This window comes from Scyliorhinus torazame, chromosome 1 (assembly GCF_047496885.1).
Source record: "Scyliorhinus torazame isolate Kashiwa2021f chromosome 1, sScyTor2.1, whole genome shotgun sequence".
Classification (NCBI taxonomy): Eukaryota; Metazoa; Chordata; class Chondrichthyes; order Carcharhiniformes; family Scyliorhinidae; genus Scyliorhinus; species Scyliorhinus torazame.
In genome coordinates, this window is record NC_092707.1 from 413,971,237 (window position 1) to 414,083,569 (window position 112,333).

Consider the following 112,333-nt stretch of genomic DNA (forward strand, 5'->3'; position numbering starts at 1 on the left):
GTACATGAAAAGAGAATACGTAACAGGTCAACACAAGGTACACAATGTAGTGGGAGAATGATGTTTTAAGAGATAAGTGGTTATATAAGATGTAAGAAGAGGATCTGTGTGAGAGAGCTCCACCCTTCAACAACTAGAATGGACAAGTCTTGGCAGCCTTGTAGGCCTCAGCGACCCTGACATCCGATCCGGTTTCATCACCGGAACCACCGGCCCCGCATAGTTGCTAAAACAAAGTGGCTGAATTATACGTAGGCTCTCCAATCGCTGCAGTTCACCCTCGACCTTCCCAACAATAGCATGAGGGACTGGCCAAACCCTGAAAAAACAGGGCTGGGCCTGCGGATCCACTTGGATTTTCACCACGTCCCCCTTCGTTCGCCCAAGGCCCAGCCCGAAAACACGCGGCACCGCTGAGACAGCAGCACCTGTATCCAACTCCATTTGGATTCAATGTCCATTGATCGGCACAGGGATGTGAATCGGTGCCACCCTTGGTGCAGCCACACACTTCAGCTACACTTCCAACTTGTCTCCAGCCTCTTCAATACGGGGCTGCACCTAACTCATCCCGGGCGGTCAGGGCGTTGTCCATCACGCTGCCGGCAGCCTCGGCGGCCTTGGTGGCCTCAGAGACCCTGACATCCACACTCCTCGCCGGGGGAGGAGTTGGTACCTCTCGGATCTGGACAGGGTGTGCAGAGTGGCTCAGGGTCTCTATAACTCAGTTCCGCAGCATCGCGGCGGTCCATTCTAGCTCTTGTTGTTCCCAAAGGGAGGAGAATTTGGTTTCAATGATTTTCAATAAATGTTTCCACCATTTACATTTTTGCAGCAAATGTGTCCCTCGCTGTGTGAACTCTTCATGTTAAACCAACTTAATGTGGGCAACTTGCACTCAGTGAATCATAAACGTCACTTATCAAAATCCACCCAGAAGGGGAGCAGCTATTGGCTCATTGTCGCTGCTTCCTCTTTAACTTCGTTACCTCCTGTGAAAAAGGAGATTAAAGCAGCTTCTGTCGGCTGGGACACTTTGTGTTTCAATGTATTTACTGGACCTGCAATAAACGGTGTGGATAAAGAGGATTGTTATTCTGTTGAGATGATCAGTAAAACTCTTTTTGCTGTGACTCTGTCACTCTGTGTTTCTGGGGGTAAGTACAAGTTTTAGTTTGGTTTGGAGAAGTTTAACTTGTTCTAAAAGAACTCTCCCTGGTTTGTGCTGCGGTGTCTCTGCACCTGTAACTTGTGTGAATTCTAGAGTTAGAACATTCAAACTGGACATGAGAGTTTCAGCAGAATTTATCACCACATTGAGAATGTTCAGTGCACCTGACACAGAGTTACACAGACTGGGAACACGGGTCAGAAAACTCGGTTTCCCATTCTTCTCTGTTACTCATTTAATGTGACAATGGGTTTGAGTGACAGTCTGCACATTAAGTGGGTGTATTTAGGAAGGATTGAATTAATGTGCACATTAAGCGGATGTATTTGGGGTGGTTGAATTAACCTTCACATTAAGTGGGTGTATTTAGGAAGGATTGAATTAATCTGCACATTAAGTGGGTGTATTTAGGAAGGATTGAATTAATCTGCACATTAAGTGGGTGTATTTAGGAAGGATTGAATTAATCTGCACATTAAGTGGGTGTATTTAGGAAGGATTGAATTAATCTGCACATTAAGTGGGTGTATTTAGGAAGGATTGAATTAACCTTCACATTAAGTGGGTGTATTTGGGGTGGTTGAATTAACCTTCACATTAAGTGGATGACACAAAGATTGGTCGGGTGTTTAACAGTGAGTTTGAGCTACTTGGGTTACAGGAAGATATATACGGGATGGTCAAATGGGCAAAAAAGCAGCAGATGGAATTCACCCTGAAAAGTGTGAGGTGATCCACTTTGGAAGGAGTAATGTGACAAAGAAGTATTAAATGAATGGCCTGACACTGGGACGTTCCGAGGAACAAAGGGACCTGGCCGTGTTTGTCCATAGATCTCTGAAGGCAGACGCGCAGGCTAATCGGGTGGTAAAAAATGCATATGGGACACTTGCCTTTATCAATCGAGGCATAGATACAAAAGCAGGGAGGTCATGTTGGAGTTGTATCGAACTTTGGTGAGGCCACAGCTGGAGTACTGTGTGTAATTCTGATCGCCACATCGCAGGAATGATGATTGAACTGGAGGGGCTGCAGAGGAGATTCAACAGGCTCTCGCCTGGGGTGGAACGTTTAAGTTATGGAGAGAGGTTGGATAGGATTGGGTTGTTTTCGCTAAAGCAGATAAGACTGAGGGTGACCTGATCGAGGTGCACAGGACTATGAGGGGCATGGACAGTGTGGACAGGGAGCAGCTGTTCCCCTTTGTTGAAGGGTCAGTTATGAGGAGAGATAAGTTCAAGGTGAGGGGCAGGAGGTTTAGGGGGGGTTTGAGGAAAAACCTGTTTACCCAGAGGGTGGTGAGGGTCTGGAACTCAACGCCTGGGAGGGTGGTGAGGGACTGGAACGCACTGCCTGGGAGGGTGGTGAGGGTCTGGAACGCGCTGCCTGGGAGGGTGGTGAGGGTCTGGAACGCGCTGCCTGGGAGGGTGGTGAGGGTCTGGAACGCACGGCCTGGGAGGGTGGTGAGGGTCTGGAACGCGCTGCCTGGGAGGGTGGTGAGGGTCTGGAATGCACTGCTTGGGAGGGTTGTGAGGGTCTGGAACGCACTGCCTGGGAGGGTTGTGAGGGTCTGGAACGCACTGCCTGGGAGGGTGGTGAGGGACTGGAACGCGCTGCCTGGGAGGGTGGTGAGGGTCTGGAACGCACTGCCTGGGAGGGTGGTGAGGGTCTGGAACGCGCTGCCTGGGAGGGTGGTGAGGGTCTGGAACGCACTGCCTGGGAGGGTGGTGAGGGTCTGGAACGCACTGCTTGGGAGGGTTGTGAGGGTCTGGAACGCACTGCCTGCGAGGGTGGTGAGGGTCTGGAACGCACTGCCTGGGAGGGTGGTGAGGGACTGGAACGCGCTGCCTGGGAGGGTGGTGAGGGTCTGGAACGCACTGCCTGGGAGGGTGGTGAGGGTCTGGAACGCGCTGCCTGGGAGGGTGGTGAGGGTCTGGAACGCACTGCCTGGGAGGGTGGTGAGGGTCTGGAACGCACTGCTTGGGAGGGTTGTGAGGGTCTGGAACGCACTGCCTGCGAGGGTGGTGAGGGTCTGGAACGCACTGCCTGGGAGGGTTGTGAGGGTCTGGAACGCACGGCCTGGGAGGGTGGGAGAGGCGGGTTGCCTCACATCCTTTAAAAAGTACCTGGATGGGGACTTAGCCGTCTTAACATTCAAGGTAATGGGCCAAGTGCTGGCCAATGGGATTAGGTCGGCAGGTCAGGTGTTTTCCATGTGTGGGTGCAGACTCGATGGGTCGAAGGGCCTCTTCTGCACTGTGTGAATCTGTGATTCTGGGCTTAGCTCCACTGCTGCTGTAGAATGTCAGCCTGCGCTCTCACCAGATCTGTTTCACAGACAGAATACAGTCAGGAACATCCTCATCATCTCCCAAGCTGCCGATCAAAGGGACAGGCTCTCTGCCGGGAATGGGATTGGTTAATCTTCCAGAGTTCAGTCCTGCCTTCTCAGAACAAGAAGTGCAAACCGGGCCAGAAAGGGGAAGCACCATTTTCTGCATCAAAGTGGAGCCTCACTGTCCTTGTGATATTGTGATGATCCAAGGGTGATTGCAGAGTGTGGACCCTCCACAGTGTCCTGTAGAGATGGGGGTGGGAAAAATATATCTTCATCTTATTGGGAGTTCTTTTCTGCCTGATTTAACAAGGTCAGTTTTGTGTGAGAAAAGCACACGAGGGATTTAGTACAAATATTTTGCATATTCTCAGGAGAAATATCAGATGGAAATTATACCCCGTTCATCTTGAAATCCTGGATTGCCGAATTCAGTTTGAAACAATCAGACGGGGAGATCAGGGATACCGAAGGTTAGATTAGTTTCAGTGAAGAAAATATGGAAACCAGTTGAACTTTTGTCTGTTGTATTTCCCCCCCTGAAATACAGTCTCAGTAATGAGCAGTGTGTTCTGCAGTAACATCAGTCTGTCCTGTTGTATTTCCCCCTGAAATACAGTCTCAGTAATGAGCAGTGTGTTCAGCAGTAACATCAGTCTGTCCTGTTGTATTTCCCCCTGAAATACAGTCTCAGTAATGAGCAGTGTGTTCAGCAGTAACATCAGTCTGTCCTGTTGGCTCCGCTCTAAGTTCCAACAGCTCTTTAAATCCATTCATAAAAAACACTCCAATTCCAAAAGCAATATTGCAGCTTTCTCCTTTCCCCAGTACTTGTTGTGGAATTGTGGAGTATCTCGGTGTGTGATATTCTGCCTCGAATATACATTATCCAAATTCACAGAGTCCCAGAGTTTTTCCAGCACGGAAAGAGGCTCTTCAGCCCATCATCCCCGTGCTGACCATCCAGCACCGATCTATTCTAACCCCATTCTCCAGCACTTGGTCCGTAGCCTTGTACATTGTGGTGTTCCAAGTGTTTATCTAAATGGTTGCTCTTTCCCACATTAAAACAGTGACTACACTTCAAAAGAACATCATTGGCTGGAAAGCACGTTGAGAGGTCGAGTAGATGTGTAAAGTGCTGCATAAATACAAATTGTTCTTTCTTTTACACCCAGATTATTGATGAATTCTGGCTCATTGCTCATTACTAATTCAAATGTGTCCCTAATGCGTCTGAAACATATTCTGAACACTGTTCAACCCACAGGAACCCCTGGCCATGAGCTCACACATCTACACAGAACGTTGTTACTGATGCTGATAAGAAGCTGTCATCAGCCTCAGTAGAGGCCACACACAGAGGCCTCAGGTCAGACAGGAAACAAGGGTGTAAAGAAAAGGCAGCAGCAAACCACATCCTAGAAACCACAAAGTCACCATTTACACCAGAACCTCCTCACAACAGCAAGTGAATTCCAGGTTGTAATGTCCAAGACGTTTTACTTCATTTTTCCCACTCTGTGGAGCGCACGGGAGCACAGTGGTTAGCACTGTTGCTTCACAGCTCCAGGGTCCCAGGTTCGATTCCAGGCTTGGGTCACTGTCTGTGCGGAGTCTGCAAATTAGACCATAAGACCATAAGGCAGAGGAGTGGAAGTAAGGCCATTCGGCCCATCGAGTCCACTCCACCATTCAATCATGGCTGATTTAAACTCCATTTACCCGCTCTCTCTCCATAGCCCTTAATTCCTCGAGAAATCAAGAATTTATCAACTTCTGTCTTAAAGACACTCAACGTCCCGGCCTCCACCGCCCTCTGTGGCAATGAATTCCACAGACCACCACTCTCTGGCTGAAGTTCTCCCCGTTTCTGCGTAGGTTTCCTCCGGGTGCTCCAGTTTCCTCCTGGGGCCTAACCAGCGTTTTATACAGCTCCAGCATAACCTCCCTGCTCTTCTATTCAATGCCTCGGTTAATAAAGACAAGAATCCCATTGGCCTTCTTAACCACCTTATCAACCGTTCCTGCTGTCTTCTGAGATCTGTGAACCTGCATACCAAGGTCCCTTTGATCCTCTCTACTTCCCAGGATCCGACCATTCATTGGATATTCCTGGGCCTTGTTAGTCCTCCCAAAATGCATCACCTCACACTTTTCATGGTTCAATTCCATTTGTCACTCTTCTGCCCATCTAACCAGCCTGTCCCGCTCATGATACTAAGCTTGGCCAAAACCATCAGCATTTCCTCGTGCCGTATTCCTCTATACCCATCCTATTCATGTGTTTGTCAAGATGCCTTTTGAACGCCATTAATGTATCTGCTTCCACAACCTCCTCTGGCAACGCGTTCCAGGCACTCACCACCCTCTGCGTACAAAACCCTGCCTCTCACATCTCCTCTAACCTTTGCACACGGACCTGAAACCTATGCCTCCTGGCGACTGAACCCTCCACCCTGGGAAAGAGTGTCTGCCCATCCACTCTATCCATGCCTCTCATGATCTTGTCGATCTCTATCAGGCCACCCCTCAACCTCATGCTTCTCATGAAAACAGTCCGAGTCAATTCAGCCTCTCCGAATAGCTAACACCCTCCAGATCAGGCAACATCCTGGTAAACCTCCATTGCACCCTCTCCAAATCCTCCACATCCTTCTGGTAGTGAGGCGACCAGAATTGTGCACAATATTCCAAGCGTAGCCTTGCCAAAGTTCTATACAAATGGAGCATGACTTGCCAGTTTTTATACTCTGTGCCCCATCCAATGAAGGCAAGAATTCCATATGCTTTCTTGACTACCTTGTCCACTTGTGTTGCCACTTTTAAAGATCTGTGGACCAGCACACCCAGATCTCTTTAACTTTCTATATCCATTTACGGTATATTTCCGCTCTATGTTAGATCTACCAAAATGCATTACCTCACATTTGTCTGGATTAAACTCCATTTGCCATTTCTCTGCACAAGTCTCCAACCTATCTATGTCCTCCTGTATCTTCTGACAATCCTCAACACTATCTGCCACTCCTTGGTGTCATCCGCAAACTTACGAATCAGACAAGCGACATTTTCCTCCAAATCGTTTACGTGTACTACAAACAACAGAGGCCCCAGCACAGATCCCTGTGGAACACCACTAGTCCCAACCTTCCATTCAGAAAAGCACCCTTCTACTGCTACCTTTGCCTTCTATGACCGAGCCTGTTCTGTATCCATCTTACCACCTCATCTCTGATCCCGTGTGACTTCACCTTTTGTACCAGTCTGCCATGAAGCACCTTGTCAAAGGCCATCCACCCCCATCCCCTCATCAATCATCTTTGTCACCTCCTCAAAAATCTCAATCAAGTTAGTGAGGCACGACTTCCCCTTCACAAAACCATGCTGTCTATCGCTAATGAGTCATTTGTTTACAAATGGGTATAAATCTATCCCTGCTAATCCCCTCCAACGTTAGCTACTACTGACGTGAGGCTCACCGGCCGATAGTTTCCAGGATTATCCCTGCTACCTTTCTTAAAAAGCGCTACCACATTAGCTATTCGCCAGTCCTCTGGGATCTCACCTGTAGCCAATGAGGATACAAAGATGTGAGTCAAGGCCCCAGCAATTTTCACCCTTGCTCCCCTCAGTATTCTGGGGTAAATCCCATCTGACCCAGGAGACATAGCGACCTTAATATCTTTTGAAAGACTCAATATCTCCTCCTTTTCGATGTCACATGACCCAGACTGTCCACACACCCTACCCAAGAATCATCTTCCACAAACTCCTATTTTTTGGTGAACACTGATGCAAAATATTCATTTAGTACTTGCCCATTTCCTCTGGCTCAACACATAGATTCCCCCCACTGTCCTTAAGTGGTCCAATCCTTTTCCTGGCCACCCCCTTGCTTTTTTACTTGTGAATAAAAAGCTTTGGGATTCACCTTAATCCTACCTGCCAAGGAGGTTTCATGACCCCCTCCTCGCCCTCCTAATTTCCCGCTTAAGTATCTTCCTACTTTCTTTTTCCTCCTCAATGGTTTTGACTGTTCCCACCATTCTAGACCGTACAAAAGCCTCCTTTTTCTTTTTGACGAGGTTCACAATATCCCTCGTTATCATCTGTGAATTTACTTTCATACCTCCCACATTCTGGGTCAAAGTTAATTGGATTAGGCCAGTTTTCAGAGGCTAGATTCACAGTATAAAAGTGATCCCCTACAGTGCAGACTTTGTTTGCACTGAGTGCTGAATTTGGTGCATTTTGAGTGCTATAGTAAGAGTTTGGTGACCGAGGGAGTTAGGTGAGGAGGGAGTAAGGTGCTCCTTTCATTTTGTTTCCGACATTTCCGCAAAGAGTGAGAAGAGAGCCAGGAGTTTACAGACAGTGTAGCTGACTGGAAGCAGAATCGGAGGGCGGAGATCTAGTTAGTCCACAGGGCAGCTATATTCTGTCAGGTAAGAGGGGATGGAGGCTAGGCCAGTTGCATGCTCCTCCTGTAGGATGTGGGTGGTGAGGGACACCACCGGTGTCCCCGCTGACTATACCTGCGGGAAGTGCACCCAACTTCAGCTCCTCAAAGACCGTGTGAGGGAACTGGAGCTGAAGATGGATGAACTTCGGATCATCCGGGAGGCAGAGGGGGTGATTGAGAAGAGTTACAGGGAGGTAACCACACCCAAGGTACAGGACAAGAATAGCTGGGTTACAGTCAGGGGGAAAGGAACAAACAGGCAGTCAGTGCAGGGATCCCTCGTGGCCGTTCCCCTTCAAAACAAGTATACCGTTTTGGATGCTGTTGGGGGGGATGACCTCCCGGGGGAAGGCCCGAGCAGCCAGGTCTCTGGCACTGAGTCTGGCTCTGGGGCTCAGAAGGGAAGGGGGGAGAATAGAAAAGCAATAGTTGTAGGAGATTCAATGGTTAGGGGAATAGATAGGAGATTCTGTGGTCGCGAGCGAGACTCCCGGAAGGTATGTTGCCTCCCGGGTGCCAGGGTCAGGGATGTCTCGGATCGTGTCTTCAGGATCCTTAAGGGGGAGGGGGAGCAGCCAGAAGTCGTGGTGCACATTGGTACCAACGACGTAGGTAGGAAAAGGGGTGTGGAGGTAATAAACAAGTTTAGGGAGTAAGGCTGGAAGTTAAAAGCCAGGACAGACAGAGTTGTTATCTCTGGTTTGTTGCCGGTGCCACGTGATACCGAGGCTAGGAATAGGGAGAGAGTGCAGTTGAACACGTGGCTGCAGGAATGGTGTAGGAGGGAGGGCTTCAGGTATTTGGATAATTGGAGTGCATTCTGGGGAAGGTGGGACCTGTACAAGCAGGACGGGTTGTATCTGAACCAGAGGGGCACCAATATCCTGGGAGGGAGGTTTTCTGGTACTCTTCGGGAGGGTTTAAACTAATTTGGCAGGGGAATGGGAACCGGATTTGTAGTCCAGCAACTAAGGTAGCCGATATTCAGGACGCCAAAGCGTGTAATGAGGCAGTGGGGAAGGGAACACTGACAAAGGAGAGTACTTGCAGGCACGGAGATGGGTTGAAGTGTATAGACTTCAACGCAAGAAGCACCAGGAATAAGGTGGGTGAACTTAAGGCATGGATATGTACTTGGGACTACGATGTGGTGGCCATCACGGAAACTTGGATAGAAGAGGGGCAGAAATGGTTGTTGGAGGTCCCTGGTTATAGATGTTTCAATAAGATTAGGGAGGGTGGTAAAAGAGGTGGGGGGGTGGCATTGTTAATTAGAGATAGTATAACAGCTGCAGAAAGGCAGTTCGAGGAGTATCACCCGACTGAGGTGGTATGGGTTGAAGTCAGAAATAGGAAAGGAGCAGTCACCTTGTTAGGAGTTTTCCATAGGCCCCCCAATAGTAGCAGAGATGTGGAGGAACAGATTGGGAAACAGATTTTGGAAAGGTGCAGAAGTCATAGGGTAGTACTCATGGGTGACTTTAACTTCCCAAATATTGAGTGGAAACTCTTTAGATCAAATAGTTTGGATGGGGTGGTGTTTGTGCAGTGTGTCCAGGAAGCTTTTCTAACACAGTATGTAGATTGTCCGACCAGAGGAGGGGCAATATTGGATTTAGTTGGTAATGAAACCAATTTACTTGGTAATGAAACAGGGCAAGTGATAGATTTGTTAGTGGGGGAGCATTTTGGAGATAGTGACCACGATTCTGTGACTTTCACTTTAGTAATGGAGAGGGATAGGTGCGTGCAACAGGGCAAGGTTTACAATTGGGGGAAGGGTAAATACGATATTGTCAGACAAGAATTGAAGTGCATAAGTTGGGAACATAGGCTGTCAGGGAAGGACACAAGTGAAATGTGGAACTTGTTCAAGGAACAGGTACTACGTGTCCTTGATATGTATGTCCCTGTCAGGCAGGGAAGAGATGGTCGAGTGAGGGAACCATGGTTGACAAGAGAGGTTGAATGTCTTGTTAAGAGGAAAAAGGAGACTTATGTAAGGCTGAGGAAACAAGGTTCAGACAGGGCATTGGAGGGATACAAGATGGCCAGGAGGGAACTGAAGAAAGGGATTAGGAGAGCTAAGAGAGGGCATGAACAATCTTTGGCGGGTAGGATCAAGAAAAACGGCAAGGCCTTTTACACATATGTGAGAAATATGAGAATGACTAGAGCGAGGGTAGGTCCGATCAAGGACAGTAGCGGGAGATTGTGTATTGAGTCTGAAGAGATAGGAGAGGTCTTGAACGAGTACTTTTCTTCTGTATTTACAAATGAGAGGGGCGATATTGTTGGAGAGGACAGTGTGAAACAGACTGGTAAGCTCGAGTAAATACTTGTTAGGAAGGAAGATGTGTTGGGCATTTTGAAAAACTTGAGGATAGACAAGTCCCCCGGGCCTGACGGGATATATCCAAGGATTCTATGGGAAGCAAGAGATGAAATTGCAGAGCCGTTGGCAATGATCATTTTGTCCTCACTGTCAACGGGGGTGGTACCAGGGGATTGGAGAGTGGCGAATGTCGTGCCCCTGTTCAAAAAAGGGACTAGGGATAACCCAGGGAATTACAGGCCAGTTAGTCTTACGTCGGTGGTAGGCAAAGTAATGGAAAGGGTACTGAAGGATAGGATTTCTGAGCATCTGGAAAGACACTGCTTGATTAGGGATAGTCAGCATGGATTTGTGAGGGATAGGTCTTGCCTTACAAATCTTATTGAATTCTTTGAGGAGGTGACCAAGCATGTGGATGAAGGTAAAGCAGTGGATGTAGTGTACATGGATTTTAGTAAGGCATTTGATAAGGTTCCCCATGGTAGGCTTCTGCAGAAGGTAAGGAGGCATGGGATAGTGGGAAATTTGGCCAGTTGGATAACAAACTGGCTAACCGATAGAAGTCAGAGAGTGGTGGTGGATGGCAAATATACAGCCTTGATCCCAGTTAACAGTGGCGTACCGCAGGGATCAGTTCTGGGTCCTCTGCTGTTTGCGATTTTCATTAATGACTTGGATGAGGGAGTTGAAGGGTGGGTCAGTAAATTTGCAGACGATACGAAGATTGGTGGAGTTGTGGATAGTGAGGAGGGCTGTTGTCGGCTGCAAAGAGACATAGATAGGATGCAGAGCAGGGCTGCGAATTTGCAGATGGAGTTTCACCCTGAAAAGTGTGAGGTTGTCCATTTTGGAAGGACAAATATGAATGTGGAATACAGGGTTAACGGTAGAGTTCTTGGCAATGTGGAGGAGCAGAGAGATCTTGGGGTCTATGTTCATTCATCTTTGAAAGTTGCCACTCAAGTGGATAGAGCTGTGAAGAAGGCCTATGGTGTGCTCGCGTTCATTAACAGAGGGATTGAATTTAAGAGCCGTGAGGTGATGATGCAGCTGTACAAAACTTTGGTAAGGCCACATTTGAAGTACTGTGTACAGTTCTGGTCACCTCATTTTAGGAAGGATGTGGAAGCTTTGGAAAAGGTGCAAAGAAGATTTACCAGGATGTTGCCTGGAATGGAGAGTAGGTCTTATGAGGAAAGGTTGAGGGTGCTAGGCCTTTTCTCATTAGAACGGAGAAGGATGAGGGGCGACTTGATAGAGGTTTATAAGATGATCAGGGGAATAGATAGAGTAGACAGTCAGAGACTTTTTCCCCGGGTGGAACAAACCATTACAAGGGGACATAAATTTAAGGTGAAAGGTGGAAGATATAGGAGGGGTATCAGAGGTAGGTTCTTTACCCAGAGAGTAGTGGGGGCATGGAATGCACTGCCTGTGGAAGGAGTTGAGTCGGAAACATTAGGGACCTTCAAGCAGCTATTGGATAGGTACATGGATTACGGGAAATGATATAGTGTAGATTTATTTGTTCTTAAGGGCAGCACGGTAGCATTGTGGATAGCACAATTGCTTCACAGCTCCAGGGTCCCATGGTCGATTCCGGCTTGTGTCACTGTCTGTGCGGAGTTTGCACGTCCTCCCCGTGTCTGCGTGGTTTTCCTCCGGGTGCTCCGGTTTCCTCCCACAGTCCAAAGATGTGCAGGGTAGGTGGATTGGCCATGATAAATTGCCCTTAGTGTCCAAAATTGCCATTGGTGTTGGGTGGAGGTGTTAAGTTTGGGTAGGGTGCTCTTTCCAAGAGTCGACGCAGACTCAGGGGGCCGAATGGACTCCTTCTGCACTGTAAATTCAATGATAATCTATGATTAATCTAGGTCAAAGGTTCGGCACAACATCGTGGGCCGAAGGGCCTGTTCTGTGCTGTATTTTCTATGTATTCACATCCAGATCATTGATGTACACGACAGACAACAAGGGACCCAGCACCGATCCCTGTGGAACATCACTGGACACAGATTTCCAGTCACAAAAACAACCTTCAATCATCACCCTCTGCCTCCTACCACTGAGCCAGGATTGGATCCAGTTCGACAAATTGCCCTGGATCCCATGGGCTCTTACCTTCTTCATCAGCCTCCCGTGTGGCACTTTGTCAAAAGCCTTACTAAAGTCCATGTAGACTAGATCAACTGCATCATCGACACACCTAGTCACTTCCTCAAATAATTCAATCACATTTGGGAGACCTGGGCAGGATTCTCCGTTTCTGAGCCTAAGTGTTGACGCCGACACAGAATTAGTGAAATTTCACGACAGCAAAACTGCCGCCGAACCCGGATCGATTCAGTGACTGTGGAGGGGCAGCACCGGCACCACGTGGAACACAATCAATTCCAATGGGAAATGGTGCGGGATTGGCCGGGTCCGTGATTGACACTCAGGAGGCTGACAAGCTGCAGCTGCACAGACACAGTACACTCCCCACACACACTCATCCCAACCGCACACACACATTACACTCCCAACACACACTCATCCCAGCCGCACACACACATTACACTCCCCACACACACTCATCCCAGCCGCACACACACATTACACTCCCCACACACACTCATCCCAGCCGCACACACACATTACACTCCCCACACACACTCATCCCAGCCACACACACACATTACACTCCCAACACACACTCATCCCAGCCGCACACACACATTACACTCCCCACACACACTCACCCCAGCCACACACACACATTACACTCCCCACACGCACTCATCCCAGCCGCACACACACATTACATTCCCCACACACACTCATCCCAGCCGCACACACACATTACACTCCCCAAACACACTCATCCCAGCCGCACACACACATTACACTCCCCACACACACTCATCCCAGCCGCACACACACATTACACTCCCCCCACACACTCATCCCAGCGCACACACACATTACACTCTCCACACACACTCATCCCAGCCGCACACACACATTACACTCCCCACACACACTCATCCCAGCTGCACACACACATTACACTCTCCACACACATTCATCCCAGCCGCACACACACATTACACTCCCCACACACACTCATCCCAGCCGCACACTCACATTACACTCCCCACACACACTCATCCCAGCTGCACACACACATTACACTCTCCACACACATTCATCCCAGCCGCACACACACATTACACTCCCCACACACACTCATCCCAGCCACACACACACATTACGCTCCCCACACACACTCATCCCAGCTGCACACACACATTACACTCTCCACACACATTCATCCCAGCCGCACACACACATTACACTCCCCACACACACTCATCCCAGCCGCACACACACATTACACTCCGCACACACACTCATCCCAGCCGCACACACACATTCCACTCCCCACACACACTCATCCCAGCAGCACACACACATTACACTCCCCACACACACTCATCCCAGCCGCACACACACATTACACTCCCCACACACACTCATCCCAGCTGCACACACACATTACACTCTCCACACACACTCATCCCAACAGCACACACACATTACACTCCCCACACACATTACACTCCCCACACACACTCATCCCAGCCGCACACACACATTACACTCCCCACACACACTCATCCCAGCTGCACACACACATTACACTCTCCACACACACTCATCCCAGCCACACACACACATTACACTCCCCACACACACTCATCCCAGCCACACACACACATTACACTCCCCACACACACTCACCCCAGCCGCACACACATATTACACTCCCCACACACACTCATCCCAGCCGCACACACACATTACACTCCCCACACACACTCATCCCAGCCGCACACACACATTACACTCCCCACACACACTCATCCCAGCTGCACAGACACATTACACTCCCCACACACACTCATCCCAGCCGCACACACACATTACACTCCCCACACACACTCACCCCAGCCGCACACACACATTACACTCCCCACACACACTCATCCCAGCCGCACACACACATTACACTCCCCACACACACTCACCCCAGCCGCACACACACATTACACTCCCCACACACACTCATCCCAGCCGCACACACACATTACACTCCCCACACACACTCATCCCAGCCGCACACACACATTACACTCCCCACACACACTCATCCCAGCCGTACATACACATTACACTCCCCACACACACTCATCCCAGCCGCACACACACATTACACTCCCCACACACACTCATCCCAGCCGCACACACACATTACACTCCCCACACACACTCACCCCAGCCGCACACACACATTACACTCCCCACACACACTCATCCCAGACACCAAGATGGCACTGATTGTGCTGGAGTGCGCCCACACAGCTGATGGGTTGGCTGGGGCCAGAGGGCACCTAGGCGGTTCTCTGGGGGAGGGACCTCTACATCCCCTGGCCCTAAGTTCACTGTGGGCTGTTAGCTGCATGGCTGCCTTGCCGGCTGCGGCAATGGTGTTCCGTGCCCGTCCACCCCGACCCCACAGCCCACCTCCTGACCCCCCCCCGCTCCTCCCCCCGGCCCTGGCAGAAGCTCCCGGTGTAGAAGTATAAAAAGATGGCCATGATAAACCGCGAGGCTTGCTGGGACATTATATTTGGTCAGTTTAGGATTCGCGCTTCCTTCAGCAGCTAACACTGATCAAGCTGTCAACCTTTCTAACCACATGTTGCAAACGTTTCTGTAGAAACGTAGACCACCCGTTTCCTTGTTGAAATATAAATACAACAAGGGTGAGATGTCCAACACCAGGCATGAAAATAGCAAAGGGGACAAGGGGAGGTCATCCCTTATAAGGGAATACGACCTGAAAGATGAATGCTGATTGGATGACACTGTTAAAGTGATTAATCAGATAAGAATAACAATGCTGAAAAAGGTGTCGACAAATCGAGAGCTCCGTGTGACGACTCTTCACAGCTCTGTGTGAGAAAGGGACACGTTCAAGCGTACAGACTGAGTGAGGAGATTTGGGCAGCACGATAGCATAGTGGTTAGCATTATGGCTTCACAGCGCCAGGGTCCCAAGTTCGATTCCCGCTTGGGTCACTGTCTGTGTGGAGTCTGCACGTTCTCCCCGTGTCGGCGTGGGTTTCCTCCGGGTGCTCCGGTTTCCTCGCACAGTCCAAAGATGTGCAGGTTAGGTGGATTGGCCATGATAAATTGCCCTTAGGTTGGATGGGGTTGCTGGATTGCGGGGATGGGGTGGAGGTATGGCCTTGAGTGGGGTGCTCTTTCCAGGAGCTGGTGCGGACTCGATGGGCCGAGTGGCCTCCTCTGCATTGTAAATTCTAGGAATCTGGATCAAAGCGGGAATTTGGTGCAGAGACAAATTTTTCACCCTTCAGAAAGTTGCCTTGTTCTGCTACAGGAGAGCAGGCGAGATATTTGATGAGTATTTCACCTTCTGTGAGGCAGCATTTGGGAAAAAAGACAAATTCAAGGACACAGGAAATTGATGAATTGATTGGTTGGTCAGAGATCAGTGTGAGGAGCAGTGTGTGAAATCCAGTGTCTGAAATAAGGGAAAGTTAGGATCTATATACTGAGGCAATACCAGTCCCAACGTAGAATAGAGTTAATGCTCCAGCAGTAGAGGTACGACATGGCAGGACAGCTCAGTGGAGTGGAATGTGTGTCCTGTAATGTGGACGCTACCAATTTCCTAAAGGAGCGTGTGTGCAGCAAGTGTTGCCAGCTGCAGAAACCTGAGCTGTGGATTTCAGAGCTGGAGCGCCGGCTGGAGTCACTGTGGCACATCGGCGAGGCTGAGAGCTACGTGGATCGCACGTTCAGAGAGGTGGTCACACCGCAGCTTCAGGGTTTGGAAACAGAGAGGGAATGGGTAACCACCAGGCAGTCCAGGAGCACGAAGCAGGTTGTGCGGGACTCCCCTGGGGTCCCATTCACCAATGGGGTTCTGTTTCAGACACTGGTGAGGGTGTTGATACCTCAGAGGATTACAGTCAGAGTCAGGTTTGTGGCACCGTGAGGGGCTCGGCTGGACAGCAGGAGAGGAAGAAGAAAGGAAAAGCAATAGTGATAGGGACTCGATAGTGAGGGGAATAGACGGCCGTTTCTGTCGCCGTAGACGTGACTCGGGGGTGGTATGTTACCCCTCTGGTGCCAGGGTCAAGGGTGTGACAGAACGGCTGCAGGACATTCATCTGGGGATGGACAAGCAGCCAGAGGTTGTGGTCCACACTGGGACCAATGACTTTAGACAGGAAGGGGGATGGGGTCCTGCAGTCACAATTTAGGGAGCTCGTAGGAAATGATCAAGCAGGACCCTGTATGTCATAATCTCTGGATTACCCCCAGTGCCAGATGAAAGTGAGGACAGAAATAGGAGGATGACCGTAAGACATAGAAGTAGAATTAGGCCACTCGGCCCATCAAGATGGCTCCGCCATTCAATCATGGCTGATATTTTTCTCATCCCCATTCTCCTGCCTTCTCCCCATAACCCCTGATCCCGACATTGATCAAGAACCTATCTATCTCTGTGTTAAAGACACTCAGTGATTTGACCTCCACAGCCTTCTGCGGCAAAGAGTTCCACAGATTCACCACCCTCTGGCTGAAGAAATTCCTCCTCATCTCTGTTTTAAAGGATCGTCCCTTTAGTCTGAGATTGTGTCCTCTGGCTCTAGTTTTTCCCACAAGTGGAAACATCCTCTCCACGTCCACTCTATCCAGGCCTCGCAGTATCCTGTACGTTTCAATAGGATTCCCCCTCAGAAGTCCATCCCTGGTCCTGTATTCCCGCCCTCTTGACATGAATGCTAACATTGCATTTGGCGACTCCCGGTGGCGCGTGCGAGCGGAGCGGTCATGCTGGAGAGGGTCTCCCGCTGGTCGGCGGCATTTCGGTGTTTTCCGGGGGTTTCGCCGGTCGGGATTTCTTCGGCCGTTGGGGCCTGAGGGACGGGTCCCGGGTCGGGCAGATTTGGAGCCGGTGGGGACCCCCGTGACCGGCGGAGCAGGGGCATCGAGCCCGAAGCAAGCGGCGGGGGAGGAGCGTGGCCTGAGGCGAGGCCTGAATCCAGCCCGAATGTAGAGGGGGAGCAGCGCACACCGGGTGGCTTCCCGCTGAAAATGCATGTTTGGGAAGTTTGAAGTCCGGTCCCAGGAGAAGAGATGTTTTGAACTTTGATTTTTGGAATTTAAAATTTTTTTTATTAAAAAGTTTTTTCTTAATTTAAAAAAAAAATCTAAATGTAGTTTTTCAATTTTTAAAATTTATTTTATTATTTATCTCGAGATTGAAGAAAGAAGAATAAAAATATTAAGTGGTTAAGGGACGCCACAAACAGCTGTGAAGAAGGGAGGAAACGGGGGTTCACCGCCAAAGGAGAGGACCAGTAACAGCGCTGACAAGATGGCAGATGCCGGACCGCGTGGTGGGGCCGCACTGCTTACAGTGGAAAGGATGACCGAGGTGATGGCTGTGGAGCTGGAGAAGCAGTGTGCGAGGTACGTGGAGGCGTTGAGGAAGGAGATGGCGGTCGCACTGAGATCATTGGTGGAGGAGGCAATCGCCCCGGTGAGGGTGGATGTGGCAAAGACATCGGCCGAGGTGAGAGAACAGGGCGAGAAGATGAAGGAAGTGGAGGAGGCCGTGTCGCAGCACAGCGACCAGCTCACCTCGATGGGACACGAACTACAGAGGGTGGTGGAGGCCAACAGAGGACTCCGAGCAAAACTCGAGGACTTGGAGAAACGCTCGAGGCGGCAAAATCTGAGAATTGTGGGCTTACCTGAAGGGGCAGAGGGCTCAAGGCCAACAGAGTACTTTGCTGAGAGGCTGGCGGAGTTGATGGGAGATGGTGAAGACCCCTCCCGGTATGAACTGGACCGAGCTCATCAATCGTTAAGGCCGAAACCCAAAGTAAACGAGCCGCCGAGAGCAGTAATTATCTGTTTCCATAAATACCACATGAAGGAGAAGGTGTTAAACTGGGCGAAGCAGAAGCGGGAGGTGCAGCGGGATGGTGCGAGAGTTCGGATTTACCAGGACTTGGCGGTGGAGTTAGTAAAGAGACGAGCGGCGTCCAGCCGAGTGAAAGCGGCACTGTACAACAAGGGACTGCGATTTGGTATGGTGTACCCGGCAAAGCTGAGGGTGACGGACAACGCCAAAGATCTTTCATTTGAAACGGTGGAGGCGGCTGAGGCGTTCATGAAGGCAGAAGGCTTGGGACAGAAGTGAGCAGTGGAGCTGGAAGAGAGATCGTCGACTGTGATTGGGGTGCTGGAAAATGTATAAATGTTATAACTTGCTTTTCACTGACATGTATTGTCACTGACTTGACTTCACATTGTTATAGAGTTTAAGTTTTTGTTTGGTTTGATTGGCATTTTTGCTCCTAGGAGCAGGAGTCGGCCATCTGGCCCCTTCGAGCCTACTCCGACATTCAATGAGATCATGGCTGATCTTTTGTGGACTCAGCTCCACTTTCCGGCCCGAACACCATAACCTTTAATCCCTTTATTCTTCAAAAAACGACCTATCTATCTTTATCTTAAAAACATTTCATGAAGGAGCCTCTACTGCTTCACTGGGCAAGGAATTCCATAGATTCACAATGCTTTCGGTGAAGAAGTTCCTCCTAAACTCAGTCCTTAATCTACTTTCCCTTATTTTGAGGCTATGCCCCCTCGTTCTGCTTTCACTCGCCAGTGGAAACAACCTGCCCGCATCTATCCTATCTATTCCCTTCATAATATTATATGTTTCTATAAGATTCCCCCTCATCCTTCTAAATTCCAACGAGTACAGTCCCAGTCTACTCAACCTCTCCTCATAATCCAACCCCTTCAACTCTGGGATTAACCTAGTGAATCTCCTCTGCACACCCTCCAGCGCCAGTACGTCCTTTCTCAAGTAAGGAGACCAAAACTGAACACAATACTCCAGGTGTGGCCTCACTAACTGATGCACTAAGCGTAAAGAACCACAAAGACATGTGAGACTTTAACCAAGGCTTTAATACACTACAAAGGAAGCTTACCTGACACAGACGACCCCAGACAAAATGGGTCAGGTCTCAGAAGCGGGGTCTTATACCTAACTCCCGGGGGAGTGGCCAAGGTGGAGCTCTCCGTGGCCAGGTCAGGTTACATACAGGTGACCGAACCTCTACAGAGCTACAGTACAATACACAGTACTACAGGGCCACATTACACACAACTATTATATAACTATGTACAATGCGAGGGAAGTACAGTGGTGTATCACCACACTAACACCTGATACAATTGCAGCATAACCTCCCTAGTCTTAAACTCCATCCCTCTAGCAATGAAGGACAAAATTCCATTCGGATTGGATTGGCTTGGATTTGTTTATTGTCACGTGTACCGAGGTACAGTGAAAAGTATTTTTCTGCGAGCAGCTCAACAGATCATTAAGTACATGAGAAGAAAAGGGAATAAAAGAAAATACATAATAGGGCAACACAAGGTTTACAATGTAACTACAGAAGCACTGGCATCGGATGAAGCATACAGGGTGTAGTGTTAATGAGGTCAGTCAGAAAGAGGGTCATTTAAGAGTCTGGTGACAGTGGGGAAGAAGCTGTTTTTGAGTCTGTTCGTGCGTGTTCTCAGACTTCTGTATCTCCTGCCCGATGGAAGAAGTTGGAAGAGTGAGTAAGCCGGGTGGGAGGGATCTTTGATCATGCTGCTCGCTTTCCCCAGGCAGCGGGAGGTGTAGATGGAGTCAATGGATGGGAGGCAGGTTCGTGTGATAGACTGGGCGGTGTTCACGACTCTCTGAAGTTTCTTGCGGTCCTGGGCCGAGCAGTTGCCATACCAGGCTGTGATGCAGCCCGATAGGATGCTTTTTATGGTGCATCCGTAAAAGTTGGTAAGGGTTAATGTGGACATGCTAAATTTCCTTAGTTTCCTAAGGAAGTATAGACGCTGTTGTGCTTTCTTCTTGGTAGCGTCGACGTGGGTGAACCAGGACAGATTTTTGGAGATGTGCACCCCTCGGAATTTGAAACTGTTAACCATCTCCGCCTCGGCCCTGTTGATGCTGACAGGGGTATGTACAGTACTTTGCTTCCTGAAGTCAATTACCAGCTCTTTAGTTTTGCTGGCATTGAGGGAGGGATTGTTGTCGCTACACCACTCCACTAGGTTCTCTATCTCCCTCCTGTATTCAGACTCGTCGTTATTCGAGATCCGGCCCACTATGGTCGTATCGTCAGCAAATTTGTAGATGGAGTTGGAACCAAGTTTTGCCACGCAGTCATGTGTGTACAGGGAGTAGAGTAGGGGGCTAAGTACACAGCCTTGCGGGGCGCCGGTGTTGAGGACTATTGTGGAGGAGGTGTTGTTGTTCATTCTTACTGATTATGGTCTGTTGGTCAGAAAATCGAGGATCCAGTTGCAGAGTGCGGCGCCATGTCCTAGGTTTTGGAGCTTTGATATGAGCTTGGCTGGGATTATGGTGTTGAAGGCGGAGCTGTAGTCAATAAATAGGAGTCTAATGTAGGAGTCCTTGTTTTCGAGATGCTCTAGGGATGAGTGTAGGGCCAGGGAAATGGTGTCTGATGTGGACTGGTTGCAGCGGTATGCGAATTGCAGTGCATCAAGGTGTTCTGGGAGTATGGAGGTGATGCGCTTCATGATCAACCTCTCGAAGCACTTAATTACGACTGAAGTCAGGGCCACTGGTCGGTAGTCATTGAGGCACGTTGCCTGGTTCTTCTTTGGTACCGGTATGATGGTGGTCTTCTTGAAGCAGGTGGGGACCTCGGAGTGGAGTAAGGACAGGTTAAAGATGTCCGCAAATACCTCTGCCAGCTGGTCCGCGCAGGCTCTGAGTGCACGACCAGAGATCCTGTCCGGGTCCGTCGCCTTCCGAGGGTTCACTTTCAGGAAGGCCAATCTGACTTCGGAAGCTGTGATGGTGGGTATGGGTGAATTATGGGCTGCTGGGGCATTCGAAAGCGGATTGTTGGTTACCTGCTCGAACCGAGCATAGAATGCATTGAGTTCATCGGGGAAGGGTGCGCTGCTGCCAGAGATACTGTTCGGCTTCACTTTTTAGCCCGTTATGTTGTTTAGTCCTTGCCACAACCGCCGAGAGTCTGTCTGTGACTCTAGCTTGGTTTGATATTCTCTCTTGGCATCTCTGATGGCCTTGCGGAGGTCGTACCTGGATTACTTGTTTCGGTCAGGGTCGTCTGCCTTGAAGGCCTCAGATCCGTCCTTCAGTAGGGAGGCAATCTCGCGATTGAGCCATGGTTTCCGGTTGGGGAATGCACGTACTGCTTTCTTTGGCACGCAGCCGTCCACACATTTGCTGATGAAGTCTGTGACGGTGGTGGCATACTCATTTAAGTTGGTCGCTGAGTTCTTAAATATGGACCAGTCCACTGTCTCTAAGCAGTCACGTAAGAGCTCTTCTGTCTCCTCGGAACAGCACTGCACAACCTTCTTAGCTGGATTCTCCCGCTTGAGTATCTGCTTGTATGCCGGGAGAAGGAGCACCGTCTTATGGTCTGATTTCCCAACGTGTGATCGAGGGATGGAACGGTAGGCGCCTTTGATTCTTGAGTAGCAGTGGTCAAGAGTGTTGTTGCCCCTGGTGGGACAGGAGATGTGCTGGTGGAATTTTGGCAGTACACTCTTGAGGTTGGCTTTGTTGAAGTCTCCGGCCATGAGGAACAAGGCCTCCAGGTGTTCTGTTTCGTAGTTGTTTATTACTGTTTATAGTTCGTCAAGCACCTTCCTCACTTCTGCCTGGGGTGGGATGTAGACTGCTGTGATAATGGCTGAAGTGAACTCACGTCTTCTTAATCACCTGTAAACCAACTTTCTGCGACTCATGCACTAGCACACCCAGGTCTCTCTGCACAGCAGCATGTTTTAATATTTGATCATTTAAATAATAATCCCTTTTGCTGTTATTCATACCAAAATGGATAATCTCACATTTGTCAACATTGTATTCCGTCTGCCAGACCCTAGCCCTTGGGTGTAACTCTCGAGCGCCCTAACTGAACCTTCATGTCTCATCTTTACATAAGCCTCCTCCTTCCTCGAGACAAGTGTTTCAACTGCTTTAGTAAACCACGGTTCCCTCGCTCGACCACTTTCTCCCTGACTAACAGGTACATACTTATCAAGGACGCGCAGTAGCTGTTCCTTGAACAAGCTCCACATTTCCATTGTGCCCATCCCCTGCAGTTTTCCTCTCCATCCGATGCATCCTAAGTCTTGCCTCATCGCATCATAATTATCATAGAATTTACAGTGCAGAAGGAGGCCATTCGGCCCATCGAGTCTGCCCCGGCTCTTGGAAAGAGCACCCTACCCAAGGTCAACACCTCCACCCTATCCCCATAACCCAGTAACCCCACCCAACACTAAGGGCAATTTTGGACACTAAGGGCAATTTATCGTGGCCAATCCACCTAAACTGCGCATCTTTGGACTGTGCGAGGAAACCGGAGCACCCGGAGGAAACCCACGCACACACGGGGAGGATGTGCAGACTCCGCACAGACAGTGACCCAAGCCGGATTCGAACCTGGGACCCTGGAGCTGTGAAGCAATTGTGCTATCCACAATGCTACCTTGCTGCCTTTCCCCCAGATATAACTCTTGCCCTGCGGTATATACCTATCCCTTTCCATCACTAAAGTAAACGTAATCGAATTGTGGTCACTATCACCAAAGTGCTCACCTACCTCCAAATCTAACACCTGTCCAATATGGCCTCGCCTCTCGTTGGCCTATCTACATACTGTGTCAGGAAACCCTCCTGCACACATTGGACAAAAACAGACCCATCTCAAGTACTCGGACTATAGCGTTTCCAGTCAATATTTGGAAAGTTAAAGTCCCCCATAACAACGACCCTGTTGCTTTCGCTCCGATCCAGAATCATCTTTGCAATCCTTTCCTCTACATCTCTGGAACTTTTCGGAGGCCTATAGAAAACCCCTAACTGGGTGACCTCTCCTTTCCGGTTTCTAACCTCAGCCCATACGACCTCAGTAGACGAGTTGCTCACGGATGGGTGAGTAAATTTGCAGATGACATTAAAGTCGGTGGAGTTGTGGACAGTGCGGAAGGATGTTACAAGATCGAGAGGGACATAGATAAGCTACAGCGTTGGGCTGAGAGGTGGCAAATGGAGTTTAATGAAGAAAAGTGTGAGGTGATTCATTTTGGAAGGAATAACAGGAAGACAGAGTACTGGGCTAATGGTAAGATTCTTGGCAATGTGGATGAGCAGAGAGATCTTGGTGTCCATGTACATAGATCCCTGAAAGTTGCCACCCAGGTTGAGAGGGTTGTTAAGAAGGCGTACGGTGTGTTAGCTTTTATTGGTAGAGGGATTGAGTTTCGGAGCCACGGGGTCATGTTGCAGCTGTACAAAACTCTGGTGCGGCCGCATTTGGAGTATTGCGTGCAATTCTGGCCGCCGCATTATAGGAAGGATGTGGAAGCATTGGAAAGGGTGCAGAGGAGATTTACCAGGATGTTCCCTGGTATGGAGGGAAGATCTTATGAGGAAAGGCTGAGGGACTTGACGCTGTTTTCGTTAGAGAGAAGAAAGTTAAGAGGTGACTTTATTGAGGCATACATGAGGATCAGAGGATTAGATAGGGTGGACAGTGAGAGCCTTTTTCCTCGGATGGTGACGTCTAGCACGAGGGGACATAGCTTTAAATTGAGGGGAGATAGAAGTAGGACAGATGTCAGAGGTAGGTCCTTTACTCAGAGAGTAGTAAGGGCGTGGAATGCCCTGCCTGCAACAGTAGTGGACTCACCAACACTAAGGGCATTCAAATGGTCATTGGATAGACATATGGATGATAAGGGAAAAGTGTAGATGGGCTTCAGAGTGGTTTCAGAGGTCGGTGCAACATCGAGGGCCAAAGGGCCTGTACTGCGCTGTAATGTTCTATGTTCCATGTTCACTCGAGATGTTGAGGTGAGTAACACACAGATCCTGCCCACCATCGCGCTGCGTCACTCCTGTTACACTCAGCACCTCTCTGCTGGGGCCACTAGTTTGTGCCCTTCAGCTCCAAGCAGAGCTGGTCTTTTTGGACAGAATGTGCTGCGGGACCCATGGACCATCCACTCCAATGGTCCTACGTTCCCCCAGAGGTGTGGTGCGTGGTGAACGGGTTGCTGAGGAAGACAAGTGGGACAATGAGGAAGGAGGTTTGTGCAAGTGCGGGTGGGGAGGAGGGGATGGGGCAGGGTGGGAATGTCCATCACCATAGCAACTGGATCCACAACATCTGCTGCGATGGTTGCTGGGGGTTCAGGGCTGCCCACTTTAACATTGGCTGATGACTCTGGTGCATCACCCTCAGACTCGAGCTGAGGAGAGGTACAACGCTGCTCACACCTCCACACCCTCCCTCATAGAGCAGACCATCGTACCTCTGAAGATGCGACAGGAAGGAAAATAAGAAAAGTGATAGGCAGAGAAATCAAGGCCCTTTGTCTGATAATGAAGTTGTAAAAAAGTGTAGGGATGGAACAAGGAACGTTAAAAGGACTAACCTTAAGGTTTTATACCTGAACGTGCAGATCATTTGAAATAATGGATGAATTAGTTGTGCAGATAGATGTCAAGGGATTGGACCACTGAAAAATGAGGCTGAAGAAGTAATAATAGGAAACAAAGAAATGGCCGAGGAACTGAATAGTTACTTTGCATCAGAATTCATGGTGGAAGACACCAGTGGGATGCCAGAGCTCCAGGAGAATCAGGGGGCAGAGGTGAGTGTCATGGCCATCGCTAAGGAGAAGGTTCTGGGGAAACTGGAAGGTCTGAAGGTGGATAAATCCCCTGGACCGGATGGACTACACCCCAGGATTCTGAAAGAGAAGCTGAGGAGATTGCAGAGGCATTGCTGATGATCTTTCAGGAATCATTGGAGGCAGGGAGGGCCCCAGTGAACTGGAAAGTGGCTAATGTAATACGGCTGTTTCAGAAGGGAGGGAAGCAGAAGACGGGAATTTATAGGCCGATAGCTTGACTTCGGTCATTGGTAAGCTTTTCGAGTGCATTATTAAAGATGAGATCGCGGAGTACTTGGAAGTGCATCGTGAAATTGGACTGAGTCACACGGCGTCGTCAAGGGGAGGTCATGTCTGACAAATCTGTTAGAGTTCTTTGAGGAGGTAACAAGGAAGTTAGACAAAGGAGAACCAGTGGATATGATTTATTTAGATTTCCAGAAGGCGTTTGACAAGGTGCCACATAGGGGACTGTTAAATAAGTTAAGGTGTTAAGGGTAAGATCCTGGTGTGGATAGAGGATTGGCTGACTGGCAGAAGGCAGAGAGTGGGGGTAAAGGGATCTTTTTCAGGATGGCAGCTGGTGACAAGTGGTGTGCCTCAGGGGTCTGTGCTGGGACCACAGCTTTTCACAATATACATTAATGATCTGGAAGAAGGAACTGAAGGCACTGTTACTAAGTTTGCAGATGAAACAAAGATGTGTCGAGGGATGGGTACTATTGAGGAAGCGGGGGGCTGCAGAAGGACTTGGACAGGCTGGGAGAGTGGGCAAAGAAGTGGGATACAATGTGGAAAAGTGTGAGGTTATGTACTTTGGAAGGAGGAATGGAGGCATGGACTATTTTCTAAATGGGAAAATGCTTAGGAAATCAGAAGCAGAAAGGGACTTGGAAGTCCTTGTTCACGATTCTCTTAAGGTTAACTTGCAGGTTCAGTCGGCAGTTAGGAAGGCAGGAATGTTTTTTGAAAATATTTTTTATTCTCCTCCGTTTTCACATTTTCTCCCAAATTTACAGCCACAATAAACAATAATCAGTAACGAATGTAATGTCAATCCCCATATCAATAACAACGATCCCACCCTCCCACCAAACCCCAGACATTGGCCCACATGTTAACATAAAAAAATGACAAAAAGGAATCAGGAATCACCCATAGTCAGCATTAACACGCACAGTCGCCCTCGCCCCCACCCTCCCAGCCCCCAACCCCACTAATGTTCGATGTAATTCAATTCTCGAAATTGCATAATGCATGCAGCACGGTAACATAGTGGTTAGCACAATTGCTTCACAGATCCAGGGTCCCAGGTTCGATTCCCCGCTGGGTCACTGTCTGTGCGGAGTCCACACCTTCTCCCAGTGTGTGCGTGGGTTTCCTCCGGGTGCTCCGATTTCCTACCACAGTCCAAAGATGTGCAGTTTAGGTGGATTGGCCATGCTAAATTGCCCTTAATGTCCAAAATTGCCCTTAGTGTTGGGTGGGGTTACTGTATTATGGGGATAGGGTGGAGATGTGGGCTTCGGTAGGGTGCTCTTTCCAAGAGCCGGTGCAGACTCGATGGGCCGAATGGCCTCCTTCTGTACTGTAACTTCTATGAATAACGCCCATGAATTGTAGAACCACTCCATCCTTCCCTTCAGTTCAAATTTGACCTTTTCAAGCGTTACGAATTCCAGCAGGTCCCCCCGCCACTCCAGGGCACAGGGTGGAGAGGTTGATCTGCACCCTAACAGGATCAACAAGACGAAGGCTACAACATCTGCCTCAGCGCCCGTTTCCATCCCCGGTTGGTCCGACATCCGGAATATGGCCTCCCGAGGGCCCGGGTCCAGTTTCACGTGCACCACTTTAGAGATTACCCGAAACACCTCCTTCCAGTAATCCTCCAGCTTTGGACAGGACCAAAACATATCAACGTGGTTTGCGGGGCCTCCCCTGCAATGTTCACACACATCTTCTACCCCCTCAAAGAGCTGGCTCATCCTCGCCCTTGTACGGTGCGCTCTATACACCACCTTCAGCTGTATCAGCCCCAACCTCGCACATGAGGTGGAAGCGTTCACCCTCCGGAGCACCTCACACCAGAACCCCTCCTCCATACCCTCTCCCAACTCTTCCTCCCACTTTACCTTGATCCCTTCCAGTGGCGCCTTCTCCTCCTCCAAAATAGCCCCGTAAACCGCCGACACTACCCCCTTCTCCAGTCTCCGTGTCGTTAGCACCTCCTCCAGCAATGTGGAGGCCGACTCCACTGGGAAGTTCTGTATTTCCTTTCTGGAAAAGTGTCAAACCTGCATGTATCGAAATATTTCCCTCTGCTCCAGCCCATACTTCGCTCCCAGCTCCTTCAATCCTGCAAAACAATCCCCAAGAAATAAATCTTTTAGTGTTCTAATTCCTTTCTCCTCCCATCTCCGAAAATGTCCATCCTACTTCCCTGGCTCAAATCTATGGTTCCCCCGATTTGGCATTTCACTTGCCCCTGCCCCCAACCCGAAGCGCTGTCGAAACTGCCTCCAAATTCTCAACAAAGCTATTACTACCGGACTCCCTGAGTATCCCCCTCGAGGCCGTCGGGAGCGACGCTGTCGCCCGCACCTTCAATCCCGAACCCCTATACAAACTCTCCTCCATTCTGACCCATTCTGATTCAAGCCCTCTGACCCAGCTCCGTACCTTCTCCACATTCGCCGCCCAGTAATAATCCATCAGGTTCGGAAGACCCAAACCCCCTGCCTGCCTTCCTCTCTGTAGTAGCACCTTTCTAATTCTGACCACCTTCCCTCCCCATATGAACGAGGTAATCATCCCTTCAAACCCTTCTAGCCTGTCAAAGGCTTTCTCATCGTCCCCCCCCCCCCCTCTTTTACCACCTTCCCTGAGCTTACTGAAATATCTAAACCCCGGCACCTGCAACAACCATTCCTGTCCCTGCTCTATCCATGTCTCCGAAATGGCCACAACATCAAAGTCCCAGGTACCAACCCATGCCGCAAGTTCACCCACCTTATTCCGGATGCTCCTGGCATTGAAGTAGACACACTTTAAACCACCTTCCTGCCTGCCGGTACACTCCTGCAACTTTGAAACCTTACTCATGACCTCACTACTCTCAACCTCCTGTATACTGGAGCTACAATTCAGGTTCTCAAGCCCCAGCTGAACTAGTTTAAACCCTCCCGAAGAGCATTAGAAAATTTCCCCCCCAGTAGATTGGTACCCCTCTGGTCCAGGTGTAGACCATCCCGTTTGTAGAGGTCGCACCGACCCCAGAATGAGCCCCAATTATCCAGAAATCTGAAACCCTCCCTCCTGCACCAACCCTGTAGCCACGTGTTCAACTCCTCTCTCTCCGTATTCCTCGTCTCGCTAGCACTTGGCACGGGTAACAACCCAGAGATAATAATTTTGCTTGTCCTAGATCTAAGTTTCCACCCTAGCTCCCTGAATTCCTGCCTTACATCCCTATCCCTTTTCCTACCTCTGTCGTTGTACCTATATGGACCACGACTTGGGGCTGCTCCCCCTCCCACTTAAGGATCCCGAAAACACGATGACTGAGGTCCATCTCGTTCATGCTTCTCTTTTTCAATCGGGTTCGAGTCCGACATGATTTCCCGCTGGTGTGATGCACGATAGGAAGGCCTGATGGGAAATTGACGAGCGACTGTTAAATTGAATATTCATGAGATGCAAATGGTTGCAAATTGCAATCACACCACCAGGCAGCAGGATAACTGAGCCACGAATAATCCGCCTTCAGGGGAATTACAAACTTTTTTATACCCGGGGGTTTCCGGCTTTTCCTCTCCTGCTGGATTCTCTGCTCCCTCCCGTCACCAAACTCTCCCCGGTTGGGATGGGAGAGGGATCATAGAATCCCTACAGTGCAGAAGGAGGCCATTCGGCCCATCAGAGTCTGCAGTGGCAGAGCACTGCAGCCAGGCTCACTCCCCTGTCCTATCCCTGTCCTATCCCGGTATCCCCGCACATGGCCAAGCCACCTAACCTGCACATCTCTGGACTGTGGGAGGATCCCGGAGGAAACCCACGCAGACACGGGGACAATGTACAAACTCCTCACAGACAGCCACCTGAGGCCAGAATTGATCCCGGGTCCCTGGAGCTGTGAAGCAGCAGTGCTAACCACTGTACCACCCAACACCTTCCAGAGCGATCCACTGGTTCACTCACTACCTGAGCTGTATTTCCCACAATTTGCCTCTCCTGGGACCACCACTGGCTCCGTGCCCTTTACCAATATTAAAAATGTCAGTTGGAGGGACAGAGTTTGGCTCCCTCAGGTTTATTTCCAGTCTCTCTCAGTTACCCCCACTCCCATGCCCTCCGTGTTGAAGATGGCAGTAGCAGCTGGTAAAGATCCTGTACCTGAGGAATGGAGGGACAGAGACACCATTCTCCCAATCTGACCCCCCGGACCCTAACCTGGGGAGAGGCCTCAGTTTTCACAAACCCAATAGGCTGTGGCTCTGTTGATCCGTGGGGCGGTCCTGTCCCTTTAAATGTCTGACTGCCTCTTCGAATGTTGCAGACACTTCCCATTCTAATTCCCAAACCTACTTCCTATTGTGAGAAACACTCTCCCACTATTGGTTCAGTAAAGATAACTCCAATCTCCATGGACTGCAGCAGTTCAAGAAGGCAGCTCACCACCGCCTCCTTCAGGGCAATTAGGGATGGGTAATAAAAGCTGGCCTAGCCAGCGACACCCACATGCCAGGAATTCATTTAGACACTAACTGGGAGAGGTCAGTGTGTTTGAGAGAGCTGTTCCACAGTGTGAGAACAATATTGCATTTCACAATTATATCAACACATCTGTACTGCTGCGATCAGCACAGAGTAACCCCCAGGATAGAAATCATTCACAAACTAACACAACTAGCTCAGTCTCAGAAGCTGTTTCCTCTCTTTAACACAGAACTTCTACCGCCTGGACTGTCCCTTTAAATACTCACAGGAAACTTTCAGCTCAGAATTTAACTCACTGATTTTGTTTTTCTTTTAAAGGTGCGACTGATCCAGTCCTTATCCAGTCTCCGAGTCTGGAACGTGTCACAGAGGGTCAGACTGCACGGTTCCAGTGCACCATGCAGAACGCGGCAGTGAGAGACAACAAGGTTGATTGGTACCGGGAGCGGCCAGGGAAACAGTGGGAGAGCATTTTAACACATTATGCATATAATGACATAGACCGGTCTCCAGGTTTCTCTGAGCGTTTCCTGCCTTCCAGACACATCGACTCCAACAGATACATCCTGACAATCAGCAACGTGCAGCCCAGTGACACTGCCGTCTATTACTGCTCAGTGCGGGGAAGTGTCTCTGGGAGTGGAAGCCGGCTGAATGTAACCAGTAAGTAGAGTTTTCATTCCAATTACCCACAGCAATAACCTCTTCCAGATGAGTGAATTGGAGATGAGTTTGTGATGATGAAGAGCTAGGAGGTGATGTAAAGTGATCTTACTGATGGGTTCACTGTGGGGAAGAAGCTGAGCTCAGCTTCAGCAATTCCCCCAAGTTCCACATCTCTGGCTGTATCCTGAGGGGGTGTCGGGGAGGTTAGTGCCGTGTGGCTGTTTACTGAGCTGCAGAGAAACTTTGTCTGAGCCGAGTCCGAATGTTGGACAGACATTTGGAGAGTGTGGAAAGAACATTGGGATCATTGGGGGAGGTGGAGAGACTGATCTGAGTGATGGTGGAGATGGGAATGTTGACCAGGTTTCTGAGGGTGAAATGAGGATGAGGAGGGAGCCAGGGATGGTGCCCTGGGGACACAGCAGAGGCGATCATTCAGACACTGGAGGAGAAATCCTTTGGTGCTGATATAATGTGGATGATGTGAGCAGCAGGAGTGGGACCGTGAGAGAGCAGTGCCAGAGGCTGGAATGTGGATCCGAGACTTTTAAACAGGAACCTGTGCTCAGTGGTGTTAAACAGAGTGGAGAGGTGAAAGATTCTGAGGAGGGATAGACAGTGGCCATCACATTCACACAGATATCAGTTATGATGTTGATCAGTGGAGTGCCAGTGTTGTGGGTGAGAGTGAGGACTGATTGCAGGATCAGGAGCTGGGAGTGGGCAGGAGGTGGCTCCCAATTGCAAGCAGCAAGAGTCAGTCGAATGGATGGTTTGATTGTGGAGACAAAGAAATGACTCCGTTGCTGAGAATGTGTGTGTGAAATGAGCATGGATTGTGTGGGGAGGAGTGGACAGACGGTCAGATCTAAGCACAGCTGTCTTTTCACATCCAGTCATGAATGATGGTGGGGAGCTGTGACGGTCCCAGACCAGACCCCAACTTTGTTAGGATCCCGGACAGGAAACCCCAAACAATTTACAATTCATAAATCTGTGAGGAAAGGATATTTCACCCCAGGAGTGGTGAGTCTGACCAATAGGTATCTTTTATAGTAAAGCAAACTTTAATTTAAACACAAAATGAACCACATTGTAAGTGTGGTAGTCTGTGTAGCGGTATTACGGTACCTGGTAATGCTGGAACACCATTGGTAGATATTGTATGTTTCCTATTGGTCAAGCTGTATGGTAGCTCCACCCTGCAAGGTGGGGTATAAGAGCCCGAGCCGCCCCAGCAGCCTTCACTCTGTACCTGAGCTGCTGGGGGAAACATCTCGCTTATTAAAGCCTTCAGTTGGACTACAACCTCGCTTTAGTGGTCATTGATCGTGCATCAGTGAGTAATTGTAAAGTTACCATAGTCCCAGATGACCACAGGCTGTTTCCCCTTTGAGGGGGAGAGCTGACTGGTGGTGATTTAACCCGAGGGTCACCACACCTCAGGCGAGGGGCAAGGTTGAGAAGGCGGGGCCTTCATGAATAACCTCAGACTGTACGGGAATTGAACCCACGCTGCTGGCCTCGCTCTGCATCACAAGCTAGCTGTCTGGCCCATTGAGCTAACCCGGCCCCTTTAACCACATTGACAGCAAAGAAATAACTTTACATTTATCAGTGAAACAGTTCATAAATAAAAGGAAAAAAACTTACCTCGTGCTCTACTCCTACCAATATAAATATTCCAAATAATCAAACCGCTACAGTTCAAAATCATAAATAAAGTTGACAATCAGGGTTACTCCATGTTCTCTGTGCAGACCTTTGGCGAGAGAGGCCCTTTCAAGAACAACCTGAAAATCCTTCTGTCTTGTCAGACTCAAATCCTCTGACAAACCTGTGAAAACCACTGGCAGACCTGGCTCCTCCCATTAATTACATAATCTGTATCCCAATGTGATATCCCATGACCTGCCCAGCGAAGACTAAACACCATCACTCACCAATTATCTACACTCCAGTGACCTTCCAAAACAGAAACTAGTTCCATTAGCCATCTCTCTGTAAACAAATAAATGGTTAAATTCAACCATGACCTCACATTGACTACTCCTGAATCGCAGCTTTAAGAACAAAGAAAAGTACAGCACATGACCGGCTCCTTCAGCTCCAAGCCTGCGCCGCCCATATTGCCCATCTAACTGAAAACCTTCTATACTTCCGGGGTACTTATCCCTCTATTCCCATCCTATTTATGGATTTGTCAAGGTGCCCCACAAACGTCACTTTCGTAGCTGAGTTCACCATCTCCTCCGACAGCGAGTTCCAGGCACCCGCTACCCTCTGTGTAATAAAATTTCCCTTGCCCATGTCCTCTAAACTTTGCCCCTTGCATCTTAAACCTGTGTCCCTCAGTAATTGACTCTCCCATCCTGGGACAAAGCTTTTGCCTGTCTACTCTGTCCATGCCCCTCATAATTTTGGAGACTTTTATCAGGATGCCCCTCAACCTCCGCCGCTCAACTGAGAACAAACCATGTTTCTCCAGCCTCTCCTCATAGTTAATGCCCTCCATACCAGGCAACATGCTGGTAAACCTCTGCTAAACCCTATCCAAACCCTCCACATCCTTTTGGTAGTGTGGCGACCAGAATTAAACATTGTATTCCAAGTAGCCTAACTAAGGTTCTATACAACTAGAGCATGACTTGCCAATTTTTATGCTCAATTGCCGGACCGACGAAGGCAAGCATTCCGTATGTCTTCTGGACAACATTCTCCACCTGTTTTGCCACTTCCACTGACCTGTGTACCTGTACACCCAGATCACTCTGCCTGTCAATATTCTCAAGGGTTCTGGCATTTACTGTATATTTCCCAAAGATTTTAGACCTTCCAAAAAGCATAACCTCACATTTAGCCGGATTATAGTCAATCTGCCATCTCTCTGCGCAAGTCTCCAAACGATCTATATCCTGCCGTATCCTCTGACAGTCCTCATCGCTATCCACAATTCCACCAACCTTCATGTCATCTGCAAACTTATTAACACTGTCCACCAAACAGCAAAGGTCCTCAGCAGGTATCCCTTCACCCTGGGGTGTCCCTCGAAGATGTCGGGGATCTCTGACTGCCCCAGGATGCAGCTGTCGTGCACACTCCCGGGGAAGTGTGCACACACGAGCACGATCTCCATGTGGTGGTCGCTCACAAGTTGGAGGTTCAGAGAGTGGAATCCCTTTTTGTTGGTGAAGGGAACACCGTGGTACCCCGGTGTGTGCAAGTGATCATGTGTGCGATCTATTACCCCCTGGATCTCGGGCATCCCAGTGATGCCCCCCCCCCCCTCCCCCCCCCCCCCGCCCCGTACAGCTGAGGCAGCAATGGGGCCGTGATTGGAGAACAGGATACACTCGGCTGGGGGGGTGAGGTGGGGGTGGGGGGTGACGTGAGGGTGGAGGGGTGAGGTGCGGGTGGGGGGGAGGTTGACTGTACACAGCAGCAGAATGATTGTGAGGATTCACTGTCAGGGAAAGTGATCATTCCGAGGGAAGCAGTGAGCAGGGTGGGGAGGGGATTAGGGATTTTCCGGCAACATTTCTGCAGCACCGGAGCACAGAGCAGAGAAGCAGAGGAGCTGGAATGTGAGAGGAGGGATTGAGAGATGTGTGGCTCCATGAGTGGGGACAGGGTGTGGGGAGAGCCTGAGGCTCCAATCCAAACACACATCCGTCCATCCAAACACACATCACTCTGCTCACTGACGTTGCTATTCCTCTTCACATTCCCAGCGGCATTCCTGTTGTTCCCTCAGTTCCTATTTCTATTAATTTGTCTCTATCTCTTTTTGTCCATGACCTTTAATTTGAGCAGAAGTGAGGAACACAAGGGTGGGGGTGCTAGATATTACATAGATATTCCATAATAGTTAACCAGTTGTATTTGTTGCTTGTTTAATTAGTTATTTTTAATAAGAAGTTAATTATGTTTAAATGTACAAACCTGGTGACTGTAATTATTGGGCAGCTGAAGACCTCGGGTATTGTAAAATAAAAGTTAACATCAACCATGTTGAGACTCCGGGTCAAGTGGGGCTGGAATTGACCGCGCACTGGCCCAGGGTGTTGTAACAATATGTTTCAACTAATTGACATTTAACTCAGATACTTTTAAAAATGAGCTGATGTGTGACTTGCTCAAAGCGAGACAGATACCGGCTGTCTGCAAACAAAAGGAATATGTTCAAGCCGTGCTCCTTTCTTTCAATTCAACAGGAGCTTTGGGAGCCTCTAATTCGAGGTAATTCTCCATGGCAATGTTTCAGTCAATCAGAGTTGACTTTCTTTTTTAATAATCTTTATTGTCACAAATAGGCTTACATTAACACTGTCATGAAGTTACTGTAAAAAGCCCCTAGTCGCCACATTCCGGCGCCTGTTCGGGTACACAGAGGGAGAATTCAGAATGTTCAAATTACCTAACAACTCGTCTTTCGGGACTTGTGGGAGGAAACCGGAGCGCCCGGAGGAAATCCACGCAGACACGGGGAGAATGTGCAGACTCCGACAGACAGTGACCCAAACCGGGAATCGAACCTGGGACCCGAGAGCAGTGAAGCAACAGTGCCAACCACTGCGCTACAGTGCCGCCCATTGGCACCATTTCCCCTGTAGAATAAATTGTGAATCTTTGAAATTTAACATTCCTGTGTTTTTCTCGATGAGGACAAAACGTTCAACAATGTGTCTCTTTTTGACAAGATTCAATCCTCAACAACCAAGCAACTGATTTTTAATTTACTCACACAAATATATTTTGCTTTATTTGAATGAATCAGCCCATCGTTTCAGTCTTAGAATCTGGTTCTCGCTTTTTAACACCGAACATTCCCTTTAAACACTTTGGAACCTTCAGACTAGTGTTTAACTTGTTGATATTTTTCCCTTAAAGGTGCGAATGCTCCAGTCCTTATCCAGTCTCCGAGTCTGGAACGTGTCCCAGAGGGTCAGACTGCACGGTTACAGTGCACCATGCGGAACGCCGCAGTGACACACACCGATGTTCACTGGTACCGGGAGCTGCCAGGGAAAGATACGGAGAGGGTTTTAACACATGATATAAAGAACAACACACGATGGAGTCCAGGTTTCACTGAGCGTTTCTATCCTTCCCGAGACACGTCCAATAAAACCTTCATCCTGACAATCAGCAACATGCAGCCCAGTGACACTGCCGTCTATTACTGCTCCGTGTGGGGAGATATCAGTGGGAATGGATCACAGCTGAATGTAACCAGTAAGTACAGTTTCCATGAGTCTCATGTGGTTTTACTCACAGATAGAATCTTCTTGAACTTATCTTCGAGAACCTTAATTCTTTGACTCCTTTGTTTACTCGGGTTTTTGCCAATGTGGTGCCTCGAGCTGTTTTGTTTTATATTCATACTTTATTGACAAGATGCCATCCCTAACTGCCCTGGAGAAGGTGGTGGTGAGCTGCCTTCTTGAACCGCTGCACTCCATGTGGTGTAGGTACTGCTGTTAGGGAGGGAGTTCCAGGATTGTGACCCAGCGACAGTGAAGGGACGGCGATACATTTTGTTACGACACCCTGGGCCAGCGCACGGTCAGTTCCAGCCCCACAGATCCCAGAGTCCCAACATAAGTGAATTTAAAAAGTAATTTGTGTATTTTCCTGAGATCTTTGACCCTTGACTTCTCCAATGAGTTACAGGCACCAGATTTGAAATTAAAACATTCGAACTGTTTATTGATAAAAGGAGTAAAAGATGAACAGATAATGGAAATAATGTAACACTGATCTACTTGTCTAACTATTCCCCAAACACCGTCCCACCCGCCACCCACATGCACACAAGACAGACACACAGGGGAGAAGGGAAAGGATCGAAATGATGGGGATTAAAATGGGTGTGAGATATTTGAGGATATTTGCTGCTGAGTTTGAGGTCCTTGTAGGCCGTGATCTCTTCAGAATGCGAGGTGTTGAACCATCGGAGGGTTTGGAACCTCAAACTGGGCCATTCAGGCCGGATTCTCAGGCCGTAGGATCCCCTCTGGGGACAGGCTTCAACTTGTGTTGAGCTGAGCGTTACCCACGGAAGATGCACTTCAAACCTGCTGAGTTTCTGATATGTGGTCAGCTTCAGCAGACTCACCAACAACTTGTCTCAGTTACACAGAATATTAGAGCAGCATTTTCCTGAGGCCTTTGAGAGGCCTGGTACTTTTAGCGGAAGAGGAACCGGAAAGATCCCCCTCCCCAGCTCTGTATTCAGGTTTTGAGTACTCACTAACTGCTCTGTGTACCTGAAGGGGGTTCAAACTGAGATTTGAGAGAGAATCCCCCTCTTCTGGGGGAGAGATTCAAGAGGATTCTGCTCAGCTCTGCAGTTTGGAAAAATCTGGGTTGGCCGGCACCGATTCGTCCTCCAACACGGCCGGAGACTTCTCCGCTCACACTCTCCTTGGCATTCCGTGGGCCACAACAGTTTTACGTGTTTCTGTAACATGGCCAACATGCATTGTCCCCCAGTCTCTAACTGAGACAGAATCTGAGGGTTTAGTTGAGAAGGAGGTGGTTTTGGTGGTTGAACAGGTTTGAAGTCCCCACCATGGGTGGTTAACAGACTGCCCCTGGTACTTCCCTCCAACTTGGTCGACACTCCTTGACACCTTCTCTATACCTGACTGTCTGTCCCTCACAACTCGCTGTGCGAAACTGTCTACATCACACTCTCAGACAAATAAATCCAGATCCTAACCACTCGCTGTGTGAATCTGTCTCCACCACACTCTCAGGCAGAACATTCTAGATCCTAACCACTCGCTGTGTGAATCTGTCTCCACCACACTCACAGACAGTACATTCCAGATCCTAACCACTCGCTGTGTGAATCTGTCTCCACCACACTCTCAGACAGTACATTCCCGATCCTAACCACTCGCTGTGTGAATCTGTCTCCACCACACTCTCAGACAGTACATTCCACATCCTAACCACTCGCTGAGTGAATCTGTCTCCACCACACTCACAGACAGAACATTCCAGATCCTAACCACTCGCTGAGTGTATCTGTCTCCACCACACTCTCAGACAGAACATTCCAGATCCTAACCACTCGCTGTGTGAATCTGCCTCCACCACACTCTCAGACAGTACATTCCAGATCCTAACCACTGGACCTAATTACTGCTCAGTGTGGGGAAGCGTCTATGGGAATGGAAGCCGGCTGAATGTAACCAGTAAGTAGAGTTTTCATTCCAATTACCCACAGCAATAACCTCTTCCAGATGAGTGAATTGGAGATGGGTTTGTGATGATGAAGAGCTGGGAGGTGATGTAAAGTGATCTTACTGATGGGTTCACTGTGGGGAAGAAGCTGAGCTCAGCTTCAGCAATTCCCCAAAGTTCCACATCTCTGGCTTTATCCTGAGGGGGTGTCTGGGGAGGTTAGTGCCGTGTGGCTGTTTACTGAGCTGCAGAGAAACTTTGAGCCGAGTCCGTATGTTGGACAGACATTTGGAGAGAGTGGAAAGAACATTGGGATCAATGGGGGAGGTGGAGAGACTGATCTGAGTGATGGTGTAGATGGGAATGTTGACCAGGTTTCTGAGGGTGAAATGAGGATGAGGAGGGAGCCAGGGATGGTGCCCTGGGGACACAGCAGAGGCGTTCATTCAGACACTGGAGGAGAAATCCTTTGGTGCTGATACAATGTGGATGATGTGAGCAGCAGGAGTGGGACCGTGAGAGAGCAGTGCCAGAGGCTGGAATGTGGATCGGAGACTTTTAAACAGGAACCTGTGCTCAGTGGTGTTAAACAGAGTGGAGAGGTGAAAGATTCTGAGGAGGGATAGACAGTGGCCATCACATTCACACAGATATCAGTTATGATGTTGATCAGTGGAGTGCCAGTGTTGTGGGTGAGAGTGAGGACTGATTGCAGGATCAGGAGCTGGGAGTGGGCAGGAGGTGGCTCCCAATTGCGAGCAGCAAGAGTCAGTCGAATGGATGGTTTGATTGTGGAGACAAAGAAATGGCTCCGTTGCTGAGAATGTGTGTGTGAAATGAGCATGGATTGTGTGGGGAGGAGTGGACAGACGGTCAGATCTAAGCACAGCTGTCTTTTCACATCCAGTCATGAATGATAGTGGGGAGTTGTGAAGGTTCCCGGACCAGACCCCAACTTTTGTTAGGATCCCGGACAGGAAACCCCAAACAATTTACAATTCATAAAACTGTGAGGAAAGGATATTTCACCCCAGGAGTGGTGAGTCTGACCAATAGGCATCTTTTATGGTAAAACAAACCACATTATGGTAATTTAAACACAGAATTAACCACATTGTAAGTGTGGTAGTCTGTGCAGAGGTATTACGGTACCTAGTAATGCTGGAACACCATTGGTAGATATTGTATGTTTCCTATTGGTCGAGCTGTATGGTAGCTCCGCCCTGCAAGGCGGGGTATAAGAGCCCGAGCCGCCCCAGTAGCCTTCACTCTGTACCTGAGCTGCTGGGGGAAACATCTCGCTTATTAAAGCCTTCAGTTGGACTACAACCTCGCTTTAGTGGTCATTGATCGTGCATCAGTGAGTAATTGTAAAGTCCCCATAGTCCCAGATGACCACAGGCTGCTTTCCCTTTGAGGGGGAGAGCTGACTGGTGGTGATTTAACCTGAGGGTCACCACACCTCAGGCGAGAGACAAGGTTGAGAAGGCGGGGCCTTCATGAATAACCGCAGACTGTACGGGAATTGAACCCACGCTGCTGGCCTCGCTCTGCATCACAAACCAGCTGTCTGGCCCATTGAGCTAACCCGGCCCCTTTAACCACATTGACAGCAAAGAAATAACTTTACATTTATCAGTGAAACAGTTCATTAATAAAAGGAAAAAAACTGACCTCGTGCTCTACACCTACCAATATATATATTCCAAATAAGCAACCCGCTACTGTTCAAAATCCACTCATAAATAAAGTTGACAATCAGGGTTACTCCGTGTTCTCTGTGCAGACCTTTGGCGAGAGAGGCCCTTTCAGGAACAACCTGAAAATCCTTCTGTCTTGTCAGACTCAAATCCTCTGACAAAACTGCGAAAACCACTGGCAGACCTGGCTCCTCCCATTAATTACATAATCTGTATCCCAATGTGATATCCCATGACCTGCCCAGCGAGGACTAAACACCATCCCTCACCAATTATCTGCACTCCAGTGACCTTCCAAATCAGTAACTATATCCCATTGGCCATCGCTCTGTAAACAAATAAATGGTTAAATTCAACCATGACCTCACATTGACTACTCCTGAATCACAGCTTTAAGAACAAAGAAAAGTACAGCACAGGACCGGCTCCTTCAGCTCCAAGTCTGCGCCGTCCATATTGCCCATCTACCTGAAAACCTTCTATACTTCCGGAGTACTTATCCCTCTATTCCCATCCAATTTATGGATTTGTCAAGGTGCCCCATAAACGTCACTTTCGTAGCTGCGTTCACCATCCCCTCCGACAGCGAGTTCCAGTCACCCACTACCCTCTGTCTAATAAAACTTCCCTTGCACATCTCCTCTAAGCTTTGCCCCTTGCACCTTAAACTTGTGTCCCCCAGTAATTGACTCTCCCACCCTGGGACAAAGCTTTTGCCTGTCTACTCTGTCCATGCCCCTCATAATATTGGAGACTTTTATCAGGATGCCCCTCAACCTCCCCCACTCTAGTGAGAACAAACCATGTTTCTCCAAACTCTCCTCATAGTTAATGCCCTCCATACCAGGCAACATCCTGGTAAACCTCTGCTATACCCTCTCCAAACCCTCCACATCCTTCTGGTAATGTGGCGACCAGAATTAAACATTGTATTCCAAGTAGCCTAACTAAAGTTCTATACAACTAGAGCATGACGTGCCAATTTTTATGCTCAATTGCCAGACCGACAAAGGCAAGCATTCCGTATGTCTTTTGACAACCTTCTCCACCTATTTTGCCACTTCCACTGACCTGTGTACCTGTACACCCAGATCCCTCTGCCTGTCAATATTCTCAAGGGTTCTGGCATTTACTGTATATTTCCCAAATATTTTAGACCTTCCAAAAAGCATAACCTCACATTTAGCCGGATTATAGTCAATCTGCCATCTCTCTGCGCAAGTCTCCAAACAATCTATATCCTGCCGTATCCTCTGACAGTCCTCATCGCTATCCACAATTCCACCAACCTTTATGTCATCTGCAAACTTATTAACACTGTCCTCCAAACAGCAAAGGTCCTCAGCAGGTACCCCTTCACCCTGGGGTGTCCCTCGAAGATGTCGGGGATGTCTGACTGCCCCAGGATGCAGCTGTCGTGCACACTCCCGGGGAAGTGTGCACACACGAGCACGATCTCCATGTGGTGGTCGCTCACAAGTTGGAGGTTCAGAGAGTGGAATCCCTTTCTGTTGATGAAGGGAACTCCGTGGTACCCGGTGTGTGCAAGTGAACATGTGTGCGATCTATTACCCCCTGGATCTGGGGCATCCCAGCGATGCCCCCGCTTCCCCCCCCCCCCCCCCCCGCCCCGTACAGCTGAGGCAGCAATGGGGCCGTGATTGGAGAACAGGATACACTCGGCTGGGGGGGTGAGGTGGGGGTGGGGGGTGATGTGAGGGTGGAGGGGTGAGGTGCGGGTGGGGGGGAGGTTGACTGTACACAGCAGCAGAATGATTCTGAGGATTCACTGTCAGGGAAAGTAATCATTCCGAGGGAAGCAGTGAGCAGGGTGGGGAGGGGATTAGGGATTTTCCGGCAACATTTCTGCAGCACCGGAGCACAGAGCAGAGAAGCAGAGGAGCTGGAATGTGAGAGGAGGGATTGGGAGATGTGTGGCTCCATGAGTGGGGACAGGGTGTGGGGAGAACCTGAGACTGGGAGGTGTAATCAGGAGCTGCCGTCCATCCAGACGCACATCACTCTGCTCACTGACGTTGCTATTCCTCTTCACATTCCCAGCGGCATTCCTGTTGTTCCCTCAGTTCCTATTTCTATTAATTTGTCTCTATCTTTTTTGGTCCATGACCTTTAATTTGAGCAGAAGTGAGGAACACAAGGGTGGGGCTGCTAGATATTACATAGATATTCCATAATAGTTAACCAGTTGTATTTGTTGCTTGTTTAATTAGTTATTTTTAATAAGAAGTAAATTATGTTTAAATTTACAAACCTGGTGACTGTAATTATTGGGCAGCTGAAGACCTCGGGTATTGTAAAATAAAAGTTAACATCAACCATGTTGTGACTCTGGGTCAAGTGGGGCTGGAATTGACCGCGCACTGGCCCAGGGTGTTGTAACAATATGTTTCAACTAATTGACATTTCACTCAGATACTTTTAAACATGAGCTGAGATGTGACTCATTTACACTTGCCAACCACTGCGCTCCAGTGCCGCCCATTGGCACCATTTCCCCTGTAGAATAAATTGTGAATCTTTGAAATTTAACATTCCTGTGTTTTTCTCGATGAGTACAAAATGAAAAACTTCAACAATGTGTCTCTTTTAAACAAGATTTAATCCTCAACAACCAAGCAACTGATTTTTAATTTACTCACACAAATATATTTTGCTTTATTTGAATGAATCAGCCCATCGTTTCAGTCTTAGAATCTGGGGAAAAATTCTCCGTTATCGGCGGAAAGTCCGCCGATCGGCGCAAAAAACAGCGCAAATCCGACTTGCGTCACGTGGGAAAAATGGGTCGATATGGGCTAGCAGCGACGTAACGGGATCCGCGCTTGCGCAGTGGTTCACGCTGTGCAGCGTCATACGCGCTGCACGGCGTGACAGCTCATAAGGCCGCGCTGCTCCCCCCCACCCGACCGGAACACCCGACCGCACCACCCGACTGGATGGCTGGCCGCCGCTCAGCCCCGAGGTTCGAGTCACGCGATGTGGAGGCGCTCCTGGACGCGGTGGAGCAGAGGAGGGACGCCCTGTATCCCGGGCACGGCCGCAGAGTTGCCCCACGCCACAGCCAGCGTCTGTGGAGGGAAGTGGCAGAGGCTGTCACCGCTGTGGCCCTGACACCACGGACAGGCACCCAGTGCCACAAGAAGGTGAACGACCTCGTCAGAGCAGGCAGGGTGAGCCTCCCCATATCCCCCCCTCCCCCATATCCCCCATATCCCCCATTTCCCCCCTCCCCCATACCCCCCTCCCCCATATCCCCCCTCCCCCATATCCCCCCTCCCCCATATCCCCCGTCCCCCATATCCCCCCCTCCCCCATATCCCCCCTCCCCCATATCCCCAAGTGAATCCAGCCCTAACCTTAACCTCTGCAATGCACGCGCAACCGATGGCGTGCATTCATATACCTGCCTAACAGTGTTGCCTTTTACCCCTGCCACCCCCCCCCCCCACAGGAGAAGCGCGCACACAACAATAGGGAGCATGTGAGGACTGGAGGAGGCCCCGCTGATGAGAGGCCACTGACCGAACACCAGGAAAGGGCCCTGGAACTGGCTGGCGGACCTGAGGACCGGGAGGTTGCTGATGCAGAGGTCGGGGGCGTACTAGCAAGTGAGCCACCGACAGCCCGTCCCCATATCCCCCCTCCCCTATATCCCCCTCCCCCGTATCACCTGATCACTGCCTGATGTCTAACCATGTATGCTTCATTGTGTATCGCAGGACCAAACGTCCAGGCACCCATCCCCGCAGATGCAGACAGCAGGATGCCCCTCGGAGACCACGGGAGATGGAGAGACCCGCACCCTCCAGCATGCGACGCCCGCAGGATGCCCCTCGCACACCATGGGAGACGGAGAGACCTGGAGCAACAGGGAGACGACACCCCCGTCACGTGCGGGAGCGACCACCCAGCGACGAGGGGGGCAGCCACAGGCCCCCGTCACATCCGAGCCAAGACACCACTACCCAGGACACCACTAGCCAGGACACCACTAACCAGGACACCACTACCCAGGACACCACTACCCGGGACACCACTACCCGGGACACCCCTACCCGGGACACCACTACCCGGGACACCACTATCCGGGACACCACTACCCAGGACACCACTACCCGGGACACCACTACCCGGGACACCACTACCCGGGACAGCAGTACCCGGGACAGCACTACCCAGGAAGACGAAATACCGGACAGTGACTCAGAGTGGATGGGTGGAGACGAACCCCCACCCCAAAGTGCCATGGACTCAGAGTGGGACGAAGAGCACGACACAACGCCACTGCTGTCACCAACACCCTCCACCATCGCAGAAACACTCACCACGGTTGGGCACTTTAGTGATGAGGCGTCTGGTACACTCACTGGTGCGCACAACACAGCTGTCCCGGTACAGCAGGTGGAGGTAGGAGCAGCAGAGGGACCGGGCGGTCGGAGGGCAGCCCAGGCCAAGCGAACATCTGCCGCCCAGATGGATCCCGGGTTCCTGCAGTTACCACACCCACACATAGATCCGATGCAACCACCGACCCGGAGACGAGCGAAGAGGGTGACGGGCGGCTTGCAGCAGTTGCGGTCGCAGGTGGAGGAGTCCACCCGCGTCCAGGAGCTGGGAGTGGTCCCGGTCATGCGTGCCACCCAGGCTGACACCGCACGGGTGGCGTCCGCGGTGGAGGCAATGGTTGCGACGGTGTCAGACATGGGGAACGGTTTGCGAGGCCTGGGGCCTTCCGTGCAGGCGGCGTCTGTGGCCCAGGAAATGGCTGCCCTCTCACAGGAGGCCATGGCCCAGTCTCTGCAGGCCATGGCCCAGTCTCAGCAGGCCATGGCCCAGTCTCTGCAGGCCATGGCCCAGTCTCAGCAGGCCATCGCTGAGGGCATCGGCGCCAGTGGCCATGTGCGAGCCGGCGTCGCACTGTCACAGACAGGGTTTGCCAACCCCCTGGGCTCCATGGCTGCAAACCTGCAGACCCCTGTCGATACCAGCACGGGCCTCCAGGACTGGCAGCGCCAGACGTCGGGGGGGCGTCGGATGGCCAGTCCGTTCGCATCCCCCACCCATGTAGAGGCCTGGGGGCCATCGGGCACCCCGAGGGAGGAGGAGGTGGTGAGGTCCGTCCCGGCTCCCTCTGTAGGGGAGGTCCCGGTACACCGCGACACCTCGGACTCCCCCCCTTCCGTCCCAGGTGCATCGGGTGGGCAACGGGCAGGACAGGTTGGCAGCTCGCCATCCCAGTCGCCCGGGCCGCAGCCTGGCCCATCTAGGCCAGGACGCCCCAGGAAACGGCCGCCAAAGGGATTCCGTGTCAGAGGGCAGGAATCACAGGAGTCCACCTCCAGTTCTGCTGTACCGTCTGGGGAACCACGTAGACGTAGTCAAAGGGCCCGTAAGGCCAAACAATTAGACACTGAATAAGTTGGCACGGTTGCAGGACACAGATGAGTTTTCGGGGCTAGGGCACGTGCATGAACTCCTTTGGTTATTAAAGTCAATGTTACACCTACCGAAGCTGCCTTTGTGCTCTGTCCAAAGTGTGCGGGGGTGTCATGTACGTTGAGCGCAAGTGTGTGTGTGAGGGGTGGTCTTACCTCAGCCCCAGGTGAGTCTGCCCCTTCCCCCTGGACCGCCATCAACATCCCCCGGGCAGAGGACGGGACTGTGCGCTGCAGTGTCACAGCCGCATGCAGGGATGGTCCGGGTGGATGGTGGTACTGTGGCCATGGGTCAGACATAGTCCAACGATGTAGAGCCAGGAGCTCACCGCAGGGCGGGTTGTCATCATCCTCCATGGCCTGCGATAGGCACGCGTCCACCTGCAACTGTGTGAGCCCGGCCCGTTGTGCCGCAGGTGGATCGGCAATGGGGGGGGGGGGGGTGTGCATGCGGGTGGGGTGGGTGGGGTTGGGGAGGGGGGTGAGGGTGCTGGGTGGGTGGATGGGTGGGGGGTGTGGGTGGTCGGCTGTTGCCATGGTGTGCGGTCTGTGGCCATACTACCCGATTCCCACGCCCATCTAGTCAGTGAAGCGGGCGTCTATCAGTCTGTCCCGTGCCCGCTGGGCCAGCTGGTAACGGTGGACAGCCACCCGCCTGTGTCTACCCCGTCTGCCCTGACCATTGCCCCCATCCCCCTCATCTGGGGAGGACTGCACCTCTTCCTGCTGCTCCTCCACTCCGCCCTCCTCTGCCTGCGGCACATCGCCCCTCTGTTGGGCTATGTTGTGCAGGACGCAGCACACCACAATAATGCGGCCGACCCTATCTGACCGATACTGGAGGGCGCCCCCAGAGAGGTCCAGGCACCTGAAACGCATCTTCAGCACGCCAAAGCACCTCTCTATCACTCCACTTGTCGCTACATGGGCATCATTGTAGCGGTTCTCCACCTCATTGCGTGGCCTCCGATTAGGCGCATCAGCCACGATCGCAATGGGTAGCCCCTGTCACCCAGCAACCAGCCCCTCAGCCGGGGATGGCGTCCCTCGTACATGCCGGGGATGGATGACCGCGACAACACGAATGAGTCGTGTACACTGCCTGGGTGACGGGCGCAGACGTGCAGGATCATCATGCGGTGGTCGCAGACCACCTGTACGTTCATCGAATAGGTCCCCTTTCTATTAGTGAACACGGCCCTGTTATCTGCAGGTGGCCGCACGGCGACGTGCATCCCATCGATCGCGCCCTGGACCATGGGGAACCCGGCCACGGCAGAGAAGCCCACGGCCCGGGCATCTTGGCTGGCCCAGTCCACGGGGAAGCGAATGTAGCGGTGCGCCATGGCATATAGGGCATCTGTCACTGCCCGGATGCACCGGTGCACCGATGTCTGCGATATGCCGGACAGGTCCCCACTCGGTGCCTGGAATGACCCCGTTGCATAAAAGTTCAGGGCCACCGTAACCTTGACGGACACGGGGAGAGGGTGTCCCCCACCAGTGCCACGCGCTGACAGGTGTGCCAGCAGGTGGCAGATGTGTGCCACGGTTTCCCGGCTCATCCGGAGTCTCCTTCTGCATTCCCGGTCCGTGAGGTCCTGGTATGACTGCCTGGGCCGGGACACACGGGGCGCCCTCGGGTGCCTCCGTTGCCGTGGGGCCGCGACGTCCTCCTCCCCCTCCTCGTCCTGTCGGTCAGGTGTCCCTTCAGCCTGGGCGGCTGCCGCCTGCCCCTCTGCAGCAGCCTGCGCCGCCTCTCTGGCACGCTCCTCCTCCTCCTCCTCCTCATCCAGGGCAACATAGACATGAGCGGCAGCCGCCACGGCGCCCAACATCGCTGGATGATCTGAAAACATGACGGCCTGGTGGGGGGGAGGGGAACGACGACATGTCATCATTGCCCATAACCCCTCCTCCCCCCAGCCATGTGGCATGGACCGCATGGGTCCAACTGTTGGAGGCTGGCACCTGGCAAGGTGGACCAACTCACTTGCCCTCCCATCCCCCTCCCCGGCACGGACCCCCCTCCCCGGCACGGACCCCCCCATCCCCCTCCCCGGCACGGACCCCCCCCAACCGCCATCCCGGCACGGACCCCCACATACCCCTCCCCAGCACGGACCCACACCGCATCCCCCTCCCCAGCACGGACCCCCCCCATCCCCCTCCCCGGCATGGATCCCCCCCCAACCTCCATGCCGGCACGGACCCCCCCCCCCAACCTCCACCCCGGCACGGACCCCCCCATCCCCCTCCCCGGCACGGACCCCCCCCCCCAACCTCCACCCCGGCACGGACCCCCCTATCCCCCTCCCCGGCACGGACCCCCCACCCAACCTCCACCCCGGCACGGACACCCCGCCCAACCTCCACCCCGGCACGGACCCCCCCATCCCCCTCCCCGGCACGGACCCCCCCCACCAACCTCCACCCCGGCACGGACCCCCCATCCCCCTCCCCAGCACGGACCCCCCCCCCATCCCCCTCCCCAGCACGGAACCCCCCCCCCATCCCCCTCCCCGGCACGGACACCCCCCGTCCAACCTCCACCCCGGCAAGGACCCCCCCATCCCCCTCCCCGGCACGGACCCCCCCCCCCCAACCGCCACCCCGGCACGGACCCCCCCAACCCCCTCCCCAGCACGGACCCCCCCAACATCCCCCTCCCCAGCACGGAACCCCCCCCAACCCCCTCCCCAACACGGACCCCCCCCCATCCCCCTCCCCAGCACGGAACCCCCCATCCCCCTCCCCAGCACGGATCCCCCCCCATCCCCCTCCCCGGCACGGACCCCCCCCACCCAACCTCCACCCTGGCACGGACCCCCCCATCCCCCTCCCCGGCACGGACCCCCCGGCAAACTCCACCCCGGCACGGACCCCCCATCCCCCTCCCCGGCACGGACCCCCCCCCCCCAACCTCCACCCCGGCACGGACCCCCCCATCCCCCTCCCGGCACGGACCCCCCCCCAACCTCCACCCCGGCACGGACCCCCCCATCCCCCTCCCCAGCACGGACCCCCCCTCCCCAGCACGGACCCCCCCCCAACCTCCACACCGGCACGGACCCCCCCCCAACCTCCACCCCGGCACGGAACCCCCCCCCAATCTCCACCCCGGCACGGACCCCCCCATCCCCCTCCCCGGCACGGACCCCCCCCCAACCTCCACCCCGGCACGGAACCCCCCATCCCCCTCCCCAGCACGGACCCCCCCCCCCCCATCCCCCTCCCCGGCACGGACCCCCTCCCGGCACTCCCCCGGAGCCCAGCCTACTCTAACCACCACCCCCCCCCCCCGCCGCACACACAAGCCGAGACACACCTCTCCTCACGCAATCAGTCTGCGGCCACGCCATTTCCTGCCCAGAGCCAACTCCCCAGGTCATCACTCACCTCCTCGCTGGTCGGCGTGACCTGGAGCACAGGGTCACGCCGATGAAAAGGAGGTTTAATTTACATCGACGTGAACGGTCATCACGTCGACGGGACTTCGGCCCATCCGGAAGGGAGAATATCGGCAGGCCGAAAATCGGCTGCCTTGCGCAGACCCGTGACATTCTCCGTGGCAGCGGCGACATTAACGCCCCGCCGACTTTTCTTCCTTCGGAGACTTCGGCAACCGGCGGGGGCGGGATTCACGGCGGCCAACGGCCATTCTCCGACCCGCTGATGAGAATGACGCCCCTGGTTCTCGCTTTTTAACACCGAACATTCCCTTTAAACACTTTGGAACCTTCAGACTGGTGTATAACTTGTTGATATTTTTTTCTTAAAGGTGCGAATGCTCCAGTCCTTATCCAGTCTCCGAGTCTGGAACGTGTCCCAGAGGGTCAGACTGCACGGTTACACTGCACCATGCGGAACGCCGCAGTGACACACACCGATGTTCACTGGAACCGGGAGCTGCCAGGGAAAGATACGGAGAGGGTTTTAACACATGATATAAAGAACAACACACGATGGAGTCCAGGTTTCACTGAGCGTTTCCATCCTTCCCGAGACACGTCCAATAAAACCTTCATCCTGACAATCAGCAACGTGCAGCCCAGTGACACTGCCGTCTATTACTGCTCCGTGTGGGGAGACATCAGTGGGAATGGATCACAGCTGAATGTAACCAGTAAGTACAGTTTCCATGAGTCTCATGTGGTTTTACTCACAGATAGAATCTTCTTGAACTTATCTTCGAGAACCTTAATTCTTTGACTCCTTTGTTTACTCGGGTTTTTGCCAATGTGGTGCCTCGAGCTGTTTTGTTTTATATTCATGCTTTATTGACAATATGCCATCCCTAACTGCCCTGGAGAAGGTGGTGGTGAGCTGCCTTCTTGAACCGCTGCACTCCATGTGGTGTAGGTACTGCTGTTAGGGAGGGAGTTCCAGGATTGTGACCCAGCGACAGTGAAGGGACGGCGATACATGTTGTTACGACACCCTGGGCCAGCGCACGGTCAGTTCCAGCCCCACAGATCCCAGAGTCCCAACATAAGTGAATTAACCAGTAATTTGTGTATTTTCCTCAGATCTTTGACCCTTGACTTCTCCAATGAGTTACAGGCACCAGATTTGAAAGTAAAACATTTGAACTGTTTCTTTATAAAAAGAGTAAAAGATGAACATATAATGGAAATAATGTAACACTGATCTACTAGTCTGACTATTCCCCAAACACCGTCCCTCCCTCCACCCACATGCACACAAGACAGACACACAGGGGGGAAGGGAAAGGATCAAAATGATGGGGATTAAACTGGGTGTGAGATATTTGAGGATCTTTGCTGCTGAGGTTGAGGTCTTTGTAGGCAGTGATCTCTTCAGAATGCGAGGTGTTGAACCATCGGATGGTTTGGAACCTCAAGCTGGGCCATTCAGGCCGGATTCTCACGCTATGGGATCCCCTCTGGAGACAGGCTTCAACTTGTGTTGAGCTGAGCGTTACCCACGGAAGATGCACTTCAAACCTGCTGAGTTTCTGATATGTGGTCAGCTTCAGCAGACTCACCAACAACTTGTCTCAGTTACACAGAATATTAGAGCAGCATTTTCCTGAGGCCTTTGAGAGGTCTGGTACTTTTAATGGGAGAGGAACCGGAAAGATCCCCCTCCCCAGCTCTGTATTCAGGTTTTGAGTACTCACTAACTGCTCTGTGTACCTGAAGGGGGTTCAAGCTGAGATTTGAGAGAGAATCCCCCTCTTCTGGGGGAGAGATTCAAGAGGATTCTGCTCAGCTCTGCAGTTTGGAAAAATCTGGGTTGGCCGGCACCGATTCGTCCTCCAACACGGCCGGAGACTTCTCCGCCCACACTCTCCTTGGCATTCCGTGGGCCACAACAGTTTTACGTGTTTCTGTAACATGGCCAACATGCATTGTCCCCCAGTCTCTAACTGAGACAGAATCTGAGGGTTTAGTTAAGAAGGAGGTGGTTTTGGTGGTTGAACAGGTTTGAAGTCCCCACCATGGGTGGTTAACAGACTGCCCCTGGTACTTCCCTCCAACTTGGTCGACACTCCTTGGCACCTTCTCAATACCTGACTCTGTCTGTCCCTCACAACTCACTGTGTGAACCTGTCTACATAACACTCTCAGACAGAACATTCCAGATCCTAACCACTCGCTGTGTGAATCTGCCTCCACCACACTCTCAGACAGAACATTCTGGATCCTAACCACTCGCTGTGTGAATCTGTCTCCACCACACTCTCAGACAGAACATTCCGGATCCTAACCACTCGCTGTGTGAATCTATCTCCACCACACTCACAGACAGAACATTCCAGATCCTAACCACTCGCTGTGTGAATCTGCCTTCAGCACACTCTAAGACAGAACATTCCAGATCCTAACCACTCGCTGTGTGAATCTGTCTCCACCACACTCTCAGACAGAACATTCCCGATCCTAACCACTCGCTGTGTGAATCTGTCTCCTCCACATTCTCAGACAGTACATTCCGGATCCTAACCACTCGCTGTGTGAATCTGTCTCCACCACACTCTCAGACAGTACATTCCAGATCCTAACCACTGGACCTAATTACTGCTCAGTGTGGGGAAGGGTCGATGGGAGTGGAAGCCGGCTGAATGTAACCAGTAAGTAGAGTTTTCATTCCAATTACCCACAGAAATAACCTCTTCCAGATGAGTGAATTGGAGATGGGTTTGTGATGATGAAGAGCTAGGAGGTGATGTAAAGTGATCTTACTGATGTGTTCACTGTGGGGAAGAAGCTGAGCTCAGCTTCAGCAATTCCCCAAAGTTCCACATCTCTGGCTTTATCCTGAGGGGGTGTCTGGGGAGGTTAGTGCCGTGTGGCTGTTTACTGAGCTGCAGAGAAACTTTGTCTTAGCCGAGTCCGAATGTTGGACAGACATTTGGAGAGAGTGGAAAGAACATTGGGATCAATGGGGGAGGTGGAGAGACTGATCTGAGTGATGGTGAAGTTGGGAATGTTGACCAGGTTTCTGAGGGTGAAATGAGGATGAGGAGGGAGCCAGGGATGGTGCCCTGGGGACACAGCAGAGGCAATCATTCAGACACTGGAGGAGAAATCCTTTGGTGCTGATATAATGTGGATGATGTGAGCAGCAGGAGTGGGACCGTGAGAGAGCAGTGCCAGGGGCTGGAATGTGGATCGGAGACTTTTAAACAGGAACCTGTGCTCAGTGGTGTTAAACAGAGCGGAGAGGTGAAAGATTCTGAGGAGGGATAGACAGTGGCCATCACATTCACACAGATATCAGTTATGATGTTGATCAGTGGAGTGCCAGTGTTGTGGGTGAGAGTGAAGACTGATTGCAGGATCAGGAGCTGGGAGTGGGCAGGAGGTGGCTCCCAATTGCAAGAAGCAAGAGTCAGTCGAATGGATGGTTTGATTGTGGAGACAAAGAAATGGCTCCGTTGCTGAGAATGTGTGTGTGAAATGAGCATGGATTGTGTGGGGAGGAGTGGACAGACGGTCAGATCTAAGCACAGCTGTCTTTTCACATCCAGTCATGAATGATGGTGGGGAGTTGTGACGGTCCCGGACCAGACCCCAACTTTTGTTAGGATCCCGGACAGGAAACCCCAAACAATTTACAATTCATAAAACTGTGAGGAAAGGATATTTCACCCCAGGAGTGGTGAGTCTGACCAATAGGCATCTTTTATGGTAAAACAAATCTTATTTCAAACATCCCAATGTGATATCCCATGACCTGCCCAGCGAGGACTAAACACCATCCCTCACCAATTATCTACACTCCAGTGACCTTCCAAAACAGAAACTATATCCCATTGTCCATCTCTCTGTAAACAAATAAATGGTTAAATTCAACGATGACCTCACATTGACTACTCCTCAATCGCAGCTTTAAGAACAAAGAAAAGTACAGCACAGGACCGGGTCCTTCAGCTCCAAGCCTGCGCCGTCCATATTGCCCATCTAACTGAAAACCTTCTATACTTCCGGAGTACTTATCCCTCTATTCCCATCCTATTTATGGATTTGTCAAGGTGCCCCATAAACTTCACTTTCGTAGCTGAGTTCACCATCTCCTCCGACAGCGAGTTCCAGGCACCCGCTACCCTCTGTGTAAAAAAACTTCCCTTGCACATCGCCTCTAAACTTTGCCCCTTGCACCTTAAACCTGTGTCCCCCAGTAATTCACTCTCCCACCCTGGGACAAAGCTTTTGCCTGTCTACGCTGTCCATGCCCCTCATAATTTTGGAGACTTTTATCAGCATATCCCTCAAACTCCGCCGCTCTCGTGAGAACAAACCATGTTTCTCCAACCTCTCCTCATAGTTAATGCCCTCCATACCAGGCAACATCCTGGTAAACCTCTGCTATACCCTCTCCAAACCCTCCACATCCTTCTAGTCGTGTGGTGTCCAGAATTAAACACTGTATTCCAAGTGGCCTAACTAAGGTTCTATACAACTAGAGCATGATGTGCCAATTTTTATGCTCAATTGCTGGACCGATGAAGGCAAGCAGTCCGTATGACATTTTGACAACCTTCTTCACCTGTTTTGCCACTTCCACTGACCTGTGTACCTGTACACCCAGATCCCTCTGCCTGTCAATATTCTCAAGGGCTCTGGCGTTTAATGTATATTTCCCAAATATTTTAGACCTTCCAAAAAGCATAACCTCACATTTAGCCGGATTATAGTCAATCTGCCATCTCTCTGCGCAAGTCTCCAAACGATCTATATCCTGCCGTATCCTCTGACAGTCCTCATCGCTATCCACAATTCCACCAACCTTTATGTCATCTGCAAACTTATTAACACTGTCCTCCAAACAGCAAAGGTCCTCAGCAGGTACCCCTTCACCTGGGGTGTCCCTCGAAGATGTCGGGGATGTCTAACTGCCCCAGGATGCAGCTGTCGTGCACACTCCTGGGGAAGTGTGCACACACGAGCACGATCTCCATGTGGTGGTCGCTCACAAGTTGGAGGTTCAGAGAGTGGAATCCCTTTTTGTTGGTGATGGGAACTCCGTGGTACCCCGGTGTGTGCAAGTGAACATGTGTGCGATCTATTCCCCCCTGGATCTGGGGCATCCCAGCAATGCCCCCCCCTCCCCCCCCCCCCCCCCCGCCGTACAGCTGAGGCAGCTGTGGGACCGTGATTGGAGAATGGGATACACTCAGTTTGGGGGTGAGGTTGGGAGGGGTGGGTGCATGAGGGGTGAGGTTGGGGGTGAGTTGGGGGTGGGGGAAGGCTGACTGTACACAGCAGCAGAATGATTATGAGGATTCACTGTCAGGGAAAGTGATCATTCCGAGGGAAGCAGTGAGCAGGATGGGGAGGGGATTAGGGATTTTCCGGCAACATTTCTGGTGCACCGAGCACAGAGCAGAGAAGCAGAGGAGCTGGAATGTGAGAGGAGGGATTGGGAGATGTGTGGCTCCGTGAGTGGGGACAGGGTGTGGGGAGAGCCTGAGACTGGGAGGTGTAATCAGGAGCTGCCGTCCATCCAGACGCACATCACTCTGCCCACTGACGTTGCTATTCCTCTTCACATTCCCAGTGGCATTCCTGTTGTTCCCTCAGTTCCTATTTCTATTATTTGGTCTCTATCTTTTTTGGTCCATGACCTTTAATTTGAGCAGGAGTGAGGAACACAAGGGTGGGGGTGCTAGATATTACATAGATATTCCATAATAGAATCATAGAATCATAGAAGTTTACAGCATGGAAATAGTTAACCAGTTGTATTTGTTGCTTGTTTAATTAGTTATTTTTAATAAGAAGTTAATTATGTTTAAATTTACAAACCTGATGACTGTAATTATTGGGCAGCTGAAGACCTCGGGTATTGTAAAATAAAAGTTAACATCAACCATGTTGTGACTCCGGGTCAAGTGGGGCTGGAATTGACCGCGCACTGGCCCAGGGAGTTGTAACAATATGTTTCAACTAATTGACATTTAACTCAGATACTTTTAAACATGAGCTGATGTGTGACTTGCTCAAAGCGAGACAGATACCGGCTGTCTACAAACAGAAGGAATATCTTCAAGCCGTGCTCCTTTCTTTCAATTCAACAGGAGCTTTGGGAGCCTCTAATTCGGGGTAATTCTCCATGGCAACGTTTCAGCCAATCAGAGTTTACTTTCTTTTTTAATAATCTTTATTGTCACAAATAGGCTTACATTAACACTGTAATGAAGTTACTGTAAAAAGCCCCTAGTCGCCACATTCCAGCACCTGTTCGGGTACACAGAGGGAGAATTCAGAATGTTCAAATTACCTAACAACGCGTCTTTCGGGACTTGTGGGAGGAAACCGGAGCGCCCGGAGGAAATCCACGCAGACACGGGGAGAATGCGCAGACTCCGACAGACAGTGACCCAAGCCGGGAATGAAACCTGGGACCCGAGAGCAGTGAAGCAACAGTGCCAACCACTGCTCTACAGTGCCGCCCATTGCCACCATTTCCCCTGTAGAATAAATTGTGATTCTTTATAATTTAACATTCCTGTGTTTTTCTCGATGAGTACAAAATGAAAAAATTGAACAATGTTTCTCTATTTGACAAGATTCAATCCTCAACAACCAAGCAACTGATTTTTAATTTACTCACACAAATATATTTTACTTTATTTGAATGAATCAGTCCATCGGTTCAGTCTTAGAATCTGGTTCTCGCTTTTTAACACCGGACATTCCCTTTAAACACTTTGGAACCTTCAAACTGGTGTTTAACTTGTTGATATTTTTCTCTTAAAGGTGCGAATACTCCAGTCCTTATCCAGTCTCCGAGTCTGGAACGTGTCCCAGAGGGTCAGACTGCACGGTTACACTGCACCATGCGGAACGCCGCAGTGACACACACCGATGTTCACTGGAACCGGGAGCTGCCAGGGAAAGATACGGAGAGGGTTTTAACACATGATATAAAGAACAGCACACAACGGAGTCCAGGTTTCACTGAGCGTTTCCATCCTTCCCGAGACACGTCCAATGAAACCTTCATCCTGACAATCAGCAACGTGCAGCCCAATGACACTGCCGTCTATTACTGCTCCGTGTGGGGAGATATCAGTGGGAATGGATCACAGCTGTGTGTAACCAGTAAGTACAGTTTCCATGATTCTCATGTGGTTTTACTCAGATAGAATCTTCTTGAAGTTATCTTCCTGAACTTAAATTCTTTGACTCCTTTGTTTGCTCGGGTTTTTGCCAATGTGGTGCCTCGAGCTGTTTTGTTTTATATTCATACTTTATTGGCAAGATGCCATCCCTAACTGCCCTGGAGAAGGTGGTGGTGAGCTGCCTCTTGACCCGCTGCACTCCATGTGGTGTAGGTACTGCTGTTAGGGAGGGAGTTCCAGGATTGTGACCCAGCGTCAGTGAACGGACGGCGATACATTTTGCTACGACACCCTGGGCCAGCGCACGGTCAGTTCCAGCCACACAGATCCCAGAGTCCCAACATAAGTGAATTAACCAGTAATTTGTGTATTTTCCTCAGATCTTTGACCCTTGACTTCTCCAATGAGTTACAGGCACCAGATTTGAAAGTAAAACATTAGAACTGTTTCTTTATAAAAAGAGTAAAAGGTGAACAGATAATGGAAATAATGTAACACTGATCTACTTGTCTAACTATTCCCCAAACACCGTCCCACCCGCCACTCACATGCACACAAGACAGACACACAGGGGGAAGGGAAATAATCAAAATGATGGGGATTAAACTGGGTGTGAGATATTTGAGGATCTTTGCTGCTGAGGTTGAGGCCTTTGTAGGCAGTGATAGAACATAGAACATAGAACAATACAGCGCAATACAGGCCCTTCGGCCCACGATGTTGCACCAAAACAAAAGCCATCTAACCTACACTATACCATTATCATCCATATGTTTATCCAATAAACTTTTAAATGCCCTCAATGTTGGCGAGTTCACTACTGTAGCAGGTAGGGCATTCCACAGCCTCACTACTCTTTGCATAAAGAACCTACCTCTGACCTCTGTCCTATATCTATTACCCCTCAGTTTAAAGCTATGTCCCCTCGTGCCAGCCATTTCCATCCGCAGGAGAAGGCTCTCACTGTCCACCCTATCCAACCCCCTGATCATTTTGTATGCCTCTATTAAGTCTCCTCTTAACCTTCTACTCTCCAACGAAAACAACCTCAAGTCCATCAGCCTTTCGTCATCAGATTTTCCCTCCATACCAGGCAACATCCTGGTAAATCTCCTCTGCACCCGCTCCAAAGCCTCCACGTCCTTCCTATAATGCGGTGACCAGAACTGCACGCAATACTCCAAATGCGGCCGTACCAGAGTTCTGTACAGCTGCAACATGACCTCCTGACTCCGGAACTCAATCCCTCTACCAATAAAGGCCAACACTCCATAGGCCTTCTTCACCACCCTATCAACCTGGGTGGCAACTTTCAGGGATCTATGTACATGGACACCTAGATCCCTCTGCTCATCCACACTTTCAAGTACTTTACCATTAGCCAAATATTCCACATTCCTGTTATTCCTTCCAAAGTGAATCACCTCACACTTCTCTACATTAAACTCCATTTGCCACCTCTCAGCCCAGCTCTGCAGCTTATCTATATCCCTCTGTAACCTGCTACATCCTTCCACACTATCGACAACACCACCGACTTTAGTATCGTCTGCAAATTTACTCACCCACCCTTCTGCGCCTTCCTCTAGGTCATTGATAAAAATGACAAACAGCAACGGCCCCAGAACAGATCCTTGTGGTACTCCACTTGTGACTGAACTCCATTCTGAACATTTCCCATCAACAACCACCCTCTGTCTTCTTTCAGCTCGCCAATTTCTGATCCACATCTCTAAATCACCCTCAATCCCCAGCCTCCGTATTTTCTGCAATAGCCTACTGTAGGGAACCTTATCAAACGCTCTGCTGAAATCCATATACACCACATCAACTGGTCTACCCTCGTCTACCTGTTCAGTCACCTTCTCAAAGAACTCAATAAGGTTTGTGAGGCATGACCTACCCTTCACAAAGCCATGCTGACTATCCCTGATCATATTATTCCTATCTAGATGATTATAAATCTTGTCTCTTATAATCCCCTCCAAGACTTTACCCACTACAGACGTGAAGCTCACCGGTCTATAGTTGCCGGGGTTGTCTCTGCTCCCCTTTTTGAACAAAGGGACCACATTTGCTATCCTCCAGTCCTCTGGCACTATTCCTGTAGCCAATGATGACATAAAAATCAAAGCCAATGGTCCAGCAATCTCTTCCCTGGCCTCCCAGAGAATCCTAGGATAAATCCCATCAGGTCCCGGGGACTTATCTATTTTCAGCCTGTCCAGAATTGCCAACACCTCTTCCCTACGTACCTCAATGCCATCTAATCTATTTACCTGGAGCTCAGCATTCTCCTCCACAACATTGTCTTTTTCCGGAGTGAATACTGACGAAAGATATTCATTTAGTATCTCGCCTATCTCTTCAGACTCTACACATAACTTCCCATCCCTGTCCTTGACTGGTCCTACTCTTTCCCTAGTCATTCGCTTATTCCTGACATACCAAAAGAAAGGTTTTGGGTTTTCCTTGATCCTTCCTGCCAAATACTTCTCATGTCCCCTCCTTGCTCGTCTTAGCTCTCTCTTTAGATCCTTCCTCGCTACCTTGTAACTATCCATCGCCCCAACTGAAACTTCACACCTCATCTTCACATAGGCCTCCTTCTTCCTCTTAGCAAGAGATTCCACTTCTTTGGTAAACCACGGTTCCCTCGCTCGGCACCTTCCTCCCTGCCTGACCGGTACATACTTATCAAGAACACGCAGTAGCTGATCCTTGAACAAGCTCCACTTATCCAGTGTGTCCAACACTTGCAGCCTACTTCTCCACCTTATCCCCCCCAAGTCACGTCTAATGGCATCATAATTTCCCTTCCCCCAGCTATAACTCTTGCCCTGCGGTGTATACTTATCCCTTTCCATCCTTCACGTAAACGTCACCGAATTGTGGTCACTGTCCCCAAAGTGCTCACCTACCTCCAAATCCAACACCTGGCCTGGTTCATTACCCAAAACCAAATCCAACGTGGCCTCGCCTCTTGTTGGCCTGTCAACATATTGTGTCAGGAAACCCTCCTGCACACACTGTTCAAAAAATGACCCATCTAATGTACTCAAACTATCTCTTTTCCAGTCAATATTTGGAAAGTTAAAGTCTCCCATAATAACTACCCTGTTACTTTCGCTCTTATCCTGGATCATCCTCGCCATCCTTTCCTCTACATCCCTAGAACTATTTGGAGGCCTATAGAAGACTCCCAACAGTGTGACCTCTCCTTTCATGTTTCTAACCTCAGCCCATACTACCTCGGAAGATGAGTCCCCATCTAGCATCCTCTCCGCCACCTTTAATACTGCTCTTGACTAGCAGCGCCACACCTCCCCCTCTTTTGCCTCCTTCTCTGAGCTTACTAAAACACCTAAACCCCGGAACCTGCAACATCCATTCGTGTCCCTGCTCTATCCATGTCTCCGAAATGGCCACAACTTCAAATTCACAGGTACCAACCCATGCTGCCAGTTCCCCTACCTTATTTCGTATACTCCTGGCATTGAGGTAGACACACTTCAAACCACCTACCTGAACACTGGCCCCCTTCTGCGACGTCAAATCTGTGCTCCTGACCTCTATACTCTCATTCTCCCTTACCCTAAAACTACAATCCAGGTTACCATGCCCCTGCTGCATTAGATTAAACCCCCCCCAAAGAGCACTAACAAATCTCCCCCCCAGGATATTTGTGCCCCTCAGGTTCAGATGTAGACCATCCTGTCTGTAGAGGTCCCACCTTCCCCAGAAAGAGCCCCAGTTATCCAGAAATCTGAATCCCTCCCGCCTGCACCATCCCTGTAGCCACGTGTTTAATTGCTCTCTCTCCCTATTCCTCATCTCACTATCACGTGGCACGGGCAACAACCCAGAGATAACAACTCTGTTTGTTCTAGTTCTGAGCTTCCATCCTAGCTCCCTGAAAGCCTGCCTGACATCCTTATCCCCTTTCCTACCTATGTCGTTAGTGCCAATGTGGACCACGACTTGGGGCTGCTCCCCCTCCCCCTTAAGGACCCGGAATACACGATCTGAGACATCACGTACCCTTGCACCTGGGAGGCAACATACCAAACGTGAGTCTCTCACGCTCCCACAAAATCTCCTATCTGTGCCCCTGACTATCGAGTCCCCAATTACTAATGCTCTGCTCCTCTCCCCCCTTCCCTTCTGAGCAACAGGGACAGACTCCGTGCCAGAGGCCCGTACCCCATGGCTTACCCCTGGTAAGTCGTCCCCCCCACAAGTATCCAAAGCGGTATACTTGTTTCTCAGGGGAACGACCGCAGGGGATCCCTGCACTGACTGCTTTTTCCCAGTCCCTCTTACAGTTACCCATCTATCTCCAATCTTTGGTGTAACTAATTCCCTGAAGCTGCTATCTATGACCCCCTCTGCCTCCCGAATGATCCGAAGTTCTTCCAACTCCAGCTCCAGTTCCCTAACTCGGTCTTGGAGGAGCTGGAGATGGCAGCACTTCCTGCAGGTAAAATCAGCAGGGACACTAACGGCATCCCTCACCTCAAACATCCTGCAGGAGGAACATTGCACTCCCGTCCCTGCCATTCCTCTAACTTTCTACCAATATCTGGCTAACAACTAAATTAAATTTTAAAAACAAAAAAAATATTAATAACAATAATAAAATATGGTACTTACCTCACACCAATGGGTTTTATTATTATGTTAGAGGAGGAGGGCGGGTGGGAGACACTACACGTGTAGTGTCTCGGGTTTCCTCTCCGCCAGAATTTATTGGTGAGGGTCTTCCCAGAAGTCTGCGGGTCGACTTCCTGTTCCCACCTTAAACACTAAAATTTAAAAAAATAAAAATAAAAAATAAAAATTTAAAGGAGAGTCTTACCTCCCAGAAATCACTTCCGCACTGGGTAAGTCTCTCCTTTAAATTTTTATTTTTTATTTTTATTTTTTTCGGGGGGCTGAAATGGACTAGCCTGCTCCGCTCCTGCTGAAATCGACTGGGCCTGCAAGGTAAGTAAGTAGTTAATCAGTACTTACCTCACCCAGGCAGCGACCTTTTGAACGGTCCCCTCTGCCTCGCAGCTCCCGCGCTTTTTCAAATTCCCGCGCTGTTTCTAAGGTCCCGGCTCTCTCTCCCGAACTAAACAGCTGACCTGCAAGGTAAGTAAGTAGTTAATCAGTGTGCAAGGTATTGAACCATCGGTTAGCTTGGACCCTCAAGCTGGACCATTCAGGCCGGATTCTCAGGCTGTGGGATCCCCTCTGGGGACAGGCTTCAACTTGTGTTGAGCTGAGCCTTACCCACAGACAGGGAACTTCAAACCTGCTGAGTTTCTGATATGTGGTCAGCTTCAGCAGACTCACCAACAACTTGTCTCAGTTACACAGAATATTAGAGCAGCATTTTCCTGAGGCCTTTGAGAGGCCTGGTACTTTTAATGGAAGAGGAACCGGAAAGATCCCCCTCCCCAGCTCTGTATTCAGGTTTTGAGTACTCACTAACTGCTCTGTGTACCTCAAGGGGGTTCAAGCTGAGATTTGAGAGAGAATCCCCCTCTTCTGGGGGAGAGATTCAAGAGGATTCTGCTCAGCTCTGCAGTTTGGAAAAATCTGGGTTGGCCGGCACCGATTCGTCCTCCAACACGGCCGGAGACTTCTCCGCTCACACTCTCCTTGGCATTCCGTGGGCCACAACAGTTTTACGTGTTTCTGTAACATGGCCAACATGCATTGTCCCCCAGTCTCTAACTGAGACAGAATCTGAGGGTTTAGTTGAGAAGGAGGTGGTTTTGGTGGTTGAACAGGTTTGAAGTCCCCACCATGGGTGGTTAACAGGCTGCCCCTGGTACTTCCCTCCAACTTGGTCAACACTCCTTGGCACCTTCTCAATACCTGACTCTGTCTGTCCCTCACCACTCGCTGTGCGAAACTGTCTACATCACACTCTCAAACAGTACATTCCAGATCCTAACCACTTACTGTGTAAATCTGTCTCCACCACACTCTCAGACAGAACATTCCAGATCTTTACCGCTCGCTGTGTGAATCTGTCTCCACCACACTCACAGACAGTACATTCCAGATCCTAACCACTCGCTGTGTAAATCTGTCTCCACCACACTCTCAGACAGAACATTCCAGATCTTTACCGCTCGCTGTGTGAATCTGCCTCCACCACACTCTCAGACAGAACATTCCTGATACTAACCACTTGCTGTGTGAATCTGCCTCCACCACACTCACAGACAGAACATTCCAGATCCTAACCACTCGCTGTGTGAATCTGCCTCCACCACACTCTCAGGCAGAACATTCCGGATCCTAACCACTCGCTGTGTAAATCTGTCTCCACCACACTCACAGACAGAACATTCCGGATCCTAACCACTCGCTGTGTGAATCTGCCTCCACCACACTCTCAGGCAGAACATTCCGGATCCTAACCACTCGCTGTGTGAATCTGTCTCCACCACACTCTCAGACAGAACATTCCAGATCCTAACCACTCACTGCATGAATCTGCCTCCACCACACTCTCAGGCAGAACATTCCGGATCCTAACCACTCGCTGTGTGAATCTGCCTCCACCACACTCACAGACAGTACATTCCAGATCCTAACCACTCACTGCATGAATCTGCCTCCACCACACTCACAGACAGAACATTCCAGATCCTAACCACTCGCTGTGTGAATCTGCCTCCACCACACTCTCAGGCAGAACATTCCGGATCCTAACCACTCGCTGTGTGAATCTGTCTCCACCACACTCTCAGACAGAACATTCCAGATCCTAACCACTCGCTGTGTGAATCTGTCTCCACCGCACTCTCAGGCAGAACATTCCGGATCCTAACCACTCGCTGTGTGAATCTGTCTCCACCACACTCTCAGGCAGAACATTCCAGATCCTAACCACTCGCTGTGTGAATCTGCCTCCACCACACTCACAGACAGTACATTCCAGATCCTAACCACTCACTGCATGAATCTGCCTCCACCACACTCACAGACAGAACATTCCAGATCCTAACCACTCGCTGTGTGAATCTGCCTCCACCACACTCTCAGGCAGAACATTCCGGATCCTAACCACTCGCTGTGTGAATCTGTCTCCACCACACTCTCAGACAGAACATTCCAGATCCTAACCACTCGCTGTGTGAATCTGTCTCCACCGCACTCTCAGGCAGAACATTCCGGATCCTAACCACTCGCTGTGTGAATCTGTCTCCAACACACTCTCAGACAGAACATTCCAGATCCTAACCACTCGCTGTGTGAATCTGTCTCCACCGCACTCTCAGGCAGAACATTCCGGATCCTAACCACTCGCTGTGTGAATCTGCCTCCACCACACTCTCAGGCAGAACATTCCGGATCCTAACCACTCGCTGTGTGAATCTGTCTCCACCACACTCACAGACAGAACATTCCGGATCCTAACCACTCGCTGTGTGAATCTGCCTCCACCACACTCTCAGACAGAACATTCCGGATCCTAACCACTCGCTGTGTGAATCTGTCTCCACCACACTCACAGACAGAACATTCCAGATCCTAACCACTCGCTGTGTGAATCTGCCTCCACCACACTCTCAGGCAGAACATTCCGGATCCTAACCACTCGCTGTGTGAATCTGTCTCCACCACACTCTCAGACAGAACATTCCGGATCCTAACCACTCGCTGTGTGAATCTGCCTCCACCGCACTCTCAGGCAGAACATTCCGGATCCTAACCACTCGCTGTGTGAATCTGTCTCCACCACACTCTCAGACAGAACATTCCAGATCCTAACCACTCGCTGTGTGAATCTGTCTCCACCACACTCACAGACAGTACATTCCGGATCCTAACCACTCGCTGTGTGAATCTGTCTCCACCGCACTCTCAGGCAGAACATTCCGGATCCTAACCACTCGCTGTGTGAATCTATCTCCACCACACTCTCAGACAGAACATTCCAGATCCTAACCACTCGCTGTGTGAATCTGTCTCCACCACACTCTCAGACAGTACATTCCGAATCCTAACCACTCGCTGTGTGAAGAAGTTTTTTCTTCATTTCGCATTTGCCTTTTTTGCAAATTATTTTTTTGCCCTCTGTCTCAATCTATTCAGAAAGGGGAACAGTTTCTCCCTGTCTGCTCTGGTCAGAACTGCTGTGATTTTGAACATCTCGATCAAATCTCCTCTGATCCTTCTTCCCTCCAAGGAGAATGGTCCAACTTCTCCAATATATCCCCGGAACTGAAGTTCCTCATCCCTGGATCCGTTGTTTTGAATCTTTGCTGCTCTCTCTCCGATACCTTCACATCCTTCCGAATGTGCGATACCCAGAACTGGATGTAATATTCTGATTGAGGCTGAACTAATATCTGAAGCTGAATATACTGAAGCTGCCGTGTGTGTAACATTCTGATACTTTACAGAACAATCATCCGACCAGAATCCCGGGACAGCAGATGCGATTGTTTTAAGCACGGGTATAATCCTGGCCTTTGTTGTCTTGTTCTGCTTCGCTCTGCTCACACGTTATCTTGTAAAAAAGAGGTTGCACTCTGCAAAGAACTCCACACAAGGGTAAATATGACTCGTCTTGTGTCTGATACTGTTACTGCACAGGGTGATTATTTTGTAACTTGCTGCTTTTAGTGAGGAGCCACATTCTCCTTGCAGCCTATCATTCAAGTGTGTGACCTGCTACTGTTGAGACCAACACATGTGCCAGTGCTTGACTGGTGCCAGTCATCTCCAACTGTCCTGGCATCACAACCACCCCAGTATTGACCAACAGGCACCTAACTGCTGCTGCTGAGAGCCAGGATGGTTATAACAGTTGAAGCACTAAACCTCGCCCTTCGGACATTCGTGCTGGATAATTGCCCCCCTCGCCCTGCGTGCTGGTTCAGTGCCCGTGTCTCGCTGGCTGCACAGTCCCTCATGGTGGTTAGAACAAACAAGTGTTCATGTGCTCTGTCCAAACAGCCCATGTCGGCCTTTATCCTCCCCACAAGGAAATAGTTCTAATCATATTCACACTATGTTCCCAAATCTCTTCAGCGTTCTTTTTCAACACCTCCCTCTCCAATCTAATCTCAAATGATGACATTATTTCTGCCTCACCCACTAGTCTGGGTGAATCCCACATCCTCCCGACTCTGTGTCAAGATATTTATCTGCCCTATTCTAGTCTCTTCCATAAGCTTGTATCCAGAGCTCCTCAATCTTCACCCTCCCTGTAAAAGTCTGCTTCTATCTCTTCTATCCCAAGTTTAAAGAATTTTGAAGACCTTTGATCATATTGCTCTGCAATCTGGGTTCTGCTAATGATAAAAAATGTCTCCCGTCTTTCTTTGTATTTGTTTTGCTGACACCAGACCCAATCCCAGTGAATCTCTCCTGTTTCCTCACTAACGCCTGACAGCTTAATCAGCTTGGAGTGGGGAGCTCTCTAGCATGTCTCCAAAAACTGATATAACTTTCACTGTCAGTGAACAACAGACGTCTCGGTGTTTCGTAACTAACATTCAAAACATTAAAATGTTCCAGGGAATATTGTGCAAAATGGGTGTTGAAATTTCCAGGTTGTAACGAGACAGCAGTGAGTGCATGGCCCAGATAGCGGAAAATCCCAGTATTCATTGTGGATTCACTGGGAGCCCAGGGGAATCCTGACCAGTCTGGTTCGGGTGGTGTGACCATGGACATCTGCACAGTTTGCATTGCTTTGATAGAAATGAGATGGATCAGATTTCCCAGGAGAAGTCCGCACTGTTTCCAGCCCTTTCTCAAAGTGTGACATGCTTTGTGTTTATTGAGTTGGGAGGTTAATAGGGGGGTGAAAAAGGCAGATGGGACACTTGCCTTTATCAATTGGGGCATCGATTACAATAGCAGGGAGGTCATGTTGGAGTTTTATAGAACTTTGGTGAGGCCACAGCTGGAGCACTGTGTGCAGTTCTGGTCACCACATTACAGGAAGGATGTGATTGCACTGGAGGGGGTGCAGAGGAGATTCACCAGGATGTTGCCTGGGATGGAACGTTTAAGTTATGAAGAGAGGTTGAATGGATTTGGGTTGTTTAGTCTGGAGCAGAGAAGACTGAGGGGCGACCTGATCGAGGTGGACAAGATTATGAGGGGCATGGACAGTGTGGACAGGGAGCTGCTGTTGCCCTTAGTTGAAAGGTCGGTTACAAGGGGTCACAAGTTCAAGGTGAGGGGCAGGTGGTTTCGAGGGAAGTAGAGGAAAAACCTTTTTACCCAGAGGGTGGTGAGGGTCTGGAACGCGCTGTCTGGGAGGGTGGTGGGGGTCTGGAGCGCACTGCCTGGGAGGGTGGTGAGAGTCTGGAACGCACTGCCTGGGAGGGTGGTGACAGTCTGGAACGCACTGCCTGGGAGGGTGGTGAGGGTCTGGAACGCACTGCCTGGGAGGGTGGTGAGGGTCTGGAACGCACTGCCTGGGAGGGTGGTGGGGGTCTGGAACGCACTGCCTGGGAGGGTGGTGAGGGTCTGGAACGCACTGCCTGGGAGGGTGGTGAGGGTCTGGAACGCACTGCCTGGGAGGGTGGTGAGGGTCTGGAATGCACTGCCTGGGAGGGTGGTGAGGGTCTGGAACGCACTGCCTGGGAGGGTGGTGAGGGTCTGGAACGCACTGCCTGGGAGGGTGGTGAGGGTCTGGAACGCACTGCCTGGGAGGGTGGTGAGGGTCTGGAACGCACTGCCTGGGAGGGTGGTGAGGGTCTGGAACGCACTGCCTGGGAGGGTGGTGAGGGTCTGGAACGCACTGCCTGGGAGGGTGGTGACGGTCTGGAACGCACTGCCTGGGGGGGTGGTGACGGTCTGGAACGCACTGCCTGGGAGGGTGGTGAGGGTCTGGAATGCACTGCCTGGGAGGGTGGTGAGGGTCTGGAACGCACTGCCTGGGAGGGTGGTGAGGGTCTGGAACGCACTGCCTGGGAGGGTGATGACGGTCTGGAACGCACTGCCTGGGAGGGTGGGAGAGGCAGTTGCCTCACATCCTTTAAAAAGTACCTGGATGGGCACTTAGCCGTCATAACATTCAAGGTTATGGCCAAGTGCTGGTCAATGGGATTAGGTCGGCGGGTCAGGTGTTTGTCAGGGATCGGCGCAGACTCGATGGGCCGAAGGGCCTCTTCTGCAGAATCTGTGTGATTCTGCGATAGAAAGATTAAAGTCACCAATCCTAAGCTCCCAGAAGAAAGGGAAGAGACTGAGACAGGTGCTGTCACCTTGTCCCCATCCCAAACTCGCTGTGTCCACTGCACCTCGCTCTGGCCTTTCTCTCTCACTCTTTGGGATACGGGAGGCAAAATAAATCAATCAGTGCTGAAATATTTTCTAAATGATCGGTTTATTGATATTAAGACACAAGGGCAGGGATTCCCCAAAATCGCGGCAAAGTGTTGATGCCGGAGTAAACACCAGAGTGTTTCACGCTGGCGTCAATGGGCCTCTTGGCCCAGCGATTCTGCAACCCACAAGGGTCTTCGCTCCCTCCAGGAGACCAAAGGTTAATCGTTCATTCCTCTGATGTTACAGCTGCTTCTTGTCCCGGATGTGAAATCATTGCAAAATGAGAAGTTTCTCAAACAACTCTTTCACTTCCAAAGTCTGAAATTAGAATAAGATGCATGAGCTTGATCAAGCTTCCCAGCATGCCTTCTGATTTTGGTCACATTGTGGAGCCAATTCTGCTTATTTAGTAAATGATTCCGGATATATGGCTCATCCGTGTCATTGTCCTTAAAAACTGGAATCAAAGGCCCATGTTGGAAAATCTAAACTCCGTCTCCGCCAAGAGTGTGACCTGTTGTTCTGCAGTAACGCTGCAATGAAGCTAATGTGTGGCATTTCTTTAGGATCCCTGATGAAGACCAGAACCCTGTGTATGCAACAGTGGACGGTGAGTAAACTAATTCAACCATTGTTGCAACGCTCACCGGGAATTACGCTCGATCCCAGATAACCCTTTGATGCTGTTAGTTTTGGATGTAATTAACATGCTAATAATTTGACCAATTTATTTGTCTGATTTGCAAAGTTTACTATTAAATGCTGTAAAGCTACATCGGACAGAATGAAGGTGGTTGGAGGCTGTCCCCAGCCCTCTAGCTGCAGAGTGTGAGACATACCCTCAGGGTGGCAATGTTACAGAGAGTGACCCCAAAAAGATAAACTTTCAGACATAGAAAGTCCACGGAACGGCCTCCTATATTTCACCAGCGTCTGGAATATCCTTGTAGAGTGATCACATTGTCAGTTCTCAGAGCAATTCCTGGGAATAGAGATGGTTAAGAGTTGACCGATTAGTTTGATATGAGAGTTTTTGGATTGAATCGAGAGAGAAAAACTATTTGCTCTGGCGAGTGGGATAACAAGTAGAGATCAGAGATTTAAAATCATTGGGAAAAGATCGAGAGGGGAGATGGAGAGAAATGTTTTTCACTCAGAGAATTGTCGGGATCTGAAATGCTCGCCTGGAAAATGTGGAGGAAGCTGATTCCAGAAATCATCTTAAAAGAGAGTTGGGCAGGTACTTGCTGTGGAGGGAGAGCAGCGAAGGTTTACCAGGCTGAATCCTGGATGGTGGGACTGTCCTATGAGGAGAGACTAAGTGGGTTAGGATTATATTCATTGGAGTTTAGAAGAGTGAGAGGGAATCTCATAGAAACTTACAAAATTCTAACAGGATTAGACAGGGTAGATTCAGAAAGAATGTTCCCGATGGTGGGGGAATCCAGAACTAGGGGTCATAGTTTGAGGATAAGGGGTAAACCTTTTAGGACTGAGGTGAGGAGAAATGTCTTCACCCAGAGAGTGGTGAATCTGTGGAATTCACTCGCACAGAAAGTTGTTGAAGCCAAAATGCTGTGTAATTTCAAGAAGGAATTAGATTTTGCTCTTGGGGGTAAAGGAATCCAGGGATATGGGGGGGAAGGCGGGATCAGGGTATTGAACTTGATGATCAGCCATAATCATAATGAATGGGGGAGCAGGCTCGAAGGGCCGAATGGCCTCCTCCTGCTTCTATTTTCCATGTTTCTGTGTATGTCTCAGGAATTTACAGGATTCCGGATAAAAAGCAGGAATGTGGGATTGGGCACAATGGCCCTTTAAAGAATCAGCACAGGTTCAATGGGCCGAATGGCCTCCTCCTGTTCTGTGAGTTGCTGATTTCTCTGATGAACTTTATAACGGAGAGGAGGCCTCATGTCTCCCGGGAAAACTGCCCAAGTCACTCCGGAATTTTCTCTTGCTGTCATTCCAAGTTTCCTGAGCTCGACCTTTACCATAAGACCATAAGACCATAAGACATAGGAGCGGAAGCAAGGCCATTCGGCCCATCGAGTCCACTCCATCATTCAATCATGGCTACATGGATTTATTCTGAAGAAACATCTTTGTGTTTTCTTTCAGATAAAACACGGAGCAGCAATCAAGAGGTTGAAGAAGCTCCTTCTGCTCCTTTGGTAAGGAAATGGAAATGGGACTTAGCTGCTGTTCTTTGCTGCATTTTAGATTTGCTGCCATTTCCCAAAATAGGAACCACATCAATTAAAGAGGAGTTTGAATGTTACTGTAAGTTTACAAATCAATCCTTCTGTTCCAGACAGGAGAGTGATAGACAACCTGCTCTGATTTCCCCGCTCCACCTGTCTGTCAGCACAACGTGGTTTCAATTATTTTTAAAGTTAGTCGTGGCATATTTTTCAAATCCATTGGGTTCTGTGAACCAATTTACTGATAAACTGCAGAAAACTGGAGTTAACAGTAACTCAGAAGGTTAGTTTAAACCTGGGGAGGAAGTTTCACAACTCCCCACTCCATAACACACACTCATATATAGACACACTCACACACTCTCACACTCTCTCTCACACACTCACTCACACACACTCTGTCACACTCTCTCACGCAAACACACACTCACACTCACACACAGACACACACCCTGTCACACACACACCCTCATACACCCACTCTCGCATTGCCGCCCTCTCCCTCACGCGTGCCCTCTCTCCTTCATTCTGTCACCATCTCTTTCTCTCTCTCTCTCTCTCAAACACTGACTTGCATAATCACTGCTTATTTATATATTTCAGACATATTTTGAAAAGTTTCCAGTACCTTCTATGTGACCAGGTTGAAGTTGGGGACAGAGTTTCTCTGGGTTTCCAACCTGAAACTTGAGGTGTCATTTTTTGAGGGGTGATTTTTTGAGGGGTGATTTTCTGAGGGGTGATTTTCTGAGGGGTGATTTTCTGAGGGGTGATTTTTTGAGGGATGATTTGTTGAGGGGTGATTTTTTGTGGAGTGACTTTTTTGACGGGTGATTTTTTGAGGGGCGATTTTTTGACATGGATTTTTTTTGAGGTGTGATTTTTTTGAGGGGTGATTGTATGAGGGGTGATTTTTTGAGAGGTGATTTTAAGCCCCTCTCCGTCCGTGAGAAAGACACTGTGGACCCAAACTCTGGAGTGAAGTGAAAAATGTGATTCTCTCCGGCGTGATTGGTGTTTGGAATCTCCGTCCCCTCCCCCCCCCCCCCCCCCCGCCCCCCCCCCCCCGCCCCCACCCCGCCGGGGGAGGAGTGAGAATCACACGGTGTGCGATCAGGAACCTCACTGTAATACATCAGCACACCATTACCCAGCACTCTCTCCAGACCTTACCCCCTCCCTCACGGAATCTTGACTCAGCGTGACGTCCCGCCAGCATCATTTACACCAAGGCTGGCCGGGCGTGAGGCAGTCTCAGAGTCTCCACCTCACCAGAGTGACGCCGGTAACTACACCAATCACTTTTATTTCTGAGAGGCACAAGATTCCATGAGGATTCACACCGTTTTTCCCGTTGAGACTGACACTTTGGAGGCTCGGAATCTAGAAGAGCCTGTGAAGAATATTTAATTCCACAACAAGTCAGGTGCAGGATTCCAAATAAAGTGAAGGAGAAAAGAAAGAGAGAGAGGAGGGATAAAGGGACTGAGAGAAAAAGTGAAAAAGACATTTCTGAGAATAATTTTTTCCAAATCTCCAACAATGATGAAAAGCTGAATGAATGAGACATGTCGGACTTAATTGTCAATTCCAGGGGGGTTCTTTGGCAGTCATTAAGACAGACCATGCCATTAAAAACAATAACTGACATTCCAACACTGGGGGCTGGATTCTCGGGCCCCCCAGACACGTGTTCCTCGGCCGCGCGCTGTTCGCTGGCAGCGGGATTCTATCATTGACGAGGTGGGGGTGAGCTGCCTTCTTGAACCGCTGCAGTCCCTGAGGTATAAGGACATGAAATGTAAAATATTCCCTGGGACTATTTGGAAGATGGGCAGAGGAATCATCCTTAAATGTCCTGGGTGATATTTATCCCGAAAAAACATGACAACAGATTGGTCATTGTCACATTGTTATTTGTGGGATCTTGCTGTGTACAAATTCACAGCTGTAGCAGAGCGACCAGAGTCAATAAAAAGCACACCCCAGCGGCTTGTCAGCATCTTCCAGTGAGAAAGGCAAAGAAGAAGAAATCATTCAGTTATTAATAATAATACCGTTTGATCTGTTGACAGTCATGCTTCCATTCTGTGTGGAAATAAATACTGATCAATATTTCTATTGGATTACAGTCAGGTGAAGGGGAATGCAAATATGCTGAGCTTCGATTCCATTGCCCAGGCACCAGGCAGCCGGCAGTATCACTGACTGAAAGCACAGCGGAGTATGCTGTTGTTCATCGTTCTTAAACCTCAAAACCAGCAACAATTAACCAGTGGGACAAGCAGCAGTCACCAAAACCTCACCCAATCACAATCATCTCTGCCTTTCCTGCACATTTCAACGGCTTCAATCTCTCAACAATATCACAGTGAGATCGTAAATCCCAGATCCTGATATTACTGGACACTCAGACCCTCCCAGACCCTGATATTACTGGACACTCAGACCCTGATATTACTGGACACTCAGACCCTCCCAGACCCTGATATTACTGAACACTCAGACCCTGATATTACTGGACACTCAGACCCTGATATTACTCGACACTCAAATCCTCCCAGACCCTGATATTACTGGACACTCAGACCCTGATATTACTGGACACTCAGACCCTGATATTACTGGACAATCAGACCCTGATATTACTGGACACTCACACCCTGATATTACTGGACACTCACACCCTGATATTACTGGACACTCAGACCCTGATATTACTGGACACTCACACCCTGATATTGCTGGACAATCAGACCCTGATATTACTGGACACTCACACCCTGATATTACTGGACACTCACACCCTGATATTACTGGACACTCACACCCTGATATTACTCGACACGCAGACCCTGATATTACTGGACTCTCACACCCTGATATTACTGGACACTCAGACACTGATATTACTGGACACTCACACCCTGATATTACTGGACACTCACACCCTGATATTACTGGACACTCAGACCCTGATATTACTGGACACTCACACCCTGATATTACTGGACACTCAGACCCTGATATTACTGGACACTCACACCCTGATATTACTGGACACTCACACCCTGATATTACTGGACACTCAGACCCTGATGTTACTGGACACTCAGACCCTGATATTACTGGACACTCACACCCTGATATTACTGGACACTCACACCCTGATATTACTGGACACTCAGACCCTGATATTACTGGACACTCACACCCTGATATTACTGGACACTCACACCCTGATATTACTGGACACTCAGACCCTGATATTACTGAACACTCAGACCCTGATATTACTGGACACTCAGACCCTGATATTACTCGACACTCAAATCCTCCCAGACCCTGATATTACTGGACACTCAGACCCTGATATTACTGGACACTCAGACCCTGATATTACTGGACACTCAGACCCTGATATTACTGGACACTCACACCCTGATATTACTGGACACTCACACCCTGATATTACTGGACACTCAGACCCTGATATTACTGGACACTCACACCCTGATATTGCTGGACAATCAGACCCTGATATTACTGGACACTCACACCCTGATATTACTGGACACTCACACCCTGAAACTACTGGACACTCACACCCTGATATTACTGGACACTCAGACCCTGATATTACTGGACACTCAGACCCTGATATTACTCGACACGCAGACCCTGATATTACTGGACTCTCACACCCTGATATTACTGGACACTCAGACACTGATATTACTGGACACTCACACACTGATATTACTGGACACTCACACCCTGATATTACTGGACACTCAGACCCTGATATTACTCGACACTCACACCCTGATATTACTGGACACTCAGACCCTGATATTACTGGACACTCACACCCTGATATTACTGGACACTCACACCCTGATATTACTGGACACTCAGACCCTGATGTTACTGGACACTCAGACCCTGATATTACTGGACACTCACACCCTGATATTACTGGACACTCACACCCTGATATTACTGGACACTCAGACCCTGATATTACTGGACACTCAGACCCTGATATTACTGGACACTCAGACCCTGATGTTACTGGACACTCAGACCCTGATATTACTGGACACTCAGACCCTGATATTACTGGACACTCACACCCTGATATTACTGGACACTCACACCCTGTTATTACTGGACACTCACACCCTGATATTACTGGACACTCAGACCCTGATGTTACTGGACACTCAGACCCTGATATTACTGGACACTCACACCCTGATATTACTGGACACTCAGACTCTGATATTACTGAACACTCACACCCTGATATTACTGGACACTCAGACCCTGATATTACTGGACACTCAGACCCTGATATTACTGGACACTCACACCCTGATATTACTGGACATTCAGACCCTGATATTACTGGACACTCACACCCTGATATTACTGGACACTCACACCCTGATATTACTGGAGAGACTGAAATTGCCCAAATGTGACACTGTGTTGAGAACATTGTTCATGGAATGAAGTCTGTAATTTGCCTAAGAAGACATTATTTGCTTTGTGAATATTGCTACAACCATTTCTGTCACAAAAGCACATTGCATTGATCATGTCCTTTCATTGAGGGAAGTATTTGTAACGGTTGGTTTTGCTTTGCAGTATTAAGGACTAATAATTGTGAAATATTGGTCAGTGACTAATCCTTTCTCCTGGGTGTCAGTGTGGATTGTGGAGAGATTGTTGAGGTATGGATTAGTCTGGGCTCAATTCTAGAGGCCCCGGTGATGGAGAGAAACCTGTGCTCTGCCTCCTCCTGGATCCCTGGGAAGGGGTTTGAATGGGACACGGTGCTGTGGCGAGTGGCCAGAGATCACTGGAGATTTCGGAGCCGGACTGGGGTTGGTGACCAATTTGAAATCAGCTGATGATAGCGCCAAGGAGCGTTTGCAGAATGGAATTCAAATGTGGTCAAAGGGCCAATGACCAAAACCCCAGGACATCAGAGTTGTCTCCTAGGCTCAGCCATCTTCCGCTGCTTCAATAATCTCCTGGATCTGTGTCAATGAGGAGGGTATTTGCTGATGTTTTCACACTCGCCCTCCACCCCTGCTCATGATGAAGCTGATGCTGGTCTACAATTAGACCTGGTTAGCAGCCATTCATCTGGGACAACTGGTTCACCTTCTAACCCCTCACAGCTTCCTCACAATCTAAAAGGCATGTTAGATGTGCACTTAAACACTTGCTCCTTGCCTGGGTGGGTCAGCCTGCAGCAACATTTGAGAATCTGGGCACCGGTGGGGACAGAGCTGTTCACTGGGGATTGGTGGTGTTTCCCATTTCCACCAGCAGCGCACTCTGGTGGCTGGTCTACACGATGCACCGCAGCAGCTCGCTGAAGGTTATTTGCACCACACTGCCCTCCCCTGGTTTCTCTACCACCAAGAAACACAGCAGCAGCATCATTGTGGCAACATCTTCAATTCCAAGTTAGCTCCCAGTCACACACCATCCAGATTGTTTATATCAGCCATTCCTTCATCATCCATTCATTGGAATGTGTCACCTATCGGAACATTGGGAATACTGTCAGTACACAGCCTGCAGTGGGCCCAGTGTCACAGATTCACTCGGATTAGGAAATAAATGAGTTCCAGGAATAAAAATACTTGGGATAAATTTATCCACATTATTGGAGAAATATTTTTTGAGAGTTTGATATTAAAATGTTGATTGTATACACAGGAAATATTATATACTATAAATAAAATGGTGGAGAAACTGTTTTGTGTGATTGGCTGGGTTTATTTTTAATTGTTTATTCTTGGCTGGTCTGCAGTGTGAGACGTTTCTGGAAGTTTTTGCCGGTAATTTCCGATTGTTTCTCTCACTTTTGTTTGAAGTGTTTCTCCATCTCCAACCAGCCAATCAGCAGGATGCGACCATGCAAATAAGGGCCTGGCTTTCACACTGGGGCATTTTTAGGCGAGGGGTGAATGTGAAACAGCACAAATGGACTTCCCGTTGGGTTCCCGCGCACCCTGACCTCTCGGCCATTTTACACTGGGACCGGGGAGGCCTCGGACAGGCTGCTCACCCTTTCCCCAAGTCAGGCCCTTAAGTAGCCAATTATTGACCACAAGGGCCATTTAACGCCCAGCTTCAATTGGAGGATTTCCCACCAATGGGAGAAGCCCAAATACATTTGGGTCTCGGTTGAAAATGGGGGGGTTGGGGGGGAGGGTACCGCGGTGGGGAGGGGCCTCTATCAGAAGCCAACTTTAACATTGGGAGCACTCCCCTTAAGGACAGTTTGCTGCTGAATATTCCTGTACCTACCCCAGCCCCACGTCTCACTCAACACCCCAAAGTGCGGTCGGGGGATGGAACGGTAGGCGCCCTTGATTTTTGAGTAGCAGTGGTCAAGAGTGTTGTCGCCCCTGGTGGGACAGGAGATGTGCTGGTGGTACACTCTTGTGTACAAAGGTTATTGCCATATCACAATTAACCATTAGGTGGAGCTAGATGCAGAACTATATAAAGCACTGACTCACAGATTTCTGGAGAGGGCTGGGAGAGAGCTGGAGGAGAGCTAGAGAGAGCAGTGATGGGGAGGACGGTACAGTTATAGACCGAGTGGAGAGACTAGTGTTAGTTGAGTGCAGATTGTAGATTATTAGACTATTGTTTACTACAGGAGTAAATGGTCAAGCTTAATTAAGTAGTGTAAATAAATGTTCGCTTTGTTAATGAACTTAGCTTCTGTGATCTTTGTGAACTTTACAACATCCATCCTGAGAACAAGAATCACAGAGAACACCGCATTCCTCTGGGCCCTTTCCAAGGCCACCACATCCTTCCTTAGATATGGGGCCCAAAACTGCTCACAATACTCCAAATGGGGTCTGACCAGAGCCTTATACAGCCTCAGAAGTACATCTCTGCTCTTGTATTCTTGCCCTCTTGACATGAATGTGAACATTGCATTTGCCTTCTCAACTGCTGACTGAAGCTGCCCATTAAACTTAGCTCATTTTACACTTGGCTCCTGAGTCCCTTTGTGCTTCTGATTTCCCATTGATAAAATAGTCTCTACCTCCCTCCTTCCTATCAAAGTGCATAACCTCACACTTCCCCACATTATATTCCATCTGCCCCTGCTTCCACAATGCTACCTGTCCCTCTGCATATCATTGTATCATCTGTGGGCAGCACGGTGGTGCAGTGGTTAGCACTGCTGCCTCACGGCGCTGAGGTCCCAGGTTCAATCCCAGCTCTGGGTCACTGTCCGTGTGGAGTTTGGACTTTCTCCCCGTGTTTGCGTGGGTTTCACCCCCACAACCCAAAGATGTGCAGGGTAGGTGGATTGACCACGCTAAATTGCCCCTTAATTGGAAAAAATGAATTGGGTATTCTAAATTATTTTTAAAAATCTTTGTATCAACTGCAAACTTAGCAACAGTTCCTTCAGTTCCTTCTTCCAGATCATTAATGTATATTGTGAAAAGTTGTGGTCCCAGCACCGACCCCTGGGGCACACCACTAGTCACCGGCTGCCATCCTGAAAAAGACCCCTTTATCCCCACTCTCTGCCTTCTGCCAGTCAGCCAATCCTCTGTCCCTGGCAGTATCTTACCCTGAACACCATGGGCTCTTAACTTATTTAAAAAAAAAAAATCTTTGTTATCACAAGTATGCTTCCATTGCAATGACGTTACTGTGAAAAACCCTAATCGCCACATTTCGACGCCTGTTCGGGTACACAGAGGGAGAATTGAGAATGTCCAAATTACCGAACAGCACGTCTTTCGGGGCAAGTGGGAGGAAACCGGAGAACCCGGAAGAAACCCATGCAGACATGGGGAGAGCGTGCAGACTCCGCACAGCCCGTGACCCAAGGAATCAAACCTGGAACCCTGGTGTTGGGAACCCACAGTGCTAACCACTGTGCTACCGTGCTGCCTCAACAGCCTCCTATATGGCAACTTGTCAAAGGTCTTCTGGAAATGAAAATAGATCACATCCACTGGTTCTCCTTTGTCTAACTTCCCTGTTATATCCTCAAAGAACTCTAACAGATTTGTCAGACACGACCTCCCCTTGACGAAGCCGTGCCGACTCCGTCCTATTTTATCATGCACTTCCCAATACTCCGCGATCTCATCTTTAATAATGGATCCTGTCACTGGGGTTGAAACAGCGCTGGGGGATGATTCTGTTCGGGTGGGCAGTGGGACACAGGAGCCACATTTTACTGGAGGGCAGCCACTTAATGTGGTCGTTGCCAGGATGGTGATTCTATTAAAGTTAGCAGCCTGCCCGAAAGAGCGACTGACCAATCAGAGGGTGGCAGCTCAGCAGTGGCTATTTTTGGGCCTGTGCCTGGAGGATGAGGGCACATCGATGGGCGCCTGCCTTCAACCTCTGAGAACGCGTGGGCTGGGAAAATTCCAGCCTGGGAGAGTAAACTGCTGGGATCTGCTTTTCCCACTGCGCTCTTGCAGAAGGCCTTGAATCTTTGAGCTGCTAACTCGAGGCCTGAAGCTGGGGCATGGAGCACTCTGCGCTTTGCTCCTTGACACTCACATCTAATCTGGTCACAGCATTCACTTCACAAAAGTATTTTCAGAATCGCACTAACATTTATAAATACAGGAATTTAAATGGTGGGGAAGTGGCTGAAACACACAAATGCTGGAAGAATTGGAGGTGGTGAGCACGGACTGTTTAATAGCTCACCACAAGAGGAAGTGTTTTATTGCAGAAATGTATCGCTGCAGCTCTCTCTCCGTGTTTATTTTATTCTCTCACAGGATGTGGGCATTGCTGGCGAGGGCAGCATTTATTGCCCATCACCAATTGTCCCTGAGAAGGGGGTGGAGAGCTGCCCACTTGAATCGCTGCGGTCCCTGTGGTGTCGGTACACCCAGCACCGAATCACACAATCACAGAATTATTACCACACAGAAGGAGGCCATTCGGCCCTTCCTGCCTGAACCAGCTCTGCAAATGAGCATTCTGACTTAGTAACACTCTCCTGCCCCTTCCCCAGACCCTTTCCCCACAGCTATACTCAAATAAACATTGGTCAAATGAATTGTGAGCCGTGTGCCTGCTCGCTGGGCCTCAGCTTATCATAACCACATGACTGGGCGGCAATGACACACATCCTGCAAACACCCCATTGGTTCTGAATTTTACACTGTTGCTTTTGTCTTTGGTGCAACATCAAGACCTCCTTGGCCAATTGGAACAGGCGTTGGTGCAGGGTAAACCTGGCTGCCGTTGATCTGTCCCAAATACCTCACACGGTCTTGGATATTGATCCATGTCAAAAGGGAGATCCCCACTTATCACCAGTCTATTGGGAGAGGGAACTGCAGGAAGTCAATCCCAAAGGAAGAGTTTTAAGTTCAGGAATTTAAAAAGGAATCTGGAACAGATCCTGATCAGTGAAGTTAAGAGTGAGGAGCCGAGGGAAGCTCCAGGTTTAAAGTGAGAAGCAGACTTAAAGCAAATGAGTCTGTGAGAAGCCCGGGGGCCAAGGAGACAACTGACGGTCTGTAACTCCTGACACTGTGGAGCAGTGGTGTTCTGTTGGCACAGCTGAGTACCTGAGAGTGTGTGTGGAAGGCAAAGCCTGAATGCACATGGTGATCCAGGGGAGAGGAACATCAGAAGGAGAGATGGAAACCCTGGAGGTGGATCACTGTGGAAAGCACCTGAGGGAAAGCATTGGTTGGGAGAATAATAAGGGACAATAATCAACCTCATACTTTAATGTTCTCAAAACAAGCACGAAAGTGTTGAGATTGGAAACGCTCATGTGAAAGACAGTGGCAAAAGTTGCTTCAGAATGTGAGCAACATCTGGCGAGAGTTGATGAGAGATCCATAATGTGTGTTTGGATTGACATCAGTCACTTGAATTCAGAGTGTGGTGTGTCTGACCACAGGTCACCTGTTGGATCAATGGACTATGTGCTTCCTGTGAACATTAAAGTATGAGGTAGGTTATTGTACCCTATTATTCCTCATTCATATAAACAACAGAGGTGACTATGTGGGGGTAGGATCAGTAAGTTTTTGCGGATGACACAAAGATTGTCCGAGGGTTAACAGTGAGGTTGAGTGTCTCTGGTGACAGGAAGAAATAGACGCGATGGTCAAATCTCTGTCTGTGCGGAGTCTGCATGTTCTCCCCGTGTCTGCGTGGGTTTCTCCGGGTGCTCCGGTTTCCTCCCACAATTCCAGAAAGACATGCTGTTAGGTAATTTGGACATTCTGAATTCTCCCTCTGTGTACCCGAACAGGCGCTGGAGTGTGGCGACTAGGGGATTTCACAGTAACTTCACTCCAGTGGGAATGTAAGCCTACTTGTGACAGTGAAGATTATTATTATTATGGGCAGGAAAGGCTGATGAAATTTCCCCCTGAAAAGTGTCAGGTGATGCACTTTGGAAGGAGTAATGTGAGAAGGAAGTATTTAATGAATGGCCTGACACTGGGAAGTTTTGAAGAAAGAGGAGCCTTTACCCAGATCACAACTCAACTGAAAATGCGGTCTCAAAATGTTGGTACCTTAGCTCCACCCAGCAATGGCATCATCTCACCAAGCTGAAACTAATCAACTCCCCAGGGAATTCCCTTAATCAAAACAAAATTGCATTAGCCCAAGCTTTAACGGTCGTTAATTGTACCTCAGGCTCCTAAAAGCTTTGTTGTTTTTTAAACCAAGATTCTTTTAAAAACATGACTGCAGCAGTCAAACCCAGTCTAACCCAGGCTTTTAACCCGATTTCACCCAATCCCATATATCTAAAATCCTCCATTCATCCCAGACATTTCACAGCCTCATTTCACAATACAACACTGACTCCAACCATTTCTGATCAGAACCACTGCTCCCATTTCCTCAGATTCTGCTGTTTCCATTCACACCTCCCCCACGACCATTTTCAATTCTGTCTCAATTCCATTTCCTTTTGCCTTGCACCATCATCCCTTCTGACATTCAACCTCCCCCTTCTACCCTGTGACAGACTTTCCCCTTCCTCTCTCCCTGCTCCTCGTGTCCTGCCTCTGTACTCACTTCAGTCTTGTTCCATCTCTGCCGTTTTCCAGTTCTGCCGTAAGGTCATCAATCTGAAACATTGGGCAGGATTTTCCCCACCGCGGGTGGGAGACAAAGGGCTGGACTGTTCCTCATGCTGAACCTGACCCCACAGTGTGAAGCAGTCGCTCTTTGGGATTTCCAAGAGGGGGGCGGTGGCGTCTGGACTCAAGCTTGTTTTCTAATTAAACACAGTTAGCAGACTCTCAAACCTCGACAGCCGATCAGAAGGTTTCCAGCTGGGAAGTAGCAGCAGGAAGCAATGGACGATAAGGAAGAGAGAGGGCGCTCCAGCAGGATGCTGCCTCTCTCCAACCTTATCAAATCTTTCATTCAATAATGGCTTCGGCAGCCGGGGGAATGGGGGGGGGAGGTGGGGGAAATGGTTGGGGGGGAGGTGGGGGAAATGGGGGGGGGGGGAGGTGGGGGAAATGGGGGGGGGGAGGGGGGGGAAATGGGGGGGGGAATGGGGGGGGAGGTAGGGGAATGGTGGGGGGGGGGCTCTCTGCAAGGAGACCAGTGACTGTTCCTGCATCCAGGGAAGGAGGAAGAGTCTGTAGGCTGGGCTGCAGCACTGGAACCTGCATCTGCTGCTGGGAGAGTGGCTCTGGGAAACTTACAATGGCCTCAACCCGTCTGACTGAGCCTGGAGACTGCCTGCTTTGGGCAGGTGGGTTGTCTTGCCCGTCCCGGGTCACTCTCCCCAAGTCAGGATGGAAGTGGGAAGCCGGCAGGCGGGTTTCCATTTCATATCCGGCATTTTGCTTTTGGTTAAAAGCGAACAAGATCTTTTTCTTTGTCAACAGAAGGCTGAATACAAAAATATTGATGTTCCCGTGAACCACTGCAAACCAATAGTTCGAGCTCAGGTGGAGTATTGTCCAAATCTGGGCATCACACTTGAGGACGGCCACCAGGCTCTTGGAGAAGGTGCACAGATGGTTCACCCGAAAGATGCCCGGGATGAGGGACGTCAGTGATGGGCGGAGAGACTGGATGAGTTTGGATTCTTCTCCTTTGGGCAGAGCAGGAATTGAGAATCATGATGTGTTTTCCATGCAGAGGGAGGAACTGTTTCCAATGGCAGGAGGATCAATAACCAGAGAGACACTGATTTAAAATGATTGTCAAGTTGGGTTGTGATCTGGAACAGGCAGCCTGGATGGGGCATGGAGCCAGATTCAATAGTGAGTTTCAAAAAGGTGTTTGGAAAACTTCCCCAGGGGGCGAAATTACAGAGCTACGGAAAGAGATCAGGAGCTGGTGTTAATTATTGATCAATTATCCTTCATTGTAGGTGAGTGGAAAGCATCAATTGGGTTTCATTTGGGCACATACAAACTGGAACTGTGCTGGGATTGAGTTAGGAGATGTGTCCTTGTAATGCTTTACTCTGTAAATAAATGCAAGATTGAAAAAAAGTTCGCTTCCGTTTCAGCCCTCGCCAACTCGCTTTCAGAGTTAGAGCAGTGGGACTCCATGGATAGCTCTTTCCCAGAGCTCACAGCAGCATCATTGACTGAATGGCCTCTTTGTGCTTTACATTGTCCATCGGTTTATCATGTTCTTTAGTTTATCTGACAGTTTCCGCCAACATTGTCACCGCTCTTTATTTTGCTTCAGTGTATTCAGAACTTTCATACCAAAGTTTGAAATTTGGAACACACACAGGCTATTTATGTGGCCACTGAAAATCATGTGACTTTTGGCATTCTGCGCCAAGCAGTCCTGAATATCAAGCAAATACCTAATTAAATGTGGACATTCACAGGCGTCCGAGAAACTCACACATCCCTTTGTTTAAGGATGGACCGTCAACAAAAAGAACTACACCATTTCAGTCGATTCATCTTTCTGGTTGACCATAGACAAAAGACACATCAAAACTCACTGTGGGTCAGATAATGTGAATGGGTCCCCGTCAACCTATCATTTTATTGTGATGTCCCTCATCCATACCGAGACTGGATACATTTCAAAGTGTCAAATGAAGATCAGTTGCTCAGATACCGGACAGAACTCCAACGCTACTTTTTAAAGTTGTAAAACTGTGAGGAAAGAGTATTTCACCCCAGGAGTGGTTCCACTGACAAATGGGGATATGTTTAGTTAAAACAAACTTTATTATTAAACAACATTAACATCACAGAAAATAAATTACAGTTAACAGTAAATCAATTCTTAATAAAAAAGGGAAACATTTTAACTTCTAACTGATACCTTCTTCATCTCCAATTAAACAAAGCCCATTACAGGTCAAAAGCCACTTGTAAATAAAGTTTTTTTTTAAATTTAGAGTACCCAATTCATTTTTCCAATTCAGTGGCAATTTAGCATGGCCAATCCACTTGGCCTACACATATTTGGATTGTGGGGGCGAAATCCACGCAAACACGGGGGGGAATGTGCAAACTCCACACGGACAGTGACCCAGAGCACTTGTAAATAAAGTTAGCAAACATGGGGGCACTTGCTGTCCTCTGTGTAGAGAGTTGCTTCCAGCAAAAGAGAGACCCTTTCAGTTGCAAGCTGCAAGTCCTTCTGTCTTTTGAGACTCAAAGCTAAATTGCCTTCTGTAGACCTGGCTCCTCCCCTTAATTACATTATCTCTCTCCCACTAACTGGGTTATGACCATCTCACCAAAGCTAAACATGACCATCAATTATCTAAGCCCCAGGGAAACTTATTTCTAGATCCTAAAATCCACTAGCCCCATAAAGGTAAATAATTAAACAGTTATAATCAATGAATATACCACTTTTACAACATCTTAATTGCACCATTTGCAGACACAGAGTCTGCATATAAGTTAAACCAGGATTTATTAAAAATATTATTGCAACAGAATAATATATACCTTAACCCAGGCTTTCAATAACTTTACGTTGACATATATAAAATATGGTCAATATTTAAAATTGTTACATTTGTCACACAATTCAGTTTTAAACTTTAAAAAAGTATTAACTTTCTCCCAAGTGCTTTAAACAAATCCCTGATTTAAATCCCCTCTCCAAATTGATTTTTTCTTCGATCTGGTCACTGACCATTAGAAACATTGAATTGACCGAGGGGCAGTATTCAGGTCAGTGTTTCTCTGGTATGTACAGGACCTGAGTCAGCAGGACTCAGCAAATCTATAGCAGCCTAACTGAATCTACCAGTGTAATTAAACACACTGAGGGTCCAGGCTCATGGCCTGGATTTCTAATCAATGATCACATTCTTGTGTTCCAGGACAGATTGATCACATTCACTTTTATTAATTCGCCGGCAATAATAGCGGATCTCCGGTGATATTTACGTGGGAAATCAAGTCAAAGAAAGTAGGGAGGAGCCAATGCTGTGCTAGCCTCACTATCCCGGGGACAGGGTCCCAGTGCGCAGCACTGTCCTCACTATCCCAGGGACAGGGTCCCAGTGCTGTGCACTGGCCTCACTATCCAAGGGACAGGGTCCCAGTGCTGTGCACTGGCCTCACTATCCCGGGGACAGGGTCCCACTGCTGTGCACTGGCCTAACTAGCCCAGGGACAGGGTCCCAGTGCTTTGCACTGGCCTCAATATCCCGGGGACAGGGTCCCAGTGCTGTGCAAGCCTCACTATCCCAGGGACTGGGGCCCAGTGCTGTGCACTGGCCTCACTATCCCGGGGACAGGGTCCCAGTGCTGTGCAAGCCTCACTATCCCAGGGACCGGGGCCCAGTGCTGTGCACTGGTCTCAATATCCCGGGGACAGGGTCCCAGTGCTGTGCAAGCCTCACTATCCTGGGGACAGGGTCCCAGTGCTGTGCACTGGCCTCACTATCCTGGGGACCGGGGCCCAGTGCTGTGCACTGGCCTCACTATCCCAGGGACTGGGGCCCAGTGCTGTGCACTGGCCTCACTATCCTGGGGACAGGGTCCCAGTGCTGTGCACTGGCCTCACTATCCCGGGGACCGGGGACCAGTGCTGTGCACTGGCCTCATTATCCCGGGGACCGGGGCCCAGTGCTGTGCACTGGCCTCACTATCCCGGGGACAGGGTCCCAGTGCTGTGCACTGGCCTCACTATCCTGGGGACCGGGGCCCAGTGCTGTGCTAGCCTCACTATCCCAGGGACCGGGGCCCAGTGCTGTGCACTGGCCTCACTATCCCGGGGACAGGGTCCAGTGCTGTGCTAGCCTCACTATCCCGGGGACCGGGGCCCAGTGCTGTGCACTGGCCTCACTATCCCGGGGACAGGGTCCCAGTGCTGTGCTAGCCTCACTATCCCGGGGACCGGGTCCCAGTGCTGTGCACTGGCCTCAATATCCCGGGGACAGGGTCCCAGTGCTGTGCACTGACCTCACTATCCCGGGGACAGGGTCCCAGTGCTGTGCACTGGCCTCACTATCCTGGGGACAGGGTCCCAGTGCTGTGCACTGGCCTCACTATCCTGGGGACAGGGTCCCAGTGCTGTGCACTGGCCTCACTATCCCGGGGACAGGGTCCCAGTGCTGTGCACTGGCCTAACTAGCCCAGGGACAGGGTCCCAGTGCTGTGCACTGGCCTCAATATCCCGGGGACAGGGTCCCAGTGCTGTGCTAGCCTCACTATCCCGGGGACCGGGGCCCAGTGCTGTGCACTGGCCTCACTATCCCGGGGACCGGGGCCCAGTGCTGTGCACTGGCCTCAATATCCCGGGGACAGGGTCCCAGTGCTGTGCACTGGCCTCAATATCCCGGGGACAGGGACCCAGTGCTGTGCACTGACCTCACTATCCCGGGGACAGGGTCCCAGTGCTGTGCACTGGACTCCATGTCCCGGGGACAGGGTCCCAGTGCTATGCACTGGCCTCACTATCCTGGGGACAGGGTCCCAGTGCTGTGCACTGGTCTCATTATCCCGGGGACCGGGGACCAGTGCTGTGCACTGGCCTCACTATCCCGGGGACAGGGTCCCAGAGCTGTGCAAGCCTCACTATCCCAGGGACCGGGGCCCAGTGCTGTGCACTGGCCTCACTATCCTGGGGACAGGGTCCCAGTGCTGTGCACTGGCCTCCATGTCCCGGGGACAGGGTCCCAGTGCTGTGCACTGGCCTCACTATCCCGGGGACCGGGGCCCAGTGCTGTGCACTGGCCTCAATATCCCGGGGACAGGGTCCCAGTGCTGTGCACTGACCTCACTATCCCGGGGACAGGGTCCCAGTGCTGTGCACTGGCCTCACTATCCTGGGGACAGGGTCCCAGTGCTGTGCACTGGCCTCACTATCCTGGGGACAGGGTCCCAGTGCTGTGCACTGGCCTCACTATCCCGGGGACAGGGTCCCAGTGCTGTGCACTGGCCTAACTAGCCCAGGGACAGGGTCCCAGTGCTGTGCACTGGCCTCAATATCCCGGGGACAGGGTCCCAGTGCTGTGCTAGCCTCACTATCCCGGGGACCGGGGCCCAGTGCTGTGCACTGGCCTCACTATCCCGGGGACAGGGTCCCAGTGCTGTGCACTGGCCTCAATATCCCGGGGACAGGGACCCAGTGCTGTGCACTGACCTCACTATCCCGGGGACAGGGTCCCAGTGCTGTGCACTGGACTCCATGTCCCGGGGACAGGGTCCCAGTGCTATGCACTGGCCTCACTATCCTGGGGACAGGGTCCCAGTGCTGTGCACTGGTCTCATTATCCCGGGGACAGGGGACCAGTGCTGTGCACTGGCCTCACTATCCCGGGGACAGGGTCCCAGAGCTGTGCAAGCCTCACTATCCCAGGGACCGGGGCCCAGTGCTGTGCACTGGCCTCACTATCCTGGGGACAGGGTCCCAGTGCTGTGCACTGGCCTCCATGTCCCGGGGACAGGGTCCCAGTGCTGTGCACTGGCCTCACTATCCCGGGGACAGGGTCCCAGTGCTGTGCACTGGCCTCACTATCCCGGGGACAGGGTCCCAGTGCTGTGCATTGGCCTCAATGTCCTTGGTCTACAGTCCAAGAGGAATCGGCCCCATTGGGGGAATTCAATAATAACGGATGTAAATGATGCAGAGACTGTTGTGAAGATTTGCAGACCGTCACTTGCTGTTGGAGGTGTTAACGACGGCAAACACTGCCCTTCAGCAAAGCAGTTTGAGTTGTTAAAGAATTGATTACAAGTTACTAGGCCCGTTTAACAGCAGCGTACACTGTCGCCTCCTCGACGATCGGTGACATTGGGCGGCTGTTATTCTGACGGAAGAACTGAATATCGGCGTAAAATAATTCTGCCTCTTCCGGCTGCAACAAAATCAGATGCACAGGATATAATGTCACGAGAAAAGGCACTTGTCCCCCAACCCAAACACAGAACAAACTAACCCCCAAACTAAACACAGAGCAAACCCACCCCCAAACTCAACACAGAACAAACTAAACACAGAACAAACACCCCCCCAAGCTCAACACAGAACAAACCCACCCCAAACTAAACACACAACAAACCCACCCCCAAACTATACACAGAACAAACTCACCCCCAAACTAAACACCGAACAAACACCCCCAAACTAAACACTGAACAAATCCACCCCCAAACTAAACACAGAACAAACTCACCCCCAAACTAAACACAGAACAAACCCACCCCCAAACTAAACACAGAACAAACCCACCCCCAAACTATACACAGAACAAACTCACCCCCAAACTAAACACCGAACAAACACCCCCAAACTAAACACTGAACAAACCCACCCCCAAACTAAACACAGAACAAACCCACCCCCAAACTATACACAGAACAATCCCACCCCCAAACTAAACACAGAACAAACTCACCCCCAAACTAAACACAGAACAAATCCACCCCCAAACTAAACACAGAACAAACTCACCCCCAAACTAAACACTGAACAAACCCACCCCCAAACTAAACACAGAACAAACCCACCCCCAAACTAAACTCAGAACAAACCCACCCCCAAAGTAAACACAGAACAAACCCACCCCCCAAATTAAACATAGAACAAACCAACCCACAAACTAAACACAGAACAAACCCACCCCAAACTAAACACAGAACAAACCCACCCCCAAACTAAACACAGAACAAACCCACCCCCAAACTATACACAGAACAAACCCACCCCCAAACTAAACACAGAACAAACACCCCCCCAAACTAAACACAGAACAAACCCACCCCAAACTAAACACAGAACAAACCCACCCCCAAACTATACACAGAACAAACCCACCCCAAACTAAACACAGAACAAACCCACCCCCAAACTAAACACCGAACAAACCCACCCCCAAACTGTACACAGAACAAACCCACCCCCAAATTAAACACAGAACTAACCCACCCCCAAACTAAACACAGAACCAACCCACCCCCAAACTAAACACAGAACAAACCCACCCCAAACTAAACACAGAACAAACCCACCCCCAAACCAAACACAGAACCAACCCACTCCCAAACTAAACACAGAACAAACCCACCCCCAAACTAAACACAGAACAAACCCACCCCCAATCTAAACACAGAACAAACCCACCCCAAACTAAACACAGAACAAACCCACCCCCAAACTAAACACAGAACAAACCCACCCCCAAACTAAACACAGAACAAACCCACCCCCAAACTAAACACAGGACAAACCCACCCCCAAACTAAACACAGAACAAACCCACCCCAAACTAAACATAGAACAAACCCACCCCCAAACTAAACACAGAACAAACCTACCCCCAAACTAAACACAGAACAAACCCACCCCCAATCTAAACACAGAACAAACCCACCCCCAAACTAAACACAGAACAAACCCTCCCCCCAAACTAAACACAGAACAAACCCACCCCCAAACTAAACACAGAACAAACCCACCCCCAAACTAAACACAGACAAACCCACCCCCAAACTAAACACAGAACAAACTCACCCCCAAACTAAACACTGAACAAATCCACCCCCAAACTAAACACAGAACAAACTCACCCCCAAACTAAACACAGAACAAACCCACCCCCAAACTAAACACAGAACAAACCCACCCCCAAGCTAAACACTGAACAAACCCACCCCCAAACTAAACACAGACAAACCCACCCCCAAACTAAACACAGAACAAACTCACCCCCAAACTAAACACTGAACAAATCCACCCCCAAACTAAACACAGAACAAACTCACCCCCAAACTAAACACAGAACAAACCCACCCCCAAACTAAACACAGAACAAACCCACCCCCAAACTATACACAGAACAAACTCACCCCCAAACTAAACACCGAACAAACACCCCCAAACTAAACACTGAACAAATCCACCCCCAAACTAAACACAGAACAAACTCACCCCCAAACTAAACACAGAACAAATCCACCCCCAAACTAAACACAGAACAAACTCACCCCCAAACTAAACACTGAACAAACCCACCCCCAAACTAAACACAGAACAAACCCACCCCCCAAATTAAACATAGAACAAACCAACCCACAAACTAAACACAGAACAAACCAACCCCCAAACTAAACACAGAACAAACCCACCCCCAAACTAAACACAGAACAAACCCACCCCCAAACTAAACACAGAACAAACCCACCCCCAAACTAAACACAGAACAAACTCACCCCCAAACTAAACACAGAACAAATCCACCCCCAAACTATACACAGAACAAACCCACCCCCAAACTAAACACAGAACAAACACCCCCCAAACTAAACACAGAACAAACCCACCCCCAAACAATACACAGAACAAACCCACCCCCAAACTAAAAACAGAACAAACCCACCCCCAATCTAAACACAGAACAAACCCACCCCCAAACTAAACACAGAACAAACCCCCCAAACTAAACACAGAACAAACCAACCCCCAAACTAAAAACAGAACAAACCCACCCCCCAAATTAAACATAGAACAAACCCACCCCCAAACTGTACACAGAACAAACCCACCCCCAAACTAAACACAGAACTAACCCACCCCCAAACCAAACACAGAACCAACCCACTCCCAAACTAAACACTGAACAAACCCACCCCCAAACTAAACACAGAACAAACCCACCCCCAAACTAAACACAGAACCAACCCACCCCCAATCTAAACACAGAACAAACCCACCCCCAAACTAAACACAGAACCAACCCACCCCCAAACTAAACACAGAACAAACCCACCCCCAAACTAAACACAGAACAAACCCACCCCAAACTAAACACAGAACAAACCCACCCCCAAACTAAACACAGAACAAACCCACCCCCAAACTAAACACAGAACAAACCCACCCCCAAACTAAACACAGAACAAACCCACCCCCAAACTAAACACAGAACAAACCCACCCCCAAACTAAACACAGAACAAACCCACCCCCAAACTAAACACAGAACAAACTCACCCCCAAACTAAACACTGAACAAACCCACCCCCAAACTATACACAGAACAAACCCACCCCCAAACTAAAAACAGAACAAACCCACCCCCAATCTAAACACAGAACAAACCCACCCCCAAACTAAACACAGAACAAACCCCCCAAACTAAACACAGAACAAACCAACCCCCAAACTAAAAACAGAACAAACCCACCCCCCAAATTAAACATAGAACAAACCCACCCCCAAACTGTACACAGAACAAACCCACCCCCAAACTAAACACAGAACTAACCCACCCCCAAACCAAACACAGAACCAACCCACTCCCAAACTAAACACTGAACAAACCCACCCCCAAACTAAACACAGAACAAACCCACCCCCAAACTAAACACAGAACCAACCCACCCCCAATCTAAACACAGAACAAACCCACCCCCAAACTAAACACAGAACCAACCCACCCCCAAACTAAACACAGAACAAACCCACCCCCAAACTAAACACAGAACAAACCCACCCCAAACTAAACACAGAACAAACCCACCCCCAAACTAAACACAGAACAAACCCACCCCCAAACTAAACACAGAACAAACCCACCCCCAAACTAAACACAGAACAAACCCACCCCCAAACTAAACACAGAACAAACCCACCCCCAAACTAAACACAGAACAAACCCACCCCCAAACTAAACACAGAACAAACTCACCCCCAAACTAAACACTGAACAAACCCACCCCCAAACTAAACACAGAACAACCCCCTCCCCCAAGCTCAGTGTTCAGTTGTGTGGTTGTTTCTGACCGGTGTGGGTGTGATGGGCCGAAGGGCCTTCTCTGTGCTTTGGGCGTCTGTGACTCTAACTGATCTGGGACTTCATACATCCGAGTGAGTGAAGTGCGGGAGGGACAGAGCGCCACCCGGTTAATGGGGAACTTGAGAGGGATTGAGCTCCGCATTTTCCATCCTAACAATTAGCTTTTGTTCAGCAAGAGAATGTTCGAGAACCACCTTGTGTACACAGAGTGGAGACACATATCGACACGGTCTCCGATTGGGACAATTGAAAGGACTGTGCGGCCTGCTGCAGTTCCGATGTTACACCCCCTCCCCCACCTGCCAAATTTAGGGTGCGACCTATTGACCTCGCCGTGCCCGACCCGGGACCTGACAAATCTGGTGAGGAGCCTCTTGTGAGATTTACCAGCCTTGTCACGCCTCACGAGATCTCACGGGGCATTGCGACCGGGATCCCCCGCATTGAGGTCAGGATTCAGATTTGGATATCCAAGTGAGCACTTAGTCTCACTGGAATCTGTCCACGCTGGATCGACCCAGTGCCCGGCATCGAACAACATCGCCTCGGAGACCCGGAGCGGGGCCGTTTAGCACTGGTTTCCACAAACGTGGACAGGCGTATCGGCACTTGGAGAAGGGGGAGGGTCTCCCAAGCGATCCGGGGACCCTCGGTGGCTGGTCTCTGGGCAGGGTGTTACCCTGGCACTCCCAATTGTACCCAGTATCAAGGCACTGCCAGCCTGTCACCTTGGCAATTCCACCCGGTTGCCACTCTGGCAATGACACCTGGGAGTCACTCTGGCAGTGACACCTGGGAGTCACTCTGGCAATGACACCTGGGAGTCACTCTGGCAGTGACACCTGGGAGTCACTCTGGCAGTGACACCTGGAGCAACTCTGGCACTGACACCTGGGAGTCACTCTGGCAGTGACACCTGGGAGTCACTCTGGCAGTGACACCTGGAGCAACTCTGGCACTGACACCTGGGAGTCACTCTGGCAGTGACACCTGGGAGTCACTCTGGCAGTGACACCTGGGAGTCACTCTGGCAATGCCCCAGTGCCCCAGTGGCATGGCCAGGCTGGCAGGGGCGCTGCCAGGGAGCCAAACCTCCAGTGCCAAGGTGCCCAGGTGGCATCTTACCCATGCTGGGTATCAGGCCCGGGGGTGCCCTGTCCTTATGAGGTGGGGTGCGGGGGGACTCAATGACCCACTAATTGGTAAGTTGGGGCGTGGGGGTTGCAGTGGGGCGGAGCTCGTTAGTGCAGAAAATGGGACTAAGTGGGTCCGCGGTGTGGCCTCCTCGCCGAGACCCAGAAATGAAGCAGAGTCTCGTTTAATAGCGGGGTCACATCCCAGGGTCCCGTTTAATAGCGGGGTCACGTACCAGGGTCCCGTTTAATAGCGGGGTCACGTCCCAGGGTCCCGTTTAATAGCGGGGTCAAGTCCCAGGGTCCCGTTTAATAGCGGGGTCAAGTCCCAGGGTCCCGTTTAATAGCGGGGTCACGTCCCAGGGTCCCGTTTATTAGCGGGGTCACGTCCCAGGGTCCCGTTTAATTACGGGGTCACGTCCCAGGGTCCCGTTTAATAGCGGGGTCACATCCCAGGGTCCCGTTTAATAGCGGGGTCACATCCCAGGGTCCCGTTTAATAGCGGGCTCACGTCCCAGGGTCCCGTTTAATAGCGGGGTCACATCCCAGGGTCTCGTTTAATAGCGGGGTCACGCCCCAGGGTCCCGTTTAATAGCGGGGTCAAGTCCCAGGGTCCCGTTTAATCGCGGGGTCAAGTCCCAGGGTCCCGTTTAATAGCGGGGTCACGTCCCAGGGTCCCGTTTATTAGCGGGGTCACGTCCCAGGGTCCCGTTTAATAACGGGGTCACGTCCCAGGGTCCCGTTTAATAGCGGGGTAACATCCCAGGGTCTCGTTTAATAGCGGGGTCACGTCCCAGGGTCCCGTTTAATAGCGGGGTCACATCCCAGGGTCTCGTTTAATAGCGGGGTCACGTCCCAGGGTCCCGTTTAAAAGCGGGGTCACGCCCCAGGGTCCCGTTTAATAGCGGGGTAACATCCCAGGGTCTCGTTTAATAGCGGGGTCACGCCCCAGGGTCCCGTTTAATAGCGGGGTCACATCCCAGGGTCTCGTTTAATAGCGGGGTCACGTCCCAGGGTCCCGTTTAATAGCGGGGTCACGCCCCAGGGTCCCGTTTAATAGCGGGGTAACATCCCAGGGTCTCGTTTAATAGCGGGGTCACGCCCCAGGGTCCCGTTTAATAGCGGGGTCACGTCCCAGGGTCCCGTTTAATAGCGGGGTCACGCCCCAGGGTCCCGTTTAATAGCGGGGTCACGTCCCAGGGTCCCGTTTAATAGCGGGGTCACGTCCCAGGGTCCCGTTTAATAGTGGGGTCACGTCCCAGGGTCCCGTTTAATAGCGGGGTCACGTCCCAGGGTTTAATAACTGGCAGAGCAGAGAAATCCCCGGCTGAATGAGCCCGACACGGGGCTCTGTTTCATTTCCATTAAATCCCATCTTAATGATTCTCTCCGCCCGACACACCTTAAACTGTAACAAGAACAGGAAATGCTGGAAAACCTCAGCAGGTCTGGCAGCAGCTGTGGAGAGAGACGGAATTCACGTTCGATTTCTTCAGAATCATTGTGAATTTGAAACGTTAATTCCGTTTCTCTGTCCACAGATGCTGCCAGACCTGCTGAGTTTCTGCAGCATTTAACGTTCTTATTTCAGATTTGCAGCGTCTGTCCTGTTTTGTTTTTAGTTCCAGGGGGAAGAGTGGTGGGATGTGGCTGCAGGAAGCTGTGCTGATATTTGGGATCTGTTCCCCAGTCAGAGTCAGCTCCTTCAGAATGGGGACGGCAGATATGGAACTGATCAAACTCTGGTGTGTGGAGTTAAAGAGAAGGAAAGATCTCCAATCAGCAGCATGAGATCTGTGGAAAAGTCCTTATCTCAGCAGAGGTTGAAGCTTCCTCTTTGTTATTCGGCATTTTACCTGGAATAAAACAAGAATTTTGAGGTGATTCTCGCTGCTGATGTGATTGATAATCAGAGAGAAAGTGGAGTGTGTGGGAAGCGTGGAGATGTGTGGCCTCCTATAGCAGCTGGCAAAATGGCTACTGTACAGGGAGCACACATATTTATACTCCGCCTACTGGGTGGAGCCAGCAGGCAGGGACTATCCTCGTACCTGTAGTGCAGGGCCTTACCACACATCAACTAATATATACATCAGTGGTGACTACCACAAGAACTCTAACAGATTTGTCAGACATGACCTCCCCTTGACGAAGCCGTCCTCACTCAGCCCTATTCTATCATGTGCATCCAAGTACTCCATGATCTCATCTTTAATAATGGACTCTAAAAGCTGACCAATGACCGAAGTCAGGCAAACCGGCCAATAATTTCCCGTCTTGTGCCTCCCTACCTTCTTAGTGAGGGAGTGCTGCACTGTCAGAGGGTCAGCCCTGAGGGAGTGCGCACTGTCAGAGGGTCAGCCCTGAGGGAGTGCTGCACTGTCAGAGGGTCAGTACTGAGGGAGTGCTGCACTGTCAGAGGGTCAGTACTGAGGGAGTGCTGCACTGTCAGAGGGTCAGTACTGAGGAAGTGCCGCACTGTCAGAGGTTCAGTACTGAGGGAGTGCTGCACTGTCAGAGGGTCAGTACTGAGGGAGTGCTGCAATGTCAGAGGGTCAGTACTGAGGGAGCGCTGCACTGTCAGATGGTCAGTACTGAGGGAGTGCTGCACTGTCAGAGGGTCAATCCTGAGGGAGTGCGCACTGTCAGAGGATCAGTACTGAGGGAGTGCGCACTGTCAGAGGGTCAGTACTGAGGGAGCGCTGCACTGTCAGAGGGTCAGTACTGAGCGAGTGTTGCACTGTCAGAGGGTCAGTACTGAGGGAGTGCTGCACTGTCAGAGGGTCAGTACTGAGGGAGTGCTGCACTGTCAGAGGGTCAATACTGATGGAGTGCTGCACTGTCAGAGGGTCAGCCCTGAGGGAGTGCTGCACTGTCAGAGGGTCAGTACTGAGGGTGTGCTGCACTGTCAGAGGGTCAGTACTGAGGGAGTGCTGCACTGTCAGAGGGTCAGTACTGAGGGAGTGCCGCACTGTCAGAGGGTCAGTACTGAGGGGGTGCTGCACTGTCAGAGGGTCAGTACTGAGGGAGTGCTGCACTGTCAGAGGGTCAGTATTGAGGGTGTGCTGCACTGTCAGAGGGTCAGTACTGAGGGAGTGCTGCACTGTCAGAGGGTCAGTACTGAGGGAGTGCCGCACTGTCAGAGGGTCAATCCTGAGGGAGTGCGCACTGTCAGAGGATCAGTAATGAGGGAGTGCGCACTGTCAGAGGGTCAGTACTGAGGGAGCGCTGCACTGTCAGAGGGTCAGTACTGAGCGAGTGTTGCACTGTCAGAGGGTCAGTACTGAGGGAGTGCTGCACTGTCAGAGGGTCAGTACTGAGGGAGTGCCGCACTGTCAGAGGGTCAATACTGATGGAGTACTGCACTGTCATAGGGTCAGCCCTGAGGGAGTGCTGCACTGTCAGAGGGTCAGTACTGAGGGTGTGCTGCACTGTCAGAGGGTCAGTACTGAGGGAGTGCTGCACTGTCAGAGGGTCAGTACTGAGGGAGTGCCGCACTGTCAGAGGGTCAGTACTGAGGGGGTGCTGCACTGTCAGAGGGTCAGTACTGAGGGAGTGCTGCACTGTCAGAGGGTCAGTATTGAGGGTGTGCTGCACTGTCAGAGGGTCAGTACTGAGGGAGTGCTGCAATGTCAGAGGGTCAGTACTGAGGGAGTGCCGCACTGTCAGAGGGTCAGTACTGAGGGAGTGCTGCACTGTCAGAGAGTCAGTACTGAGGGAGTGCTGCACTGTCAGAGGGTCAGTACTGAGGGAGTGCTGCACTGTCAGAGGGTCAGTACTGAGGGAGTGCTGCACTGTCAGAGGGTCAGTACTGAGGGAGTGCTGCACTGACAGAGGGTCAGTACTGAGGGAGTGCTGCACTGTCAGAGGGTCAATACTGAGGGAGTGCCGCACTGTCAGAGGGTCAGTAATGAGGGAGTGCCGCACTGTCTGAGGGTCAGTACTGAGGGAGTGCTGCACTGTCAGAGGGTCATTACTGGGGGAGTGCTGCACTGCCAGAGGGTCAGTACTGAGGGAGTGGCGCACTGGCAGTGGGTCAGTGCTGAGGGAGTGCCGCACTGTCAGAGGGTCAGTACTGAGGGAGTGCTGCACTGTCAGAGGGTCAGTACTGAGGGAGTGCAGCACTGTGAGTCGGAGCATTACTCTGTGGCTAAACGTCCCTGCAGGAGAGAGGGAGCATTACTCTGCAGGAGAGTGTGAGTATTACTCTGCAGGAGAGCGGGAGCATTACTCAGCAGGAGAGTGGGAGTATTACTCTGCAGGAGAGGGGGAGTATTACTCTGCAGGAGAGTGGGAGCATTACTCTGCAGGAGAGAGGGAGTATTACTCTGGAGGAGAGAGGGAGCATTACTCTGCAGGACAGTGGGAGCATTACCCTGCAGGAGAGAGGGAGTATTACTCTGCAGGAGAGTGGGAGTATTACTCTGCAGGAGAGAGTGAGCATTACTCTGCAGGAGAGAGGGAGCATTACTGTGCAGGAGAGAGGTAGCATTACTCTGCAGAAGAGAAGGAGCATTACTCTGCAGGAGAGAGGGAGCATTACTCTGCTGGAGAGTGGGAGCATTACCCTGCAGGAGAGAGGGAGCATTACTCTGCAGGAGAGAGGGAGTATTACTCTGCAGGAGAGAAGGAGCATTACTCTGCAGGAGAGAAGGAGCATTACTCTGCAGGAGAGAGGGAGCATTACTCTGCAGGAGAGTGGGAGCATTACCCTGCAGGAGAGAGGGAGCATTACTCTGCAGGAGAGCGGGAGCATTTCTCTGCAGGAGAGAAGGAGCATTACTCTGCAGGAGAGAGGGAACATTACTCTGCAGGACAGTGGGAGCATTACCCTGCAGGAGAGAGGGAGCATTACTCTGCAGGAGAGAGGGAGTATTACTCTGCAGGAGAGAAGGAGCATTACTCTGCAGGAGAGAGGGAGCATTACTCTGCAGGGGAGTGAGAGCATTACCCTGCAGGAGAGAGGGAGCATTACTCTGCAGAAGAGAGGGAGCATTACTCTGCAGGAGAGAGGGAACATTACTCTGCAGGAGAGTGGGGGAGCATTACTCTGCAGGAGAGAGGGAGTATTACTCTGCAGGTGAGAGGGAGCATTACTCTGCAGGAGAGAGGGGGCATTACTCTGCAGGAGAGAGGGAGCATTACTCTGCAGAAGAGAGGGAGCATTACTCTGCAGGAGAGAGGGAACATTACTCTGCAGGAGAGTGGGGGAGCATTACTCTGCAGGAGAGAGGGAGTATTACTCTGCAGGAGAGAGGGAGCATTACTCTGCAGGAGAGAGGGAGCATTACTCTGCAGGAGAGAGGGTGCATTACTCTGCAGGAGAGAGGGAGTATTATTCTGCAGGAGAGAGGGAGCATTACTCTGCAGGAGAGAGGGAGCATTACTCTGCAGGAGAGAGGGAACATTACTCTGCAGGAGAGAGGGAGTATTTCTCTGCAGGAGAGAGGGAGTATTACTCTGCAGGAGAGAGGGAGTATAACTCTGCAGGAGAGTGGGAGCATTACTCTGCAGGAGAGAGGGAGTATTACTCTGCAGGAGAGAGGGAGCATTACTCTGCAGGAGAGTTGGAGCATTACTCTGCAGGAGAGAGGGAGCATTACTCTGCAGGAGAGTGGGGGAGCATTAATCTGCAGGAGAGAGGGAGAATTAATCTGCAGGAGAGGGGGAGCATTACTCTGCAGGAGAGAGGGAGCATTACTCTGCAGGAGAGAGGGAGCATTACTCTGCTGGAGAGAGGTAGCATTACTCTGCAGAAGAGAGGGAGCATTACTCTGCAGGAGAGAGGGATCATTACTCTGCAGGAGAGTGGGGGAGCATTACTCTGCAGGAGAGAGGGAGTATTACTCTGCAGGAGAGAGGGAGCATTACTCTGCAGGAGAGAGGGAGCATTACTCTGCAGGAGAGAGGGTGCATTACTCTGCAGGAGAGAGGGAGTATTATTCTGCAGGAGAGAGGGAGCATTACTCTGCAGGAGAGAGGGAGCATTACTCTGCAGGAGAGAGGGAACATTACTCTGCAGGAGAGAGGGAGTATTTCTCTGCAGGAGAGAGGGAGTATTACTCTGCAGGAGAGAGGGAGTATTACTCTGCAGGAGAGTGGGAGCATTATTCTGCAGGAGAGAGGGAGTATTACTCTGCAGGAGAGAGAGGGCATTACTCTGCAGGAGAGTGGGAGCATTACTCTGCAGGAGAGAGGGAGCATTACTCTGCAGGAGAGTGGGGGAGCATTACTCTGCAGGAGAGAGGGAGAATTACTCTGCAGGAGAGGGGGAGCATTACTCTGCAGGAGAGAGGGAGTATTACTCTGCAGGAGAGAGGGAGTATTACTCTGCAGGAGATTGGGAGCATTATTCTGCAGGAGAGAGGGAGTATTACTCTGCAGGAGAGAGGGAGCATTACTCTGCAGGACAGTGGGAGCATTCCTCTGCAGGAGAGAGGGAGCATTACTCTGCAGGAGAGTGGGGGAGCATTACTCTGCAGGAGAGAGGGAGAATTAATCTGTAGGAGAGGGGGAGCATAACTCTGCAGGAGAGAGGGAGCATTACTCTGCAGGAGAGAGGGAGCATTACTCTGCAGGAGAGAGGGAGCATTACTCTGCAGAAGAGAGGGAGCATTACTCTGCAGGAGAGAGGGATCAAAACTCTGCAGGAGAGTGGGGGAGCATTACTCTGCAGGAGAGAGGGAGACTTACTCTGCAGGAGAGAGGGAGCATTACTCTGCAGGAGAGAGGGAGCATTACTCTGCTGGAGAGAGGGTGCATTACTCTGCAGGAGAGAGGGAGTATAATTCTGCAGGAGAGAGGGAGCATTACTCTGCAGGAGGGAGCATTACTCTGCAGGAGAGAGTGAACATTACTCTGCAGGAGAGAGGGAGTATTTCTCTGCAGGAGAGAGGGAGTATTACTCTGCAGGAGAGAGGGAGCATTACTCTGCAGGAGAGTGGGAGCATTACTCTGCAGGAGAGAGGGAGCATTACTCTGCAGGAGAGTGGGGGAGCATTACTCTTCAGGAGAGAGGGAGAATTACTCTGCAGGAGAGCGGGAGCATTACTCAGCAGGAGAGTGGGAGTATTACTCTGCAGGAGAGGGGGAGTATTACTCTGCAGGAGAGTGGGAGCATTACTCTGCAGGAGAGAGGGAGTATTACTCTGGAGGAGAGAGGGAGCATTACTCTGCAGGACAGTGGGAGCATTACCCTGCAGGAGAGAGGGAGTATTACTCTGCAGGAGAGTGGGAGTATTACTCTGCAGGAGAGAGTGAGCATTACTCTGCAGGAGAGAGGGAGCATTACTGTGCAGGAGAGAGGTAGCATTACTCTGCAGAAGAGAAGGAGCATTACTCTGCAGGAGAGAGGGAGCATTACTCTGCTGGAGAGTGGGAGCATTACCCTGCAGGAGAGAGGGAGCATTACTCTGCAGGAGAGAGGGAGTATTACTCTGCAGGAGAGAAGGAGCATTACTCTGCAGGAGAGAAGGAGCATTACTCTGCAGGAGAGAGGGAGCATTACTCTGCAGGAGAGTGGGAGCATTACCCTGCAGGAGAGAGGGAGCATTACTCTGCAGGAGAGCGGGAGCATTTCTCTGCAGGAGAGAAGGAGCATTACTCTGCAGGAGAGAGGGAGTATTACTCTGCAGGAGAGAAGGAGCATTACTCTGCAGGAGAGAGGGAGCATTACTCTGCAGGAGAGTGAGAGCATTACCCTGCAGGAGAGAGGGAGCATTACTCTGCAGGAGAGAGAGAGCATTACTCTGCAGGAGAGAGGGAGCATCACTCTGCAGGTGAGAGGGAGCATTACTCTGCAGGAGAGTGGGAGCATTACCCTGCAGGAGAGAGGGAGCATTACTCTGCAGGAGAGCGGGAGCATTTCTCTGCAGGAGAGAAGGAGCATTACTCTGCAGGAGAGAGGGAGTATTACTCTGCAGGAGAGAAGGAGCATTACTCTGCAGGAGAGAGGGAGCATTACTCTGCAGGAGAGTGAGAGCATTACCCTGCAGGAGAGAGGGAGCATTACTCTGCAGGAGAGAGAGAGCATTACTCTGCAGGAGAGAGGGAGCATCACTCTGCAGGTGAGAGGGAGCATTACTCTGCAGGAGAGAGGGGGCATTACTCTGCAGGAGAGAGGGAGCATTACTCTGCAGAAGAGAGGGAGCATTACTCTGCAGGAGAGAGGGAACATTACTCTGCAGGAGAGTGGGGGAGCATTACTCTGCAGGAGAGAGGGAGTATTACTCTGCAGGAGAGAGGGAGCATTACTCTGCAGGAAAGAGGGAGCATTACTCTGCAGGAGAGAGGGTGCATTACTCTGCAGGAGAGAGGGAGTATTATTCTGCAGGAGAGAGGGAGCATTACTCTGCAGGAGAGAGGGAGCATTACTCTGCAGGAGAGAGGGAACATTACTCTGCAGGAGAGTGGGAGCATTACCCTGCAGGAGAGAGGGAGCAATACTCTGCAGGAGAGAGGGAGTATTACTCTGCAGGAGAGAAGGAGCATTACTCTGCAGGAGAGAGGGAGCATTACTCTGCAGGAGAGTGAGAGCATTACCCTGCAGGAGAGAGGGAGCATTACTCTGCAGGAGAGAGAGAGCATTACTCTGCAGGAGAGAGGGAGCATCACTCTGCAGGTGAGAGGGAGCATTACTCTGCAGGAGAGAGGGGGCATTACTCTGCAGGAGAGAGGGAGCATTACTCTGCAGAAGAGAGGGAGCATTACTCTGCAGGAGAGAGGGAACATTACTCTGCAGGAGAGTGGGGGAGCATTACTCTGCAGGAGAGAGGGAGTATTACTCTGCAGGAGAGAGGGAGCATTACTCTGCAGGAAAGAGGGAGCATTACTCTGCAGGAGAGAGGGTGCATTACTCTGCAGGAGAGAGGGAGTATTATTCTGCAGGAGAGAGGGAGCATTACTCTGCAGGAGAGAGGGAGCATTACTCTGCAGGAGAGAGGGAACATTACTCTGCAGGAGAGAGGGAGTATTTCTCTGCAGGAGAGAGGGAGTATTACTCTGCAGGAGAGAGGGAGTATTACTCTGCAGGAGAGTGGGAGCATTACTCTGCAGGAGAGAGGGAGTATTACTCTGCAGGAGAGAGGGAGCATTACTCTGCAGGAGAGTTGGAGCATTACTCTGCAGGAGAGAGGGAGCATTACTCTGCAGGAGAGTGGGGGAGCATTAATCTGCAGGAGAGAGGGAGAATTAATCTGCAGGAGAGGGGGAGCATTACTCTGCAGGAGAGAGGGAGCATTACTCTGCAGGAGAGAGGGAGCATTACTCTGCTGGAGAGAGGTAGCATTACTCTGCAGAAGAGAGGGAGCATTACTCTGCAGGAGAGAGGGATCATTACTCTGCAGGAGAGTGGGGGAGCATTACTCTGCAGGAGAGAGGGAGTATTACTCTGCAGGAGAGAGGGAGCATTACTCTGCAGGAGAGAGGGAGCATTACACTGCAGGAGAGAGGGTGCATTACTCTGCAGGAGAGAGGGAGTATTATTCTGCAGGAGAGAGGGAGCATTACTCTGCAGGAGAGAGGGAGCATTACTCTGCAGGAGAGAGGGAACATTACTCTGCAGGAGAGAGGGAGTATTTCTCTGCAGGAGAGAGGGAGTATTACTCTGCAGGAGAGAGGGAGTACTACTCTGCAGGAGAGTGGGAGCATTATTCTGCAGGAGAGAGGGAGTATTACTCTGCAGGAGAGAGAGGGCATTACTCTGAAGGAGAGTGGGAGCATTACTCTGCAGGAGAGAGGGAGCATTACTCTGCAGGAGAGTGGGGGAGCATTACTCTGCAGGAGAGAGGGAGAATTCCTCTGCAGGAGAGGGGGAGCATTACTCTGCAGGAGAGAGGGAGTATTACTCTGCAGGAAGAGGGAGTATTACTCTGCAGGAGAGTGGGAGCATTATTCTGCAGGAGAGAGGGAGTATTACTCTGCAGGAGAGAGGGAGCATTACTCTGCAGGAGAGTGGGAGCATTCCTCTGCAGGAGAGAGGGAGCATTACTCTGCAGGAGAGTGGGGGAGAATTACTCTGCAGGAGAGAGGGAGTATTACTCTGCAGGAGAGAGGGAGCATTACTCTGCAGGAGAGAGGGAGCATTACTCTGCAGGAGAGAGGGAGTATTTCTCTGCAGGAGAGAGGGAGTATTACTCTGCAGGAGAGAGGGAGTATTACTCTGCAGGAGAGTGGGAGCATTATTCTGCAGGAGAGAGGGAGCATTACTCTGCAGGAGAGTGGGAGCATTACTCTGCAGGAGAGAGGGAGCATTACTCTGCAGGAGAGTGGGGGAGCATTACTCTGCAGGAGAGAGGGAGAATTACTCTGCAGGAGAGGGGGAGCATTACTCTGCAGGAGAGAGGGAGCATTACTCTGCAGGAGAGTGGGGGAGCATTACTCTGCAGGAGAGAGGGAGAATTACTCTGCAGGAGAGGGGGAGCATTACTCTGCAGGAGAGAGGGAGTATTACTCTGCAGGAGAGAGGGAGCATTACTCTGCAGGAGAGAGGGAGCATTACTCTGCAGGAGAGAGGGAGCATTACTCTGCAGGAGAGAGGGAGTATTTCTCTGCAGGAGAGAGGGAGTATTACTCTGCAGGAGAGAGGGAGTATTACTCTGCAGGAGAGTGGGAGCATTATTCTGCAGGAGAGAGGGAGCATTACTCTGCAGGAGAGTGGGAGCATTACTCTGCAGGAGAGAGGGAGCATTACTCTGCAGGAGAGTGGGGGAGCATTACTCTGCAGGAGAGAGGGAGAATTACTCTGCAGGAGAGGGGGAGCATTACTCTGCAGGAGAGAGGGAGCATTACTCTGCAGGAGAGAGGGAGCATTACTCTGCAGGAGAGAGGGAGCATTACTCTGCAGAAGAGAGGGAGCATTACTCTGCAGGAGAGAGGGATCATTACTCTGCAGGAGAGTGGGGGAGCATTACTCTGCAGGAGAGAGGGAGTATTACTCTGCAGGAGAGAGGGAGCATTACTCTGCAGGAGAGAGGGAGCATTACTCTGCAGGAGAGAGGGAGTATTTCTCTGCAGGAGAGAGGGAGTATTACTCTGCAGGAGAGAGGGAGTATTACTCTGCAGGAGAGTGGGAGCATTATTCTGCAGGAGAGAGGGAGCATTACTCTGCAGGAGAGTGGGAGCATTACTCTGCAGGAGAGAGGGAGCATTACTCTGCAGGAGAGTGGGGGAGCATTACTCTGCAGGAGAGAGGGAGAATTACTCTGCAGGAGAGGGGGAGCATTACTCTGCAGGAGAGAGGGAGTATTACTCTGCAGGAGAGAGGGAGTATTACTCTGCAGGAGAGTGGGAGCATTATTCTGCAGGAGAGGGGGAGTATTACTCTGCAGGAGAGAGGGAGCATTACTCTGCAGGAGAGTGGGAGCATTCCTCTGCAGGAGAGAGGGAGCATTACTCTGCAGGAGAGTGGGGGAGCATTACTCTGCAGGAGAGAGGGAGAATTAATCTGCAGGAGAGGGGGAGCATAACTCTGCAGGAGAGAGGGAGCATTACTCTGCAGGAGAGAGGGAGCATTACTCTGCAGGAGAGAGGGAGCATTACTCTGCAGAAGAGAGGGAGCATTACTCTGCAGGAGAGAGGGATCATTACTCTGCAGGAGAGTGGGGGAGCATTACTCTGCAGGAGAGAGGGAGACTTACTCTGCAGGAGAGAGGGAGCATTACTCTGCAGGAGAGAGGGAGCATTACTCTGCTGGAGAGAGGGTGCATTACTCTGCAGGAGAGAGGGAGTATAATTCTGCAGGAGAGAGGGAGCATTACTCTGCAGGAGGGAGCATTACTCTGCAGGAGAGAGGGAACATTACTCTGCAGGAGAGAGGGAGTATTTCTCTGCAGGAGAGAGGGAGTATTACTCTGCAGGAGAGAGGGAGTATTACTCTGCAGGAGAGTGGGAGCATTATTCTGCAGGAGAGAGGGAGTATTACTCTGCAGGAGAGAGGGAGCATTGCTCTGCAGGAGAGTGGGAGCATTACTCTGCAGGAGAGAGGGAGCATTACTCTGCAGGAGAGTGGGGGAGCATTACTCTGCAGGAGAGAGGGAGAATTACTCTGCAGGAGAGGGGGAGCATTACTCTGCAGGAGAGAGGGAGTATTACTCTGCAGGAGAGAGGGAGCATTACTCTGCAGGAGAGTGGGAGCATTACTCTGCAGGAGAGAGGGAGCATTACTCTGCAGGAGAGTTGGGGAGCATTACTCTGCAGGAGAGAGGGAGAATTACTCTGCAGGAGAGGGGGAGCATTACTCTGCAGGAGAGTGGGAGCATTACTCTGCAGGAGAGAGGGAGCATTACTCTGCAGGAGAGTGGGGGAGCATTACTCTGCAGGAGAGAGTGAGAATTACTCTGCAGGAGAGGAGGAGCATTACTCTACAGGAGAGAGGGAGCATTACTCTGCAGGAGAGAGGGAGTATTACTCTGCAGGAGAGTGGGAGCATTACCCCGCAGGAGAGAGGGAGCATTAGTCTGCAGGAGAGAGGGAGCATTACTCTGCAGGAGAGAGGGGGCATTGCTCTGCAGGAGAGAGGGAGTATTACTCTGCAGGAGAGAGGGAGAATTACTATGCAGGAGAGAGAAAGAATTACTCTGCAGGAGAGTGGGAGCATTACTCTGCAGGAGAGAGGGAGCATTCCTCTACAGGAGAGTGGGAGCATTACTCTGCAGGAGAGATGGATCATTACTCTGCAGGAGAGAGGACGAGCTTTACCTTGCAGGAGATAGGGAGCATTACTCTGCAGGAGGGAGGGAATATTACTCTGCAGGAGAGATGGGGTACTACTCTGCAGGAGAGAGGGAGCATTACTATGCAGGGGAGAGGGAGCATTACTCTGCAGGAGAGAGGGAGCATTACTCTGCAGTAGAGAGGTAGCATAACTCTGCAGGAGAGAGGGAACATTACTCTGCAGGAGAGAGGGCGTATTTCTCTGCAGGAGAGAGTGAGTATTACTCTGCAGGAGAGAGGGAGTATTACTCTGCAGGAAAGTGGGAGCATTACTCTGCAGGAGAGAGGGAGTATTACTCTGCAGGGGAGAGGGAGCATTAATCTGCAGGAGAGAGGGAGCATTACTCTGCTGGAGTGAGGGTGCATTACTCTGCAGGAGAGAGGGAGTATAATTCTGCAGGAGAGAGGGAGCATTACTCTGCAGGAGAGAGGGAGCATTACTCTGCAGGAGAGAGGGAACATTACTCTGCAGGAGAGAGGGAGTATTTCTCTGCAGGAGAGAGGGAGTATTACTCTGCAGGAGAGAGGGAATATTACTCTGCAGGAGAGTGGGAGCATTATTCTGCAGGAGAGAGGGAGTATTACTCTGCAGGAGAGAGGGAGCATTACTCTGCAGGAGAGTGGGAGCATTACTCTGCAGGAGAGAGGGAGCCTTACTCTGCAGGAGAGTGGGGGAGCATTACTCTGCAGGAGAGAGGGAGAATTACTCTGCAGGAGAGGGGGAGCATTACTCTGCAGGAGAGAGGGAGTATTACTCTGCAGGAGAGAGGGAGCATTACTCTGCAGGAGAGTGGGAGCATTACTCTGCAGGAGAGAGGGAGCATTACTCTGCAGGAGAGTTGGGGAGCATTACTCTGCAGGAGAGAGGGAGAATTACTCTGCAGGAGAGGGGGAGCATAACTCTGCAGGAGAGAGGGAGAATTCCTCTGCAGGAGAGGGGGAGCATTACTCTGCAGGAGAGAGGGAGTATTACTCTGCAGGAGAGAGGGAGTATTACTCTGCAGGAGAGTGGGAGCATTATTCTGCAGGAGAGAGGGAGTATTACTCTGCAGGAGAGAGGGAGCATTACTCTGCAGGAGAGTGGGAGCATTCCTCTGCAGGAGAGAGGGAGCATTACTCTGCAGGAGAGTGGGGGAGAATTACTCTGCAGGAGAGAGGGAGAATTAATCTGCAGGAGAGGGGGAGCATAACTCTGCAGGAGAGAGGGAGCATTACTCTGCAGGAGAGAGGGAGCATTACTCTGCAGGAGAGAGGGAGCATTACTCTGCAGAAGAGAGGGAGCATTACTCTGCAGGAGAGAGGGATCATTACTCTGCAGGAGAGTGGGGGAGCATTACTCTGCAGGAGAGAGGGAGTATTACTCTGCAGGAGAGAGGGAGCATTACTCTGCAGGAGAGAGGGAGCATTACTCTGCAGGAGAGAGGGAGTATTTCTCTGCAGGAGAGAGGGAGTATTACTCTGCAGGAGAGAGGGAGTATTACTCTGCAGGAGAGTGGGAGCATTATTCTGCAGGAGAGAGGGAGCATTACTCTGCAGGAGAGTGGGAGCATTACTCTGCAGGAGAGAGGGAGCATTACTCTGCAGGAGAGTGGGGGAGCATTACTCTGCAGGAGAGAGGGAGAATTACTCTGCAGGAGAGGGGGAGCATTACTCTGCAGGAGAGAGGGAGTATTACTCTGCAGGAGAGAGGGAGTATTACTCTGCAGGAGAGTGGGAGCATTATTCTGCAGGAGAGAGGGAGTATTACTCTGCAGGAGAGAGGGAGCATTACTCTGCAGGAGAGTGGGAGCATTCCTCTGCAGGAGAGAGGGAGCATTACTCTGCAGGAGAGTGGGGGAGCATTACTCTGCAGGAGAGAGGGAGAATTAATCTGCAGGAGAGGGGGAGCATAACTCTGCAGGAGAGAGGGAGCATTACTCTGCAGGAGAGAGGGAGCATTACTCTGCAGGAGAGAGGGAGCATTACTCTGCAGAAGAGAGGGAGCATTACTCTGCAGGAGAGAGGGATCATTACTCTGCAGGAGAGTGGGGGAGCATTACTCTGCAGGAGAGAGGGAGTATTACTCTGCAGGAGAGAGGGAGTACTACTCTGCAGGAGAGTGGGAGCATTATTCTGCAGGAGAGAGGGAGTATTACTCTGCAGGAGAGAGAGGGCATTACTCTGAAGGAGAGTGGGAGCATTACTCTGCAGGAGAGAGGGAGCATTACTCTGCAGGAGAGTGGGGGAGCATTACTCTGCAGGAGAGAGGGAGAATTCCTCTGCAGGAGAGGGGGAGCATTACTCTGCAGGAGAGAGGGAGTATTACTCTGCAGGAGAGAGGGAGTATTACTCTGTAGGAGAGTGGGAGCATTATTCTGCAGGAGAGAGGGAGTATTACTCTGCAGGAGAGAGGGAGCATTACTCTGCAGGAGAGTGGGAGCATTCCTCTGCAAGAGAGAGGGAGCATTACTCTGCAGGAGAGTGGGGGAGAATTACTCTGCAGGAGAGAGGGAGAATTGATCTGCAGGAGAGGGGGAGCATAACTCTGCAGGAGAGAGGGAGCATTACTCTGCAGGAGAGAGGGAGCATTACTCTGCAGGAGAGAGGGAGCATTACTCTGCAGAAGAGAGGGAGCATTACTCTGCAGGAGAGAGGGATCATTACTCTGCAGGAGAGTGGGGGAGCATTACTCTGCAGGAGAGAGGGAGTATTACTCTGCAGGAGAGAGGGAGCATTACTCTGCAGGAGAGAGGGAGCATTACTCTGCAGGAGAGAGGGAGTATTTCTCTGCAGGAGAGAGGGAGTATTACTCTGCAGGAGAGAGGGAGTATTACTCTGCAGGAGAGTGGGAGCATTATTCTGCAGGAGAGAGGGAGCATTACTCTGCAGGAGAGTGGGAGCATTACTCTGCAGGAGAGAGGGAGCATTACTCTGCAGGAGAGTGGGGGAGCATTACTCTGCAGGAGAGAGGGAGAATTACTCTGCAGGAGAGGGGGAGCATTACTCTGCAGGAGAGAGGGAGTATTACTCTGCAGGAGAGAGGGAGTATTACTCTGCAGGAGAGTGGGAGCATTATTCTGCAGGAGAGAGGGAGTATTACTCTGCAGGAGAGAGGGAGCATTACTCTGCAGGAGAGTGGGAGCATTCCTCTGCAGGAGAGAGGGAGCATTACTCTGCAGGAGAGTGGGGGAGCATTACTCTGCAGGAGAGAGGGAGAATTAATCTGCAGGAGAGGGGGAGCTTAACTCTGCAGGAGAGAGGGAGCATTACTCTGCAGGAGAGAGGGAGCATTACTCTGCAGGAGAGAGGGAGCATTACTCTGCAGAAGAGAGGGAGCATTACTCTGCAGGAGAGAGGGATCATTACTCTGCAGGAGAGTGGGGGAGCATTACTCTGCAGGAGAGAGGGAGACTTACTCTGCAGGAGAGAGGGAGCATTACTCTGCAGGAGAGAGGGAGCATTACTCTGCTGGAGAGAGGGTGCATTACTCTGCAGGAGAGAGGGAGTATAATTCTGCAGGAGAGAGGGAGCATTACTCTGCAGGAGGGAGCATTACTCTGCAGGAGAGAGGGAACATTACTCTGCAGGAGAGAGGGAGTATTTCTCTGCAGGAGAGAGGGAGTATTACTCTGCAGGAGAGAGGGAGTATTACTCTGCAGGAGAGTGGGAGCATTATTCTGCAGGAGAGAGGGAGTATTACTCTGCAGGAGAGAGGGAGCATTACTCTGCAGGAGAGTGGGAGCATTACTCTGCAGGAGAGAGGGAGCATTACTCTGCAGGAGAGTGGGGGAGCATTACTCTGCAGGAGAGAGGGAGAATTACTCTGCAGGAGAGGGGGAGCATGACTCTGCAGGAGAGAGGGAGTATTACTCTGCAGGAGAGAGGGAGCATTACTCTGCAGGAGAGTGGGAGCATTACTCTGCAGGAGAGAGGGAGCATTACTCTGCAGGAGAGTTGGGGAGCATTACTCTGCAGGAGAGAGGGAGAATTACTCTGCAGGAGAGGGGGAGCATTACTCTGCAGGAGAGTGGGAGCATTACTCTGCAGGAGAGAGGGAGCATTACTCTGCAGGAGAGTGGGGGAGCATTACTCTGCAGGAGAGAGTGAGAATTACTCTGCAGGAGAGGAGGAGCATTACTCTACAGGAGAGAGGGAGCATTACTCTGCAGGAGAGAGGGAGTATTACTCTGCAGGAGAGTGGGAGCATTACCCCGCAGGAGAGAGGGAGCATTAGTCTGCAGGAGAGAGGGAGCATTACTCTGCAGGAGAGAGGGGGCATTGCTCTGCAGGAGAGAGGGAGTATTACTCTGCAGGAGAGAGGGAGAATTACTATGCAGGAGAGAGAAAGAATTACTCTGCAGGAGAGTGGGAGCATTACTCTGCAGGAGAGAGGGAGCATTCCTCTACAGGAGAGTGGGAGCATTACTCTGCAGGAGAGATGGATCATTACTCTGCAGGAGAGAGGACGAGCTTTACCTTGCAGGAGATAGGGAGCATTACTCTGCAGGAGGGAGGGAATATTACTCTGCAGGAGAGATGGGGTACTACTCTGCAGGAGAGAGGGAGCATTACTATGCAGGGGAGAGGGAGCATTACTCTGCAGGAGAGAGGGAGCATTACTCTGCAGTAGAGAGGTAGCATAACTCTGCAGGAGAGAGGGAACATTACTCTGCAGGAGAGAGGGCGTATTTCTCTGCAGGAGAGAGTGAGTATTACTCTGCAGGAGAGAGGGAGTATTACTCTGCAGGAAAGTGGGAGCATTACTCTGCAGGAGAGAGGGAGTATTACTCTGCAGGGGAGAGGGAGCATTACTCTGCAGGAGAGAGGGAGCATTACTCTGCTGGAGTGAGGGTGCATTACTCTGCAGGAGAGAGGGAGTATAATTCTGCAGGAGAGAGGGAGCATTACTCTGCAGGAGAGAGGGAGCATTACTCTGCAGGAGAGAGGGAACATTACTCTGCAGGAGAGAGGGAGTATTTCTCTGCAGGAGAGAGGGAGTATTACTCTGCAGGAGAGAGGGAATATTACTCTGCAGGAGAGTGGGAGCATTATTCTGCAGGAGAGAGGGAGTATTACTCTGCAGGAGAGAGGGAGCATTACTCTGCAGGAGAGTGGGAGCATTACTCTGCAGGAGAGAGGGAGCCTTACTCTGCAGGAGAGTGGGGGAGCATTACTCTGCAGGAGAGAGGGAGAATTACTCTGCAGGAGAGGGGGAGCATTACTCTGCAGGAGAGAGGGAGTATTACTCTGCAGGAGAGAGGGAGCATTACTCTGCAGGAGAGTGGGAGCATTACTCTGCAGGAGAGAGGGAGCATTACTCTGCAGGAGAGTTAGGGAGCATTACTCTGCAGGAGAGAGGGAGAATTACTCTGCAGGAGAGGGGGAGCATTACTCTGCAGGAGAGTGGGAGCATTACTCTGCAGGAGAGAGGGAGCATTACTCTGCAGGAGAGTGGGGGAGCATTACTCTGCAGGAGAGAGTGAGAATTACTCTGCAGGAGAGGGGGAGCATTACTCTACAGGAGAGAGGGAGCATTACTCTGCAGGAGAGAGGGAGTATTACTCTGCAGGAGAGTGGGAGCATTACCCCGCAGGAGAGAGGGAGCATTAGTCTGCAGGAGAGAGGGAGCATTACTCTGCAGGAGAGAGGGGGCATTGCTCTGCAGGAGAGAGGGAGTATTACTCTGCAGGAGAGAGGGAGAATTACTCTGCAGGAGAGAGAAAGAATTACTCTGCAGGAGAGTGGGAGCATTACTCTGCAGGAGAGAGGGAGCATTCATCTACAGGAGAGTGGAAGCATTACTCTGCAGGAGAGAGGGAGTATTACTCTGCAGGAGAGAGGGAGTATTACTCTGCAGGAGAGTGGGGGAGCATTACCCTGCAGGAGAGAGGGAGAACTACTCTGCAGGAGAGAGGGAGCATTACTCTGCAGGAGAGTGGGAGCATTACACTGCAGGAGAGAGGGATCATTACTCTGCAGGAGAGTGGGGGAGCATTACTGTGCAGGAGAGAGGGAGCATTACTCTGCAGGAGAGAGGGAGCATTACTCCGCAGAAGAGAGGGAGCATTACTCTGCAGGAGAGAGGGATCATTACTCTGCAGGAGAGTGGGGGAGCATTACTGTGCAGGAGAGAGGGATAATTACTCTGCAGGAGAGAGGGAGCATTACTCTGCTGAAGAGAGAGGGAGCATTACTCTGCAGGAGAGAGGGTGCATTACTCTGCAGGAGAGAGGGAGTATTATTCTGTAGGAGAGAGGGAGCATTACTCTGTAGGAGAGAGGGAGCATTACTCTGCAGGAGAGAGGGAACATTACTCTGCAGGAGAGAGGGAGTATTTCTCTGCAGGAGAGAGGGAGTATTACTCTGCAGGAGGGAGGGAATATTACTCTGCAGGAGAGAGGTGGTATTACTCTGCAGGAGAGAGGGAGCATTACTCTGCAGGGGAGAGGGGAGCATTACTCTGCAGGTGAGAGGGAGTATTACTCTGCAGGAGAGAGGGAATATTACTCTGCAGGAGAGAGGGAGTATTGCTCTGCAGGAGAGAGGGAGCATTACTCTGCAAGAGAGCGGGAGCATTAGTCTGCACGAGAGAGGGAGCATTACTCTGCAGGAGAGTGGGAGCATTACTCTGCAGGAGTGTGGGAGCATTACTCTGCTGGAGAGAGGGAGCATTACTCTGCAGGAGAAAGGGAGCATTACTCTGTAGGAGAGAGGGAGCATTAGTCTGCAGGAGAGAGGGAGCATTACTCTGCAGGAGAGTGGGAGCATTACTCTGCAGGAGAGAGTGAGCATTACTCTGCAGGAGAGAGGAAAAAGTACTCTGCAGGAGAGAGTGAGCATTACTCTGCAGGAGAGTGGGAGCATTGCTGTGCGGGAGAGAGGGAGCATTACTCTGCAGGAGAGAGGGAGCATTACTCTGCAGGAGAGAGGGAGCATTACTCTGCAGGAGAGTGGGAGCATTACTCTGCAGGAGAGAGGGAGCATTACTCTGCAGGAGAGTGGGGGAGCATTACTCTGCAGGAGAGAGGGAGAATTACTCTGCAGGAGAGGGGGAGCATTTCTCTGCAGGAGAGAGGGAGTATTACTCTGCAGGAGAGAGGGAGCATTACTCTGCAGGAGAGTGGGAGCATTACTCTGCAGGAGAGAGGGAGCATTACTCTGCAGGAGAGTTGGGGAGCATTACTCTGCAGGAGAGAGGGAGAATTACTCTGCAGGAGAGGGGGAGCATTACTCTGCAGGAGAGTGGGAGCATTACTCTGCAGGAGAGAGGGAGCATTACTCTGCAGGAGAGTGGGGGAGCATTACTCTGCAGGAGAGAGTGAGAATTACTCTGCAGGAGAGGAGGAGCATTACTCTACAGGAGAGAGGGAGCATTACTCTGCAGGAGAGAGGGAGTATTACTCTGCAGGAGAGTGGGAGCATTACCCCGCAGGAGAGAGGGAGCATTAGTCTGCAGGAGAGAGGGAGCATTACTCTGCAGGAGAGAGGGGGCATTGCTCTGCAGGAGAGAGGGAGTATTACTCTGCAGGAGAGAGGGAGAATTACTATGCAGGAGAGAGAAAGAATTACTCTGCAGGAGAGTGGGAGCATTACTCTGCAGGAGAGAGGGAGCATTCCTCTACAGGAGAGTGGGAGCATTACTCTGCAGGAGAGATGGATCATTACTCTGCAGGAGAGAGGACGAGCTTTACCTTGCAGGAGATAGGGAGCATTACTCTGCAGGAGGGAGGGAATATTACTCTGCAGAAGAGATGGGGTACTACTCTGCAGGAGAGAGGGAGCATTACTATGCAGGGGAGAGGGAGCATTACTCTGCAGGAGAGAGGGAGCATTACTCTGCAGGAGAGAGGTAGCATAACTCTGCAGGAGAGAGGGAACATTACTCTGCAGGAGAGAGGGCGTATTTCTCTGCAGGAGAGAGTGAGTATTACTCTGCAGGAGAGAGGGAGTATTACTCTGCAGGAAAGTGGGAGCATTACTCTGCAGGAGAGAGGGAGTATTACTCTGCAGGGGAGAGGGAGCATTACTCTGCAGGAGAGAGGGAGCATTACTCTGCTGGAGTGAGGGTGCATTACTCTGCAGGAGAGAGGGAGTATAATTCTGCAGGAGAGAGGGAGCATTACTCTGCAGGAGAGAGGGAGCATTACTCTGCAGGAGAGAGGGAACATTACTCTGCAGGAGAGAGGGAGTATTTCTCTGCAGGAGAGAGGGAGTATTACTCTGCAGGAGAGAGGGAATATTACT

General features: G+C 50.6%; 1 protein-coding gene across 1 annotated transcript; it reads left to right on the forward strand.

The window, feature by feature from the left end:
• The first annotated feature begins 838 nt into the window (after window positions 1–838).
• On the forward strand, window positions 839–71,356 carry LOC140424809 (basement membrane-specific heparan sulfate proteoglycan core protein-like). The gene is made up of 10 exons (XM_072508290.1): window positions 839–1,157; window positions 30,203–30,547; window positions 35,441–35,785; window positions 37,666–37,755; window positions 48,682–49,026; window positions 55,130–55,474; window positions 63,906–64,056; window positions 67,359–67,402; window positions 68,917–68,969; window positions 71,132–71,356. The coding sequence occupies exons 1-10, from the start codon at window positions 839–841 to the stop codon at window positions 71,246–71,248; spliced, it is 2,154 nt and encodes a 717-aa protein (XP_072364391.1). The 3' UTR covers window positions 71,249–71,356.
• Window positions 71,357–112,333: the final 40,977 nt, after the last annotated feature.

Excerpts from the sequence above, each read along its gene's own strand:
- LOC140424809 (XM_072508290.1), top strand. The coding sequence starts at position 839 with ATGTGTCCCTCGCTGTGTGAACTCTTCATGTTAAACCAACTTAATGTG. Across the intron at positions 30,548-35,440 it reads AAGCCGGCTGAATGTAACCA|GTGCGAATGCTCCAGTCCTT; the intron begins GTAAGTAGAGTT and ends TTTCCCTTAAAG. Across the intron at positions 64,057-67,358 it reads GCAAAGAACTCCACACAAGG|GATCCCTGATGAAGACCAGA; the intron begins GTAAATATGACT and ends GCATTTCTTTAG.